This window comes from Anolis sagrei, chromosome 3, assembly GCF_037176765.1.
Source record: "Anolis sagrei isolate rAnoSag1 chromosome 3, rAnoSag1.mat, whole genome shotgun sequence".
NCBI classification, from domain to species: Eukaryota; Metazoa; Chordata; class Lepidosauria; order Squamata; family Dactyloidae; genus Anolis; species Anolis sagrei.
Window position 1 is genome coordinate 98437918 of NC_090023.1, and position 144179 is coordinate 98582096.

Below are 144179 nucleotides of genomic sequence, written 5' to 3' on the forward strand. Positions count from 1 at the left end.
TAAGAGGCAGACAGTCTACCTGGTAATTGTGCTGCTGTTGGTGGTCACTATTTGTTATCTGCCTCACATTATCATAGCTGTCATTCATTATGTCCTCCTTGCTGATGGTAAAACATTTTATGTAGCATATAAATTATCCCTTGCAACTGCCGGCTTTAACTGCTGTTTTGATCCATTAGTTTACTACTATGGCTCCAAAGAATTCCGTCGAAAGATACAGAAGAAGCTCTGCAGATGTGCTGTTGTTGGTTTTAGTGAAAATACCCCTATTTTTTCAGAGTATGATATGCAAGTAACTCCCATTCAAAAGGCACCAAGGATATAAGCCACATTACTCTGGGAATTCATCAGCTTGTCATAAATGACATTATTAGGAGCCATTTGCTGGCAGAACTCCAACTTCCACTGAAAAGTTTTCCAAATGAACAGTGAACATCATCCATAATGTGATATGTATAAGGGAAACTGAAGTTAAACTGCAATTGGACTAATATGAATTTGATTATGTTATAGTTCAGTAGTTCCTATCCTTTTGGGAGTACTGGAGTATTTTTAGAATCTGATGAAAGCTATGGTCCCCTACCCTAAAAATGTACATACAAACATAAAAGCCTGAATACCATCTAGTCCTGTCTGAAAAATGTCAATGAATTTTTGAAAAGGTCAAACATTTTCCTTAAAATACACCATGTTGGCAGAAGGCTGATGCAAGGACTTATTTGGAGCGTGGGCTTCAGGTATAGCAGTTTCTCTAGGCTGTGATTTACTGAAAAGTATTATGAGGTGGGAAAGGGGGAAGGAGAACAATCGTATTTGATTATGTAAGAAATATTTTAATATGATAATGCATAGAAAGAAGATTAAAGCATTTAATGCATAGAAAGAAGATTTAAGCATTACTGTACAAAACGAAGGTGATCAATACTTTTAATTATAAGGCAGATATCATTCTTAAGATGTAAACTCATATATTTATAATAAAACAATGTGTATAGTATCCTTGTTCTGATCTTAACTAACATTGGTTTAGTATTATTTTTTATTTCCCATATAATGTTCTAAGGATAACAGTGAGAAATTAGAACCAGCATGTATGTCAAATTGAATGAACAATTAGATGTTTCCACCTTGCGAAAAAGCTGTGCTGTCAACACTGATGAGCAAATTTTAAATTAAAAAGGAGAAACCCAGTGAGAAAAAAGGGGAAGTATGACGAATAAGAAATTACACCATTTAGAAATGTGAACCTTCACATACAGTTTCAGGAAAACTGAATTGTTGAACTCCATGCTACAAAAGAATTTAGGAATTTGGGGAATTACATATCAGTATAAAACGGTTTTGTCATTGATGGCTGATGGTGCCAAATGCACTTCCACTTGGTAGCATTATCGTTTTCAGTTTTTTTCAGAATGGCCTTCCAAGAAAAAAGCTTTAAATTTTTGGTAGGGAAACCAAGTAAAATTGATATGGTGAAAGAAATTGATTGTTCATTATAGTGTATTTGCTGTTATTGGCATATGTTTTATTTTTATAATTTAGAGTAATATGTTAGCACATATGCACACGCACACACAATACAGAGAGTCTCATCACAAAACATTGTAAGCCAAAAAAAAAAAATGCTTCCAGAAACCAATATGTTTTTAGTTAAAATAAATAAATAAATAATGCTGACTTTAGTTGTGTTTTTCTTCTGGTAGTGACTTGCAAACACATTATGCATCTCTCTAATTTTGTTCAATTATAATTGGAGAATCTTTGATCTTTTAGATCTTTTAAATGACTGCTCCCATAATCTTTGATCATTGGCAAGAGTTTCTGGGAGTTTAAGTCCAAAACAACTAGAGGGATAATTTGCCTCATTCCTGCCTTAGGTGTTTTAACCATGATATGGGAAAGGTCTTCCCCACCAATGCACTTTGTCCTGTGGTTTCCTTACCACTGGAGACAGTGCATCTACACTAGAATAAATGCATTTTGACTCCATTTTAACTACCATGCCAAAACATGTTGATGCTTCACCAAACTGCAAACCCCTGAATCTCATTGCATTTAGCCTTGGCAGTTAAAGTGATGTCAAACTGAGGGCATCCTGTGAGCCACCCCATGGCCCTCTGAGGGGATGGTGGCAAGATACAAATAAAGTTGTTGTTGTTGTTGTTGTTGTTAACTATTAATTCTACAATGTAGTGGTACCCCAAGGATGCATGCAACTTAAGGAGAATTTACACTGACCCACTAACCCGGGGCTGATCCAGTGTGATGTGCAATGGGGTTACACGGGCATCCAGCCCAGTTGAATGGGCAAGGGAGACATCTTCTCTAATGTCATTGCAGGCATCAACCAACCAATAGGATCCATGTCTCGGCTAGAGACTGCTATGATATGGAGAATGGGAGGAGACAGTAAGTGCCATGCTGTGTTCCTCGGCTACCAGAGCCTGGGAAATAAGGGATAACAGTGAAAGCAGTTGCAGTTAGTTCTCTCTTGGATCAGATCCAGACAGGCCTTTATTCCAGGAGAATCCGTGTTTTAAAATCGCCAATTTTCCTGGGGGCCTGTCCACACTCACCCCAGAAAGCGCATGCTTACTGGGGTGGGTGTCCAGACGTTTTCTTGGGACTAGCCCAAGACAACATCTGGAGGCTCTGCCCCCCTCCCCCCAAGCCCCCAGACCCCTTAGAAAAGTAATTAAAAATTGCCTGGTCTCCATTACAGATTTTGGCCAGCTCTTCCGGCACTTTAAAATGATGCACCAGGAGTGAAGGGGGAAGCAATTTTGCATGTTATTTCTATGTGCCGGGAGAACGGGCCAAAGCCTGTAACAGAGGCCTGGTAAGTTTCATTACTTTTCAAGGGGCTTGGGGGCTTGGGGGGAGAAGTGGGTATTCCCACAGTTTATTGGGCTTATTTATGTGGGAATACTGTCTGGACCACCTTATTTTATTTTATTTATTTATTTGGCAGTTTTTTCTCACCTCCATTCAAGGGACTCGGGCCGGTTTCCAACATCAATATTACAGACAGTCATTAAAACATCATATTTCTAAATCACACTAAAACATGAAAACATTGAAACCATTAAAATAGCAAAAATACAATCATATGATTACAGTGGTCAGTTGTCATTAAAGTCCTTATTGGTCGTCATCCATCCATATCACAGGGTCATGGCTCATTCGTTGAATGCCAATCCCCAACGCCAGGTTTTCACCTGTTTCCTGAATGTTAAGATCGAAGGGGCAGTTCTGATCTCCAGCGGAAGGGAGTTCCAGAGTCGAGGGGCCACCACCGAGAAGGCCCTGTCTCTCGTCCCCACCAGCCATGCCTGTGAGGCTGGTGGGATCAAGAGCAGGGCCCCTCCAGACGATCTTAGTAATCTTGATGGCTCATAGGGGAGGATACGTTCGGACAGGTAAATTGAGCCGGAGTCGTTTAGGGCTTTATAGGTTAAGACCAGCACTTTGAATTGTGCTCGGAAGCTGACTGGCAGCCAGTGGAACTGGCGTAACAGAGGAGTAGTATGCTCCCTGTACCCCGCTCCCATTAGTAACCTGGCTGCTGCACGTTGGACTAATTGAAGCTTCCTGGCAGTCTTCAGAGGCAACCCCATGTAGAGAGCGTTGCAGTAATCTAAACGGGATGTAACCAAAGCGTGGACCACTGTGGCCAAGTCAGACTTCCCAAGGTACGGGCGCAGCTGGCGCACGAGTTTTAATTGTGCAAAAGCTCCCCTGATCACCGCCGAAACCTTGATTAGCAATGAACAAAATCTGACTACCAGTATTAAAAAACTCTAAAATTAAAACAGCAAAATGCCTCTAGAACATGGCCATATAGCCCGAAAAAACCCACAACAACCCCATGATAGGCTTTGTCCTTGTCTTCAATAAGCTTGTAATAAGAGGCTACAAATGCTTCACCACAAGTGTGGCTCCACTTCTTAGTTTTGGTTTTGGTATTTGGTTGTGTGGTTTGTGTTTTTCAATAGAGCAGGATGCCTGTGTTACTTTCTAGCTGCCTTTACAATGAATAACATAACCCCAAAGGCCATTGAGTCCAAGTGCCTGCTCAATATGGGGACTCCAACTGGAGCATCCCCAGCAATCAGCTGCCCAACCTTATTTTGAAGATATCCACTGAAGGAGAAGCCATCACCTTTCTGAATAATTGGTTCCATTATCAGACAGCTCTTGCCGTCCATACATTTCTTTTAATGTTCAAGTGAAATCTATCCTCCTTGAGCTTAAAGCTATTAGAGGTGATCCTATCCACTGTGTCAGTAGATAACAAACCTGCCCCCTCCTTTGTGTGACAGTCCCTTAGATATTGCAGTGTCCTAAATGAAAAGTACAAAAAACTGGGTTCTTGTAGGGTTTTTTGGGCTATATGGACATGTTCTAGAGGCATTCTCTCCTGATATTTCGCCTGCATCTATGGCAAGCATCCTCAGAGGTATAGATGCCATAGATGCAGGCGAAATGTCAAGAGAGAATGCCTCTAGAACACTGACATATAGCCCGAAAAAAAACTACAACAACCCAGTGATTCTGGCCATGAAAGCCTTAGACAATACATAGTAGCAAACACCTCAGTTTTCCCTACTTGATAATTGCTCTAGGTACCCAATCATTAGAGTAGAAAGAAGGGGCGGCATTTTATAGATTATCACATTTCAGTTTTTTCTTCACCATGCCACACTTCAGTTCTCTCTTCACCAGCTGAACATATCCATCTCCTTCAGCCTTTCCTCATATATTTTGTTCTCCATACCTCTTATCATCTTGTTTGCTCTTGTGTTATCCTGCTCCAACATGTCTATATCCTTAAAATCAAGTGTCCAGAACTGAATGCAATCCCCCATATGATACCCACGCGTCTGAAGCTCAGAAGATAATTGTCTTGGAAACTTGTCTTGGGTACAATGCTTCTATCAATACAGGATGAAAAAAAATTGTCTTGTTTGCTGCACCATTGCACTTTTGGATCATGTTCAATTTATTAGCAACAATTTGAACCCTGGCTTCGCAGTGCTCTGATCCAGCACTCAGATCACTGCGTCATGCTGGCTCGCCCATTACTCAAATCTTGTTTAAACCATATTTATTTTAAAAAACCACCATGCAAGAAGAAGGAAGTACCACGCCCAGGAAAACCAGCCTATTTTTTTCAGTGTCTCACTTGTGTTTTGTAACTGTAATGCAATCCTTTTCATTTACTTTTGCTGTAAAAAAGAAGTTTCAAAATACATTTTAAGCAGCTCTTGTTTTAAGCAAGGAACTCACACTTCTGGTTCCACATGTTGTGCTGTGCTGTCCATGTGTGCTATAGCTGTTCTAATATTGCTTGCCTCCAGCCTGTCAGTGCATTTTACATTAGAATTCAGAGTGCCTCTGTTTATTAAAAATCTGATAAATGCATTTGGTGTTTGTGTGCGATTCTTCATTGAGAAAATTTATACATAAACATGAAACATCTAAGGAAGAACAAGGGATTAATAATGTGCAATGTACGAACTCAAATATATTGAGTCAGTTTTCAGACCTGACTTGATTGGCCTGGTCTAGAAGAAAGATGAAGGTACTGCTGCATTATTGATCATCCAGGTTTCCTTGAAGACTTTTGATACTGTTGACTACAGTATCCCATTGGACTGACCCACTTAGGAAATAAAGTGACCAGATATGAGGCTTTGGGTTAAATAATGCTACTTTCATTAGTTTTTTCATTGTAAAACCTCTGAATGTGAGCCACAAAGGGGAAAACTACTTAGGCAGGGAGTCCCTTCCTAACTTCCCCCTCAGATTGGGTGAGACATTAGCCCTGGAAACCTGGCTGTCCCCTGCTCTGGAAGGCCACTTTCCCTTCCTCCTCCTCCTCCATCTCCTCCACCACCACCTCCCTCTCCCCCTCCTCCTCCTCCTCCTCCTGTTGTTGTTGTTACATGAATTACATCTAAGGAACCCCCTCCCTCAAGTCCTGAAACATAAAGCAATGACATCACCCAGGTAGACCTTAAAGCTGATCTCCTTCCCCAGCTCCCCCCACTCTGCTCTCATGGCTACAAGGGGCAAATGTAGAGAGCTCTCCTTCACCCAAATGGTGTCTACTGGTTCTCATCCCCCTCCACTATGTACCAAGTGACCGCTTAGTTAGAGACCACACCCTTGAGCCAATTTTCCATGTTCCATAAGCTTCATCATAGGATAGGCAGTGGAAAATGCTGGAAAAGTGAAACAAGCATTCCTACCTGAATCAGGGTACCAACAAAACACTGAACTAAAGAGGGGAAGGTTGGCAGATCATCACCAGTAGAAACGGTAGAGTAGGTGAGGCAGACTTTTAAGCCCCTATGTTCCATTCCTTTACCTCTGACCTGGCATGCAGCATCACGATGGATATTAATTTTGTTCTCCTTTCTATCCAGGGCTGACAAGGACATTTCTCCCCTGCAGTATGAGTGTTACCACATACCAGGATGTATTTATCCTAAAACAAAAAGTGCCTAACACCTAAGTTTTTCCTACTTGGAAATTTCTCTAGGGAAATTGCTCTAGGTGCCCAATCATTAGAGTAGAAAGAAGAGGCAACATTTTATAAATTAAACCATACTATTCTGCAGTTTTCTATGGTATTGGTTCTGTCTGTGAAATTGGGGTGATGAGCACCCTCCACTTTACCCTATACACACACATCCCCAAATCCTGCTCCAACAAAGCTAGGAAAAGCTCTTGAACTGGGGTTCATCCCACACTGCTTTAGTAGCTTAGAATGTTCTCTGCAGTGGCACTGGATGAGTTCTGGATCTAGGCTACTGAATAGGAGAGCATATTGTATGTATAACTATTTCCATGTGCGTGATTAATTCATAAATATTTTTAATGGTTACTATTTTAAAAATATTTCTTTAGCAGTAGAACACTGCTGCACTCTACCACTCAAATGGTGAAACACTCACATAATTCTTAGAAGTAGGGGGGAAGATAGTAATGCTACAAGGGGCTGCCAGTTTGTTTCTGGGCACAATTCAAAGTGCTGGTTATGACCGTTAAAGTCCTAGACAATTCAGGTCCAGGATATTTGTCCAACTGCATCCCCTTGTACGAATCTGCCCGGGCCCTGAGATCTTCAGTAGAGGCCCTTCTCTCGGTCCCACCTCCGAGAGTGTTGTGGCTGAGCTTTCTGAGCCTGAGTTTCCTCAGGACGAGGAGGATGATGGGTTACAGATTTCTAAACATGTTCCGGTTAGTGAGACAGCTGAAGCAGACAGTGTTGATTCTGAAGAAGAGACGGCATTTGTGTTCCCCAGAGAAAGTAATGTGGCTTTAGATAGAGATAGTGAAACTTCAGAGCTCCAAGTGGAGGCTCCTTCTGGGAGCTCAGGGCCTCTTGGTTCCCAGGGTGACCAGGCCCAGCAGAGTGAAGATGATGAGCTATCCGGTCTTGAAGATAGTGGAGAATTGATTAGAGAGGAGCGTTTGCAATTAAGAGTTCAGAGAAGCGCACGCCTTGCCAACAAGCGTGAAGCTAGAGGTCAACGTAATGCTTTCATGTTGGGGAAACTTATTTAATTATCTGGTCGAAGGACATTCTCTGTCAGTCCAATGTTGTTTTTACCCTGTTAACTTCTGTGGAATTACCTTGGCTTTTGCGGAAAGCTTCTGGCTCTTTGGGACTTTGATTTTGATCCTGATTTTTGAGGCATTGTCTTGCTGCCATGGATTCTTGTTTAACCAATGCTAAAGGACTATGCTTCATGTTATTTGCTTTTGGAACCTGGGAACTTTGCATTTGCATTTAAGACTCTGTTTTGCCTATTGAACTTTGCATCTTTATTTCTCTGTTTTGATTTTGCTTTTTCTCAATAAACTACAAAACCTACAGCCTTGGGGTGTGGTGGTGTCTTGAGCAAGATGAATCTATCCTGAGTTGCGACAGTAAGCTCAGTTGGTGGGAATAGGTGGCTGCCCCTGGAACTACCTGCCCAGGGAAGCCAGGATGGCCTTCTCCCTGCTGTCCTTCTGGTGGCAAGCTAACACCTTTTTTTCAGGCAGGCTTTTAAAGATGAAGGTGTTTAAGCTCAATTAAGGGGGTGCTGTGATTTTTAACTTTGAATGTGTTTTAATTGTTTTTAATGGATTTTTAAACTGGTTATATTTAATCCTGTTTTAATGTTTGTATATTTGTATATTTTAAAATTGTTGTGCTGATGCTTTTATGTGAAGCTGCTTTGAATCACCTTAGGGGGAGATAAAGTGGAATAATGATGATGATGATGATGATGATGATGATGATGATAATTCCCTGATATAACAGGGAATTATTTTGAAGACTGGAAATTTTGAAGACTGGAAATTATGTGGTCCTACCTCTGGTGGTCAACGTCCACAGAACTGGGCTGGAGAACCTAGAAGTGCTTAGAGAGAACTTATGCTTTCAGTCATGTATAGAGCCAATAGAAAGGTTTTTTTGTAGCATTTTTGTAGCTAGATTATAGCCCCCAGTGGCACAATTGGTTAAACTTTTGTGCTGGTAGGACTGCTGACCAACAGGTCACTGGTCTTAATCTGGGGAGAGCGGGTTGAGCTCCCTCTGGCAGTTCCAGCTCCCCATGTGGGGACACTGGGGAAGCCTCCCACAAGGATGGTAAAACATCAAAAATCCTTGCAGACAGCCAGTTATCTCATGCCAGATGTGACTTGCAGTTTCTCAACTCATTGCTGACATGAAAAAAAATATATAGAAAGATTATGACAAAGGACCATTTTACATATGTTGTGGCAGCATGTGTCACTGTGTTGATACCAAAGCACTGAGAGAATGACAATACTGGCTTTAGATGACAATACAGTTTGTCTGACAACAGTATTGTAATTTTTAACATATGGTACTGATACATTTTTTTTTCTTCATGTAAAAGTCTCACCCCTTTTTTTTGCAAAAAAGGCAAAAAGGAATGATTATACATTAAGTTTTTATTGTAAGCACAAGGCAATTTTATGTTCCTGTTTTTATGCTTAAGTATTATTTTTTTTATGTGCAACACTCTAGAGTGCTTTTGTGAGCTGCCCTGAGTTCCTTTGGGGAGACAGTGGTGGGGAATATATAAAGTTTATTTATTTATTTATTTATTTATTTATTTATGAAAGGTAAAGGTTTCTCCTTGACATGATGTCTAGTCATGTCTGACCCTGGGGTGTGGTGCTCATCTCCATTTCTAAGCTGAAGAGCCAGTGTTATCTGTAGACACCTCCAAGGTCATGTGGCCGGCATGACTGCATGGAGCACCATTACCTTCCCGCTGAAGCGGTACCTATTGATCTACTTACATTTGCATGTTTTCGAACTGCTAGGTTGACAGAAGCTGGGGCTAACACCCTGCTCCCTGGATTCAAACCACTGACCTTTTGGTCAACAAGTTCAGCAGCTCAGCAGTTTAACCCGCTGCACCACTGGCAGGCCCGTAGCCAGGATTTCGATTCGGGGGGGGGGGTGAGTTTTTTTCAGGGGGGGTTTTGGGGGGCTGAGTTTTTTTTTGGGGGGGGGCTGAGTCTGAGTGAAAGAGGGTCTACCCTAGCAAACCTTTTGTATCATCACCCCAATACCCCATGCATATGGGATATATTGAGTATGGTGATCAGATCATGATATGAATAAACATAACAGTGTAAATAATGCACCAGTAAGGCCTTTCGCGAACCACCCCCTGGCCACTGGGGGTTATTATTATTATTACTAGAAGTAGTAGTAGTAAATTAGTTACTATTTTCATGTATGTCTGTTTTCTTCTCCTGACCAGAGAGGTTCACTTCAAGAAAACTCAAGCACACCTGTGATTCATGCAATAGACCAAGCAGTTGGAGTTCATGTTAGTCAGTCAGTTTTTCTGTTATAACCAAGTGCAATCTTATTTCAATCTTAAATTTAATTTTAAACCATGTGTGCTGCATAAATAACCAGGGGCGGCTTTTCCATTACGCGAAGTAAGCGACCGCGGAATACTTTGTTGGTCCCAGGGGCGCTCACGCGCCTCCTTAAATGCCCCTCCCTCCAATTGGGCCTCGTCCCATGAGCAGCTCCGGTGGCGGGGGCAGCAGCGGGAGGAAGCAGAAAAGCCGCGCATGCGGCATGGGGGAAGGGAAAGGCGCGCGCCTCTGTCCTTCCCCTCTCTCCCTGCATGTGCCTTTCCTAGCGGCAGAGGCAGGAAAGGCGTGCGAGGGAGAAGAGAAAGGTGCACGCCTTTCCCTCCCCTCATGCCCCGTGCACCTTGTAGAGCGGCGAGAGGAGTGTGGGGCAGCAGGGAGGCTTGGCCATCTCCTTCTCCTCTGGGCTCTTCTTCCTCCTCTTCTCCGTTTAGACACCTCCAAATGGAGAGGAGGAGGAGGAAGACCCTGGAGGAGAAGGGGGGCATCCTCGCTGCTGGAGGCCTCGAAGGAGGCGAGAAGAGGAGCGTAGGGCTGCAGCAGCAGCGAGGCTTGGCCATCTCCTTCTCCTCTGGGCTCTTCTTCCTCCCCCTCTCCGTTTAGACACCTCCAAATGGAGAGGAGGAGGAGGAAGACCCTGGAGGAGAAGGGGGGCATCCTCGCTGCTGGAGGCCTCGAAGGAGGCGAGAAGAGGAGCGTAGGGCTGCAGCAGCAGCGAGGCTTGGCCATCTCCTTCTCCTCTGGGCTCTTCTTCCTCCCCCTCTCCGTTTAGACACCTCCAAATGGAGTGGAGGAGGAGGAAGACCCTGGAGGAGAAGGGGGGAAGACCTCGCTGCTGCTGTTGCCCCACTCCGTGCTCTTCTCTCTGCCCTTTGAAGCCTCTGCTTCGCCTGGAAGGCTCAAAATGTGCCAGCAGCATTCTCTCCTGACGTTTCACCCACATCAGAGATTGGGAGGTCTGTTGGAAACTGACTCTCCCCCATTTCCTTCTCAGCTTTGGAATTATTACTATTATTATTATATTTTATTATATTTATTATTCTATTTACAATTATTACGTTATTATTTTTATCATGAATTATTTATATTTATTAGATTGTTATGTGTTATAAATGGCAGACATCTTCAGAGGTTGGGAACTCTGTTGGAAACTAGGCAAGTGGGGTTTATATATATCCCTGTGGAATGATGTCCAAGGTGGGAAGAATTCTTGCCTGCTTGAGGCAAGTGTGAGTGTTGACATTGGCCACCTTGATTAGCACTGAATGACCTTGCAGCTGGATGCCAAGTTTTTAAACTGTGTTTTCTATATACATTACAAATTTACCCTTGGTTTGCTTCTGATGCAGCAAATAACCTTGCAGCTTCAAAGCCTGGCTGCTTCCTGCCCGGGGGAATCCATTGTTGAGACGTATTAGCTGGCCTTGATTGACTCTTGTTTGCAAGGCCATTGAATGCTAATCAAGCTGATGGGATTTGGAGTACCTTCAACTGATTCAGCTCAGACTTCCACAGACCATTAAAACTCCCATTAATGACAGATCTGAACCAAACTTGGCACACAGAACCTCCATGACCAGCAGAAAACACTGGAGGGGTTTGGGAGGAATTCACAGTAATAGGATCCTAGTGTTACAAGAGACCTCCAAGGGCCATCCAGTCCAACCTCCTTCTGCCATAAGGGAAAAACATAATCCAAGCACTCCTAACAGATGGCCATAGAGACTCTGCTTAATAATAATACTATTATTAATAATAGTAATAGAATCATAAAGTAGAGAGACCTCCAAGGTCCATCCAATCCAACTTCCTTCTGGCATAAGCGAAAAGCACAATTAAAACACTCCTGATAGATGGCCATTTAGACTCTCAATAATAATAATAATAATAATAATAATAATAATAATAATAATAATAATAGCAGCACCCTGGGGTAGTGTGGTGGTATGCAAAATAAAGTAATGAGAAGCAGCCAGAGATTTTTTGTTTGTTTGACAGACATAGATTGGATTAGTATGTGTTTTGCTGCCAAATTTGGTGCCAATTTGTCCAGCGGGTTTTGAGTTATGTTAATCCCACAAACGAACATTATATTTTTATTTATATAGATAAGGTTATTCTATCTTTAGTCATCTCAGTGGACTTACTTGTCGTGGTCCAAAATATTTTATTTTCTTTGGAATTGCTATGCATTCTAGAAGAAGTCCTTGCAGAAAGGAAGCCGTTCGTTCCGTAAACACACAATATTTATTTAAATGTGTGTGTGATGGAATGTATTGCAATTTGCAATTCCAAATAAAATAATATATATGTGTGTGTGTCTGTGTGCATGTATGTGTGTATGTGTATGTATATGTATGTGTATGTATTAAGGGCTGTTCTGTCTTCAATTGTCTCAGCGGAATTGTCATAATGCAAAGATCTTGTATTTTCTGTGAAACCTTTGTGTCATACTTGTAGATCAAAAATAACAACAAAAATATTTGCATTTAAAAAACATTAATTTGTGTTAATTCTATGTAATGTAACTATATGAACATAATGTAAGTAACCTTCTGGTTTTAAGGTAACTCTTTATTCACCTCTACCTTTTTTTTTCAGTGATTGGGTTTTTTTTGGGGGGGGGGGGCGCCAAAATAATGTTTGCTTACCATTGAAAATTACCTAGGGCCGGCCCTGTAAATAACAGATCTGTGATGTGGATTGGAAACAATATGCATTTGACCCTTAAATTTGGATTTTTGTTTTTTTTTTAACCCTAATGATGCCCTGATTTTAATTAAAAAAACAAAAATCCAAATTTAAGGGTCAAATGCATATTGTTTCCAATCCACATCACAGATCTGTGTGTGCTTACTCTATAATACAAAAAAATTCAATTGATTTAATGTAACACATAGTCTGACCTTAAATCAGGTCTTAAATCAGACATGAGGTTTGCACTTTGCTCCTGTACAGGAAAGGGTTAGTGCTGTAGAGTTTAGCATCAGCTTCCTTTTTTCTAGCTCGAAACCGTAGCAATCACTCTGACTTTCTGATAACCAACGCTCTGTTACTTGTGGACAGACAACGTGGAACCCAATCTAATAACAATCTAACAAACTAGGCTTTTTTGGGCGATTTGTATCGGCACACCAGTGAGGAAACAGTTAACGGTTGCATAATTTATACGTATGTATGGTCATTTCCTGAACTACAAAGGCCTGCCACAACAACATCTTCTAATGTGCCTTCCATCACATGTGTCTTTTGCATGCTATGAATTATATGCATCACAGCAGGTAACTTATTTTTTGTCATTTTAACTAAAAATTGAATTTTATAAAATATGGATTATTTATTTATTTATATTTTTATAACCGTATATTTTAACACCATAGCCAATCAGGGAAGCAGAAGATAGCTTAATACCGATATCAGTCATTGTTAACATTACCGATATCAATCCTTGTTAACATTAATGTAGCAGGTAACTCTTGGCATACTTTCTACAGTTACTTATTTTGGAATGAATTTCTTAACATGCTTTTTATATAATTTCATATTTTGAAATAATCTTAAAATTGCTATTTTTAGAGATAAATGGTGGAAACATGGAAACAGTCATAAGCTGCACAAATCCTACATGAATAATGATCATGCATATTTATCAGGGGAAAATGTTTGTAATCTCTTGTCATATGAAAGCAGAATTCATTGACTGCACTTTCCGAGGGGCTTTTTAAAAAATCACGGAACATGAAACCATACTGTTATTGTTGTTTGTTGTACACAAAATATGGCAGCCTTTACAGATGAAAATGGATTTAACAGACACCTGAACTTTTTGCTCAGGTGCTGCTTAGATATGGGAAAGTTTGTTTGCTCCTTACTGGACTCCAAAGTTCCCAGAAATGATCTATATGTATTCTTTCAAAATCTAGATGACCCTTTTGTCTGGTTTTTTTTTTTTTGTATTGTTTCTATCATTGTCTTGTGTTGATACAGCAAAATCGTTCCTTGAACATAAGGATCAAGTGATTCTTGGGATACAATCTCTTAGCTTAATATATCTAACAGGGTTGCTGTCAAACTTTTATGTGAGGATGGAGAATTGTAAAGCACATGGAGGAAGGGTGGGAGAAATAGGTAAATATTTATAATAAAGAGACACATAGATCTATAGGTTGGAAACGTGTTTTTAACAGGACTGAATGTACTTTGAGGGTTTTTCTGCCTATAACATTCTGTAATACACAGTTATTGTTGGTGTTATTGTATACCTTGGAGTCATTTATGATGTTTGATATCCCTATGATGATTCCCTAAGAATTTTCCTGGTAAGATTTGTTCAAATGTAGTTTGCCATTTCCTTCATCTGCAGTTGAGGAAATATGATTTGTCCAAGGTCACCCAGTGAGTTTTTATGATTTGAGTGGAGATTTGATTCCTGTTCTTCATAGCCATGGTTCAATGCTCAGACCACTAAACTATGGTGACTTTATTATAGCACCACTATCCTACTTAAACTGCTATTGATGCATCATGAAATATTGCTGTTTGTAGTTTGGATAGGCATTAGAGCTATCTTGAAGTACATTTTAAATACTTGTCTCTAAATTGCAGATCCCTGGATTCTATAGAATTTGTTGTCAGTTAAAATGGAATCACAGCATGATAATTAGGCAGTGTGAAAAGGGCAAAAGTGAATAGAGACACTGCCATGTATTATTTCACATTCTTGATTCAACTCACATTAACTGTGCACATGTATTTCCTTTTTTTGCAAAATGCCCTTTGAGGAAACATCTTCTTCCAGAAGAAGCTACAGATGAATAGTTCTATATACATCAGCCCCCTCTAATTCTTGCAAACTCATCCTTTTCCTCCATCATTTTGTCATCGATCCAGTTCCATCCCTTATTCTATACTTGCCCTGTCTTGGAATCATCCCACAGTCTCATTGAGATCCATCCTCTACAGGAAACACAGCACAAATTAATTCCAGGAGGAATTTTGAATTTCCATTCAAAACTACTTCTGTAGTGGCTACCTTTTAACCAGTTCTTTGGAACAAGTCAAAACTCTAGTTGTGCTTTGTGATAGTGGCTGTTTTTTGCATCATCTTTAGCATTGCCTTTTAGAAGAGTTGAAAGAACGCCACCTATTTGATTTTGTTTTTGAAACGCAGGTTGAGCTGGATCATTCCTGCAAAGGGTGAAAACTCTCAGGTGCAACCAGTATTGTGGTAAGACAGTGATTTAACCATACATGGTTTCTCTTGTACAAAGGAGAATGTTAAAAGTCTGAATATGGATTGGTGAAAAATATAGTTTTAGGAAACCACAAAAGTCAAAGCAGGTTTCCAGACAATGAACATTAACTAGCCTGCTAGAGAAAGAAACATGATGTTATATCCCCACTGTTGGTGCATCTAGGTCCCAAAAAGATTGTATATCTTTCATAAAACAAATAGTCTGTGGTGACTAAATGCACCCAGTGCTGCCATACTGTAATAGCTAGTCTAGAGATTCAAAAATGGAATTTCCCTTCTGCGCATATACGTAATTGCTTATTATGATAAACACAGATGCAACACAGATAAAAGGTAAATGTAGGTTGAAATTTATGGATATTAACCCAAATAGAGATTTATACTAGGAATGGTTTGCCACTCAATTGCTATAACACATAAAAGGGATACTTGGCATTACTAGGGTTTTATTCCAGGACTCTGTAGATACTAGAGTGCTCAAATACAATTATATACAATAACATAGTAAAATGGTGTCACATATATAAAATGAACCATGGGTGATAGAATTTCTTGATACATAGAGCCAATTGAACATCCCAGTTCTAGGAAAAATGGGAATCTTGCATTGGCACTATAATCCTAACCAGGAGCATTAGCTATGGCCCCATCGACTCTGCCATATAATGCAGTGTAGATTCATACAATGCAGTTCAGTGCAGTTAAACAGCATTATATGAGTCTAGTGTGACAATATGATGCAGTCTCAAACTGTATTATATGGCAGTGTAGATGGAGCCTATGTCATAAATCATGCTGCTGTCTTACCAACTGTCAATATTTGTTCATACCTGTGTAATACCAGGCCATTAAACCAACATGGAAGAAGTACAGCAGTAGCTTTATAACAAAGCATTCTATAGGCCAAGGAAGTAGAAATGCCACCCCAATTAAGAGGCTGGCTTGAGAAATGGCTTTACTCAAGAAGGAGGAGGGAGCAAGCTTGTTTTTTTTTTTCTGCCCTGGAAACTAGGACGTGGAACAATGGTTTCAAACAACAGGAAAGGAGATTCCACCTGAACATTAGAAAGAACTTCCTAACTGTGAGAGTTGTTCAGCAGTGGGTTGGACTGGATGGCCAACGAGTTCTCTTTCAACTCAACGATTCTTTGATTCTAAGAGGGCATAGATAATTATTTAAGTAATGAGAGTGCAAACTATATCAAAAGGTTTCCCATCTCATTATTGGGATTGACTGATGAATACCACACTGGTTAAGAACCATACAATCCAACAGTGGTGATGTTTACCATGCTAGTTGGATGTGATTACACAAATCACAGAGCACTTATGCACATTAATGGCTTTCTTTTATACCCTTTTGTGGGTGTTTATCTGGTTGCTGTCACTATAGATGGGTTCTATGTCTCCTCTTCAAACTTCAAGTGTTTTCTTATGAGTTTTATATATTGTATTATTGTAATTATCTGACTGTATTCATGTCTTGTTTTGTTTTGATACCACGTGGCAGAGTAAAAACAAAAAGGAACTTAGAAGTATTTTGAAACTGCAGTCATAAGAGTCTGTTGATCATAAGATCAAAGTTTTCACTATGCAGTTAGAATTTGTGAGTATTTGAAGGCAAAAACACGTGCAATCTTCAACTGTGTTGCTGATCCAGATAGAGCATTGTGTTAGGAAGCTTCTTCTTCCAAACTCAACAGTCAGAATGAATGAAGGAATTAATATTGTTTCAATAACAACATCATATTTATTTATTTATTTATTTATTTATCTGTCACTATGGCTCGAGGTCAGGTACAATGTGATTAAAACAGATAGACAGACAAACACCACATCATTAAAATTCTTATATGAAAATACACACAGCAAAGACCGAGACCAGGTTAAAATGGACCAATGCAGGTTAAAACTGATTAAACAAATAAAAATGAGGGAAAACAGTCTTAGGATATGAAGAAGCATAGATGAAGTAGGATGTTGGGACAATTAAAACCACTAACTGGGAAGTTAGTAATCATGTATCTTTTCCCTTATCATTTTTATATATTTGTGTCTTGTATGTGTCTTATGTAGTTTTACAATTTATTTATTTATTGCGTAGTTTTATTTATTTCATTGTCAAAGCATTGAATAAAATAGTTTCTCTAAAACTGATAAAATAAAGGGATCACAAGCTGCTAGATAGCTTTAGACCAAAAACGGGCAACAGCAACTGCATTGTATGGACCTTTAAACAATTCTTCCTCTGAGAAATAGACAAGGCATTGTTAGCAAGCATACAGATGCTGAGTTGTTTGTTCTGCTCCACAATCGCACTTATTTATTTATTTATTTATTTATTTATTATTTTACACCATTTCTACCCCGCCCTTCTCACCCCCGAGGGGGGACTCAGGACGGCTAACACAGACAACAATTCAATGGCAACAGTATCAATAACAACAATATAAACCAACAATATAAAATCCTATTACATAACAATTAAACAGTGATATTAATTAAAATTACATAATCACATAGAACAAATCACAAATTACTTTGTTTTATATCCTTTCTCTCTCCCTTGTAGAGCGGCTAACAATTGGCAACAATTCAACAATCACATATACAAAAAATTAAAACAACAGCACATGGTAAAACATTATTAAAACCCAACAATATTTAAAACCAGCTCCATCTCATTGGTAGAGAATTTGATTCTAGTGTATTGCAGGCTCAGGTTAAGTATTGTATTTTGTTTTCCTGTATTATTCCCTATCTTTTGTTTCATACTATATCATTTTTTGTGTGTTATTGTTTAAAAACAGTCAGAATGAATGGGAATTGTCTTAAGCCAATGGCATACTGGAAGTGTTTCCTTAAAAACTAGTTAACATATGCAAGGGAGACAATAGCTTCATTGGCTATCCATCCATTTCCGAGCAAAATGCAAAGTGTTCGATAATATGACCTATAAAGCTTTATACAGCATCGCCTGAGCTCTGTGAGTGCAGCATTTTTCCAAATGAAGCAGAGAGTGTTTGAGGACTGGGGCATCCGTAGGGATATCAAGGTGCTTGTTTATAAAGCTATTGTCATCCCAACCTGTGAGATATGGACTGTCTACAGACGTCATATGCAACTCCTGGAACGATTCCATCAGTGCTGCTTCCGGAAAATCCTGCAAATCTCTTGGGAAGACAGGTGGACAAATGTCAGTGTGCTGGAAGAAGCAAAGACCACCAGCATTGAAGCGATGGTCCTCCGCCATCAACTCCGCTGGACTGGCCATGTTGTCCAGATGCCTGACCACCGTCTCCCAAAGCAGTTGCTCTACTCTGAACTCAAGAATGGAAAATGGAATGTTAGTGGGCAGGAAAAGAGATTCAAAGACGGGCTCAAAGCCAACCTTAAAAACTGTGGCATAGACACTGAGAACTGGGAAGCCCTGGCTCTTGAGCGCTCCAGCTGGAGGTCAGCTGTGACCGGCAGTGCTGCAGAATTTGAAGAGGGTGAAAAAGAGAAATGTGCCAAGAGGAAGGCGCGTCAAGCCAACCCCAACCGAGACCGCCTTCCACCTGGAAACGAATGCCCTCACTGCGGGAGAAGATGCAGATCAAGAATAGGGCTCCACAGTCATCTAGGGACCCACCGCCAGGACACTGATCTTGGAGGACCATCATCCTTGGACAACGAGGGATCACCTAAGTAAGGGTCCAAACTATCTGAAAGAGTCTCTTTCCCTGGATAGGTTTACGATCTTTGGAGGAGGGCTTTACTTCAATCACACCAGTCTCAGGTACATTTTGTGGAGAACACATGACAAATCTTCCTTGGTGGCTGCTTCCACAATGTGAGATTTCTTCCTATGGTCTCCTTCATTCTATCTTTTTCCTAGAAAACAAATATATTTTTATTCAGCTGTTTACTACTTGTCAAAATAAATCAGAAGACAAAGTTATGTGTGTTAATAGATGATCGTTTGCTTTATTTGTAAATTATTGGGGGGGGGGGAGTGACCATCTATCAGCATTTGGAGCTTTGTCTCCTAATTTTCTTTGACTTCTCATATGCGCTCATGAGTTCTCTCTTTGGACAAGATTAATTAGGTCTGGCAGAAGATTCTTTCAGTGGAATGTACTGTATTTTCTCTTTTTTAGTATGTCTTTTTGTTGTTGATTATTTATTCGGTCACTTCTGACTCTTTGTGACATCATGGACCAGCCCAGACCTTCCTGCTGACTGTCACCACCCCCAGCTCCTTCAAGGTCAAGCCAGTCACTTCAAGGATACCATCCATCCATCTTACCCTTGATTGGCCTCTCTTCCTTTTTCCTTCCTTTTTCTTCAGCTTTCCTGTCTTCTCATTATGTGGCCAAAGTACTTCATTTTTGCCTCTAATATCCTTCCCTCCAATGAGCAGTCAGGCATTATTTCCTGGAATATGGACTGGTTTGATCTTCTTGAGGTCCAATTTTCCTCCAACACCACAGTTCAAAAGTGTCTATCTTCCTTCACTCAGCCTTCCTTACAGTCCATCTCTCGCATCCATAGGTTACTACGGGTATACCACTGCTTTAACTATGCCGATCTTCGTTGCCAGTGTGATGTCTCTGCTCTTCACTATTTTATCAAGATTGGTCATTGCTCTCCTCCTAAGAAGTAAACATCTACTCTTTTCCTGTCTATAGTCTGCATCTGCAGTAATCTTCATGCCTAGAAATACAAAGTCTGTCACTGCATCCACATTTTCTCCTTCTATTTGCCAATTATCAACCAGTATAGTTGCCATAATCCTGGGGTTTTTTTTTAAATGTTTAACTGCAACCTAGCTTTTACGCTTTCTTCTGTCACCTTGGTTAGAAGGCTCCTCAGCTCCTCCTTGCTTTCAGCCATCAAAGTGGTATCATCTGCATATCAAAGGTTGTTAATGTTTCTTCCAGCAAGAAACTCCAGCTTTGGATTCATCAAGCATGTTGCATGGTGTATTCTGCATACAAGTTAAACAGGTAGGGTGAGAGTATTCAGCCCTGCCTTACTCCTTTCCCAGTCTTGAACCAATCTGTTGTTCCGTGGTCTGTTTAGTATGTCTTACATATGACTTAAATTAATGTTACTAGCTTGATTGTTTGATACTTTTTTGGGGGAAAATAGGGTGTTAAGTACTATACTTCACTACATAATAGCTGTGACTATTATGTGGTGGTGACTATTACACTGCAAAAAAAATTGTACAGCTACAGGGCTTTCTTTGGCTGCTAGGCAAGGGAAGCCTCGCTACTCAGAGGGAGTAGACATGTAGGCGTGTGAATTTTCACCCACCCATGTGTCTATACCCATTGTAGTTGTAAAGGGGACAGCTGCAAAGGTTTCACTTGCCAACTTGCACTCTTGAATCTGGGACTCCCCAAAATGGGGGTGCAACTATTATGTGATGGTGACTATTGTGCAAGGAAATACGATGTATCTGTAAGAATCTTTGTTAAAAACTTCTTTGAATTCCGTACTTGGGAAAAGGAGGGATAAATGTTTAAAAAAGTAAATAAAATAAAACAGTACTTAGGATTTCAACCACTACCTCACTCATTACATGAAGTTGTACATTGACATAAGCAACACCTTTGTGTTGCTCAATTAGTTCTCTGGAACTTATCTCCATAAATGGGTTTATGTCCCAGAGATCGCCAATGAACTTATGCTGGTTATAGTGACTTGATTGTACATTTACATGAATGAAAAATTGGTCTCCAGGTGACATCTGTCTCTAAAACCATTTGCATTGCTACACATTAAAGTTTGAAGAAAAAAGTCATGTTTTTACTGTCTGCTATTTTCATAAATTCTACTAATCAGAAAGCCTTATATATTGCAAATTAATGACACAAACTAGTTTTGCTAGCTCCTGCACAGATTTTGGGCTTACTCCAAGATTTCTACTGGAGAAGGAAATGTTGATACTCAGTTTGAAAAATGTTGAAGTTTTGGCCTATAAAGTATACAGTTGCCTTTCATGCAATCTCTTTTCATTATCTGGGTGCTTCTTGTATTTAAAATAGGATCACTAATATCATCTGCAACAGCTGCAGGTTTCAAGAGTTTCCAAGAAACTTGCTAGAATTGAAATGAGATTTGAAATGAGCTCAGTTGATTGAAACAGTGCTTCCTTCCAAATAGGTATGTTTGAGATTTCAGTCTCAGGACCTCATCACAAAGGTCCATGGATTCACCACGCATCATGGCAAATCCATGGAGTCCCACTGGGCAGTGTAAGTGTGTGTGTGCGCATGCGCAGAGAATCAGTCGCTTTATTCCCCCCCCCCCCCCCCGCCTTACCTCAACTCCCATCCCATGGGGGGGAAGCATCACAGCCCAACTTCCCCCCAGTGCCTTTTAGGCAACACAGGAGTTACTTTGCCTATCATATGCTGTTTGCTCTCCTCTTTTGGCATGGAGCCCAGATGGAAGTACAAATGAGTTGTGTTATGGGATCCACGCTGAAAAGGCAGAACAAGCAGCATACAACTGGCAAAGTAGCCCCTTTGTGTGTCAGTTTATAATCCTTTATTTGCTCACTTGGAATAAGAGCTACAGAATACAATGGCCAAAATCCAATTTTGTGTGTGTATGTGTGTAAGTATTCTGTCTCTGTAAGTATGCATTTAGCCATAGTTATTTATCAATAGCTCTATAGAAGCTAAATAGCATTAAAAAGTTTGAGAGTTGATTTCAATTTTCTACTCTGCTGTTTCATACACCATTTCTAAGGTTTAGCAACACACACTCTGATTTGCAGTACCCTTTGATGCATATCCTTTTGACCACTTCCTCATTTCTCCTGCATTTTGTTTCACAGCTTGAAAGTCTCCTTCACAACACTAGCATTTTTACACCAGCTCATGCTGTTGCCGCATGAAGACTGTTCAGTTGCTTTACATTGCCCCTGTTTTCATATCGCAAGTTGTTTATGTGCCACAATCTTCTTTTCAGGCTTTTTTTTCTGCAGAACATCCCTACACCTTAAAGAGGAGAGTTATGGCTCTGTGCAGAGGAAATCCTCCAACCATCTTGTTTATCATTGTCCCACAATGAACCACTTTAGCAGAGTTGAGATTAGTTATATATTACAAGTAAACACACTTAACTGAACCAAATGTCCATTGAGGGCACAAAATTGAGATTCCTGATTGATATTTCCGTGCTCCACATCTGTATCTCACCCAGCATACACAGGGCACGTCTACATTGACCATGTAATGCATCTTTTAAAATCAGTATTGAAGAAAGTGGTTTCTCTGTGCAGATGATTACATAAGAAGGTCTGGAACCATTTTGAGGCCTAAATGATGATTCAACAAACCACAGAGAACTGAAATGCTTTAAGGGTTTCCTTTTGCACACTTTTGTAGGAGCTTGTTATTTGGCCACTTCAAATCCAAGCTAGCTTCAAACTGCATTAAATTATCAGTGTAGATGGGGTCCCTATTTGGGATGGTCCTACTGTTAGACAGCTCTCTCAGGTGACAGATGATAGGAGACATCTAAATAGGAGACAACTGTGCTTCAAGAGTCCTACCCCTCTCTGGCTGGATAGTTGTCTTTATGCCATATAGCCTATCTTGCTACCCTAAGACATCATGGAGAAGTGTATCCCGTTGTTACTGCTGAGATAGGATTCCCCTCCCACTATAGTTATGGATTGTAGAAGGAATGGAAACTCTCTCCATCTTCTCTTTTACCATAAGGAGCAAAATATCTTTACATGCTCCCATGCTGAATCACTTTTACTTGCTTTGTAAGTAACTTTTGCTAACAGAACTACTTTTTCAAACATTGCACAAGAAGGCATGTGGCATCACCTTGTAGAACAGGTTTTCTTTAGCTGTACAGATATTTCAGGGTGCCACTCTGCCATTTGCATCCAAATCCAGCCATTGATAACCCAGGTATTTCCCCAAGAAAAGCTCCCTCACCTTTTCACCCCACATAACACCCCCCCCCCCCGCCTTCTAGACCTCCCAAATACAAACTTTGGGAAATACAGTAGGCAGGTTAGAAAAATAGGACTTCTGTGTGAAAACTGCAAATTAAAAAAATCCTTTTTTTTACTTAACAGAAGACTTCTCTAGATTTTGTCTACGACATGTCAACCATAAAATTGTGCTAGATGACTTACAAAGGTCTCAATAAGTGTACTCTCTTGAAATATTTTGCCATTGTGACTCTATTGGCATTGTCTGACAAGAAATATACCATAAATTTGCACTGGAAGATCTCCACCCTAGAGAAAACATATTACACAAATGCACAACAAATCAAATTTGCAGTTAAACCTGCAAATATGGTGGGCTGGTTGTATATTTTACTTCCTTCAAAACCACTGAAATGCTGTCAAGAAAGGGATGGAGGAGGGCTTACTTTGAAAAATATATTGTAGATCAACAGGAAAAAGCTAAGGATGATGCACCCTAAAGGAATTAAGTGGCCAGTTATAATGTGTGTGCTTCCTCACAAATAACATGATGGAAAAAATATGGTTTCATTTATACTGATGTTCTAGAACAGAAATAGAGAACCAGTGATTCTCCAGATATGGATTCATTCTAATCCAAATCAACCCTTGGCAGCATGACCAGTTGTAAGGAATGATGGGAGTTGCAATCAAGCTGCAATCTGGAGTGGTGCAGGTTTCCCATTCATTCTAGACAATGGGAGTTCAGCTTGGTCAAGGATTCAGGCCTTATTAATCAAGTTCAATCTGGTTTAGGTTCCTGCTTTCCTTTCTTCCTTTTGTCCAATTTCACATACATTCTCCTGTTTAATCAATCTGAGTAAATTAAATGCAGTTGAAATAAAATGAATAGTTTTCCATACTGGTATTTCATTGAAAACCCTTGAGATCTTTTGTGGCATTAGCTTCTTTGAGTATGCATTTACTTATATATTGGGAAAAGCTGAAGTTGGGAAAATGCATCCAGAAAACTGGAGGACATTATTACAGAAAGCGAACTGTCAAAACTAAGCAAAAACTGGAGCAAGCATGTTATTGTTAAAGAATCAGATTATGGATTGTTATTTTTTTAGGAATACATAAGGCAACTGTGATTATGTTTTGTTACGAGTTGCATGCCACTCATGTAATCCTATCTGTTTCCATATGCTTTGCAATCCAACTCTAACTCAGAGCTGGGAAAAGTTTCTTTTTGGACTAGAATTATCAGACTGCCTTCTCCTCCCAGTTTAGAAGCTTGATGATTATCATTTCCTAACAACATAGACACTTTTTGTAATGCAAATTTTTCTCAGACACCTCATTGTACTTTAAAAAGTGCTTTACAAGGTGTGGTAACATTGAGCCTGACCACAATTTCTTTACACATCCTAGTTTCCAATAACTGATGCTCGTTGAGACGTGAGCCTACCCCTTTTCAGTTAACTATTTGCATGACAAAAGATCACGTGATTCCTCTCCCACATCCTATTTAGTGAATAATTTTTAACACCAGTATTCTGAAATGAGGCAGAAATGAAAAATATACAGTGGTTAAGATCCTCTGCTCTTGCAATCAAATTAATAAGGGATTGTTTAGTTTTCACTTTGGATTCAGAAACAAGCTGAGTGATTACTGGAAATTATTTCATCTGGAATTCAGACACATTATTAGTATCATAAATCTTTTGGTAGTAAAGGTAAAGCCTTCCCCTGACATTAAGTCTAGTTGTGTCGACTCTGGGAAGTGGTGTTCATCTCCATTTCTAAGTCAAAGAGATGACGTTATCCATCAAGGTCATGTGGCCAGAATGATTGCATGGAGTGCTGTTACCTTCCCGCAAAAGCTAGGTTGGCGGAAGCTGGGCCTAACAGTGGGAGATCACCCCACTCCTGGATTCAAACCACCAAGCTTTCGGTCAGCAAGTTCAGCAGCTCAGTGGTTTAACCCACTCTGCCACCAGGGAGGACCTTTTGAATATTCACTAAAGTTGCCATGCCTGATGTAGTATTGAATTCTGGTAGTTGGCATTTGAATTTAACTTTTACTTTAATGGTTAATGTTTGCATTTTAGATTGTTTACTTAGTCCTGTGAGTCCTGTTATTGTACACTAATATGAGATGTTTGAAGAAAAGCAGTATAAAATGATTAAATAAAATATATTCCCATTCCTGTGTGAATTCCCTTTGTACACTGTCATATTTCAGAAAAAATGGGATACTTTGATTGAAATTTACAATTACACATCTACAAAATTCTTCCCCAAAAATCTTTGGAAAGCATCTAGCAGCACCAGGAGCTATTACAGTATCACAAGCTTATATTTTGCACAATATTCTTGTTTTACTATATTTTTCTATCTCCATTCTTTCAACGAGTTGAAGGTAGTGCACCTTCCGCGTATTATCCCCACAATCCCCTCCTAAATGAATCGTGGAATAGAAGACTGATGACTTCACAGCTCTCTGGTCACTACGTTGTATTGTATGACATTTAGGAAGACTTGCATGAAGAGGCTAAGCATTACTGTCCAGAAGAACCCATGCAGATAATCTGTCTTTCCTTCCTTAGTATATTTTGTAGAATGGCAAGAAAGAAGACTGGTTGGAAAACATAGGATGTTACAGAACAGAAGATGATGATAAAGCTATTTCTGGAAGACATATGTTCAAACCTTTTTAGATTTCTCTAACCTGCTTGAAGAGGGCAGAGAAAATTCTCCAGATGGAGAAGTCTTCTAACAGCATTTTATGAATTGACTCACCATAGCAGTAGCAGAGCATTTATTTTCTAATTTTGGATGGATGGGTAGCATGCATCCTGCCAGACAACTGTCAGCATTCAAGGAAAAGTACAAAGACATAAATTGACAGGTCTCTGTCTGCATGTAAACTGAGACAAGAAATAGCTTAGGGCATCTCAAGCTGAGGTCTCACTTCTCCACCTCAAAACTGTACCCCAACCCAGTCTTCCCCAATTTTATGACCACCATGCCCTGAAATGGCAAATCAAAAAGAGGAATTGCTTTGTTTACACATTAGCAGGTGTGTATTAGTTTGCTTCTAAAACTGTACACCAGACAGTTTGCAAATTATATGATTTATAAAAAGGAAGTTAAATACATGCTCCAAATACCCTCTTTGCCTTGTGATTCTCTTTCAAAATATTTCCTGTTACAATTTATTAAACACTAATGTATATTAGAGAGTTGCCCTCTAAACTATAAGAACATGACTAAGGATGTGGCCATATTGGATGCATTGTAGTTGGATAAGTGGGTGAATACAGCAAAGTAATTTTCCTTGCTTTTCTTGATCCCATTGTTTTGCAGGCTTGGGACTCTTTATCACATGAGGCAGAAAGATTGCAATTTCAGCAGCACAACAGTGGGATTTATTGCATTGTGCCATTTCTCTTCTGTTGCTTTCTCAGTGGGAGAGTGTTTGGGAGACATTTCTTTTACAATAGGAGGCCATTAATGAATTATTTGTGTTTGTAAAAGGAATGTTTTCCAGTTTGTCTCCCACTGGGAAGCAAAAGAGGAACAATGCCATGTGAAAAGTACCAGCTAAAGATGTTGTTCAGCAGCAATTGCAATTTGACTGCCTTGTATGATAAGCTTCTTGGTCTACTCTGATTGTTACCTCATCTACTGTCTTATCTGCTTTTTTTCACTCAAGAGGTCTTCTTTCCTTTTATTTCCTATACAGATCCACTGTAGTTTATCTCAGGGAGCATGCAATGAGATCCCCATTAAATTCCCCAGTTGTAGAAAACGAAGCCTTGCTTCTATGGGTCTTGTCTTTTTTTTTCCTCCGTTCTTTCCCAGTTTGTTACCCAGAGATCCCTATCACTTCCTTAAATTAATCTAAAGAAAGTCTTCTTTCCAGATTGACAATAAGAGGAAAAACTTCCTCAGTTATGGTCTCTTGACTTCAGAATGTTTTGCTTGGGTGTGTCTGGCTGGCACCTTTATCTTTTTAGCATTGGCTTTTCTGCTATCAAGGCCATTTTAATTTTTTTATTTTTCTCTTTCAGTGATTTAAAATCTAGTATTATGTCCCCGTATGATCTGCCTTTATAAAATTTCTTAATATGTTAGACTTAAACTTCATAATTCATGTGATTGCCTGTTCTGTTTTGAAACCATGCTGTGTTTTGTGTTGCAATTGTTGTTATTGAGCTGTGTCCATGCCACATGTGTGCTATTGTTTTTATTTAAAATTTTACCGAACATTACAGAGAGACTTTAATGCATAAATCATTTCACAGGTGTAATAATCAAATAGTCATGTTCATAATTAAAAGCAGTGCATTGATCATAAATTAAATAAATGCTAGATTTAACATCTCCATAAAGGTTGCATGTCAGGGTGTGGTGCCACTGAGAAAACCACAATTAATTTTTTCTTCACAGTGGCTTTTTCAAAACTACTGCTGAAGTAAGGTTATGCTCAATGTCTTTTATCTTCAGGAGCATCCGTGAAGATAAGAAAATCAAGCATGCAAAGATGTCTGAGTAGGGCAAAGCGGAAATAGCTGATAGTCTGCACCTGGTCCACTGTTGTTTCTCACTCCTCCCCCCCCCCAAAAAAAACCCTCCAAATTTGAATTTGATGGAAGAAAAGTCATTAGAGTTGTAGTTGTCTCATAGCAATCAGGTGCAAAGAGAAACCAGGCTCCTTTACCATTAATAACTGCATAAAGAGGCGGGGGGGGGGGGGGGATTGCTTCATTGCTACCATCAAAATGTCTAAATAAGAAGCTGTACTTAACTCATACTTTCTCTTCTGCATAACTATTGGTTGTGTAGAGAACTGTTTCTTTTTCATGTCTGTTGAACATATTTATTTATTTATTTACAGCTTTTATATTCCGCCCTTCTCACCACGCAGGAGACTCAGGGCGGATTACAGTGTACACATATATGGCAAACATTCAATTCCAATTTTAACATACCACATATACAGACATACACAGAGGCTATTTCACTTTTTCTGGCCGCCAGGGAAGCTGTCGCTTTAATTGTCCATCTGCGATGCTGATGAAGCACTTCCGCATTCCCGCATGCTTCCCCGCTGGAATGCTTTGCTGGAGTCTTCTTTATGGCCTCATAAATCAGTTAATTTAGCCTCCCCACACTTTAAGGTGGTACCTTATTTTCCTACTTGACAGATGCAACTGTCTTTCGGGTTGCAAAGGTCGACAACAGGCTATACACAATTGGTTGGAAACCCACTCCAACCTGGGCTTCGAACTCATGACCTTTTGGTCAGAGTGATCTTAATGCAGCTGTCACTCAGCCAGCTACGCCACAATCCTGGTGCATATATGGTTTCTGAACTTCAAACAACAGGATGTTGTAATTTCCTTTAACTATGGCCCCTTCCACACAGCTGTATAAAATCCACATTAAACATTATTACATGACAGTGTGGACTCAGATAACCCAGGGCCCTTCCACACAGCCCTACATCCCAGAATATCAAGGCAGAAAATGCCACAATATCTGCTTTGAACTGGGTTATCTGTGTCCACACTCAGATAATGTGGGATTTTCTGCCTTGATATTCTTGGTTATATGGCTGTGTGGAAGGACCCCTAGACTGGTCTGAAAAGGGTCAATCTATCTGTTCGGACTGCCACAAATGCCCAGGATTTCAATTTAGGATCCTGTAGTTTTGTGGCAGTCTGTAGTATCACCAAACTGTGTCTAAAGTGAGGCAAAGCTGGATTAACATTCCCTCTCCCCCAAATGGAATACTCGCCAGAAGTTACTGTGCATTATATAACCACACAATAGTATATTTATGGTATCTAACAACCTACCAAAAAGCTCATATATTCTTCTCACAGCCCTCCCCTCACAAGCAATGATAAGAATCACAATTACAGGCAGTCCCCAAGTTGCAAACATCCGATTTACAAATAGTTAAGAACGGGGCTGATATAACAGGAAATTGGAGAAATCTCCCCCTCTGAAGGAAAAGCATTATCATGGGGGAAAGCATTATAATGGGAAAAGATGTCTCCACTGAAGCTTGTCGCCAATCCTTGTTTTTACAACAAGCCAATTTTTTCAAAATTCAGTTCTCACAGGGATAAAAAGTGAAGTGAGATCTTGTGAACAATATTTGTCCCCTCTAAGTACAACCACTACATGAACTGAGGATGCTCACAGAAACAATTAACACACACCTGCACACACATTGTACACTAAAACAACATGCAAAACCAAAAAGACACACGCATGCAAAGATAACACACAATGCATAAAACACTATTTCTTGATATCCTTGTAGCTCCCATTATCTTTTCCTCTTGAGAATGGAGTATGCTTTGGAAAGGAGTACTGATTTACAGTTACTCATCACATTTGTTTCTAAGACTGCCACTAGAAAAAAATGGAATTAAAGATGGTTTTGGAGGCTGTTGCTTTTGCAGAGCTCAAGGTAGTTACTTTTTTAGATCACAGCTCCCAGAATTCTCTAGCATGTAGGGCATTCACCTGGAGAATGACTTCTCACATTCAACCTTTATACATTCACAGAGTTATATATTCAATGACTACTATTCCTGATGAGGGATCACCCAGCAACAAAGTAGTAATGTAACCATAAATGAAGGAGAAATTACGATCAAAATGATTGCCACCAATTCTTTGTATTCATTGGTTTTCTTCATCTGCTCATTTTCTAGATTACCAAATTCAACCCTGCAGACTTTCAAGAGCCAAGAAGTCAGCCACACAAAAATGAATATGTCGAAGTTGGATAATGCAACCCTGGACATGCTCAAGAACCCAGTCATTATGATCACTTTGCCAATTGTGTACACGATGGTAGCTCTCATCAGCATTCCTGGGAATATTTTCTCCCTATGGATTCTCTTCTTCCACACCAAGCCAAAAACAAGAGCAGTCATCTTCATGATTAACCTGAGCATCACAGATCTTGCTCTGGCCTGCTGTTTTCCCTTCCAGATTATCTACCACATTAATGGGAACCACTGGTCATATAGCAAGAATCTCTGCAGCTTTGTCACTGTAATGTTTTATGCAAACATGTATTCCTCCCTTGTTACTATGACCTGCATCAGTTTGGAACGCTTCCTAGGAGTAGTATACCCAATGTTGTCCCAAAACTGGACAAAGAAGAGGTATGCCTTCATTGTCTGCTTGGTTACGTGGCTTCTTGTGTTGCTGGCTTTGTTGCCTCTGATAATGACTGACCTGACTTATGAAGTGAAAGAACTGAACATTACAACTTGTTTTGATGTCCTGAAATGGAGCATGCTTCCCAATCTTTATGCATGGGCAGCTTTCCTCTTATTACCACTTATTGTCTTTTTCATCATTCCATTCGTGGTGACCGTAATCTGCTACATTAGCATCATTCGCAAGCTCATCCAGGCTTCTCACAGAGATGGCAATAGGCAGAAGACCAGGTCTATCTACTTGGCAGCAATTGTTCTCTTGGTTTTCATTATTTGTTTTGCTCCCAATAACTTTGTTCTGCTGGTGCACATGGTCAGCCGTCTCATGAAAGAGGAGGGCTACTATCACATTTATAAACTGACTTTGTGTCTCAGTTGTTTAAATAACTGTATAGATCCATTCATTTATTACTTTGCATCCAAAGAGTTTTATCAGAAGTTCATGCAGGTGATAGGCCGGAAAACATCGACGAGTGATACGATGGAAACCAGAAGGGAAAGCGTGTTTTCATCCAGGACAATGTCAAGTGGACACGCAGAAAGAATGGATTCGCTTACACCATGTTTTCAAAGACATGAAAGTGTTTTTTAGCTCTGTCATTCATATAAAACTATGGTACTTTTTTGTTCCATGGAATGAATGATCAACAGCAGGAATTGTGGGAGTGTAGAAATGTCTCAAAGAACACATCTGTTTAGCTGGGCCTTGAGATGTAACTCTTTTGGAACATAACCCCAGCCAGTGTTTGCTCAGAGCTTTAAAAGAATCTCGTGAATAACAATTGCAAGAATTCCCAACCAATGCTTGGTGGGTTTTGTGAGAGTTATGGAATGCATACTTTCCAGTTTTGAGCTTGTCTTACCAGAACAGAACTACATATTACTAGATGTGGTACTTCTTCTCCCAAAGATATCTAAATGCCACATTCTTCCTCAGCTTCTCCAAATATGTTTGGACCCATGTGTTGTAACAGGAATATCATACATTTCCCAGCTTACTGCAGCATCCTTGGATGTAGCGCTGGGATGGAGAATTGAACACTTATCTCAATGAGTAAAATATACATTATATGAGATGAATCCAGAATTGTAGTTGATGTTATTGTTATTGTTGTGTGCCTTCAAGTCATTTCTGAGTTATGGCAACCCCAAAGCAAAACTATCAGTGTCTCTGGTCTGTGTATCAGTTACCCAGTTGGTTTTGAGTGGAAAATTGAACCATCATATCCAGAAATGAATGCTCAAACTGCTATACCTAGATGCACTTAAAACCTTACATCTTAAATTAGCATAACTCAAAAGTCCCATTGAATTCAAGAGGATTTTTGCTAGGTGTTAATAAATCTGGATTTATACCAGAACTGAAGGATTATGGGCTGCTCAAAATGTAGTCATGTGTATCACCACCCCAAGGAATCATATTTGCTGAATTGCTTTAAATATATATTCTGTCTATTTTTCTCTCTTTCCACATTCACAGAATTCAATGAGCACTTCATCACACTAGAGAATGAATCCACTTAAAATCCAGTTTCTGCCTCCTGCAGAATTCTGGGGTTTGTAGTTAGGGTTTCGATGTGTGACAAGGCTGACAGATTGTGGTCTTCCAAATGTTGAACTGCATTCCCATCACCCTTCTCTCCTTCTGTTAACTACAGCTGATAAAATGTGTTATCTGCATATTAGAGATAGAAATAATATTTTAAAGTGTTTTTGAGGGTCAAGAAACTCTAACAAGTATCATCCTGCATAGGCAAGAATCTCTGCCATTCAGGATTATTTCTGTGTAGATGGCGGTTTTGAACAGAAAATAGCATTTTTACAAAATAAACAATTTCTCCTGAATTTCATGTATTTAATTAAATATACTCTCTTTTCATTTTTTAAAAATGCACTGGTCATTTTGCAAGCAAGGATGCCCAGGAGTATCAGGCAGAAAGATGTGGTGATTTAGGAACAACACTAGCTTTTGTACGGGTGGGTGAAGAGGCTGGGATCACCTTCTTGGCACTGCTGCCAGAAGAAAACCTTGAGTGGATCTTCCCTTAGATATCTGCATAAGAGACTGCCCATCCTAAAAACAGAGCTTTAGGACTATGTAATAGACACATTCCTTGAGGTACTTGGGTTGCCTTGTAACAAGATGATTGTTCAACTAATTTTCCACTTTCTCTGTGTATCCACCTTGTTACCCAGCTAATATTTTGAATACTGAGTTACAGTCCACAATTCACTGTATAATATCATTTGTACTTCTTTGCTACCCCCACTCTGTTTGGACACTCTATTGCATATCTAAATCTACCTCCTTATTCACAGTCAGAGCTTTTTTTCTATTCTGCAAGAAACTTTCCTTGCAGTCAGTGCCAGAAAGGTTTTTTAAATGTATCTGATAACAATAAGAATTGATTTCAGGGAGATGTGTGATTTCCAACCCTACTTTTCTGAGCCCTCATCACCACACTTTTTCCCTTGGTTCTTCCTCACCCTATCCATGCCCCTCAGCACCCCATCCACCTTATCTGCTGCACACACACCCCTCCGCATTTCTTGGCCCAATTACTTAGAGAAAATGATGCTTCTGTGAAATCAGCAATACCAATTGTATCAATCTTCCATTGTCTCTCAGGCTTTCTGGCTCTAGCCAGGCTGAGGTATTAATGGCTCATTTGATGCAATTGAAAGGAGATTCCACTTGAACATTAGGGAGAATTTCCTGACTGTGAGAGCTGTTCAGCAGTGGAACTCTTTGCTCCAGAGTGTGGTGGAGGCTCCTTCTTTGGAGGCTTTTAAGCAGAGGGTGAATGGCCATCTGTCAGGGGTGCTTTGAATGCGTTTTTCCTGCTTCTTGTTAGGGGTTTGGACTGGATGGCCCATGAGACCTTTTCCACCTCTGTGATTCTAATTGCTCCAAGCCCCTATTTTAATAGGGAAAAGTGTGATTTACTTTCTCTTTTGCAGTCATTTTTGAATCGTGTAAATTGTCTTGTCCTTGAGTAACTGAGCACAGACACAGGGTCCTTCTACACTACCATATATTCCAGGATCTGACCCCAAATTATCTGCTTTAAACTGGATTATATGAGGTGTGTTGTTGTAGGTTTTTTTGGGGAGGGCTATTTGGCCATGGTCTAGAGCAGGGGTCCCCAAACTACGGCCCGCGGGCCACTTCTGGCCCGCCAAGGGCACTTATCCAGCCCGCAGAGGAGGAGCGCCCCCCCCCCACTCAGTGCCCCTCCCTTGGCTGGCTCACGCTATCCGTCAGGCCCGATGGGCAGCGTGAGCCAGCCAAGGGCAGCTGCTCCACGTGGTCTACTCACGGCTAAAGCACCTCGCGAGGTGCTTTACGCGCGAGTAGGCCGTGTGGGGCTGCTCCTCCCTTGGCAGGCTCACGCTGCCCATCGGGCCCGATGGGCAGTGTGAGCCAGCCAAGGGAGGCTGCCCCAGCGCTCCATGCAGTCATGCCGGCCACATGACCTTGGAACTGTCTACGGACAACGCTGGCTCTTCGACTTAGAAATGCAGATGACCACCACACCCCAGAGTCAGACATGACTGGACTTCATGTCAGAGGAAAACCTTTAACTAGGAAAATTGTTGAAGATCCAGGGTGGGCGAAAGAACTCTTGTCTGTTGGAGGTAGGTATGAATGTTTCAATTGGCCACCTTGATTACCATTTCATAGCCTGACAGTTTTTAGGGAGAATCCTTTGTCGAGAGGTGATTAGCTGGCCCTGATTGTTTCTTGTCTGGAGTTCCCCTGTGTTTGAGTGTTGTTCTTTATTTACAGTTATAATATAGAGATTTTTTTTTTAATACTGGTAGCCAGATTTTGTTCAGACTACAAATAGGAAGATTTCCCATTCTCTGTTCCTGGAATTACTGTCTAAAGAGGGCTAGAAAGAACCCCCTCTAAGGGCCCTTCCACACAGCAAAATAAGATATGTGCAATGGGCATAGGAATTTTTATTGATTTTTTTTAAAAAAACTATAGTCCGGCCCTCCAACGGTCTGAGGGACAGTGAACTGGCCCCTGGTTTTAAAAGTTTGAGGACCCCTGGTCTAGAGGCATTTTCTCCTGACGTTTCGCCTGCATCTATGCAGGTGAAACGTCAGGAGAAAATGCCTCTAGACCATGGCCATATAGTCCCAAAAAACCTACAACAACCCAGTGATTCCGGCCATGAAAGCCTTCAACAATACATTGGATTATACAAGTCTCCACTGCCAGATAATCTGGGATAAATAGAGAATAATCTGGGATCAGATTCTGGGATACAGGGGCAGTGTGGAAGGGGCCACAGAAGGATGAGATCAGGATCATAGGCTGGATCCACACTGCCATATAATCCAGATTATCAAACAGATAATCCACATTATCTGCTTTTAATTTCAAAGCATATAATATGGATTTTATATGGCAGTTTAGGTGGGGTCTTAATCTCAAGTCCCTTCTACACTGCCATATACCTCATGATCTGATCCCAGATTATCTGCTTATCCCAGATTATTTGACAGTGTAGGCTCATATGAGTCATGCTAGAAAGAACTGGATTATATGGCACTGTAGACTCAGATAATCCAGTCTAAATAAAATAATCTGGATTATTTGATTTGATAATCTGAATTATATGACAGTGTAGATCAAGGGTCCACAAACATTTTAAACAGAGGGCCAAGTCACAGTCCCTCAAACTGTTGGAGGACCGGATTATAATTTGGAAAAAAAAATGATTTCCTATACACACTGCACATTATCTTATACACAACACAATAATTAAAATGAAGAACAATGTTAACAAATATAAACTTATTAGTATTTCAATGGGAAGTGTGGGCCTGCTTTTGGCTGATGAGATAGGATTGTTGTTGTTGTTGTTGTTGTTGTTGTTGTTGTTGTGTGCTTTCAAATCGTTTCAGACTTAGGTTGACCCTGAGCGAGGACCGGGCAAATGATCTTGGAGGGCTGTATCCGGCCCCCAGGCCTTAGTTTGAGACCCCTGGTGTAGATTCATCCTAATACACTTCAAAGCAGATTATCTGGATTTTGTATGGCAGATGGGGCCCAAGTTCAAAGCAGATAATCTGGAATCAGATTTTGGGATATAGTTAATATAGGGTTCGCTACTATTCATGTTTTCAGATATCCATGGAGAGATCTTGGAATACAGACCCCATGAATACATGGGTTTCACTGTATTTATCTAATTTGTATGCCACCACTCCTAGAAAAGCTTACAGATGTGCAAAAACACAACTGTGGTTTCGGAATTGCTCCAGGGCTCCAATGACCTTAATCCAGCCTTGGCCTCTAGTATCTTGACTGCTAAGCATGTTAAAAGACATTAATTTAAGGTTTATGGTGTATCAGAGTCTACTTTTTACAAATGTCAAATATGGCACAATAATTGTGTCCTTTAGATGAGAGCTTTCCCTGAGAGAAAAGGTTCCAAGGGTTATCAGAATATATGCTATTATCTCTCACTCTTAGTTTCAAAATAATACCCTTGTATTCAGCAAATGGTGGAAATGTGTACTTGAGTGCCAAATTCTTCCACACTGGGTTCCACCCATATTTCTTTTCTTCTTTTTGTATAAAACTGTGAGTGTGCGAGTGTTGTTTCACTGCAGCTCCAGTTGTCGCTAAGCCATTGTCAAAGGGGGGCACTGGAAAAGTGATATCTGGATTAGGCCAGCCACCAGGTCAAGGCCTATATTGGTGTCATGTGGCTCTAGGTAAATATTTCCGACAAAGACAGATTGGAGAGAAAACACACAACCTTTATCCCGGGTGGTGGTTTTGAGGAAGTAAACGGTGCATTGTCAGCAGACAGGAAGAGGTGGTTGACGAGTGACTGAATTCTCATACATCTTGTCTGCATTGAAATATGGTTCAGTTTTGCCAAGATCATGCTTGAAATGTAAAATATATTTGGTTTGATGCATCCACTATCATCTGAACCTGATTGCCAGGTTACTACCAATAAAAGAAGACACATAATAGAAACAATACTTGTACCTCACTTTGACAACTTTGTTTTGCCAGATCATTTCATTGATTCTTCAGGATGTTTAACTGTGATATAGAACTGAGCTCCACTGAGTTAAATAGGAATGGACTTCTTATTAGGCGTTCATAGGACAATAGTATCATTCTATGATTATTCCTGTCCTGACCATTCACACCTTTTAAACTTTGGGATCTACTTTTGGATATACAATATAATATTTTGGGGAGGGGTGTTAAAAGATTTTTTTAAAAGAAAAATAGGTCTACAACTTGTTATTCCCAAGAATTCTTCATTCAGGAGTCGGGCTATGGAAAACATCCAACTCTTAAAGGTCTTCGGGCTCTATTTCCATACGCTTCAAAAACAGTGTCCCTCAGAGTACCACCAGAAGTGCCCTTATGTCATCTGATGTTCTTTGTGGGGCACCTGTGAAGTCCTATGTTGTTTCCCTTGTGTACATTCAGTGCAGGATGACTGTTCCTAGATCACAGATCTATAATAGCAAGCCAGAAAAAGAAGCCTTAAGACACAATAGCTGAATTAGCCTGACCCCTAGTGGTCAGTTAGAGAAAAGCTCACCAATGGATAACATTTAGAGACCACACACACACACACACACACACACACACACACACACACACACACACACACACACACACACAAACAACAACACCACTCTGGCCCCTATAATACGAGTCATGAGAACATATTACAATGGAATGGGCCCTAAGATGCTAACTAGATCTTTGGGCAAATTCACAATTTTTTTAATCTACTGGAGTTTTTGTTGTTATAGAAGAATGGGCTGTATCTAATGTCAGAGGGCACCAAGTTATTTTAAACAATTTTGCTGGAAGAAATATAATCTTGGTGAATAAAAATGTTGTATCATTAGGAATAGCTTTAGCAGAAAAGTGCAGCTATTTAAAGACAGAAGTACTCAAATAATACAACAAATGTGTTTTCTGTGTAGACCACTCTCTCCCTCTCTAACACATACTGTAAAAAATACATTACATATTTGTAAAAGTCAACATTTCAAAACTAAACCTTGGATGTTGGGATCTTTGACCTCTATATCCAGCCTAGCCAGCAACTTTCCCGATAACCGCTGCTGTCATTGGTCTCCATCTCAATCAACTTTCTTTCTTTTCTGTGGTTTCTGAAAAATCTTGAGTTATAATGATTACCTGCCACAATTTCCCAGTAACTTTGTTAGCTTATTGGACATTGTTTAGCCTGTTCACACAGGAATATTTGAACTTTTCCACAGATAGTCTAGCAGGGAGAAAAGTTTTCAGTGCAAGCATATTTGGGATTGCCTTTTGTTTCACAGTTTCTCTCTTGAATAGCACTGTTCTTGTTCATGTTTGTTGTAATTCTGCTTTCTGTTTTATGTTCTTGTATAAATTAAACAAATAGGATAAAATATACCTGCATCTGACACCTTTGCCAATTAGGACCCATTCTTTTGTTCTTTATATTAGCATTGTGTCCTTTTTGTCTATAAGTTACATATCAGGGCAATAAATGTTGTGCTAGACCCATATTTTTGGAGAATTACATAATAGGCTCCAAACAGACAAAGACTGTACATTTAATATTAATAAAAAATAAATAAAAATAATAATAAAGTTTATTTATACCCCACCACCATCTCCCCAATGGGGACTCAGAGCAGCTTACAGGGGGCCAAACCCGAACAACATATTACAGCAAAATAAAACCAAAACATAAACAACAAGCAACGTCATCAACATTACATAAGAACAAAACATATGAATACAGTAACAAAATAACATTACAACAAACACAATCACAGTAACATTGGGTGGGCCACATGTACAGAATAAAATGTTAAAAACTCTAATGAGATAAAAATAGGAGCAAGTTATTTGCACGGAGCTCATAAAGCCACACAGGACTGTAAAACTGAACTTGTTTAGTTTTCATAAAGCACTGGCTGATTTTCTTCTGAAAATCCTTGATATATTCTATTAGCCGATATATGCCTCTTACATTACATTACATAGGTGATCCTTCGTTGGACAAGTAGGATAGTCTTCCATGATCAGTATTCTTGTGGATCCGTAGGTGGCTGTGGAGCCCTATTCTTGACCTGCATCTTCTCCCACAGTGAAGGCATTGGTTTCCAGGTGGAAGGTGGTCTCGGTCGGGGTTGGCTTGACACGCCTTCCTCCTGACACGTTTCTCTCTTTCACCCTCCATTCGTGCCTCTTCAAATTCTGCAGCACTGCTGGTCACAGCTGACCTCCAGCTGGAGTGCTCAAGGGCCAGGGCTTCCCAGTTCTCAGTGTCTATGCCAGAGATTTTAAGGTTGGCTTTGAGCCTAACTTTAAATTTATTTTCCTGTCCACCAACATTCCATTTTCTGTTCTTGAGTTCGGAGTAGAGCAATTGCTTTGGGAGATGGTGGTCGGGCATCCAGACAACGTGGCCAGTCCAGCGGAGTTGATGGCGGAGGACCATTGCTTCAATGCTGGTGGTCTTTGCTTCTTCCAGCATGCTGACGTTTGTCTGCTTGTCTTCCCAAGAGATTTGCAGGATTTTCTGGAGGCAGCGTTGATGGAATCATTCCAGGAGTTGCATGTGTAGACAGTCCACATTTCGTAGGCATATAGCAAGGTTGGGAGGACAATAGCTTTATAGACAAGCACCTTGGTATCCCTACGGATGTCCTGGTCCTCAAACACTCTCTTGCTTCATTCGGAAAAATGCTGCACTCACAGAGCTCAGGCGGTGTTGAATTTTGGTGTCAATGTTGACTTTGGTGGAGAGGTGGCTGCCAAGGTAGCAGAAATGGTCAACATTTTCTAATGTTACACCATTAAGCTGTATCTCTGGCATTGGAGAGGGATTGGCTGGGGACTGCTGGAACAGCACTTTGGTTTTCTCGATGTTTAATGACAGGCTGAGCTTCTCGTATGCTTCTGCTACGAACTCCTGTCTGCTTAATGGAAGTGTGAATGCTGCAATTGATCACCTTCATTAGCCTTGCAGTTTAAATAAACAATCAGGGCCAGCTAATCGCCTCCCAACAAAGGATCCCCCCAGGCAGGAAGCAGCCAAGCCTTGAAACTGCAAGACCATTCAGTGCTAATCAAGGTGATCAATTGCAGCATGCAAACTTGCCTCAAACAGACAAGAGTTCTTTCTCTCACCCTTGACATTCCACAGATATATAAACCTCACTTGCCTAGTTTCCAACAAACCTCACAACCTCTGAGAATGCCTGCCATAGATGTGGGTGAAATGCCAGGAGAGAATGCTTCTGGAACATGGCCATACAGCCCAAAAAACTCACAGCAACCCAATTCAGGAAATTATTCCCACCACCTTTATTTTATTCTGATGATATAATGAGTTTCCCTGTTGTTGTCAGTGAAAATAACTAAAGGTAACAAAGAACATGAAATCAACCATAGTGGCAAAATGCAACCTGAAGATAATGTTTGAAGTCACTGTAGGAGATGGCTGGAAAGCTCTGGCGTGCTTTGGGTCATCACTGAGCACCTTTGCTGACATCAATACGTGGTCTGGTAACATGGATGAGAAATGGTTTTCACATAAATGCATGCATTTATTTTCCATACATTTGTGCTTTTCCCAGAAATTCATGTATATCTCCAAAACTAAAAATAGGAAGCTGGTGAAAAAAAATCATACATATTTTTAAAGCTCCTTTCTGAGGTTTTTAGCTATGGCATTTAACTTTCAATGGCAATTGATTAATTAATTTCCTCACATTTTTCAGCACATTAATTGTTAACAAGCTATTAAAAGATGCTTTTGTAAAGATATCAAGAATGAAATGACCATTTTGTGTGGATCTGACTGTCAAACAAATAAATCAATGATGACTTGTGTTTTATTGACTTGCGCCTAATTTTGGACAAATTGTGACCCCATGGTGAATCATGGGATTTTTTTTTTTTTTGGCCAAATTTATTCAGAGGGAGTTTGTTTTTGCTTTCCAAAGCCAGTGGATTTCCTGCGCTAAGTGGGGATTTGAACCCTCTTGTCTCCCAGTGTCCTGTTCCAGTGTCCTGATCTCCCAGTGTCCTGTTTGACAGTCAGATCCACATAAAATGGACACTACCATTATACCAGGGGTCCTCAAACTAAAGCCTGGGACCCCTCCCAAGGTCATTTACCCAGGCCTCACTCAGGGTCAACCTAAATCTGAAACGACTTGAAAGCACACAACAACAACAATTCTATCTCATCGGCCAAAAGCAGGCCCACACTTCCCATTGAGATACTTACAAGTTTATATTTGTTAAAATTGTAATTCATTTTAATTATTGCGTTGTTTTAAAGTGTTTTTTGCATTACAAATAAGATATGTACAGTGTGCATAGGACTTCATTCACTTTTTTTTCCAAATTATAATCCAGCTCTCCAGCAGTTTGAGGGACTGTGATCTGGCTCTCTGTTGAAAAAGTTTAAGGACCCCTGCATTACACCATGCTGGATCCTGGCTTTTATATTCTGCCGGCTATGTCAACACATACAGTCTATAATTTCTAGGGTTCACTTGGAGAGCCAGCATGGTGTAGTGGTTTGAATTCTTTTTTCCCAATCAGGAATGACTTGAGAAATTGCAAGTCGCTTCTGGTGTGAGAGAATTGGCCGTCTTCAAGGACGTTGCCCAGGGGGCACCTGGATGTTTTACCATCCTGTGGGAGGCTTCTCTCGTCTCTGCATGAGAAGCTGGAGCTAACAGATGGGAGCTCACCCCACTCCCGAATTTGAACTTCCAACCCTTTGGTCAGCAGTCCTGCTGGCACAAGGGTTTAACCCATTGCACCACTGGGGGTTCCAGTGGTTTGAATGTGGGACTAGGACACATCAAAGTCCCTCTGAACAATCTGCCAAGACAACCCTGTTGCAGGTCCATCTTATGATATTGTGATGGTGTGAAACTGCATTAATTCTACAATGGGCAAACTTAGTCCCTCCAGGTGTTTGGACTACAACTCCCACAATTCCTAACAGCCATTGTGGGAGTTCTAGTCCGAAGCTTGGAGGGCCGAAGTTTGCCCATGCCTGATGTAGAAGCAGCCTAGGAAATTCATGGAGGCCCCTTGTACAAGGGCATATAAAATCCAGATTATTTTATTTAAACTGGATTATATGGCAGTGTGTACACTGATATAATCCAGTTCAGCGCAGATAATGTGGATTTTATATGACAGTGTTGATGGGGCTGGAGTAACCCCAAGTCAGGCATGAGCAAACTTGGGTCCTCCAGGTGTTTTGGACTTCAACTCCCACAATTCCTAACAGGTGTTGTGGGAGTTGAAGTCCAAAACACCTGGAGGGCCCAAGTTTGCCCATGCCTGACTTAAGTCAACAAGAGTCAACACTTTTTCCCCACCCCCTCCTTTTGTGTTTTCTTTTTTACATTCCTTCCTTTCCTCCTGTCTTTCCTTTCCTCTTCTCTCTTCTGTTTTTAATCTCTTTCCTTCTCTCTTCCCTTCCTCCCCACCTTCTTTTCCTCCCTGGCTTCCCTCCTTCCCTTTTTTTCCTTCCATCTCTCTTCCCTCCTTTCCTCAAAGACCGAGGAGGGAAGCAAGGCGCATGCTTCCGCGTCCTGCTGCTCTCTCTCCGCCCAGCCTGGCTGAAGCCCAAGAGGAGGAGGAGGAGGAGAAGGAGGAGCTGGGCTCTGGCTCTGCCTCCCCTTCTTCCCTTGCCCAGCGCGCCGCCATAAAGCTTCTCTGGCCGGGCTGCCTCCTGCTCTGGGCTTCGCTTCGCCCTCCTGGGCAGGATCAGCTGCCGCGGGGCCGCCATGGTGCTGCTCAACCCCGTCATCGGGAAGCTGCTCCACAAGCGAGTGGTGCTGGCCAGCGCTTCCCCGCGCAGGCAGGAGATCCTCACCAACGTGGTAAGGCCCTGCTTGAGACTTGTGCGTAGACTTAGGGGATTTTCTATGCACTTATTACTATTCTTAGGCACTCTGGTGTTGCAGCGGGTTAAACTGCTGAGCTGCTGAACTTGCTGACCAAAGGTTGGCAGTTCGAATCCAGGGAGCGGGATGAGCTCCCGCTGTTAGCCTCAGCTTCTGCCAACCTAGCAGTTCGAAAACATGCAAATGTGAGTAGATATATTTTTGGTGTGTTATATTTTAACTATGGGTAATAGTATGATAGCTGGGTCCAGAAGCTGCGAGCGTTACGGAGATGCCGCATCACTCTATCAGGAGCGCTGTTTGCGCAAGAGAGACTTCGCTAATGTAAGCCAGGCCGGAAACAGATAATATAGAAGGAATGTAGGAGTTCTTTAATAGTGAAGCTCTAACCCTAAACCTTACTGTAACCCTAACCCATACACTAACCCTAACCCTAAACCGTATCCTAACTGTAACCCCTAACCCTTACCCTAACTGTAACCCTTGCCCTAACCCTGAACCATACTGTAAGCTTAAGCCTAACCCCTGACCCTAACCCTAGACCGTACCCTAACTGTAACCCCTAACCCTTACCCTAACCTTTACCCTAAGTATCCCCTCCTTTCTATCCTTTCTTCACTTTCACTCCACCCCTCTCTTCCCTTATTCACACTTACTTAGGCGATCCCTCATTGGACAAGTAAGATGGTCTTCCATGATGGGTTTCCTTGTGGATTCGTAGGTGGCTGTGGAGCCCTATTCTTGACCCGCATCTTCTCCCACAGTGAAGGCATTGGTTTCCAGGTGGAAGGCGGTCCCGGTCAGGGTTGGCTTGACGTGCCTTCCTCCTGGCACGTTTCTCTCTTTCACCCTCCACTCATGCCTCCTCGAATCCTGCAGCACTGCTGGTCACAGCTGACCTCCAGCTGAAGCGCTCAAGGGCCAGGGCTTCCCAGTTCTCAGTGTCTATGCCAGAGATTTTAAGGTTGGCTTTGAGGCCATTTAAATCTCTTTTCCTGTCCAGCAACGTTCCATTTTCCGTTCTTAAGTTCAGAGTAGAGCAACTGCTTTGGGAGACGGTGGGCAGGCATCCGGACAACGTGGTCGGCCCAGCGGAGTTGATGGCAGAGGACCATCGCTTCAATGCTGGTGGTCTTTGCTTCTTCCAGCACACTGACGTTTGTCCGCTTGTCTTCCCAAGAGATTTGCAGGATTTTCCGGAGGCAGCGCTGATGGAATCGTTCCAGGAGTTGCATGTGACGTCTGTAGACAGTCCACGTTTCGCAGGCGTATAGCAGGGTTGGGAGGACAATAGCTTTATAGACAAGCACCTTGGTATCCCTACGGATGTCCTTATTCACAACCGCCTTTGCGGCATCTCCTTAATGCTCAGAGCTTCCGGACCCAGCTATCATACTATCACCTAACTATGTTTGGGCTCGTCCTCAGGTAAGCCGCCCCGAGTCCCTCCAGGGAGTGGAAGCGGGGTATAAAAATAAAGTTATTATTATTATAGACTAGCTGTACCCACCTCGCGTTACTGTGGCCAACCTTCCCTCCCTCTTTCTCTCCTTTCTTTCCTCCCTTCCCATTTTCTTTCATTCTCTCCTTCCTTCCTTCTCTTCCTCTATCCTTTGCACCTTTTCTTTTCCTTCCTCTTTCTCTTCTTTCTTCCTTCTCTACCTATTCTTGGACTGCAACTCCCAGCAGTCCTCCTGATCAATCTACCTACCTACCTATCTATCTCTAACTAATCTATCTATATATCTTATCTATCTAGAGGATTACTGGAAGTTGCAGTCCAGGAATAGGAAATTGGAAATATGTAGGGAATGGGATGCTCTCAAAGAAATCCAAAGAGAAGAAACCTTGCATCTTGGAAGCAGTGCATTTGGATCGTCTTCCTCTCCTAAAGGGCCCAGTCTAGGGGATACTGGGAGCTGTAGTCTGGAAGAGTGTGGATATGCTATTGTGTGTTTTGTTTGCCAGGGGGAGTTTTTTTTGCGCATGCACTCTAGCGTCTTTTTGCTTTTTTGACCTTTTAAGTCCCTTCTGCTGTGTTTTTCAGTGTTTTTATGAGTGATGGTTACTCGTTGGCTTGGTAGGTGTATTGTATCCAAATTTCGTGTCAATTTGTCCAGTGGTTTTGAGTTGTTAATCCCACAAATGAACATTACATTTTTATTTATATAGATCAGTAGGTACAGTTTCTGTGGGAAGGTCACGGCGCTCCATGAAGTCATGCTGCCCACATGACCTTGGAGGTGTCTAAAGACAACACCGGCTCTTCAATTTAGAAATGGAGATGAGCACCAACCCCCAGAGTAGGACACAACTAAACTGTTTGATGATTTTTCTTATGTCCTTTAAAACAGGCTGCATTTTTTATTTAATTTTAGTTGTTCAGTCATAATTCGTATTTTTATGTTGGTAAATTTTGTTAGTAGGGATGTATTGTTAATGTATTTGGGCATTGAATGTTTGCCTTTTATGTTTGGAATCCACCCTGAGTCCCTCCAGGGAGATAGAGGGGAATATAAATAAAGTATTATTATTATTATTATTATTAATAATAATAATAATAATAATAATAATACTTAATGTCAGGGGAAACCTTTACCTTTACTGTTACTATTATTACTATAGTTTGTAAACCAGTAATATACCAAGATCTTAGTACTTTTCTAGAACTCTTTTTTTTTTCTTTTCCAAGTTTGTTTTGGCACCAAAGCCCTAAATCATGAGTGCTTTCCAAATGTCCCTGCAACACCTGGAATTATATCTGTACAAACAAGAACAAAGTGCTGCCTCTTCCATTTATAACCAGTAACTTGCCACCTACCTGTGGCAAGTTACTGGTTACTGTCAAACTGGTTAAAAAACTGACAATGTAATAAGAAAACTGAGTCTTGAAAAATGCTCCGCTGGGATTAACGTTGAGTGGGAAGTGGGGTTTTTTCCCATTTCAGGAGTGACTTGAGAAACAGCAAGTCTCTTCTGATGTGAGATACTTGGCCGTCTGCAAGGACATTGCCCAGGGGACGCCCAGATGTTTTGATGCTTTACCACCCTTGTGGGAAGCTTCTTTCATGTCCCTGAATGGGGAGCTGGAGCTGACAGAGGGAGCTCAACCCGCTCTCCCTGGATTCAAACTGCTGATCTGTCAGTTAGCAGTCCTGTTGGCACAAGGGTTTAACTGTCAGCTACAGCTTCTCATGCGGGGGACATGAGAGGAGCCTCCCAAAGGATGGTAAAACATTTGGGCATCCCCTGGGCAACACCTTTGCAGATGGCCAATATTCTCACACCAGAAGCGCCTTGCAGTTTCTCAAGTTGTTCCTGACACCAAAAAAATAAAATAAAAATAAAACAAAAACCAGATAAACCCCAGGATTCCACAGTATTGAGATGTGACAGTTAAAACGATGTGAACTTGCATTAATTCTAAAGTGCAGGTGTGCCCACAAACTACTTCTTTAGACAGTTAGACTATGAAAGAAAGCATATCATATGAACTCTTTAAGGTGCTACAAAGATCTGCTTGCATGCTGGTATTCCAGACGAACGCAGCTATGCCTTGGAATTAATGGAATTTGCTCCCAAATATTAATATAACAGGGCTATGGAATTTTTTTTATAGTGGAGGAAATCTTTCCCTAGTGTTCAGTGGAGGACGGGACTTGAAATGCCTTGTTTTTAATTTGAACAACTTGGGACATTTTTAAAACATATTTACTGGTATAGCATTAGAGAACAAAAGAGAAAGCAATGTGTTTGCCTATGTAATGCAACGCAAGTCCTGGCATAAATTATTTTACTCTGTCCAAGATACATATATGTTGCAATGCTGTGAGAAGATTCTGTTGCAGGAAAGGACAAAGTACAGCCTTGGGTGAAATGAGGGCTCACAAGGCTTTTTGGAACCCTGGGCTCCTTCCTGAGCAGGGGAGGACTATGTATTGGTGCTCCTGATGCCTTCAGAAGCAGCTCATCTTTTAAAAAAAGTTGCAGAGATCCTTCATTCTTTTTGACATTAAAAACAAGAAAACAAAAAAAGGATTTTTTCCCAATGTTTAATGCCTGGGATGATCCCAGGCACTATGACCATTGAACACATGAACTAGGGAAACCATGCAAAAGTTTGGAGGGCCATCATGTGGACTAGGACTTGAAAAGGCTAGGTTTTGGATCTCCACTCAGCCTGAAAAATACTGGGTGACCTTGGGCAAGCCATACTTTCATAGCCTGAGAAACACACCCCTTTCCTTACGTAGAAAACTATGTAATAAGGTCATCCCACCAAAATAATAACTTTCCTAAATTGTGGTTCATGTCACTTCTTGGCACAAATACTAATCAGCAGAATAGTAAGTGCATGAGGAATGCCAGAACAGACATGCCCTTCTTTAGGATACACTTCCTGTATCACAGAAATTACTATTCAGCGTGCTCCAGCTTCACTGTTGTATATTTCTCATAACCTGATGATCCCTCCCCTTTTTGTGTGGATGGGGCTACCTTGGCTCCATAGGATCCATGCTGACAATTTGTCGTAGAATGGTGGGCGTTTTAACTGAGTTTATGAATTGCTCTAAACTTATTCAGTAGTTGTTCCAGCAGTCGGCTTCCATGTGAGGGCCCCCTGTGTGTGCATTTGTCAGGCAAGATTTTGTCCAAAGTCACTTTGCTTCTTTGTCTTTAACAGGGTCTTCGATTCGAAGTTGTTCCCTCTTGGTTCAAAGAGACACTGGAGAAGTCGTGTTTTGCAGCTCCATATGAATATGCCGTAGAAACTGCAAAACAAAAGGCACTTGAAGTGGCAAAAAGGATGCATGTGGTAAGCCTGTCTTAATTTGTGTTTAACATTCCAGCATCCCACACACACACACACACTTACTTTCCAATTGCTGATATAGCAACTGGAATTGTAGATAGAACAGGATTTCTTGTTTATTTCTCTCAACTAAACCCCACAAAGTTATTATCCTTTAAAATGGTCATAGTCATAGGGCCCTTCCACACAGCCCAAGAATATCAAGGCAGAAAATCCCACATTATCTGAGTGTGACCCAGTTCAAAACAGATATTGTGAGATTTTCTGACTCGATATTCTGGGATATAAAGCTGTGTGGAAGGGACCATATAAACCTTACAAATTGACCATGTGCTTCTGGTCTCTTCCACGAGGACTTTGGTTATATAATGTTTCCTCCTGTTCAGTCTTTCTTCTGTTCTGATCCCTCTTTGCTCCTCCTCTTAACTTCTCTTTGCTCCTCCTCTTAACATTTACTCTTTCATTGAAAGGTGATGAGTTAGGAATGAAGACTTTACCTAATCTTTTCATTAGTGAGTTAGGGTGTAGGTTCTACATGCATATGTAAATTCAAAGCCATTAGTAAACTTTTAAGTTTGTATCCTACAACTTGTTGTTGTTCTTCATTTGTTCAGTCGCTTCTGGCTATTCGGGACCTCATGAACCAGCCCATGGCAGAACTCCCTGTCGGCTGTCACCACCCCCATCTCCTTCAAGGTCAAGCCAGTCACTACAAGGATGCCATCTATCCATCTTGCCCTTGGTCGGCCCCTCTTCCTTTTTCCTTCCATTTTCCCCAGCATCATTGTCTTCTCTAAGCTTTCCTGTCTTCTCATTATGTGGCCAGAATACTTCATCTTTGCCTCTAATATCCTCCCCTCCAATGAGCAGTTGGACTTTATTTCCTGAAGTATGGACTGGTTGGATCTTCTTACAGTCTTCTTACAGTCCAAGGCACTCTCAGAACTTTCCTCCAGCACCACAATTCAAAAGCATCTATCTTCCTTCGCTCAGCCTTCCCTATAGTCCAGCTCTCACATCCGTAGGTGACTACAGGGAATACCATTGCTTTTACTATGCGGGTCTTCGTTGCCAATGTGATGTCAGTGTGATCCTACAACTATCTACACTCATTCTCAACAATTTAATACTTCTAGACCAGGCTCGGGATGGTTCTACTGCTGACATATGCAGTCTTAAGCTTTTTTTTTATTATTTTGCTAGAGTAGTGGCCATCCTGTTCTTTGATTTGGTATCAGAATTTTAGTATCTTTATTCTATTGGGGCTCATTAGTGATGTGGATAAACTAATCAAATGTACTCCCATATTTTTCAGAAACATCTTCGAACACCAGATGTTGTTATAGGAGCCGACACTATTGTGGTGAGTCTTAGCATGTACTATCATGTAGATTTAACGTACAGTAATATTTAGCATTCATTCAAAAACAAAGTGCAATTTTAGGACCTTGTTGAGGAAAAAATGCATACATACACACCAAATTTCTAATTCCCAGCAAATGAGGGTTTGACATCCTATATGTTGGGGTTGCTCCTCGCACTTGCTCCTATAGGCAGGAATTTATATATACAAAAAACTCCAAAGGCCAGTCTTGTTTCTCCAGGCCTATATTTCCCTTTTTCCAATTTCATGGGGATCCTGTGCTCTAACTCCCATGAAAGATAGGAGTAGTCTGTGCGTTTTATCTTTCACTGAATAAATGAATAAAATGTTAAGGTGAAAAATAGGTTTTGTGTACAATCAGGATTTCTCATGGAGAACAGAAAATGATATATCATTCAGAATCCCTATGGTCACAGTTCTTTAATGTTTTAAACATATATTTATAATTAGATACTAATTCCACTGTAATGAGATGTATATAGCAAAATATTTCTATTTTAATTTCAGACAATAGAAGACCAGATTTTGGAGAAACCAGTGGACAAACAAGATGCATATAAGATGCTTTCAAGGTCTGCAATTTTAAAACTTCTGATGCTAATATCGTAGTTTGTATCTGTAGGTTCAGACATCATAATGTGCAGTTTTTACACTGGATTTAGAAAATAAATTATTGCATAATCATAATCATCTCATAAATTATTCATAAATTAGTACTTACAGCAAAATAGTTGCAACTGTTATATCTGCTTTCTTTAACAGATTGAGTGGAAAGGAGCACAGTGTCTTCACAGGTGTTGCAATAGTTCACTGCAGCAGTAAAGGTAATTGGTAAGAACCAGTATAAAAATCCATGTCACATTGTTGACTGTGTAACCATCTTGTGCTGAAATGTTATTGATACACATGTAATGGCTCATTGACACAAACATTTGCAGTTTCTCTAGTTACACCTGAAAAGGATATGGTAATAGTAGGGAAAGTCATCCTCCTCCAAGATGCTATTCCTCCAATGAATGGTTTCTTCAAACTGGGTGCTCTGGGGAGGAGAGGAGAGATGGACAACCACTTGTGTAAACATACTGAGGGTTGTCCAACACCACTCTTGGGGTATATCTCGTTTTTAGGAGTACCCCTCTCCAAAACTGTACATTGAGGAGATAGACATTTTGCAGGTAGCAATTTTCTTCTGACACCATCAGTGATTTCTCCTTTGCTCATTATCATTATCATCAATTCTAGGACTTTAGCTTGTTTCTCATGCTGCACTTTTTCTCCAAGGGCTCAGCTTTAAGATCAGCTTTAAGATCAGATGCCATGTTTCTTGTTCATTCTGAAGTTGATAAAAGATTTCATGTAATGGTACCTCAATAGCTTCTTGAGAAGTTTGTGACACCAAGTATGAGACAGTATGACAGTGGGTGCCACAGTGTTATGTCTATATCAGCAACAAAATAATTTTGCTGTTTTATTGGTTGTGGCATGATTTGATAATTTTACTTGCATAGGTATTCAAAACACAGACAAGCTTGATCTGTTTTATCTTTCCAGAAATTTTACATCAGCAACATATTTTCTCCCAGATATCTTTCTGCCTGTTACTGATTAACTTTTGCATGCTCATAGAGAGTAAAATTAAGTTAAACACAGGCAAGAATACTTTTATTTAATAAGATAATCTGAGATCAGATCCTGGAATATAGGGCAGTGTAGATCCAGGCTTAGTCCTTAGAAATGTTATAGTAGTTGAAATACAGAAGTCAGAAACTATGTAATCAGTTAGAACCGTTATCTTTTACACTAACCTGAAGCTTACTGTTCCTATTGAAACTGTCTTCATGCAGTGTGCTACTTTTACCATACAGAATTTTTTTTACAATTAAAAAAATGATTTTCAGAAATCCCACTGAACTGGTTCCCTGGCAAGTGTATACCATTGCAGTCTGGATACTAATCAAATTACAGGGATGGACTCCAGTACATGCAGTCTCTGAGTTACAAACATCCAACTTACAAATGACTTGTAGTCACAAATGGGGGTGAGACAACAGGAAGTGAGAGAAATCTACTCCTAGGAAGGGAAATTCACTCCTGAAAGAGTTTTCATAGGGGGAAAGGGGTCTCAACTGGAGCTTTATCCCAAATTCTTGTTTCTACAGCAACCCATTTTTTTTTCAAAATCCAATTCCCACAGGGACAGAAACTGAGGTGAAATTTTCTGAACAGGGTCACAGGCAGCAAAACCAACATTACAGGGATGTTAACCCTTTCCTATGCTATCCAAAGCTTGCATAGATAGATGGATGGATGGATGGCGTCATACTTAAAATGTACCCATTCTGTCTTACATACAAATTCAGCTAAAGAACACAGCTACAGAACCTATCCTATTCATAATTTGGGGACTGCCTCTATCTCAAAATAGCTCTTCAACATCCTATCCAAAATTCACAGCACAATGTTTCCTTATGTCAAGGAATAAAAGTATCTTGTTCTTTTCAAATTGAAAACCTATGGTGACCCCTTACTGTGGAATAATTGCAACATGTTTCTCTCCAGTTAAAATCATAAAGTTCTGTACTGCATCTTCTCTGATCACTGCATTTTGCTGCTTCCACTAGAATGTTAAGAAAGAACTGCACTGCAGATAAAAGGCAGAGTATTCTTGGCAGGAGCGGCAAGGAGAAAAAAACCTGATTCTCAATGCATTACACCTAAATGCCCTACTAGTATAATAGTTTTATTATAAATGAGCAAATCTAGCATTTTGTTCTGGAAATATAGACTCATTTCTAGGTAAAACTAGAAGTCCTCTGTCTTTAAAATTAAGGACTGATGACCCTCTGAGTGCTTTACTATTCCAAGTGCATGAATTCATATATATTATTGCTGCCTGTAATTTGTGAGGTTTGTAATCATATGTATTTGTTTATTAAATATTTAGATTTCAGATTTAGCAGTTGGAATATGGACTAAAACAATATCACACCTTTGCTTCCTGTTTGTTGAGGCATGGAACTTAAGCTTTCTAATTAAGTGCTTCTAAGCCACACTTCGCAAGTTTCTCAAAAAGATAAGAAACAGACCTACAAAATAATAGATAGTAATTCGTATTTAGGAATCATTAATTATTCCAGGTGATCCTTGCAGCACTAGAGCAAATTCTGTACTTAGGGACCCATGTTGGCTTCCAAAACATTTACCCAGAATTTAAATTTTCCAGATAATCAGCTGGAGACTGAAGTCACTGAATTCTATGAAGAAACTAAAGTTAAATTTGCTGAACTCTCTGAGGAACTCTTGTGGGAATATATTCACAGTGGTGAGCCAATGTAAGTACAGTAGTTGAAATGTGAATGATTTACATTGTGACCAAATAGGTCTACAAAACGTGCAGCATGAAGAAAAACAGTTATGTGTACACACTACATGTATGTCAATATGGTGTACATACTACATGGAGGTCATAGCATAGTGAACTCATTCGTACTGTAGGAAGCAGTGACTGTTCACTTTATCTCTTGTGGGCAGAAACACACAAGTACAGTAGGAATGGCTAGGATAGAATCCCATTCTGTCCCAATTCTACTTTATTGCATTGTTTCCTTCAGATATCTTGCTGTAACCCTCCTTCACCATTCTAATGCCTTCCAATGCCAGTGCAGCTAAAAGAAAATTCAACCAAATAGAGGACAAGGATGAAAAATTGATCTGGCTTAACAGATTCAACAAGGAGCTTGTTAACTTTGTTAACTGTAGTATGCCTGTATTTATTTATTTTTGAGCTTAAATTGTATTTTAATATATATGTTTTAGTAATGTGTGTTTGTGTGTAATATTAAGGGTTTTTAAAAAATCTGAAACAGGTATTGTTATGTAGTGTCATAAATATTTTTATTCTATAAACTGCTTTGAAAAGTTTTGTGTTTAAGTAAATTATCTGCATGCCAGAGATTCTGATAACACATACCTCCTTCTGGCTGTCTTCCGACGTTCTGTCACATGCTTCATGTTTTCCTGCATTTTTGGAGATCACAGCCACAGGCAGCTCCTTTTTGTAAGGGAACTCCTACATTTGGATCTCATACCTTGATGTTTTTCCTATTTGAAAGAACAAGAAAGAGATGCCTGTGGCTGCCAACTACATTTAAGTGTAGGCTTCTGCTGATGTGAAAATAGATTTATTTTCATTGCTCAGATTTGAGAGGCAAATTCCCAAGTTTTGTCTTTTAGAGTAAAATAATGGGATCAGTGTAGCAAATGTGGGGTTGTTTAAATAGAAAGTATGCCACTCTCATAAAAGGCAAAACTAATAAAATAATGCTTCCCCGCACAGTAAGTGGAAGGATTGACAGTGGATTTAGCAGTTTCTCTTACTGTCAGGTTTTGTAGCTCACCCATAATTAAATATGTGCTTCAGAAAGATCAAAAGTTCACAGACCTCAAAACCAGAGCCAAAATTGGCCTGCTGTAAAATGTATGACCTAGAGAAATAGCAAGCATTCTGGGTTTAGAAATTAGTCTCAACAGCATCTGGCACATTAAATGCCCTACATTAGTTCTTGATTAGGATAGAGAAATTTATCCACATTGGAAGGAAAACTGAAGGCTGCTGCAAAGGTGCATATATCTAGGCTTCTAACATTCAGTACTTTCCTGGTACAACTCACATTTTATACTGTGTGTTCATGTTTAGTGAATTGAGAATAAATTCAGTAAGCATTTGTAAATCAAAGTATATCAGTAGAATCATAGAGTTGGAAGAGGGCTATCCAGCCCAGCCCCTGCCATGCAGGAAAACATAATCAAAGCACTCTTGACAGATGGCCACCCAGTCCCCATTTAAAAACCTCCAGAGGACACTCTATACCCCTCCCTTTTTTTTCTCCAGGCAACATATTTCACTGCAGAACAGCTCTTACTGTCAGAGCTCTTTTCATAATGTTTAATTAAAATCTCTCTTCCTGCACTTTGAATGCATTGCTCTGTGCCCTGTTCTCTACAACAGCAGAATACCAATATTGATCCTCAATATGACATCCTTTCAAATATTTAAACATGATTACCATGCCCTCTTAACCATGACGTTTTTTTTTTTCCTGGAGAGAGATGGTTAAATCATTTCTATTCCTATTCCCCCCACTTGTTTTCCAGGTAAGCAGTTCATACACTAGCAAAACAGCATCTATGTCTTCCAGCAGGAGTACCGGTGGCTGACCACAGAATTGCACTGGAGGACCTAGAGATTCCTAACAGGAGGTTCTCCTTAGAAATCTACTTCCTCCTGCATTACTAGGGGACATTGAACATAGAGTAATGCTGGCTGTCCTAGCAATAACTAGAGAGTATTTTAAACCAAATCTGCAAAAGTCAAAACCACAAATGTTGAGGGATAACTGTACTTTGTATTGTAGCAATGAGGCCAGTTGTTAAAAAGGTGAAGCCGGGGGGGGGGGGGGGGGGAGGTTACATTCTTCTGTGCTGATGTAAACTCCTAGTGTAAGCTGCTTTGCTTCTTGGTCACATGATTTTTAAGAATGTAAAATGATGTACCAAAGTGTTAAAATAAAGATACTCAAAATTTCACCTTATTTAACAACTACTATGTTACTATTTAAATATTTGTTGTTTGTTTTTAGGGACAAAGCTGGTGGCTATGGGATCCAGGCACTTGGGGGAATGTTAGTGGAATATGTTCATGGAGATTTCTTGAATGTGGTAGGATTTCCTTTGAATCACTTCTGCAAAAAATTGGCAGAATTATATTACCCTCCCCTGAAACACACCATTCATCATATAAAGCATGACTCTATCCCTTCAGTAGAGACTTTTGAGATCCTAAGTGATGGGGAATGTGCCTCTTCAGATAATGTACAATGTGAAGATACAAAAAAGCCAAAAAGCAGCCTGGGGAAAAGTACAAGCAGCAGTCATACTTGCAGTTTGCCCGTGGAAAGTCAGAATGGAGTAGTAGAAAATGGAATCAATTTCCCTTCTCAACTTATGCATCTCCTGGATGGTTTCAGAGCATCAAAGGTAACATTTTCTTTGGTGTTTTTTTTGTTTTGTTTTGTTGGGGGGAGCATATGATTCTATAAAACCTCATGGTGTTTCTATAGTGCATAGTCTGGCATATATGCCATTATTTAAGGAAGAACACAGAGTCAGAGGCCTTAAATACACTGATATTTTGTCTTCTTTTACAGGAGGAAGGCAGTGACTGTTTTGTTTTATATAGCTTAAATCATGATGCCTGTTTTTTTAGAGTTGCAGATTTTATAGCCAGATTCATATTATTGCCCTCTGGCCATATTTCCTCGAGTTCCATGGATAAAACAATTAAGCAGGTGAACTTCAAAAAGATGAGATCAAAGTAGTTATCAACAGAATGAAGTCATTTGAAAATCAGCTTAATTTGTTGTATTTTGACACTCTTTCAGTAATGAATATGTCTTTTGTACTTACAGGCTTTGTTTGTAGCCTGCAAGCTGAAAATATTTGATCTTCTCAAAGAGAAAGGCAACATGACCCCAGTGGATGTTGCAAAACAATGTAATGTCTCTCTGTGTGGCGTAGAAAGATTACTTGATGCATGTGCTTCTTTTGACCTGTTGGAAAAGAATTATCAAGGTGATATGTTTTTTATTTTACAACAATTACAGGGGCAAAGTGGGTAAAGTGAACAAAATTTCAGTAACGTATTAAAGCAATTGGATTGTTTACTACAGCATCATATCACTGAAAAGAAAAATTCATCAAAAATGGAAAAGAGTGAAATTTTATTATTATTAATATGAATTTGATATGAGTTTAGAAACAGTTTCAAATTCAACAGCAGCATAACCTGGTAACTAACTTACTGTGTTGTAAATTATGCAACTTTTATTATGAGCTCATTTTTTATTTTTAAACATAGGGGTCCTTAGCTGTAGGAAAGGGGGAGATTTAAATTATATGTAAAACTGATTTGATCTTTGAAGGTAAATAGGGCCTTTAGTCTTTACCAGTTGGCAGCATTCATTGAACTTGTTGAAAAAACACTTTTAAGAGCATATTATAATTTTAAAAAAATATCATTTAAGGCTACAGCAATACAGAACTGACAAATCTATATCTGGTGTCAAGCAGTGAATATTCATTTCATGACTATGTTCTCCACTGTAACGATCGCCTGTGGCCTCTGTATACACATTTGGAGTTAGCAGTCAAAGAAGGTACTCCACAGAACCATCTTGCATTTGGGAAGAAAGATGATTTGTTTCAGGTATGGTGCATGCTGTATTATATACATATCCTTTATGTATTAACAAATACTTTGAAATACTGAAATATATACATTGAAAATGATCAGTAGGCAGGTTTTACCATTTGGTAGCATGACTTAACATGGCATTCCTCAGGAATGTATTTCTTTTAATCCATCTTCCTAAATCTGCCTAGAAGATTCCCAAATGTATGTATTCCAAATTCAGTTATCTCTGTTTTCTGACATTATCCAGAGTATAAGGATTGACCTTTTGTGTTGTTGAAATTGTGTCCACTGTCTTATAGGTTTGAATTAAATTATTATTAAAGGAAACAACTTCTTCTTCTTCTTCTTCTTCTTCTTCTTCTTCTTCTTCTTCTTCTTCTTATTTCTTACCTGCCTCTCTTCACGGCTCAAGGCTGGTTACAACATTGTTAACCATTCGATAATTATCACAGGACTGATAGAAAAATCACTAATTCTTTGGCCATGGGATGGAAACCCCATACTTGACTCCAATGTTCAGCAAAATGAGATTTTAGAAATATCTCTGTTTTAATAATGTTGTTATTATTAAAATAATAATAATAATAACTGCAAGAGTACAGAATTCAGATTTTTGGAAATTCACAGGGGGATCTTGGGCAAGTCACACTCTCTCAGCCTTAGAGGAAGACAATGGCATACCTCCTCTGAATAAACCTTGCCAAAGTTGCTGAAAGTTGGAGTTGACACAACACATTTGTCCAAATTATAGTTTCCTCTGTTTAATAATTTATTAAACAATTTCTGTTACCAGTCTACAGAAGTGAAGCAGCGTTTTATGAGTGCAATGCACAGCATTTCCAAGCTGACAGCAAGGGATTTAAGTATGGCATTTGATCTTTCAAAATTCCAAGCTGTATGCGATTTGGGAGGTAAGGGTTTCAATAATAACTTTTGTGTGTCTTGAAATGATATCATAATCACCATTGAGACTGAATTGTCTCAATAAGCGTTCCTTCTGAGGACACTTAGTTACAAAATTCTATAGCTTTTTGAATGTCGGTGGGGTGGCATAGGGCAGAGGGAGAGACATAGGTCTGAACTCATCTAGTAGACTAAAACATTCCATTTGTTTCTTGTGGATTACTACTCCTTTTCTTGGTTTTGATAGATTTAATCAGTATGTTCAAAGCTGTAAGACAGCTCCCTAAGTGTTGAACAGTTCCATTGAGAGTCACAAAGGCTAAGGAATTTATGATCCTGTACAAAAATGTATTTTATCATTTCGGAATAAGTTTGTGTGTTTTTGTGGAGGAGGGAGCACACAAACATCTTGCAAAGTTGTACATAATTGATTTTAAGTGATTGCTGAATACCAGTATTTCAGATACAGGCTTTAGCTAAATTATGGTTAATAGAAATTTTTCTTGTTTTAATATTTTGTTTCCTGTAGGATGCACTGGTGCTTTAGCTTATGAACTAGTCCATATGTACCCAGAAATGAAAGTTACTGTGTTTGACCTTCCAGATGTCATTACAAATGCTACCAGTTTTCAATATTCAGAGCAAAACAGTAATCGAGTATCTTTCACATCAGGTAAATGTGCTGTGGGGGTAAAATATATTCTATATATCTATCTATAGGCAATCACTTGTGGATGAGTATTATTGCCTTCTAAGGATAGTCTTGGCAGTGGGTCTGTAAGTGACAGTAGAGACCTATTCTGGATCAGCATGGTCTTTCAGAGTGAGGACACAGATGTGCTGTGAGGTAAAATATATTCTATATAATGGCAGTAGGAACTTGCAACCTAAGGACCACATATTAACTTTGACTCATTCTGCAAACCCTGTCCAGATTGCTTACTCTGTGCTCATATGTTACTAAGAAGCAGCTCCAGTCCTCTTGGACCAAGATAGTATGGATCTTGATATGATATGATAGAAAATTCTATTCAGGATTACTATAAGCAGTCCCTGAGTTAGGAACATCCGATTTTCAAATGACTCTTTAAAAACAGGGTGATACAACAGGAAGTCAGAGAAATCTACCCCCTGAAGGGGAATTCGCTCCTGAAAGAGTTGTCATGGGGAAAAGGTGTCTCCACTGAAGCTTTCTCACCAAGACATTTTTTGTCAAAATCCAGTTATCACAGGGATAGAAAGTAAGGTGAAATCTTCTAAACGGGCACAGATAGCAAAGCAAAAACCACAAGGGTGTTAGCCCTTCCCTGTGCTTTCCAAAGCTTATATATGTGTGTGTATGTGTATATATGTATGGCTGGAGTTACACTGTAAAAATATACCTGTGCCGACTTACATGCAAATTCAACTTAAGAATAAACATATAAAACCTATCTTGTTTGTAACTTGGGGACTGGGGTTATCCGCAATGACAAAGTTCTTTATGTTTAGCAGGGACCTTTTCTTTCCTGGACACTTAATTTCTTACAAGAGAAGAAGAGATGTGGCAAATATTTGCTAAGGTGGTCTTTTATGTGTGATTTCCTAAGAAGAGCTTACTTTTCTGCATTTCATTTCCCACACATTAGCATGTTCAGTTTCTTGCACCTGGAAGCAGATGTATATATACATGGACATGCATTAGATAGAGTGGGCAATAGTTTATAAAAATTTAAAATTATCAGTCTTTAAAGTGCCACAGTCCTGTTTATTTTTGCTGCAGCAGTAAATGTCCTTTTTCTTATAAAACAATCCCTCAATGTTTATTTTTGATTTAAGTTAATTGCTTTTTTTCCCGAGGCAAATTAGGTTTAAATGTAGCTTACATATTTATGTGAAGTTTTTTTCCTTTCTTTCCCAAACAGCATCCTTGTTCTACCCACTTAGAAAGTTTCAATCATAGTTTGCATTCTTAGTATCAATGTGTACAAGAAGCTACCAAGCTTAAAAAGGATAGTCATCATTAGAAATAATATAAATGCCTTTTCAATCAGGTGACTTCTTTAAAGATAATCTTCCAGAAGCAGATCTTTATATTCTGTCAAGAATCCTACATGACTGTTGTGAGGAAAAGGTTCATACACTTTTAAACAAAATAGCTGCTATTTGCAAACCAGGTAAGGACTTTGTTTCTTATTCCCACTTTTCGTAGTATTTATTGAACAAAAGGAAATGGCAAGCTTATTTGCATAACATAAAGTTGTTGATGACAATAGCAGAAATTGAATGGTTCTTCAGAGTCAACATTAGCTTCAAAATATTCAAATTATTTAGATTTATATACAGTGTAAGCCTCGTAATGGCGAGGAATACATTTCTGAATTTTCCCAAGGAAGCAGGAAACCATGGATAATAGTGAACCCTATAGAAATGAATTGTTTCTGTCAGAAGTTACTATCAAATCAGCTGCAGCACTTAGAAAATTGCCAACTCTGGTAATTTCCAGCAGAAGTGTAGCATAGCAGAATTCATTTTATCCAGTAATTTGGATACTGATGAGATCATATTGACTTGGTTTAAAAATGGCTTACAATGTACAAAATCACAAAATAGTAACATAGCAAATAAAAATTATGGAAATTAAAAAGTATATAATAAATTATAACACTGTCTGGGGCCATTTTGTTTGTTAGATTGTATAGTTTCAGTGATGGAAGAACCTGGAGAAAGACCTAAAGCAAAGAACTTGAACTGAGTTGTGCACCATATGGCCATGTGTTTCTACTGATGATGAATTACACAACACTGTCATTTAAAACACACAGAACATCTTGGGTCTCTTTTATGCAAACAGCTCCTAGCACTATTAGTCAAGGGGAGCTCATGTACGCCAAATGTCTCTTTTACCTCCCCTCTCAAATCACACACAGTTTCATTGGGCCACCCATGTCCTTTCTTTGTACATATTTTGTTTCTGTGGAAGATAAGAGGTATGTCTAATAATGTATTAAATTCAATCCAATCCATCTTAAAATATCTGTCTGTAGGCCTGGATGCCAACTGTCCATGAGTAGGTCAGGTTTAATGTGTAATAAAAGATTTACTCAAAGAATCCCTTACTGCTGAGAAAGAAACAAAACTGTGATCTCCAAGGAAACACTTCCACTAAACAAAATATTAACCTCAAGCTAGAAGTGTGTTGCTAAATACCTCTTGTATGTTTTTTCAAATGCAGGAAATGCTTTGTTGGTTGCAGAAATTGTGCTAGATGAGAAAAGAACAAGCCCTGCTAGAGGTGTTCTACAGTCTCTCAGTATGACTGAAGGAAAGCAGAGAAGTGGCTTGGAATACAAAGAGCTATTGGAGAAACATGGATTCGCCAGTGTACAGATTAAGATAACAGGAAACCTGTTAGATGCCATTTTGTGTATTAAGAAATCATCATTCCCCTAAATTACATGTCACTTGACAGTTTTGAGTACTTTCATTTTAGTACTATCCATTAACTATAATTTAAAAAGATGTATCTGTTTTGGGTGTCTATAAACAATAAAGTTTAATAATTGCTTGTTTAGTTTATTAACCGTATATAAAAGTTTGATGGCTGAAACAGCATTTAAAAAATAGTCAACAACTTCCTTTTACACTTTAGAAAATGCATAGTCTACTTCTTACAATAACTGATAATTTTTGGTTCTAAAGTTGTTCTACTTATTTTTCTTTAAACACTTATCTTTTGATGGCACTCACTGAAAAAGGAACCAACGGATAATTTCTACGATGTTAAAACATTTCAAAGTTTGATTTTTCTTAGCATTGTTGAATATGTGATTATTAGAAACAGGCTAGGCTGACTTGTTGAAAATAGATAAATATGCATCTAGTGAACATTCACGGCAGTCTTGTCCGTGTAATAAGAATAATACGAATACATAGAAAACCACATATAAGGGAATCTTAATGCATATAAATAATATACAACATGCTAGAGAGTAAGTCTATTAAATATAGTGGAAATTACTTCTGAATAAACATTGTATTTTACAGCATAATAGTCAATAGTCCCTTCCTCCCTCCAAAAGGGAGAGGGTGCAACTATTAATGTGGTGATTTTTTTTAGTTTTTGCAGCTACAGGGCTTCCTTCAGCTGCCAGCCTAGGGAAGCCATAGCTGATAAACTGCCCATGTGCCTGCCAGCGAGAACTACAGGGCCTCCTTCAACTGGCAGCAACTGAAGGAGGCCTTGTAACTCTCAGCAGGCATGAAGGTGGGTAAGCCCAGTCACTCCAAGGGGCAGGCGTATGGGCAAGAGTTGCAACTATTATGTGAGAAATCAGTAAATTCCTAAACCAAAACCCCAAAGGGGTATATGTGACTATTATGTTTTGAAATACATTATATTGGATTGTAGTGCTAAAAACATTATTTGGAAGATTATTTGGAGACATGGGAGAAGCCTCCCACAAGGATGGTAAAAACATCAAAACATCTGGGCGTCCCCTGGGCAACGTCCTTGCAGACGGCCAATTCTCTCACACCAAAAGCGACTTGCAGTTTCTCAAGTTGCTCCTGAGACAACAACCCCCCCCCCCCAAAAAAAATACCCTCAGGGTGCTTTTTATGATTCACTCTAAAGATAAATTGTGCATACATGCTCTTTTAAACTTTTCCAATCTCTTAAAGTGATTTGTTGCAATGTTTGACGTACAAAATGTGTTCTGAATAAGACTTTGGAAACAAAGCTTGCAATCTATTTGACTGGCTCAAATCCAGTTTAAGTATAATAACATTATGCCCAGTTAATTTTCAAATGAATGGCTAACTCCAAAAAACAATTTCCATCAAAATGTTCAGCACAGTGTGATTTATTTATTGATATATTTTATTTTACTTATGCTGATGTTTTTCCAGAGTGAAATTCAGGACAGCTTCAAGGGAGGATCAATTAAAAAAAAACTTTCACAAAATTTGAAAAGCGTTAAAATTGTCATCACATAAAACAAAATAAAATCATTTTTAAAAACACACAAAAGTTTTAAAAGATAAACAAAACAGCCCAATAAAAAGAGCGCTTTAGAGGAATGGGCTCAGCAATGGAGAAGATTCTTGTGTCCTCACCAAAAGAGCCTTTCATGGTGGCAGGAATGAGAAAAAGCTTCCTCTGAAGATTTTAGGTTCATAAGGAAAGATACAGTCTTTCAGATAATCTGGACCTAAGGCATCCATTTTTTTTTTGCAGAAAAGAATCTGTTTGAAAGATTGCCACTCATAATTTTTAAACAGTGCTTACAATTCATATAGCAATCACATTTCTCAGATTTTTAAAGCGGCATAGCAGAAGTATTTTACAGAATTGGTGGTACTAATATCTGCCCACTGTACTGCAAACAAAAATGGATACATATGAATAATAACATAGAATACTTGTATCTAAACACATCTGCAAAATAGCATGGAAAGGCAACATAAATAATTTGACAAAAGTGTTTAATAATAAATGTAACAGAGTTGCACAACAAATGAGACACAACAACACCCCATTTTCTATGTGATTTTCAGGTGACAATTTGATTTTTTTTTATCTTAGGAAAAAGTATTTATTTCCATTGACTAAATCCCTACTACCTCCAAAAAGTGCTAGATCAGTCATGTTGCAGCTAGACTAGTACAATATTTTTGATAAGTTTCTTTACCTAAAAAAAAAAGAACCTCGAACTTTTGATTTGCAGATGTCCGAGGATTCCCAAATCTTATTAGTCCCAATGCATGTCATGTCTACACTGACGTCTTAATGCAGTTTGAAGGCAGCTTGACAGCACAGTGTTTAGATGACACACTCGGTGAACAAACCCAACAACTCCAATTAATGGCTTTAAACTGGGATAAACAAAGTTGGGGATACTGTGAAACAGCTCATAATGTGCATCAGCATGCCTAAGCAAAGTATGTTGCACAGTGGCCGATTAAGAGACAAGAGCTTTAGAGATCTGCACACATGCACTGGAGCAAGAGGACATGCAGCAGTGGGGGGGGGGGGATTCCTCCACACAGCTGTGGATCCTGAAACTGGTTCAAGGCCAGCCTGTGCAATGCATGCAAACAACATTCAGGCTTTAACTCAAGTCCAGGACTTTACATGTAATCATCTGCGCTGCGGTATCACTTCCTTCTTCGCCAGTCTCAAACCGACCTAAGTGGTCCTTATCATCATGACCAATGGATGAGGTAATGGGAGTTGTACTATTTAGCAGTAGAATATGCTGCCTCGGGATGTAGTGAGGTCTTATCTGGAAGGTTTTGAAAGACAAACGCAATGGCCATCTGTCAGTGGTTTGATTGTATGCTCCTACATGGCAGGAGATGAACTGGAAGGCCCTTGCAATCTCTCCCAACTCTTATGATTCTATGAAAATGAAAAGCTGTGAATAAAAAAATGTGGTGGTTTTTTTTTCACCTATGAAATTGTCACCCAATACAATTTTATGGTCAACTTCACTGGAAGCCAATCACAGAATCACAATGGAAAACCTCAAGATTCCTTGAGAACAGTTTCACCTAACCAGTGTATAATGCAATCCACATCTGTATTGTATACACACACAATAAGATGCCATGGGGAATGGGACCCAAGTCTAAACAATAACTGTGCTGTCGAAGGCTTTCATGGCTGGAATCACTGGGTTGCTGTGACTTTGGAAAAAGGTGTATGGCCATGTTCCAAAAGCATTCTCTCCTGATGTTTCGCCCACATCTATGGCAGGCATCCTTAGAAGTTGTGAACAGGCCTGATGATCATTTTATACACAACTCCAGGCCTGATGGTCATTTTATACACATACTTCTCAATATACTTATCTCATCCTGGGTTTTATCAACCTTATTCTGTGTATTTGGGCTGCCCACCATGCTTTTATTTTATATCACATTATTTTGCATCAGTTTATTGCATTTTCTGTTATTTTATGTATTTTATTTTGATGTTATTATTTGCTGTTTGTATTTTATTTTATGTGTTTGTATTGTATTTTATTTTATTTACAGGTTGCAGGTTCAAATCCGAGGAGAGCGCGGATGAGCTCCCTCTATCAGCTCCAGCTCCTCATGTGGGGACATGAGAGAAGCCTCCCACAAGGATGATAAAACATCAAAACATCCGGCCATCCCCTGAGCAATGTCCTTGCAGACGGCCAATTCTCTCACACCAGAAGCGACTTGCAGTTTCTCAAGTCGCTCCTGACACGACCAAAATAATAATAATAATTTTATTTTGTTGTACTGTCATTCTGGGCTTGGCCTCATGTTAGCTGCCCCAAATCCCCTTTGGGAGGGATAGTGGCAGGGTACAAATAAAGTTTATTATTATTATTATTGGAGCCCCCGGTGGCACAGTGGGTTAAACCACTGAGCTGCTAAACTTGTTGACAGAAAGATCGCAGGCTCGAATCTGGGGAGCGGCATAAGCTTCCGCTGTCAGCCCCAGCTTCTGCCAACCTAGCAGTTCAAAAACATGCATATGAGAGTAGATCAATAGGTACCACTCCGGCGGGAAGATAACGGCACGCCAGTCATGCTGGCCACATGACCTTGGAGGTGTCTACGGACAACGCTGGCTCTTCGGCTTAGAAATGGAGATGAACACTGAATCCCAGAGTTGGACACGACTGGACTTAATGTCAGGGGAAAACCATTATTATCATCATCATCATCTCCAGGCCTGGTGGTCATTTTACATACAATATTTTTGGATAATATTGTGCAGTGGACAGGGTTTGTGTAACCATGGAACCACGAGAAAGGAAACATATCCCCCATCTCAGGAATCCAGGTGGGCAGCTTTTGATTTCTGTGTAATGCATTTTGAAATTCTGGATGAGGGATGCTCAACCTGTATATTGAAGGCTGGGACTTTTGAGAGGTGTGTGTGTCTTGCTTTAGGGCTGTAGTGATCACTTATGGCTGCAGCAAAATCTGACCCAGAAACTTTCTCTGCCCTGGTTCACATTCCTAGCCTTTCACTCGTGCCTAATTCTATCTTGTTCTTTTGTTTTTGCTCGTTGATATAACGTGAGTGCCTACTCAACCACCAAAAAGGAAAGGCTCCTCTACCTCAGACCATGTGGAAGTAGCGGGGAAGCCTTGGCTTGCCTCCGACCCTCAGGACCGAGCGGCGCGTGCTTCCTCGCGCCACGGCGCCACGGCTTTCCATTCAACGGGGTGCTTCCTACCCGGCGAACAAGGCTCTCCTTTTTCCATTGGCGCCTCCTCCACCAATGGCGCCGCGCGGGCGGAGCTTCCCCAGCCGGCCATTTAGCTCTCCAGCGCCGGCGGCCCTTCCTTTCTGGCGTGCGTCCGAAGCCACGCCGTCCTCCGCCGCAGCCCTTTCCTGCTCCTCCTCCCCCTCACCGGCAGCAGCAGCAGCACTCGAGCCATGGCGGACGCGGCCCTCTCCTTCGCTAAAGACTTCTTGGCGGGCGGCGTGGCGGCGGCCATCAGCAAGACGGCCGTGGCACCCATCGAGCGGGTCAAGCTCTTGCTCCAGGTCAGGCTCCCGGAGGGAGGGAGGTGGGCCTTCGCCTTTTCTACTGGAGCACATGACGGTTTCGCGAGGGAGGGGGACGCTTCAGGGCTTTCCGGTTAGTCAGGCCGTTAGGAGGGCTGGCCCGTTACAGAAAGGCGAGATGATGCGTCGCCATTGACTCGGGAGGCAGGAGGAGAGAAAGCGCCGGTCGCTGCCGCCATCTTGCTTCCGGCGGCGCGTTTTTGATTGACGCGCCTGACAGGCGTATGGCGCCGTCAGAGCGGGAGAGAAGGGGCGGGGCAAGACCCGCCTGCTCCCGTCATTGTTCTCGCGAGGCGTGGCTGAGGAGCGTCCCCTTTGCCGAGAGGGGGCGGCGCGCGGGCGGTGCCTTCGGGGACGCGGCGCTGCAGCTTTCCCTGGCCACGCCCCCTTTTGTGGGCGGGACTGAGCTGGCGCTTCATGCAGTTCTTTTGAACGCCAAGCTCCACTCTGCAGGTTGTGGTGAAAGTGTGAACTATAAAATCTCATTAGCTTATGCTTTTGTAGTTCTAAAACACATATGAGGAAAGTAGAGATTGAGCATCCCTTGTCTGGACTTCCAAAATATATATTTACAATATATTTACAAAATATATATTTACAATTACAGGACACTCCATCTTCCTAGGTTTGATTTCATTAAGTGATTCTATGGCAAGCATGAGCAAACTTGGGCCCTCCAGGTGTTTTGGACTTCAACTCCCACAATTCCTAACGGCTGTTAGGAATTGTGGGAGTTGAAGTCCAAAACACCTGGAGGGCCCAAGTTTGCCCAGGCCTGTTCTATAGTCCTCTAGTCAGGAAGTAGAATTTTTAGTTGCAGTTTTTCACATTTGTGGGGGTCTGATGCCTTGAAACCCAACCAATGTGGAGGGCTGATTACTTCAGAAGTGCCCACATGATGGCTGAGAAGATCACGCTTTTGCCTCCTGAAGGTTCAGTGTGCCCATATTTTGATTCATTTATTAATTTATTAGCAATATTATATTTACAATTACAGGACAGTATTATTGTTATGTTTATTATGTTTATTGATTATACCCTGCTTTTTCTCTTGACGAGGAGACTCAAAGTGGCTTGCTTTGATTTCTTTAGTTGGGAAATGTACTGTACAATGTACATGTATAATTCTGTGTGAAAAATCCAACTCGCCCTTTTTTCCATAGCAAGCATTGCTAGAGGATGAGTTGTTACCTGGCCCTCTGTTTACAAAGTTTGAGGAGCCCTGATCTAGAGTTTGAAGCTTGCTTTTCATGCTGGAAAAGCAAGTACAGGCAGCCCCCAAGTTACAAACTTCTGACTTGCAAAAACTAGTTAAGGGTGAGACAACAGGAAGTGAAAGAAATCTACCTCATTGGAAGGGAAATTCACTCATGAAAGTTATCATGGGGAAAAGGTGTCTCAATTGAAGCTTTACCCCAAATCCTTGTTTCCACAAGGCATTTTTTTTTTCAAAATCCAATTCTCACATGGACAAAAATCTTCTGAACAGGGACACAGGCAGCAAAACACCATAAGAGTGTTAGCCCTTCGCTATGCCAACCAAAGTGTGTGCATGCACACACGCACATACATGACTGTTTAGACTTTAAAATGTACGTGTCCAGATAAGAACAAACCTACAGAACCTAGATCATGTAATTTTAATTGATGTTTTATTGCTATTTTTAATGGGTTTGATTTTACCGTTTTTGTTTATTTACTAATCTGTTAATATATGGCATTGAATTCTTGCCTTTGTAAGGCAACCCGGGGGCCCCTCACAGTTGAGAAGGGCAGGATATAAATGTGATAAATAAATTGTTTGTTAACTTGGGGACTGCCTATATATGTAGCTTCCATGTTCAGTTTTTTTTCTTAGTGTGGATGATTAGTTTATGTTTGTAGTTGATATCTTGAGCAGTATTTTACCAGACTTTTTATAATTAAATTCCTAGTGTCAGTTAAGTGGCACTCCTGGGTAAATGTAGGTTCTGGTTCCTTGAGAGTTATTATTAAAAATAGGACTAATACTATACCCAGTACTATACCTTACCATAAACTCTGTATTGACTTGATATTAATATTGAAATACAATAATCAAAGCAAATTGAGACAAACTTAATGTGACACAGTTCTGCATTGTAATGTTTATTAAAAATACTATTTCTTTGATTTTTTTTGCCAATTGCTTGAAAGTTATAATTAACTGAGAGTGTACTGTATATACTTTTCTTTATCACTCATAAATAATGCATAATTCCAAATGATCTCAGATTGATATTTCAAACTGAAGCTGAGATTATAGGATCCAGCTATTAAACCTGGAATATTGAGTCACAAAACTACATAAATACACCTTCCATGTTTCCAATTTTCAAAGATAATGAGAGGACTTTTTTCTACGGAGTACCTAAGTAATGTAGCTATCCAGAAATATAGGAGAGTGTTCCTTTTGGCTAAATTCAGTCTGCTTCCTTCTGCAGTACTGCGGAGAAGATATAACCATATGCAATATTGCAAATGCCTATGTCCCTGTGAGGCTGAGGCAGTAGAAAATGTGGGACATGTTTTACTGTACTGCTTTTTCTATCAAGACTTTTGGCAACATTTTATTATCCTAGTTTTACACAGAACACCAGAGAAACCTGAAAGGTTTTTTGTTGTTGTTGATAATCATTTGACTTACCAGTCTTCTGAAATCACAGCCAAAGAGGCTAGTTTTTTGTGCAGCAGCAATAGCTTGCCATCACAGGATGCTGTCACAGTCTTGAAAGGTTCTATTGTTTTCTCTCAGCTTTTATCACTGCTGTTTAAATATACAAATATTTGGTGCTGTTTTTAACTCTCAAGCTGAACAAGGTTTTTTTTTTAACTTTGCTTTAAAATTTTTATTTTACTGCCTATATTTATGTTTTACTTATCTTTTACTGTTCGTTTTAATGCTGATCATTGACTGAAATTTTATATATACCCTGGTGGTGGCTCCCCGGCTGTGGAACGCCCTTCTCACAGACATTAGATTAGCACCATTTCTAATGACATTCCGCAAAAAAGTAAAGACCTGGTTAGGTTCTTGTGGGTTTTTTCGGGCTATAGACCTGGTTGTTTGTGCAGGCGTTCGAATAATTAGCGCAATGACTGGCAATGACATAGGAATGGAACAATGAATGACGAATCTGGATCATGTTTTTTAGTGAAGAGACACTATTGAATGGTTATTATAGTAATTGTATACTAACTGTGTATTAGATTGGTTATTAACTGTTTTATATTGGTGTATTAAATTTTGCTGTGTCTTGGGTCCTGTGAACCGCTGTGAGTCGCCTCTGGGCTGAGAACAGCGGTATAGAGGTAAAGCAAATAAATAAATAATACACACACACACACACACACTTGATGTCTGAATAATGCATTTTATTTTACCCATAAAATATCTTAACATTATCTTTTTTTCCTTACAGGTACAACATGCAAGCAAGCAGATTACCGCTGACAAACAATACAAAGGAATCATTGATTGTGTAGTGCGCATCCCTAAAGAGCAAGGAATGCTGTCCTTTTGGCGCGGGAATTTAGCCAATGTCATAAGATACTTTCCCACTCAAGCTCTCAACTTTGCCTTCAAGGATAAATATAAGAAAGTTTTCTTAGGAGGAGTAGATAAGCACACACAGTTCTGGAGGTATTTTGCTGGCAACCTGGCCTCTGGCGGTGCTGCTGGAGCCACATCCCTCTGTTTTGTCTATCCTCTGGATTTTGCAAGAACCCGTCTGGCTGCTGATGTCGGAAAAGCTTCTGGTGACAGAGAATTCAGGGGTCTGGGAGACTGCCTGGCCAAAATCTTCAAATCCGATGGCCTGCGTGGCTTATATCAAGGCTTCAATGTCTCTGTCCAGGGTATAATCATCTATAGAGCTGCCTACTTTGGGATCTATGATACAGCAAAAGGTAAATGAGGCATTTGGATTGATTTTTAACAGACATATCTGTTTTTAAAGATCAGCATAGTGTCCAATGATAGATTTCCAGTTTATCGTACATCGTATGTTGGTTTGTAAGGACAAACATGTCTGTAAATCATTTTGAACTTTTGTTTTCTTAAGTTTCTAAAAAAACTTTATTTCAAAGAAGCATAGTCAAAAAGACCATGCCAATCTTACATGTTTAATATCAAATAAGCTATAGCAAATGAAGAATTTTAATTTTAAAAAAGCATAAAAGATACAAAATAATGGACACCACATATTTGGAGGTGCATTAGAGAAAGGTAGGAATCAGCAAGGTCCCTTTCTGTAAATTACTGCTTGAGCAAACTAAGCTGTTGCATGAAATGCTGTTGTTTTGTCGCAAGTAGCTGTTAATAGCTTGGACCTTCAGCAAAAACCAGCTGTAGTGTTATTAATACAACATGATAGAACGTTCAGGTCTTCAGAGCATAGTACTCATATTAACGATAGGTACTATCATATATACTTTGATTGTTGAGTTAGAGAATAAAAGTTAACCAAGCAATGTTTAAACTTGTAAACAAAATTGATCTCCTTTATTTCAAGATATCTGTACAAATAAGTCTTAAATCCTTTTCTTAAAATATCTATTGCCATATTTTCCTTCATTACAGGTATGCTCCCAGATCCTAGGAACACTCACATTGTGATCAGCTGGATGATTGCACAATCAGTAACTGCAGTCGCTGGTGTAGTCTCCTATCCCTTTGACACTGTGCGCCGTCGAATGATGATGCAGTCTGGCCGTAAAGCAAGTAAGTAGCCTTTACAATGAACTTTGAGGAATGTGAAAATAAACCTTTTACTGATACAAATTCTTAATTATTGAGGCTTAAAGCATTGCAGTCTACCCCAGAATCCTCAAAGTGAATGTTAATATTTAAATTTACTTCATCACATCAACTTGATTGGATTGGGTGTTAACAGGTTGGGATCTGTTAACATCTGAAATGTTAAGTTTCAGTATGATAATTTTTTCAGGCTTGTGGGGCAGCTGTATATAATACATATCATAGAGAAAAAAGATTATTATTTTTATTTACCATATATAATGTACAATTTGAAAGCTGGAGTGTGGGTTAAATATTTATTTATTTATTTACCATATTTATATACTGCCTTTCTCAGCCCAAAGGCGACTCAAGTAGAAATAATAAAAACAGAAGTCCTCAGCGTCTCATTACTAAATTCATTTTCCAGCCGCATCATCCAATCATTTCATGGATCTAAATTAGCCTGTTAAGACTGCATTTGCAAATGCTTGCTCAAAATCCAGGTTTTAACTCTTTTTCGAAATGTTAGGAGGGAGGGGGAAGATCTGATATCCCTAGGGAGGACGTTCCATAGCCGAGGGGCCACCGCTGAGAAGGCCCGGTCTCTCATTCCCGCCAATTGCATCTGTGAAAGAGGTGGGATTGAAAGCAGGGCCTCCCCAGACGATCTTAAGCTCCGAGCTGATTCATAGGGAGGGATACGTTCGGACAGGTAAGCTTCACTGGAACCATTTAAAGGCTAAAGCCAGCACTTTGAATTGTTAAATAATAACGATACTGTTAATGTGAACAGTGCAGTAATGCTTAGTGCCCTGGAAAAGTAAACCCAAACCCCAAAATGAAGACTAGGCAATAAGATTAAAAAATGTGTTTTAAAAGTTGTGGCAATTTTAAAGATACTCCCTGACACTGGAAGAGTATTTATTTAATTAAGTGCCACTACTGTAGAGACCTGAGAAATGCATGGCCTTCAACAGAAGTTTATAAATATAGATATTTTCAAACTGGTGATCTTGCTGTCTTTGAAGGGCATTCCCACATATGGTGCATTCACATCCTATTCACAACAATCTGAATAGGAGATGATTGGGTCATGGAGAATGGCGGCAAGACTGTTTTTGTAGAGGGATGCTCCAAATATCTTATTGTAGTAACTAATTTCATATCAATGGCTACTTCAAGCTACAAATGTGAGCCTTAAAAGGAAAGTACAGACTCCTTCCAGATTAGCCACTAATCTGGACTAATAATCTGCACTGGGTAGGGAGCCTAGTTTTTTCAAGATATTTCAACCATAATTTCAGAAATACCTGCCTTTGGTAGTGCTGATTGAACTTAGCCTAAAGTGTATAGATGAATGGCACTAGATTGATTTAGAATTTATTAGCCCTTATGAAAACATTTCACACATCTCTCACAAGAGAAGGCTGAGAGGGGATATGATAGCCATGTATAAATATGTGAGAGGAAGCCACAGGGAGGAGGGAGCAAGCTTGTTTTCTGCTTCCCTGGAGACTAGGACGCGGAACAATGGCTTCAAACTACAAGAGAGGAGATTCCATCTGAACATGAGGAAGAACTTCCTGACTGTGAGAGCCATTCAGCAGTGGAACTCTCTGCCCCGGAGTGTGGTGGAGGCTTCTTCTTTGGAAGCTTTTAAACAGAGGCTGGATGGCCATCTGTCAGGGGTGATTTGAATGCAATATTCCTGCTTCTTGGCAGGGGGTTGGACTGGATGGCCCATGAGGTCTCTTCCAACTCTTTGATTCTATTATTCTATGATCTGCTACCTTACCTGAGTTTGATGAAAAACAGAAATAAAAGATAAGTACATCCTGATTACTCCCTAAATCACCCAGAGGACCTTGCTCTGTGTGTTTAGTTAGCTAAGAAATGTACTTCCTCCCACTAGTAAATGATGTGTGTTATACTTACAGGGTAATATTTGCAAAGCAGCATGTTGTGAATAAAATATGCTCTGTACGACTTTTTAAATGTTTGAACCCAAAATTTGCTATCCTTTAGACTAAAGCTTCAAATGAATCATCTTATTTGTCCCACAGGTGATATCATGTATTCTGGAACAATTGACTGCTGGAAAAAGATTGCAAGAGATGAAGGTGGAAAAGCATTTTTCAAGGGTGCATGGTCCAATGTTCTTCGAGGCATGGGGGGCGCTTTTGTTCTTGTCTTGTATGATGAATTCAAAAAAGTCATCTAAAACAGCATGTTGCTAAAAATGTATGTTAAATTGACAGATCATGTAGAAAACCTACCATTATGGACCATTGACCTACAAAGAAATACTTGTGCAGTCTTATTTATCAGGGCCAGATCATGTTTAAAGTAGGACTAGAAACTGCCTTCAATGAAGTGATGCACTTTTGTAATACCATTATACAGGCATCAAAACAGACAGTTCAGTTACTAGATTTGTCTGTTTTTGGTGTTTATTGCAGTGGTAACTGTTTGGGTCCAAGTCAGCTGATTTGCATTTGTCAGTAGATCAGTTGGAAGTTTCAAGTCCTATCTTAAGAGGACCACAAAATCATGCTTTGAGAAGTATTTGTTTAACAAATTACGTTTTTTTCCCACTTGTACTTAAGCACTATGTACCGTTTTGCACAGTTGAACATCTAGCATTTGTGTTCCTAAACCTGGGGCATTCTGTGAAATAATAAACATAACTGTCTTGAATTTGCTGTTAAACCTTGAGCCCTGCTATATAGCATAATGAAGTGATTGGCCTCAGGCAGCACTTTTTTGGGGTGGGAGGGAATAGAGGAGAAAGGTGGGGACAGCAAAACTTGCCTATTCCATCCTAGATGCTGGGATGGGCACACATTGAGCTATTCTTTAAGCCCTAAAGTGTCACGTCTTGGGTTGGTGTTTTGGGTTTTTTGGGTTTTTTGTTGTGTTTTTTTTGGGGGGGGGGTTGGCATTACTCCTAGTCACAACCTCCCTTATTTCAGCATGATGAAAAGTTTGACCTCCGGCCCCAAAGATCCTATTCTAAATAAGGAAGAAATAGTTTACAAAAGACAAATTAAATGGCTTGTCAGTAATTGATTGCATCCTCATACTGCTTGGCTCCTTAGGGAAACAGAAAGTTCATTAAAACATCCAGGAGAGTAATTAAGAGATAGAAATGTTCAGATTCATATTATTATTATTATTATTATTATTATTATTAACTTTATTTGTACCCCGCTAGCATCTCCCGAAGGACTCGATGCGGCTTACACAGGCCGAGGCCTCAAAACAATACAATAAAAACATAACACACCAATAAACAAGCAAATCAAAACAGTTAAGCAAAACAACAACAATGGCAATACATCAAGACAATATTAAAACTGGTTCGGCCGGTGCGATGGGGTACAGGGTTAAAAGTGCTGAAGTGGTAGGAGGAACGTAGGATAAAAGTGCAGTGTGCAACAACATTAGTTGTGATTAAAGTGCTACTAAGGCTTGGGATGGGGATTCCTATTCTGGGAAGGCACAGCGGAACAGCCAAGTTTTTAAATTCCTCCTGAAAACTGCTAAGGTAGGGGCCTGTCGGAGATCTCTTGGGAGGGCATTCCAAAGTCGGGGGGCCACCACAGAGAAAGCCCTGTCCCGTGTCCCCACCAAGCGCGCTTGTGACGTAGGTGGGATCACGAGCAGGGCCTCCCCAGATGATCGAAGTGAACGTGAGGGTTCGTAGATGGAGATGCGGTCGCGCAGGTAGGATGGTCCCAAACCGTTTAGGGCTTTGTAGGTAAGCACCTGCACCTTGAATTGGGCTCGGAAAATAAATGGCAGCCAGTGGAGCTCCTTAAACAGAGGGGTAGACCTCTCTTGATAATGAGCCCCAGTTAGCATCCTAGCCGCTGCCCGCTGGACCAGTTGAAGTTTCCGAGCCGTCTTCAAGGGCAGCCCCACGTAGAGCGCATTGCAGTAGTCCATTCTAGAGGTGACCAAGGCGTGGACCACCCCGGCCAGATCAGCCTTCATGAGGTATGGTCGCAGTTGGCGCACAAGTCTCAGTTGCGCAAAGGCCCTCCCGGATACCGCCGACACCTGAGCCTCAAGTGTGAGCGAGGAATCCAAGAGGACACCCAAACTGCGGACCTGTGATTTTAGGGGGAGTGTAACCCCGTCCAGCACAGGTAACCACCCTATACCCCGATCCGGTTTACGATCGACCAGGAGGACCTCTGTCTTGTCGGGATTGATCTTCAGCTTGTTCTTCCTCATCCAGATCGACACAGCGGCCAGGCACTCGTCTAGCACCTGAGAAGCCTCCTTGGAATTAGGTGGGAAGGAGTAGTAGAGTTGTGCGTCATCCGCATAGAGATGGCACCCAACTCCAAAACTCCGGATGACCTCTCCCAGCGGTTTCATGTAGATGTTAAAAAGCATGGGAGATAGAATAGAGCCTTGCGGGACCCCACAGGTCAAAGGCCAGGGGTCAGAGCAGGCATCTCCCAGCTTCACCATCTGGGTTCGTCCCTCCAGGAAGGACTGGAGCCACGACAGAACCGCGCCCCCAAGACCCATCCCAGAGAGACGACCCAGAAGGATACCATGGTCGATGGTATCGAAAGCCGCTGAGATGTCCAAGAGAACCAGCAGAGTCACACTCCCCCTGTCCAGCTCTCTGCGGAGGTCATCCACCAAGGCGACCAAGGCTGTCTCAGTGCCGTGACCAGGCCTGAAACCAGACTGTGACTGATCTAGGTAGTTGGTATCGTCTAGGAAGCCCTGGAGCTGCGAGGCGACCACCCGCTCCAGCACCTTACCCAGGAAAGGGAGGTTGGAGACTGGTCTGTAGTTATTCAACACCGTGGAGTCAAGGGAAGCTTTTTTGAGGAGTGGACGAACCACTGCCTGTTTCAAACCAGATGGAAAAATCCCTTGCTCCAACGATGTATTGATAATCAATACAAACCAGTCAACCAACCCCTCCCTGGCTGATTTAATGAGCCAAGATGGGCATGGGTCTAGAGGTGAGGTGGTCGCCCTCACAGCCCCAAGAACCTCCTCTACGGTTTCAGGAAGAACAAGCCTAAAAGAATCCCACAAAATTGGACAAGCAGGTACCTCCGTCACCTCTTCAGGCACTGCGATGGAATTGGAGTCGAGCTCGAGGCGTATCTGGGCGACTTTATCTGCAAAATGGTGTGCGAAATCGCAACACCGAGCTGCGGGGTCGTCAGGGACCTCCTCCACCGCAGGTGGGTGGAGGAGCTCTCCCACGACCCGAAACAGCTCCGATGATCTATTTGCTGCAGATGCTATACGGGCGGTCGTGAATGACTTCCTGGCCGCCCGTATAGCCACGGAGTATGCCTTAAGAGAGGCTCTAGCCCGTGTTCGATCAGATACAAGTCGAGATTTCCTCCATTTGCGCTCTAGCCCCCTTCTCGTGTGCTTCATCACAGCCAGCTCCTCGGTAAACCAAGGAGATGGCCTGTCACGACGCAACGAGATGGGGCGTTCGGGTGCGATCATATCTAACGCCCTGGCCATCTCCCCGTTATAGAGAGTTACCAAGGCGTCGATAGAATCGCCAGGCTCCAAGGCAGGAAGAACCCTAAGATTCCTCAGGAATCCATCCGGATCCATCAGTCTCCTAGGGCGGACCATCTTAATTTGTCCTCCAGCCCTGCGGAGGTTTAGGGTCGCAGTAAGTCTAAATGTGATCAGATGATGGTCAGACCATGACACTGGAAGGATGTTTTGCTCTTCCACTCTGATCAATTCGTCGTCCGCCACAAAGACAAGGTCAAGAGTGTGCCCAGCTTGATGCGTGGGGCCGGATATTATCTGTGACAGTCCTATGGCCGTCATGGTGGCCATAAAGTCCTGAGCTGCGCCAAATAAAGTGGTCTCGGCGTGGATGTTAAAGTCTCCCAGCACCATATTCCTGTTATGTGCACTCCTGTCAAATGAATAAAATGATAGAGAAATGTAGCATTTTGACTTAGGGTAATCTTCTTTCTGTGTTGCCAGTACAAGAAACATAGTTAACAGCCCAAAAGTATTAAGCATGTCACGTATAGCATCTGTTAAACTTCACAATGTTTAAGTATGTAAAGTGATGCAGCTCGCTAATCTTACACACTTTCTGGTTTGATGGGCCATCTTTGAACAACCATTATGTGTTACTTTTTGTTTTTTTTAACTTAAGTTTTTAAAATAAATACTTTTCAAACAAAATTGAACAGAGGGTTATTTGTTGACATGGCTTCTCAATATTGTTGTGTAACAGATAATGTAGCTATTATAATCCAAAGGTAAACACGTGAACTGTGGAAATTGCCGATTTACACTAGCAAAGTGGTTATTATGATTGTGAAAGAATTAACACCCCTACCCCCACACTTGTTGTGCTATGGTCCTGCTTTGCATTCAGTAAAATGTTGATACCACATCTTAAGAAGTATATTGAAGAGCAACTGCAACATTGCATATTCCTGTAAGTAATTTTTACAATTAAAAGGACACTGCATCAATTAATGGCAGCTGTGGTGAACTGTGATGTCGTTTCTTCCCTAAATTTTTATATCCAGGTGCATCTTTCGATGTTTGGAGTTAACTGACTGAATAAAGGCTAAGTGAGAAATAATTTGACTAAGATCTATTGACAAGCCACATAACAGATCATTATTGCAATGGATATTCCAAGTGTGACATCTAAATGGCTATGTAATCTTGACCCCACACTTTACAACAGGAAAATAGGTGAATAGTAAAGTCATGCATATATGCAGTTTGTATAGGAATACAAAAGTGCAATAACATAAATATCGATTGAGGAGAGTCAAGGAAGGGAAAACAGCAAATCTGGACTTGGTTTCTGGTTAGAGAGGCAGTTTCTTGGGTAGCATTTCCTGCTTATGGCTTAGAAAAAAAAATGATCCACTCTACAACTTGACTGACTTTCATGAATGAATTTTTCCCCTAAAAAAAGACTTTCCATATTCATTTGTTTACCATATATGAGGAATCTTCAAGTATCTGCACTTTTATATTTTAATTGGAAACAGCGAGGGTGGCAGTAGTAGTTATTGGCCGTGTCTGAGAGTGTCATGAATTGTCATGCTGTGGTGAAGATGGCTGTGAAACTTCTAAATAGCACCAAAGAGAAACAGCATACTGCCATACACTTTTCCTCCATTATAAGTCTTGACTTTTTATTAAATAAGCACTTTTTAAAGCACTTTAACAGTGCTAGCAATTTGCCTTTGAAGAGGGAGGTATGTTTTGTGTCCAGTATGAAGTAAGGACAGATTATTTTGCAGATCCTGTTCTGGTGTCTCTGGGTCAGTAGCGCATACCCCCCCCCCCATGCCATAATTAATCCTAAGGTGAAGAATGCATTAAATCAGGAGTCCCACCATGAGAAAGGATAAGTCTGACATAGCCTGAGAAGAGACTGATAACACGAACTGGCTCTGATTGGAATGGGATGCTTATAAAATGTTTGAGGACCAAGGGTGCAGGTTGTTGTTTTTTTTGGGGGGGGAGATTGAACTAGAGACCCTGATAGTGGGGGAATTCTCCATGGATTGTGGCACATCTGGTGGGAGCATGGGGAACCTGTTTCACATCACCCAGGTTGCCCCTCATCACATGGAGGGGGGGAAGTGTCACCACCCAGCTCCCCCCCCCCCCGTTACTTTTAATGCAACACGGGGAGCCTCCTGTGTTTCTGGCCCTGACTCCTGAGACAACTGCACCTTTCTTTAGGGATGGACCCCTGCCAGAAGTAACTCAATGTCATGTAATGTGATCCAATGGGCTCTGTGCCTACAGAGTGGTGCAAGGATTGTAGAAGGGGCAATTGTGCCCATCTGATGAGGCAGTAGTTGTTTGCCCGTGTTTTCTTTTCTCATAACTTTGCTGTTGTGTAGAGTAAAAGATATTTAACCTAGCATTAAAGATATTGCCAAGATTTCTCTTGTGAGTGCCTTTAACTGCTGTTAATGTTCTGCCATCCATCACACAAATCTTATTTTTATGAAAAATACTTTTGTGCATCCCTGGTCCTGCATGATCGAACACCAATTGCATACTAATTGTGTCACTCACTGTATAACAAAATATTCTAAAACAGCACTATTTCAGTAAGCTATCATCTATAAAGAGTTATTCAAGGACAATGTCAGAGAGGTGGAGGGAATCAAGTTGGCTTTAGATTTAGGAAGAACTTAAGTGCAAATGCATTTCCATTCAGATTGGAGATTGATGATCTGGAACCACAAGGCATTAAGCATGGCTTCAGAGATAAAAGAGTATCTTGCAATATAAAGAATTTATCTAACAGAATAAAATGTTATACTGTGAAGTAAAGAAGAAGAAGAAATTGTAATGCAAGTTCTAAGACCAATGTGTGGGAGTTTTGTAATGGGAATCAGTGCCCCTTTATGCCAGCAGAGATGGGCCATTAGTGTAATGGTACCTGTGCTACCCTGAAAGGAAGCCCTGGTATACCCAAAGAAAGCTCTGAATAGATATTGCTGGAAGAACATGTAGGTGCAGGCCAGGCCATGAATTTAGAGGTGTATCTTTACTGAGCTTTTTCCTTCCTCTCTAAATGTAATATATATGTCAAAGTAACAACAAGCTGGGATAGCACTGCCAGAGAAAAAACTGGAAAGTGCTATTTTACCTTTAATGGCTAGATAGAAAAGGGAATTTCAGCAGGTGTCACTTGTGACCTGCTTGCATGACAAGCTACACCCACTGACATTCCCTCAACCTTTAAAGGTACAAGAGTTCTCTTCATTTTTTGCTCAGGCAACTCTATCCCTCCTCTGTGTTTTTTTAAAAATCATTAGATTTTTTAATATAATTTATAAACATCAAAACAGTCAAAAGGCGTAATGAATGTGTGCTAAGTACAAGCTGTCCAATAAACCACTACTCATGTCAAAACCACAAAATAAGAAGGAAAAGTAACCCTAAGGGCTATGTTGTGGACAGAATACAATGGGATATATAAATGGTGGTACAGTCGGTCAGTTGTAGTTATGCTTGTATCTTACTGTGGGAGAATATTGATTAATTCATTTTTGATGCTGTGTGAACTCTCAAAGCAATGGTATTTCCATAGTTTCTGAGGTTTAATTGCTGGTCAGTTAGGTCATATGTCTTAACAGTCATTTCTTCAACCAGTGTGATTTTTTCATCCTCTGCTGTTGTCAATAATGAATCCATGCAGGCTTTCTATGAAAGAGAAGAGAAAAAGCTTTTGGGGTTAATTCCTAAAGCTCAGAACTATTTTGATCCCATTTCTGCATTGTAGCTCAAAGTAAAATCCTATTAACATGGCCAACACATGATTTTGTTATTCATATGAAGCACTTCTCCTTGTTTTCCCCAGCATAACAACAAAAAAAGTATAAAAGACCCTTCGTTGTTGTTTCATTTCTCGTGTGCATTAAAAGTATGGTTTAACATACTCAAGTTGCTCTTTTTTTGATGGAGAGAAAAACACATTATCTTTATTTCCATGTTATTTCTGTCTCTGGTACCAAAGGTTTTGTTAAAGAAGTGATGCCCAGGAAGACATCTACTTCATTAATTGTAGAACAAAAAGCAGGATCTGGTGTTAAATTAAATGTCTACATTGTTGTAGCTGTGTTTTTTTTTAAAGTCATAAACCACTTTTAGTCCAATTTTGAGGAGAAAGGTGGGATATTGATGAAAATATTAATAATTGCAATAACAACAGCAACTCAACTGCAGTAAAATTAGTTGGTAAATATAGGCAGCCATTTGACATAATAAATCTTTGAGAGAGACTTGTCAAACGTCATTCACTATTTTTCGGAACTTACCTCCATGTTCTTCTCATACTGCTTAATAATGTCTTTTGGTTGTGGGATTGGAGCAATAATTTTTTTCCATGCATGAGATCTACAGGTAAAATAGATGGGGACATTAGCAAATGCCAAAATATTTCCTTCCTACAGAGACCTGCACGGATAAAAGGACACGTGCACAGTACATGAACTGATCCAAGAAGGCAATCACACACTTCCTATCCCATACTCTGGACTAAATGAGCTTAATGATTACTCTTCAAAGGCATCCATTTGTAGATACCAACACAATTATCTACATGTCTCGTAGATCTGTGTCATTCTTGTCTGATCTAAATTCTTCAGGAATAGGCATAGTGTTTAGTTCTCCAATTTTGGCTGGGAAGTAGCATTACATACCACTGCTAAGACCCAGGATCCAAGCTCAAAGCTATGTCCAGAAGAAGCCCCATTCTATGAGTCTGTGTTTTCATAAAGAGTGTTATCCAGCATTTAAGTGAGACTCACTTGGTTCCTAAGATGTCATCAGAGAGTAGAACTAGCTAAGTTTCAGTGACTCTTGTTTTTTTAGTAGGAAGCGGGATTTCTCCATTGTTTTTCAATATTTTTTTCTGGAAGACCTTATGAATATTAATTAAACAAATATTTTCTAATTTTCTCCTTGTTTTCTACATGTTGTAAGATACTGAAGAGAAATAATTGGGGTTTTTGTTTGTTTGTTTTTTTTAAAAAAAAATAAAAACAGCCCTTGGCCTAGTTAGTCCTTTTTTCATCTACTGTTTATTCTTTTGTGGGCCCCAGTAAGTTTTCTGCATGTTTTCTCCCTGGTTTTCCACTCCTGACCAACCACATTAGGTGTGGACCGGAGGAAGGAAAATAAAGGTGTTGCTATACAAATTCATCTGCACTGATTCATCTCCTTTTGTAATGGAAGATGTCCACTGTTAATTGATTTGCATCATTGCTAATTTGCTAATTTAAAGTAACTGTTCATTGTTAATGTTGAAATGTTAAATCACTGTTGGTTCAGACAACTCCAGAGAAGGGAGAAAAAGAGTTGAGCCAAGGAGTTAGAAAACAATGGGCTTTACATCACATACAGGTATGCAGAGTAAGTTAGCAAGAGTTTCCTAGCAACATGAACAAGAATTATTCAACTCAAGGCAAATGGCCTGGGGGAAGCGCCCAAAAGATAAGATAGTTGTAAACTGTGAAAACAATGGCTTTACTCAAATCTTTCTAGGGCGTGCTGAGGGAATGAACAAGGTGAAGGGGAGGTGGAGCAGAAGGTGGAGTTAAGAAGTGGAATGAGGAGGCACAAAAGGGATGCCAATGTATTTTCTGTGTGGTCTTAAAATCTGTATGAAAACCCTGCCATTTTGTTGCTCTTTGTGGTACCTACCTGGCTGTTACAGAGACCCACTTTCTAGTTAACCTTCTGCAGAAATAAACTTCTGTGATTATAATCACGTCTGTCTCTAGTCTTAATTGGGAAACATAGACTAGAAATATTTAGAGCATAGTGTGCTTTAACATTTCACACCCATTGATCAAAGACCTGAAAACAATGGTAGGAGGGTGTTATTTCCAGCATCAAGTCACAGAAAAAATATATTTGTGTATAAGGGTGCTTTTGGGTTTTTTTGGGAGTGGAAATGTTGCTCCTGGAGGCTTCTGGAGGGCAGGATTCCCAAAATTATTTTTTGTTTTGTTGTTGACATGCTGGTGTGCAAAAATGAGAAGGGGGGGGGGTAAATGTGGCTCCCCTCTTATTCTACAGTAAGAACCAGGGACATAAGGTGTCAGAAGCTTAACTCTTTGCCTTGTTATGATCAAGATCAGGCCTTCTATTTATGCTATTGTTGTTCAAATTTGTTTCAGTCAATCAATTCAGAGATTGAAACAGATTTGGAGATCACAAGAGAAATCAGACACCTCCATTACCACACTCTGAATTAAGATCTTAATCTAGATTAAGATCCCTTGTTATAGGTGTCCAAACTTGGCTGCAAAATTTCAACTAAGCTTTTGTGGGGAAGTGGTTTCTTTAGATCTAATTTCTTTGGTAAAATCCCCGCAATGAAAATAAAGATGATTTGGCAGAAGTAAGAAGAAAACAAATAATTTAACGTTGTTATCTTTGTATACATACTCATGACAAGAGGATTATGTTTTACCTTTTACAGGCCAAAATCAGAACCAGGCTTACAATTATGGTTCCTGCTACAACAAAGACTAAGAGCCCTAGAGGGAATGGATTGGGATCAGCGCCTGAAAAAAAGGAAGCTGGCATTATTGGTATGCATCTTATAAGCAAAAGCCCCACATTAGGAGAAGCCATGGTAGCATAAATCCTGGCACTCTAAAGGAGCAAACTGTAGTTGACAGTAGTGTATAATTTGGTTACAAAAAAATTGGGGGGTCTAGCTCTGAGAGGGCCAGTATCAGACTGCACATTTATATTTCTGGTTGATTCCCATTCGTGACAACCCTGTAACCTCATTGAGCCAAATGCAGTAAAAAAATAAAATCTCCCACCAACCCTTTCCAGTGAATGTCTGAAGAGCAGTAAAGCCTGTCCTAATCTCTTTCTGTCCTTTCCTAAACATTTAACATTTGTTTAGCACTGGTGAGAGTTCTGCGTGGAAAGCAATAAGGAAACTTGGAGGACTTCCGGGTGAGCCACGATGGCGGCAGGACGGGCGCTCTGAGAGCTCCGAGAGAGTGCCAACCACTCCAGCAGTCGGAGGGCGATTACGCCCCCATCCCTGGGATGGATCGAGGTCCTGGGGGTCGCTAGACCTGGCAGCGGCAACCGACGGCCTCATAAGACCCCTTCCCCTCAAGGGCAGGGGCCGAGTGGGCCCGGTAAAACGCTGCGGTAGGCGGACTGAGGAGACGGGAAGCCGGCCGACAGGCCAGCAATCAATGCCAGCCCTGCTCACTTTTTAAAAAATAAAGAAGAACTGAAAACGAACGCTGGAGAAGGAGACCAGCCACAAGGAAACGTAAGTTACCAAAGAAATAATCAATCTCTCGATGGTGATGAATTCTTACCTCCAAGATAAGAATTCGTGAATGGAACAGAGAAGTTAAGCAAAGAAAGTAAATTCCTTTATTGCTCCCGGTCCATTGGGGGAAAGGAAAGTAAAGAAAGAAGGAAAGAGGTGCATAAGCCTAAAGACTGAACTTTATATTGCATGGGAAGACAACTTAAGACAATTAAGACTCTCAAGACATCATAATACGTTAATTAGCCCCCGGTTCTTGGACTCTTCCAAAGAACGACGGGCAAATAACGGGAAAGAGACAAGATTAACAATAACAATAATAAGCAAATAATTAATTTAAGCAGAAGCCAGAGACTTGGCACGGTAAAGCAAAGGATCCACTGACCTTGAAGCGGGGATTGTTGTGTCTCCGATCCTGGCCCTTCCCATAAACAAAGAGGCATAGGCGGAGAGAGCAGAGAGAGGGTGGAGACAGAGACCCACGCGGAGGAGGCCGGAAGTAGAATCCGCGAGGCTGAGAAAGAACGCGAGAAAAAGGAAGGGGAAAACGAGAAGATAAGATAAGCGCGCGAAAGAGCGCGAGAAGAAACGAGACTCAGACAAAGAAGGGCGGAAGTACAGACGAAGAAGGGCGGAAGTAGAAGAGATAGAGAGACATAGAGCTAGGAACACAAGAGTGACGAACTCAAGAGGTGCTGAAGAGAAAGTCGCGGAAGTGGAATAAGCAAAAAACTTACAGAGAGACGAAATTTAAGAGGACAAGAAAGAAAGAAGGTTAAATAAGGAAAGGATAGAAAGGACAGAATATTAAAATACCACGAAGAGAAAGAAAAGCGGAAAAGCGGAACCTTGTAAAAGGAGAAGACATTCGATAAAAAGAAGAATATATTAATAATAAAATTATTAAAATAATAATAAAAATAAAATAAATAAAATAAATAAATAGATAAACAAATTTAAAAACATAAGAAGATTAAAGAAGGAAAAAAAAATTAGAGGCTGCAAAACAAAATAAAACAAAAGAAATAAAAGAAATAAAAATCAAGGCACACACACCACAGCATAAGAAGAAAACCAAGAAGAAAGATGACGACACCGAAAGCTAAAATGGAAAAGGAGATGAAAGAAGCGAAAGAAATAAAGGAACTGAAGGGACAACAACAACAAAGAAAAGCCTCAGGTGCAGAAGAAAGTATATTGAGTCAATTACTGAAGGAAATCCAAAAAATATCAGAGAAGCAGGATAGCCTACAAAAGGATTTTGAAAAGAATACGACAAAACAGGAAGAGCAACAGAAAATATTCAGAGAAGACATGTTAAGAATGAATAAAGAATTAAATGTAGAAATAGGATCAGTCAAAGAAGAGATGAAACAAATACACAAGGAGATCAAGGAGATAAAGACTGAGAAAGCAAGAATAGAAGAATCACAAAAAACACTTGAGAAGACGGTTCAAAAGATAGAAACAAAGAGTTTAAGGATGGAAGAAGAACAAGAAAGACAAGAATTAAAAGAGATGGAATTCCAATTACGTTTTAGGAACATCGTGGAAGAAACCAAGGAAGATATTAGACAAATAGTAATAAATTTGGTCGCTACTCTGCTCCAACTAGAGCAAGGAGAGGCGGACAAGGAGATCGACAGAGTGTTCAGGGTAACCACGAACTTCTCCAAAAGAAACAATACCCCAAGAGACACCATAGTGAATTTTGTGAGAAGGAAGACGCGAGACGACATTTTGAAAGAGAAAAGCAGAACTCCAGTACTGTACAAGGATAAGAGAGTAATAATTCTGAAGGAATTCCCCCAATCAATTCTAGGTAGAAGAAGGAAGTATTTCTTCCTAACTGAGGAACTAAAAAGAAGACAGATAAGATTTCGTTGGGAGAAAGTAGAAGGACTGATGGTGACTTATAATGGGAAAAAATTATGGCTGACCTCTGAAGATAAGGCACAGCAGTTCTACAAGGATCTGAGAAAAGAAAAGGATGATTCACCTACAAAACGCAACTCCACAGGAAGGAAAAACAAGAAAAGACGCTTCTCATCCCCGGAGGTGATGATGAAGGCCTTAAGACAACAAGTACTTGACCGGGACAGAACTGAGACAACGGAAGATGAGTCAGAAGAACCACGAGAATCTGAAAGTGAAGGAATTAACTAAACAAATAAAATGTATCTCTTTAAATGTGAATGGTTTGAATTCTTCTGCTAAAAGGAAAAAAATATTCAGTCAAATTAGGAAAGGAAACTATGACTTAATAGCATTGCAGGAAACACACATTTCCCACAGACACGTAGCCCATCTCACCAATGAGAAATTAGGCAAAGCCTTTTACTCCTCTTCATCGGAAAAGAAAAAAGGGGTGGTAATATATGTTAAAGATTATTTAAGAGCAGAACTAGCCTTCAAAGACGTAGAAGGCAGGATTGTAGGAATATTAATAAAACAAGAGGAACAAAGTCTACTAATTTGTAATATATACGCCCCAAACGGCCCAAAATGTAAATTTGCCTCGGAACTTAAAAACAAAATTGAAGATATAGAATTTGATCATTTGATTATTATGGGAGATTTTAATGGTGTATTAAATAAATATCTAGATAAGACAAAAACCACAAAAAAATATGGAAAAGACTGCATAAGTACATTACCCCAAAATTTTTTGAAATTAAAAGGAGAATTCGACCTAGAAGATGCATGGCGAACCCACAATGGAAACAAAAAGGATTTCAGCTTCTATTCCCACAGACACCAAAGTTGGTCTAGAATAGACATGATTTGGACGTCAAAAACACTAACACCCAAAATTGCAGACATAAAGATATTACCAAGAGAATTATCAGATCATGGGGCTTTAGAGATGATTATAAACAAGAGGCAAACCCCGAAAAGATGGAGATTGGATGATAATCTCTTAAAAACAGAAGATGAGATTGTGAAAAATAAAAAGTTAATTAAAGAATTCTTTGAAATTAATAATACACAAGAGATAAAAGTAGAGATTTTGTGGGACACGTGCAAAGCGGTAATGAGGGGGAACTTCATTCAGCAACAAGCAATCAAAAATAAAATAAGAAGACAAGAAATGATTAGAATCGAGAAGAAATTAGAAGAAACAGAGAATAAATTAAAAAAAAACCCAAGAGATGAGCAAATTAAGAGCCAGATTGCAGAAATAAAAAAACAAAAACATCATTTAGAATTAGACCGATGGGCAAAGAATTTAAAATTCCTAAAACAGAAAGAATTTCAAAATGCGAACAAACCTGGGAAATGGTTATCAAGAAAACTGAGAAAGAAGAAACAAGCAAACCAAATCACAAAAATCATTACAAACAATAAACTAAGTACAACGGATCAAGAAATAGGGAATGACTTTCATGATTTCTATAAAGACCTGTATGCAGAAGATTTGACGGAAATAGACGAGATAACAGAATATATTGGCAGGCAAAAACTGGAAAAAATAACTGACCACCAGAGAGAAACTCTAAATAAGGAAATAACAACTGAAGAAATACAGAAGGCAATAAGAAAGTTGAAGCCGTCAAAAGCCCCGGGCCCTGACGGCTTCACAGCTATTTTCTACAAGACAATGATGGAGGAGATCACTCCCTATCTGAAAATTTTGATGAACAAGATAATGACGAATCAGAGCATCCCGGAGACGTGGAGGAAGGCAAACATAACACTCATACATAAAGAAGGTACAGATGAAACAAACATCAAGAATTATAGACCCATATCGCTTCTTAATCTGGACTACAAAATTTTTTCATATATACTAGGGGAAAGACTCAAAACATTCCTGGCGAATTGGATAGATGAAGATCAAGTGGGTTTTTTACCAGAACGACATATAAAAGAAAATATAAGAAACATATTAAACGTAATTGAATATTATGAGACACATCACGAAAAAGAATTGGCTCTAATGACAATTGACGCCGAGAAGGCCTTTGATAATCTAAATTGGAATTTTTTTAAAACTATATTCAAAGAATTAGATATTGGGTATAATTTCCAAAACGCGATTAACGCAATATATAATGAGCAAAAAGCGACAATTTGGGTGAATGGAATGCCATCCAAAGAAATTACAATCAAGAGAGGTACAAGACAGGGGTGTCCTTTATCACCCCTTATTTTTATCATGTCATTGGAAATATTATTGAGAAATATCAAAGGAAATGAGCAACTTCAGGGACTGAACGTTGGTAAACAAAAATACAAATATAGGGCATATGCGGACGATTTGATTTGCATAATGGAAAACCCAAAAGAGAACATACTAAATTGGCTGAAGGTTATTGAAGAATTCGGAAAAGTGGCAGGATTTAGAATGAATAAGGGAAAAACAAAGATATTAACAAAAAATATGTCCAAGGAAAATCAAAGAATATTGGAAGATATGTCAGGAGTCCAAACCTGTACAAAAATGAAATACTTAGGAATTTGGTTAACGGCAAAAAACTCTCAACTTCTAAAAAATAATTATGAAGCTAAATGGTCTGAAATAAAGAAAGATTTGAACAATTGGAAACATCTAAACTTATCATTACTGGGGAAAATCGCAACAATAAAAATGAACATCCTTCCAAAAATGCTTTACCTCTTTCAGAATATACCTATAATTAGAAACAACAAATTACTGGACAACTGGAAAAAAGAGATCACAAAATTCATATGGAATGGCAAGAAACCAAGGATCAAATACACAAATATGATAGATCAAAGAACAAGAGGAGGAATGGGGCTACCTGACTTAAAATTATATTATGAAGCAAGCGCATTATCATGGGTAAAAGAATGGATCTTATTGAAAAATGAAAGAACTTTAACAATTGAAGGTTTCGATCTTAGATTTGGTTGGCATTCGTATTTATGGTATAACCAAACATTAAAAGAAAAGAATTTCAATAATCATTTCATTAGAACCGCACTAATAAAAATTTGGAATAAATACAAAACAAGAATGTACCCCAAAACTCCATTATGGGCGTCACCTTTAGAAGCAAAACAAAGAAGATTGCTGGGATGGACTAATTGGCCAACATACAAAGATGTATTAAAGAAAGAAAACAACGAATTCCAGCTTAAGACAAGAGAGGAGATAAATATTCAAGTCACAGAGGTATCATGGTTCCAGTACATACAACTCAAAGAATACTACAACCTAGACAGAAAAGTAGGCTTTATGATAAAGGAGGACATGTGGGACAAAATCTTAGGAAAAAAGAAGAAAAACATAACAATAATATATAACAAACTATTAGAATGGGCTACCGAAAAAGAAATAATAAAAGAATGCATGATTAAATGGGCTAAAAATATAGGGAGACAAATACAATATAAAGAATGGGAAGAAATTTGGAAAAAGAAGATTAGGTATACATATTCGACTGATATGCAAGAGAATTGGCTAAAGATGTTTAACAGGTGGTACATGACACCACAAAAATTAGGCTTGATGTATAACACCGCAAGAAATAAGTGCTGGAAATGTGAACTTCACACCGGAACGTTCTACCATGCCTGGTGGACATGCCCCATGATTAACACTTATTGGAAAATGATAAATCAAGAATGTGAAAAGATTTTAAAAACAAGGATATATATGAAGCCAGAATATTTCCTACTGGGAATAACGGATAAGGAATTGGAACTAAATCAAAATAAGGACATTTTATTTAACTACTGTGTTACAGCTGCAAGAATAGTTCTGGCAAAAAAATGGAAACAGAAAGAAATAGCTACAAAAGAGGAATGGATAAGTAAGATGAATGAAATCAAGGATATGGATAAACTGACATTTGCTCTAAAAGATTCATATGGAAAACCAGTGAGGAGAACGGATTGGAAGCCATATGAGGAATACCAAATAGAAGAACAAGAAAAGAAAGATACAAAAAAAGGAGGAAGAATAAACTCGACAGAAGAAAGAAGAAAATAAAAAGACAGAACCAAAGAGAAGGAGATTATGGAAGTCAAAAGACCCTCTCTCCACCCCCCACCCCCCCAGCCATACCCTTTCCCCTCGACCCCCTCTACTCCCCCTTCTCTCTCCCTAACCCACTTTTCTCACCCCCTGACCCAACCCAAACTACCCTATAAACAAACCCAGTCTTACCTAACCCTTTCATACCCCCCCTCTCTCTTTTACCTATATACCTGTATGAATATACCTCAATAAAAATTAAATTTAAAAAAATAAGGAAACTTGGAAATTTAGCATAGCTGCAATTGACTGTTCCCTGCACAAATCCTGCAAAACGGCAGCAAAATAGACATTCTATATTTAGCACAAAAGGAAAACAGGAGGAGCATAGATCTTGGAATCTAGAAAGCCTTTTAAAAAAAGATTTTCCTTTCTCTTTACACTTTTTAATGTTACAATAATGTCTACTCCTTTGAAAATTGCTATAGTGTGAAACTAGAAGTATTGCCTAGGATGAAAACTCACAAGTCCTCGACAGGCTGCTCTGCCCTTTCAAAAATCTATATACATTTATACTACTGCATCTGATGAAACTCATCTGAATAAGCTAAAGCTTGTATCCCATTTGTGTAGCCCCATTTATTTTGGAACTGATGGGCATTCAGTAGGCCTGGGTAACAACGCAAAAAATTGTTTCTAAAATCGATTTGTATTTGGGTTTTTTTTTGTTTCGATATTTAAAATAATTACAAAATTTTCCTTTTAAAAAGTTCGATATTTACGAAATTTCGTAAATGGTAAAAAAAATAACGAATCGATTTCCGAAACAATAACGAATCGATTCGTTAATGGCGGACGCAACTGCGAAATACGCTAAAAAACCTCCAAAAACTTCTGTAGCTTCCCTCTCCCTCTGTTCTTGACTGTTGGTGTGATATTATAATTTTTTTTCACTAATTAAACCATAAAACTGGCCCAGACATGCGGAAATAATAACGAAACGACCTCAGAACAATAACGAAACGAATACAATAACGAAATACGAAGCATTTACAAAACGTATTTAAAAATTCGTTTTTTTAATGATTGCTCCAGAATGGTTCGTTATCGTTTTGTAATTGGAAAAATTAACGAATTATTAACGAATTACGAATTAACGAAACGAAACCGCCCAGGCCTAGCATTCAGCTATGTGATTTTTTTGTTAGAAGGAATGACAGAGCCAAAATTATTCTGAAAATAGCCAGAAAAAAATAATCTTACCAAATTCAATTGGTTCACTCCATTCACCAAATTCTTCTGTAAGGGGACATGTAATTTGTTTAATTGTACGAATCCTCAATCTTTGTCTTACACCCTTAGAGTAATTTTTGGAAGAGGCTGCTTCTGTTATCTAAAAGAAAAATATACATCTGCTTTATAGTTGTTGTCAGTGAAATTGCATTGTTTTTCAGGCAAAATAACAATGGACATTGAATCACTCATGTGCAATTTTTCTCTTTTAATTAATGCCCTCATCCACATATACTTTATAAAATCTAGTTCCTCTGTTTCAAATCTGCAACTAGAGTAGGAAAGAATATTTAAAAATAGTTGAAAAACACATTTTGAGTGTCAAGACAAACAGAATTTCACAGTAATAAGAACCTTTGCCATTCAGGACTTGTCTTAGTAGATGACCCTCGTTGGAAGTGGTTAGAAAAGTGTGCTTATATTTGTTTTTCAGGCGTTTTCCTCCACTTCGCATGCAATTAATCATAGTGCCTCCCGCTTTGCTGTGCTTTGGAGGGATTTTTATTTTTAAAAGGGTATTATTTCATTATCTGGGCGGAGGCCACAAGGGGGCGCTAGAGAGAGAGGTAGTCCATTTAATGGGGGAAGAGGGGTTGAAGGAGTTAAACCATTTCCCCCTGTTTTCCTGTTATTCCTGCCACTCATGTCACCATCATGGAAACAATCATCATTCATGATATCAGAAATGGGAAGGGATAACTGGTGAAATGGAGAAAATTGTTTTCCTCCTTCACCCCCCCCCCCAAATGGGTTATCTTTCTCTGTCCAAGCCCCCTTTTGGAGTCCATCCAGATAACGGAACAGTACCAGATAGGCATGTAGCCGGGGGGGGGGGGGGCTTGAGGGGCTTCAGCCCCCTCCCCCCGTGAAATTCTCATGGTTGTTCGTGAAAAGGCCTTACTGGTGCATTATTTAAACTGTTATGTTTATTCATATGATGATCTGATCACCATACTCAATATATCCCATATGCATGGGGGTAATGGGGTAATGATACAAAAGGTTTGCTAGGCTAGACCCTCTTTCACTCAGACTCAGCCCCCCCAAAACCCAGCCCCCCGAAATCTCCCTGAAAATATTTTAGCCCCCCCCCCCCCGATACGAAATCCTGGCTATGGGCCTAGTACCAGAAGAAGGAGGAGGAGGAGGAGGAGGAGGAGGAGGAGGCGGAGGAGGTAGAAGAAGAAGAAGAATGGTTTCACTCCTTACTTGAAAGACAACCCTAGAAGGTGATGTCTGAGGAATCCTGTTGAATTCCTGATCACTGTCACATGGAGACCCTATGATTTCACCCCATCCCCCATACTGATTGATGCATACTGAAACCGTGTTTTTCAGTGCAATGCCAACAATATGCTCATAACTGCCAATTATATGGCTCTTTTCTATCTAAATCCAAGAAACAGATTTTGTTTCTCTATCAATATCAGTTTTCGTAATGCACTGGACAAGGACAAACAAACTGAAGTTTAATGCAGGCAAAATTTACATGCTTCTGACTAGTTGCAAAGCGGATCAGAGAAAGGGGTTCACTTGGTTACTAATTATTTGGTTCCAAAAGTTAATGCAAACTGAAAATTTGTTTCTTTAGGGAAGAGTGGTACAGTTTGACACCACTTTAACTGCCATGGCTCAATGTTATGGAACCACAGGAGTTGTAGTTTGCAAGCACTTTAGCCTTCTCTGTCTCACTCCCATGATTCTATAGCACTGAACCGGGGCAGTTAAAGTGTTATCAAACCACATTAATTCTACAGTGTAGAATTGCACCCTTAGTCTTAGTCTGCTGTAGTCAAAGTTCATTGGCACAGATAAAGCTAGTGTTCATTCCTAGGGCTACATTGAAACTTACCTAAGGGCTTGTCTACACAAGCCAAAAATCCTGAGATCACTACAAATAGAAAGCAGATTGTATTTGTGATGCACTGCTACTTCTAGTTTGTATCCCAGGGTTTTTAGATAAAACCTGCTTATCATCATCATCATCATCAAACTTTATTTATACCCCACCACCATCTCCCCTCAGGTACTCGGGGCAGCTAACATGAGGCCAAGCCCAATGAAAACAGTAAACAAATGAAATACAAACAGCAAAATAATAGTTTAAAATAAAATTAAAATTAAAATAATTACGGACAAGGAATAAATCAGGGTGGGCCTCTAGCAAAACCTGCCTCTAGCAAAATCAAGGAATAATCAAGAGCAGTGTTTCTCAAACTGTTCTCCTCCAGGTGTTTTGGACTTCAGCTCCCAGAAATTCCAGCCAGTTTACCAGCTGTTAGGAATTATGGGAGTCAAAACATCTGGAGGAGCACAGTTTGAGAAAATCTGCTCCAGAGTTTCCAGCAAATTCTGATCATTCTGCAACTTTGGGGTAGTCTAGACAGTTGGATTTGGTGCCATCATCTTTTCCCTATACTCCTCAACCACCGTTTTTGCTCTTAACTAGACACAGAGCTCAGTGAGAGCTCCTGGCCATTGCAACTGAAAAAAAATGTTTGTCAACACACATGACTAAATGACCGTATTCTGGTGGTCAAGTTTTTTTTCTAGATTAGGTCACCTGCTGGTCACTATATGCTAGGTGAAGACTTATAAAAAAATCTCTAGGACTTTATAATGGTTTTGAAGTGTTGTGCAACTTAAAAGTTTTCAAGGACTGCTTAGGCCACTTCCCAGTCTTGCTGCATTCATTTTTTTTGATTTTCAGAAGCTTAATATTTTTCAGCTGTATTTATATTTTCATTGTTTTGAATTGCATTTTTATAGTTTAAATTTAAACCATTCAGCAATTATGGGGCAGCATGGAATCATGAATCGGTAAGCCAAACGCATGATGAAAGCCATTATAACTGAATTAAGCATGCATGTTTAGAATGAGGTTATAATACTTACATTCTGATATGTGTTTCTGATTTCATCCTAAGAAACAAGTGAAATTATATTGTTAGAATTCTCGTATAAAATGTTTATTTCTACCTTCTCTAGCTTCACATATTTAGCTCTATACTGTTTTGATCAAGGAATCTAGAAACCCCCCCACAGTCACTGAACAAGTGGCTCAGGTGGGGGAAAAGAGAAATGATTTGTTTAACTACACCCAAATGTTTTCTTCTTTCACTATAGATAGGATTAGTCTTATGACCTTATCAAGTTGGCCACTGGAATTGCCACAGAACCTGTTGCTGCACGCCCCACATCTCCTGACTTAGGGGGAGAAGTGACCCCTCCCCACAGCAGCAGACACCAGTTTCGCTTTAGTTTAGCCATGGAGCCCTGCCAGAAGTAGCTGTATGCTGTGCAATGGGAGCTGGCGGGCTTCATAGCTAAACTGGAGAGGAAAATTCAGTCCTGTCTGATGAGGTCGTTAGACATTTTGTGTTGTGTGTGTGCGTGCGTGCATATTTATATTACACAAGAATTATAGAACATGCAAACATTTTAAATGCTATATGTTTTAAAATTTACACATCCACATTTAACTTACTACAACTACAAACACTACAACTAAGTACCTATTAAAATACATATTGTAAACACAAAAATGAAACACATGAACAAACACACTTAGAATTGTAGAGTTGGAAGAGACCACCAAGGCCATCCAGTCCAACTCCATTCTGCCATGCAGGAACACACAATCAATGCACTCCTGACAGTTGGACATCCAACCTTTGTTTAAAAGTCTCCAGAGGAGTTTCTTACCTTGTAACAAACTTAGTTCTATTAACCCACCAATCCACAACTTATTTTTACCCCATTGGACTCAACAGGTGATCTTTCTGTCTGTGAAATCTTTCCCATAGACCTTTATATATGGGTTACATCCCGTATAGACTACTGCAATGTGCTCTACATGCAGTTGCCTTTGAAGACTGTTCAGAAGCTTCAAATGGTCCAACAGGCAGCAGCCAGATTGCTAACTGGAGTGGCTTTCAGGGGGCATACAACTCCTCTGTTATGCCAGCTCCACTGGCTGCCGTTTGCTACCGGGCACAATTCAAAGTGCTGGCTTTAGCCTATAAAGCTCTAAATGGTTCTGGCCCAGCTTACCTGTCTGAACATATCTTTTCCTAGGAACCATATAAGAGTTTAAGATTGTCCAGGGAGCCCCTGCTTTTGGTCCTGTATTCTTTGCAAGTGCAACTGGCGGGATGAGAGATAGGACCTTCTCAGTGGTGGCCCTTCAGTTGTGGAACGCCCCCCCCCCCAGGGATATTAGATCAACCCCCTCCCTCTTGACCTTCCAGAAAAAAGTAAAAATGTGGCTATTTGAACAAGCCTTCAGAATCTAATGTAACAGTCAAACACAGAATTAGACTAAAGTGGACACTGGAACAGCTCAGACAACAATTTATAGAAGATGAGACTAACAATGAAGGCATTGGTTTTATGTTTTATTGAATGTATTTTAAATTCTGTTAATTGTATATTGTTAGGCATCGAATTACTGCCTGGTTGTAAGCCGCCGGAAGTCACCTTCACGTTCAAGAAAGGTGGGATAGAAATATTGTAAATAAATAAATAAATAAATAAATGTAACCTTCTTGCTCCAGAAAAAAAAGGTGTTTAGGGTGAAAAGAATAGGATGGGATATACAGGTTCTAAATAAATAAATAAACAAACAAACATCACATCAGATGTGCAAAGACGATCAAAAGTGATTAAAAATACCTTCATCTGTTACCTTTATTTGGTACCGAAAACAGTGTTCTGGAACACCACGACTGCTTGGAGGGGGGTTCCACTTTACTGTACAGTATGAGGATTGTTCTTGGCAATTCACAGTGAAATTTCTTGGTGGTCCAAGTTTTTCTGGAGGAAATTGTCAGTATATTTTGATGAAAATTGCTCATTCTCCGTAAACATATATAACACTGACTGCTTTGTGTGAACATCAATGATTTACAGAGACCAGACATTCCAGAGAAGTATGGCATAGTGTTGAGTGTGGGGAGGCAAGTTGCAGTGGTGTAGTTTTGCTAGTAGAGCCAGGGTCCAGAGGGGGAGCAGCACAACTTGTTATGTTTGGCACCCTGCTGCCTGAGGTAGCTGCTTCAGTCAGGTGCTAAACTTAATAATTCCATCATAAGCTATCTATCTCAATAATCAAAAGAGGCAAAGATAATTAAAAGAGCCAAACAATGAAAATTCAAAAAGATGAGTCTAGAGAATCAGAGATGGGTAGCCCATGGGAGCTCTTTTCCAAACCATTGCCATGTTTGTGACTTTTATGAGAAATCCATTTCTAACTGCATGATTCATAACTATTGTCATGAAGTGATAAAAAAGAGGAAAGAAGTAAACAAGGTCCTGACATGTCTCTCTTACCAAGTAAATATGGTTGGTGATTATGAGAAGAAGGCTGAATTGGTGATTCTTCACTTGATCCATTCACCGTCAGGTCCACTCGGTCTCCATTTACAGTCACATTGGGAAAATAGCATCCAATATGTCTTCCAAGTTTATCACAGATGTAATGTGGGCATTCTATCTCTTCTTTCCTGTGTATATTTATTTATTTATTTGGACATTTCTATATCACCTTTTCCCAAGGATTCAAGACAGTTTACAACAATAGGTAAAACATCTATATATATATAAATGCTCTGTGCATAATGAGTACCTTAAAAACAAAAGAACCAATGAACGAAATCACACCAAATTTGGCCATAAAACATCTCACAACACAAGGAGTGACCATCACTCAAAAAATTATGATTTTGTCATTTGGGAGTTGTAGTTGCTGGGATTTATAGTTCACCTACAATCAAAGAGCAGTCTGAACTCCATCAATGATGGAATTGAACCAAACTTGCCACACAGAACTCCCATGAGCAACAGAAAATACTGGAAGGGTTTGGTGGGCAACTCAATACGCCCAAATATGAACACAGATGGAGTTTGTGGGAAATAGACCTTGACATTTGGGAGTTGTAGTCACTGGGATTCACAGTTCACCTACAATCAAAGAGCATTCTGAACCCCACAAATGACAGAATTGGGGCAAACTTCCCACACAGAACCCCCATGCCCAACAGAAAATACTTAAGGCCATCCAATCCAACTCCCTTCATCAGGTAGGAAAATGTAATCAAAGTCCTCCTGACAAAGAGCCATCCAGCCATAGAGAGAGAGAGAGAGAGAGAGAGAGAGATAGGGAGTTGTAGTTGCTGGAATTTATAGTTCACCTACAATCAAATAGCATGATAGAATTGAACCAACCGAGGCATACAGAACTCCCATGACCAACAGAAAACACTAGAAGGGTTTGGTGAGCATTGTCCTCGAGTTTGGGAGTTGTAGTTCACCTACATCCAGAGACTACCATGGACTCAAACAATGATGGATCTGGACCAAACTTGGCACGAATATTCCATATGCCCAAATATGAACACAGATGGAGTTTGGGGGAAATAGACCTTGACATTTGGGAGTTGTAGTTACTGGGATTTATAGTTCACCTACAATCAAAGAGCATTCTGATTGGGCAAACATCCTACATCCAGTCCAACTCCCTTCACCAGGGCAAGAAAACGTAATCAAACCCTCCTGACAAAGAGACATCCAGGCATAGATATAGATCGATAGATAGATAGATAAATAGATAGATAGATAGATAGATAGATAGATAGATAGATATGATTTAAACACACACAGGTATAGTGCCATAGATTTCAAAGGGACCCCTGAAGAAGGACAATGATATGTTGCATGTTCCCGAGTAGGCAAACCAGACAATCTCCACATCAACACTGACAAAGAAACAGCAAGAAATACTGTTTACCCAGAAGCATAAATAAATTACATAGGAGACAGTTAGTAACGGTATAAATAACCCATTATAATAATCCCAAGTCAGTCCTTGTTGGTCATAAAATTAACAAAAATGATTAAAAGCACTCTTAAATGCCCAAGAAGGTAAAATATAATTATAATGTGCAGGTCCTAGGTTTCTGTCACCTTAGTTAAAAAACTATTCCACGCAGGAACGTTTTCAAGTTTTTCCTAAAAACCAAAAGGGTGGGAACTGCTCTTATTGCTTCTGCAAAAGCATTCAAAAGTTTTTGTGCCATGCCTGAGAATGTGCCATCTCTAGCCAATTTTAAATGACAGCTGGCTGTCCCTACGCTGAGTTGATAGGAGTGTTTCACTACTTGATCTTAATCTCCCTGTGTTATATGGTAGTACATGATGTCTCAAGTATCCTGGACTGAAACCGTGTAGGGCTTTACAGGTTAAAACTAGCACCTTAAATTGAGCCCAGAAGGCAATCGGAAGCCAGTGGAGCTGTCTTAGCAGAGGGGTGGTGTGTTCTTGGAGTCAGCCTCAATGAGCAGTCTGGCTGCTGTGAGCTGAACCAATTGCAGTTTCCGGACACTTTCAAGGCAGTCACATGTAGAGTGTGTTGCAGTAGTCCAACCAGGATGTAGACAGTGTATGTACTATCATGACCAAGTCAAATTTCTCCAGGAATGGGTGAAGTTGGCAAACAAATTTAGTTGTGCAAAAATAGTATTGTCACCTCTGCCGCCTGGGCTTCCAGATTTAAGGCAGAGTCCAGGACCAACCCCAAACTGCGAATCTGAGATTTCAGGGGAAGTGTAATCCTGTCCAGCTCAAGTTGTAACTCTATTTCCAGATCCACCTTGCATGAGACCTTTTTAAAGTAAGAGTTATCTGTATTAAGCTTCAATTTGTCCATTACTGCCCTCAGGCAATGGTTCAAGTGCGGAACAACATCAAGAATAATGATTAGCCCTGCGGGACCCCACACTCCACAGGCCATGGGGTTGTGCAGGTTTCTCCCAACACCACCTTTTGGAGATGACTGGAGAGGAAGAATTGGGACCACTGCAATACAGTTCCTCTAAGTCCCATTCCTGCCTGTCTCTCCAGAAGGATACCATGGTTGATGGTAATGAATGAGTTTGTTTCGGGGGGGGGGGGGGCTGAGTCTGAGTGAAAGAGGGTCTACTCTAGCAAACCTTTTGTATCGTTATCCCAATACCCCATGCATATGGGATATATTGAGCATGGTGAACAGATCATGATATGAATAAACATAACAGTTTAAATAATGTAACAGTAAGGCCTTCTCGCGGACCACTATGAGAATTTTGGGGGGGGGGGGGCTGAAGCTCCCCAAGCCCCCCCCCCCCCCCGGCTACATGACTGCTGCTGAGAGGTCTAGGAGGATCAGCAGGGTCCCCCTGCCCAGTTCCCCCTGCAGATCATCCACCAAGGCGACCAAAGCCGTTTCTGCCCCATATACCAAAGTGTTTCATTTTAAAAAGAAAACTACAGCTTATTTTAAACCACTCCTTCTCAATATAAGAAACGAATGTGAATTACGTGTTATATTTTAACCAAAGAAAATACTGGGTGTCTTTTGGAGCTTCTTTGCCAGCCTTCCAAGTGCAATTCATAGAAGGACCCTTGAATATGTATGATTTAACAACACAGGAAAAATTTTGCGCTGATGTTCTGTCGGTACCTGGAAATAAATATAAAAAGCAAATTATATGATCATGCTTAGCAATGATGTCATGTGCTGAAGGGCTGAGGCTGATCCAAAACATCTCAGCAGAGTTCAGAAATAAGATGCAATTAAAAAAAAACCTAGCTTCATACTGAACCTTTTTAAAGTGTCAGGATGTTAACTTCCAATATGGAGTTATTGAAATGTTGACCAGGACTTCAAAAGCATTTCACCATGAAGGTGAGATAAAACATAGCTTGTAAAAAGGAGACAATCTGGAAAGAGTGTTAAAGTGATCCATAAAATCTTTTCCCCCTGTGATTTCATACAGTGAGGACTTCATTACATCATTCTGTTGTCTCATTGCATTTCCATTGTTTAAACAAACAGAAACATATTATTCTTGGAACAATCTTTTTCACACCTTGAGGTCTTCTTAAACCCTCCCAAGTATTATTTGCCAAAGAATACCCAATGAAATTCATGGGATCACCATCATTTGAAAACACACACAGACACACACACACACATATATACATACCATTTTCCTGTGGAAAAGCAAAGTGCAATATGGAGCATAACACAATGAGCCAAATTATATGAATGCGCTGTAGATTGGCTGCCATTTTTTCTTTATAATGGTCAATAATAAACCCTAAAATGAAATTAAAAAGAAGAGTTAGTCATTTTTAGTAAAATGTGATCTTCACAATGCTTATGTAGCTTGCTCTCTCTCTCTCTCTCTCTCTCTATATATATATATATGGTTTCTGCTATGTATGTAATACTGAACTAGCAGTAGTATTAATTTACAACATAATATATAAACTGGGTTGTAAATCACCTATTTGTAATAAACCTAAATGACAATCTAGAGAGTTCTTAGGAAAGACTATGACAACTAAGCTAATATTAGCTTGACAAAATATAGATTGTACATGAGGGAACCCAAATGATAGTGGGGAACTCCTTCGCTTCCAGTGAGACAGATGACATCTGATTATGGTCACTTTCCTCTTTGATTGATACCTTGTATAGGACAGTGGTGAGAGCCCTATAAGGATTCATGCAGACTGTACACCTCAGCTTTTGACAGAGAACTGAGTGATCTACTCACCAAAATAGGTCTGCAGCTCAAAGAGGCATTTTATTCCAGGGAGAAGTAGTCAGATCACCTCTCCCAGCTTCAACCCCTTGTGCAGACTTGGAAGTCAGAACTTGACTGGCTTGAAACCTACCACTCCTTCCTGTTTTTAAGGGCCTGTCTGGACAATACCTTTATCCCAGAATGTCAGGCTTCAAAATGGAGGGTGGCCAAATGATGCCCCCTGAAAACTTGGGAGCAATAACTACAAAGGCCAAAAAATGCGAGATTTTCAGGTGCGGGAATATCCCTGTTGTGGTCGGAAAATGCAGATATTTGAATCTCTATTATGTCCCTTGTGATGAATTGCCTACCTTTTAGGCCAGGGAAAAACTCAGGAAGTAGGCCCAAGTATTTCGGCAGCCATTTTATGAGATGGTGCAGGGAAGCAGCCATCTTAGAGTACTCATTTCCTAGAGGAGGTGGAGCTTAGGAGCAGCCTGGAGGGAAATGTGGAGAACCTTTGTGATTGGCTGGGAGAAAGTGGGCAGAGCTTAGTGACAGTGCAGAAAAAAATTGCCTGAAAGGGTACATTTTAAAATTTGACAGTTTAGTCAGGGTCTGTGTGTTGAAGAAGAAAGTTAGGTTTTGGGAGAGTTAGGTGAAGAGAAGTTAGAGTAGCCAAAGTGGTTAGTTAGAGAAGATTGATAGCTATTAGGTAGAATAGCTGGCATAGAGAATAGACAGATCCAAGGGAAAGGACTGTCTGAAGTTTTAGGAATTCTAGGTTCCTGAGGGAGTGAATAGTTATTTTTAGAACTAAGTCTTGAACTGTTATTAAAGTAACCATAAGCTTCATCTTTCTTTATTGCAACCATTATGCTTAAGTGCCTGTATTGTTAAAGTTCACACAAATAAAAAACTTTGTTCTTTGTTCATCAACAACTGTCTCAGTGAGCCTCTATATAAAGAAGTATTCTTAACAAGATAGGGGAACAGAGTTTCCAGATTGGTGGCAGCGACATTTTTAGAAGAATCTCATTGTTATTTACCTCAGTGTTCTGAGCCCTGAGTGCGAATCCAGCACATTCCAGCCTACTCAAAACCTCTTGCCAAACCAAAAGCTGAACATTCCTTTTAAGCATGATGATAGCTAGTTGTCACAGTAAATTACCTCAGAGTGCAGTGTGTTGGGGGCAAAGTTTCTGCAGCCTCCAAACATTGAAGTTGTTTTAAATAAGTACTTTATTACCATTGGTTACACAGCGGTGGGATCTCCAAACTAATGGTGATCCTCCTCACGTAATAGATTCCCTCCCCTCTCTCCCCCCTCTCATTACATCCATACACTCAGAAAATAAGGGATTTTTTTCATGTTGGATTGTTTCTTGGTTATACATATCGGTTCCTGATTGGTTGTATCCTAAAAACATGACAACAGTTGACTAGAGGGCAAAAACTTTATCTTGGCAAGAGAAACTTTGTCCTCCACATGTTTAATCAAGTTTTTTAACACACTAACAAAGATTTTGCCATGTAGTCAACTTTCCCCATGTTTTTATGATAAAAGCAATGAGGAACAGACATGTATAACCCAGGAGCAGCAAGTATGGCTAATGGAGGAAGAAATCCTGGGACCAACAGGTCTGCATGTGGACCTCTTCTCAGGTCCGGGGATTTTTTTGCGCCTGCAATTTGGTGCTGTCTAGAAGCATCCTAAGAGTTCATACCAGGTATGTTGGTGACTTCAGTGAATGAGCCCAGGAATTATAGAATTCATGGTCTATCCTAGTGCTAGAGCCACTTGGGACTATCACTATTGCAATTAGCTCCTGGATCTTAGCTTATGGTCTCTTATAACTTGGACTGAGTCAAATATTTCTTTTGTCAATGGCATTGCCTTCTCAGACTCTGAGATGTTGTTTACACTTGCATTTTCCTAATCCATAGCGATTGCATTAATGCCACACATATTGAAGTGAGAGCAGTATTACCAACCATAGATTTTCTTTTTGGGAATTCACTTTGTTGTTAAAAGGCACTCCTGCAATGATCACATGTGTTATACTTTGCATTATTTCTGGCCTCATGGCCATAGTCATTCTGGGTTTTTCCACCTTATGCATGTGAATTGGCATATGCATTTTTTACACATGCTTCAATAAGACATTGGCCATCCTATTAAGTAAAGTAAAGTGGTTGGTGTTTAAAGGTTGATAGACAGAAGTGCACTAATACCACTATTATCCGCACAAATGCACCTTCAAAAAATAATGGCAATTGTACCTGCAGAAATGCATTTAAAAAAATTAAGGTGATTCATGCTGGGAAATCAGAAATAAATAGCGTTCAGTGGCAGAAAGGACCAGGGAACTTCCCCACCAAAATCCTACTTCTGGCTGATTTGGCCCACAAGCACATGTAAAATAACCTGGATTTTCTAGAAAAGTGTGGGCTAAAACAAACAAACAAACAAACATAATTAATATATAGTTTTATTAATTATTTTTTTATTATAAAAGGTCAATCTTTTAAATTCAAGATTTAAGCTCTTGTGGATAGAAGAGAGTTGAATTAGTTTTTTTTTTGTGAGTATCATGTGCTATGCAGCACTGGATATGAGGTGAGTACATTCTTTCCACCCATGTAGACAACCCCTTTATGCAAATCAATTTTCCTCCTGAATATCTAGCAGCATATGGCCCTGACTCCTTGATACCCATGTCAACTTTTTGATATCAAGAATTCCACAGAGAATTTTGATGTCTCCTGACATCCACTTGGGTGGCAAAGGGCATGAGTAGAAGATTTCCATCTTATTTTTTATAAGTAATCTAAAACAATTTGGGACTTTTCTGCTAAAGGGCGAGGGGGCGGGAGCAAGGGCGGGGGGAGATCATGGGACTTGGACAAATCAGCATTTCAACATTTGCATTGTTTGTACATACTGTGTTACAATTCCAGTGTTCTGCTTCATGTTTTTAAGAGTCCTTCATTTTCTGTTCTTTGTTTCATTATCAGCCACATCTCCTTTTAGCATTGAACATTTCCTTAAAGAAGACCTGAAATGAAGGACTTTTATAAACAGGAATGAGATTCATTGTTCTATAATTGTTGCGTTCATCTGTTGCTTCACAGTGTTCTTTTCAGAGGATTAGCTATCTTAGGATGTTACAATATAAATGACAAGGTGTCTCAGGATACCTCAAACATCAGTACATTAATAAATTATCAGATAAAATTATTTTAGAACTGGAATTGATTTTACCATCAATAGACACATCTCTGGGCATATAATACCATATGTTTTTTAGTATAATGTGCCATCAAGTGTAATGTGCACCACAATTTTGAAGGGGTACATTACCAAAAAAACCATGTCGAATGTAATGTGAGGCGGTGGTGATGGGCAAAAAGGCTGGTGGGAAGGCCAAGAGGGGGGCCCTGGCTTCCTACCAGCCTTTTTACGGCACTACTACATCTCCCTCCTATGTCCCAAGCTTGAACCTCTTGCCCAACACCACAGATGGGTTTGGGTGCATGATTCTAATGCTCCATCAAATCTAATGTGCATCTCAGTTGTTGAGATGTAATTTAGCCAAAAAAGGTGAGCATTCAACTTGAGTAAATATGGTAGTTTAGCAATAATACTGGAGGATTCTTCCATGCTTCTTCTCCAACTGCTCATCTATCATATCCAACAAATAAATTTCAAGCCTCATTTGTAATTTTTGTTTTAAAATATCCTCCAGCATCTTGTGGATCTGAGTCCACTCCTTCTTTGCCTTATCACAAGTTCACCACATATGATAAAATGGCTCTAAGTTTTGATTGCCTTTCCACCATTATTTTACAGCACCCTTGTACACCTTAGGATACATTTACACTATAAACTCAATGCAGTTTGACAGCTCTTTAACTGCCATGGCTCAATGCTATAGAATCAAAAGTAATGCGATTAGAACTGGTCCAGGTGTCCACAACAAACCAAGATAATCCCTCAATTTCTACTAAAGAGGGGTAAAACTGGACTAACTGGTTTATCCAAAGTTAGGGACTGGAAGACTCTGAATGTTATGTGGACATCCAGGAATGACTTCTTGCCCGATTTGGCCCAATATAGATAGGCCTTTAATTTTGCCAACCTATAAATACAGGTCAGTGTAAACATGCCCAAATCTATCAATTCCAGGTCACATCATGGAAATGTCCCTGAATTTCAGTTTCCTCATGAATTGATTTTATACTTTGTGATGAAGGTCTTCTCTATTTTTTGTTTTAGCATGTGTAATAGGAGGGGTGAGGTGAAGTGGGGGCTCTGCACAAATGAAAGCAAAGCAGAAATATAAAAATAAATGTTATCTTCATTATTGTTATTTATTTTTATTTAATGTTTTAGCAGTTGACACTATACCACTGACTCTATAAGGACTAGAGACTACACCAACTGCATATCAACGCACAGTCGATATGTTCTGTACAACATACTATATATGTGTGTGTGTGTGTGTTATTGGGATATGTGCATTGCTAATTTTCTTGCTCAATACGGACTGACACACAGAGAGACGATGCAGACCACCAACCTCAGAAAAAGAAAAAACAAAAATGGTTGAAATTCCACTTGGTTAATAAAAATGAAGAGGGACTTGATATTAAAAACAATGCACTGGGTTTCATTTTACCTTGGCCAGCTAAAGTTCTAAAAACTCATGCTAGAATGAATAACTTAGTCTTTTGTTGCATCACAAAGATAAAAGTTGGTGAGATTTCTGGTAAACAAGTTTCTCAAAGGTTAAGACACATTTTATACAGGGTTAAAGCTCACTGATAAGAATAAATCAAGGATTCTACCCATGGGAGCAACAGAGCAGTGAAAAAAAAAATCTACTTACGGGAAATTATTACGGCTTATTGTGGAACCCCAGTGGTGAAATGGGTTAAACCCTTGTGCTGGCTGAACTGCTGATCGAAAGGTCGGTGGTTAGAATCCGGGGAGCAGGTTGAGCTCCCATTTGTCAGCTCCAGCTTCCCAAGTGGGGACATGAGAGAAGCCTCCCACAGGATGGTAAAACATCCGGGTGTCCCCTGGAAAATGTCCTTGTAGAAAACCAATTTTCTCACAGCAGAAGTGACTTGCAGTTTCTTAAGTCACTCCTGACACGAAAAAACCCCCACTATGGCTTGTTTTCCCATGCACAGAGACTTGGGGCGCACCCAGACAGGACTCTAAACACATACCCTCTTGCCTTTTCCCCTGGGGCCTCCAGATGATATCTCAGGGAAAAATGATTGATTTCGGAATAAAGCAGGAAAACTCTGCTTTGTGGCGAGATAGTTTGTTAGTGGATTTGTTCGGCACCTTCTTGGAAGGAACGGGGCAAGCCCTCTATGGCTGCTGTCCTGACTGCCCCCTCAGAAGTCCCAGACTTCTGAGGGGGACAGTCCAGGCAGCAGTCTCTCATTTTTCTGGGTTGAATCAGCCCAGAAAACTGCTGGGCATAAACGCTCTCCTCAAACCCCTTTAAAAATCCTTTAAACAAGAAAATAACTTATTCAGCTGGCATTTCTGTGCTGCCGGCCCTCCCCTGGTGCTTAGGAATGATGTGCCTAAAGAAGCAGAGGGCAGAGAAAATTCACCCCTAGTCCCCCCTTCTCCTGGATAGGGGGTGGGAGCTGTCTCCCTGTTCTCCCAGAAAGCATGGGCTTTTGGGGCAGAGCGCAGGCTACTGTCTGCCCTAACCTGGGTTATTAAAATCCGGGTTGGCATGGCCTTTTTCACTGTCTGGAACTGCCCTTGAACGGCATAGTTAATTGACATTTAGGAGTATTTTACTGATTCTCTTCTATTCCATCAAAATAGCTAATATTTTGGGGTGTCCCCAGGTCATCTGCTGGTGGGTAGTTCACCTTACCTTATTCTGCCCCCACCAGGATTGAAAGAAAGCTGAAAACTGGGATTAATGGCAGCAGTTGAAGTTTTCAAGTACTCTTCTTCTGTGAAATCTTATGTCTGTGTCATAAGGAGTGTTGCTTTTGTCTTACTTATAGTTCCCCTTTTCACTTCCAATTCTACTTGGTGCAGGAAAAAATAATAAAGAAGTGCTTTTTTCTCTTTTTGAAATGCAGTACATCCCCTGCATCCTATTTTATTTATCCACATTTAGCTAAACAAGTCATCTACACATTTTCTATGTCTTCCAATGCATATTCTGTTTTAATTGTGATTGAACGCAAATTGGCTAAATAAATAAATATCCAGTAAAGACTTTGTATTTCTAGGTGCTAAGATTACTGCAGATGCAGACTGTGGCCAGGAAATCAGAAGGCAATTACTTCTTGGGAGGAGAGCAATGTCCAATCTCGATAAAATAGTAAAGAGTAGAGACATCACACTGTCAACACAGATCCGCATAGTCAAAGCCATGGTATTCCCTGTAGTAACCTATGGATGTGAGAGCTGAACCATAGGGAAGGCTGAGCGAAGGAAGATAGATGCTTTTGAACTGTGGTGTTGGAGGAAAGTTCTGAGAGTGCCTTGGACCAGTTCATCCTCCAGGAAATAAAGCCCGACTGCTCATTGGAGGGAAGGATACTAGAGACAAAGTTGAAATACTTTGGCCACATCATGAGGAGACAGGAAAGCCTAGAGAAGACAATTATGCTGGGGAAAGTGGAAGGTAAAAGGAAGAGGGGCCGACAAAGGGCAAGATGGATGGATGGCATCCTTGAAGTGAGTGGACTGACCTTGAAGGAGCTGGGAGTGGTGACTGCCGACAGGGAGCTCTGGCGTGGGCTGGTCCATGAGGTCACGAAGAGTCGGAGACGACTGAACGAATGAACAACAAAACATTATCATATAGAAATGTTATAATCCAATCAATACTTGTCCATGACTGGTTCATATTCAAGATATTTAAAGGCATATTTAGAAGTGCTGAACCATGTTTTGTGCCACTGAGCAGTTGAGGCTCCTTCTCATCTATGCAGTAACTGGGGAGTCCCTGTGTGACCCATACTGGGGCAAATGTAGATGCACTGCCGGAATCACTTACAACTGTGAACAAACCTGTTCTGTTTGTTTATTGAGATAGACAAAGATGACAATGAGTTAAATGAGAAGGAGGACAGGGACTACTACTTTGTGGGTAGGAAAATGGGGTACTGCATATTTTACAGGAAATTCTAATTATGTGTCAACATTTTTCAGCTGTTTGAGGAAATGCAAAAAAAGGAAATTATCAGAAATAACAAATTAGAAAGAATACTGTGGGTTTGCTTCATAGACTTCTTTTGCCCATAGTTGCATCACTGAAAACACTCATTTCCTCTCCGCTAGGTCAGAAAAATCTTCTTTATAAAGTTCCCATTTTCATGGTTTCTCAGATAAGCAGAGGCTAAAAGTTTGTGAATCTCAAGAACTAGACATGTTCCTGGGTTATGAACAAGATAGGTTCTGTAGGCTTGTTCTTAAGTTGAAATGGTATGTTAGTTGGAACTTATATACAAATTAATGTTGACTGCAGCCATTTTTAAAAAGTTTTTATAGCATAGAGAAGGGCTAACATCCTTGTAGTGTTTGTTTTGCTATCTCTGTTGTTGGTCAGAAGATTTCACCTTACTTTCTGTCCCTGTGACAATTGGTTGTTGTGGAAACAGGATTGGTGATAAAACTTTAGTATGGACTCCTTTTTCCATGATAACTTTTACAGGGGTGAAGAATTTCCCATCCTAAGGATAGATTTCCTCTCACTTCCTGTTGTCTAACCCCAGTTTTTAACTAGAAGTCATATGTAAATCAGATTTTGTAATTTGGGGACTGTCTGTAATCCCACATGTAGCTCCTCCTTTTCAAAGACAATATAAATAACACTAAATTGAAAAGCTAACAATTTCTTGTTCTTTCATACTACCCAAAGTCTGTCTGAGGTGGCTGTCTCATTCCAGCTAATGCTGGGATGGCTTTGCGATGGTGCAACGCAGCCTGAAAGAATCAGTTAACCCAGTGGGTCTCAATTTGTGGGTCCCCAGATATTTTGCCCTTCAACTCCCAGAAATCCTAACAGCTAGTAAAAACTGGCTGGGATTTCTAGTAGTTGTAGGCAAAAACACCTGGTGACCCACAGGTTGAGAACCTCACAGGACATTATTTAACTCTGCATTTTCACCAGCAGAATGAGAGATTGTGTGGGATCTCTCTTTTACAACTTCTCCCTGACCCTAAAGCATTGTAAAGTATTCCAGTGTTGATTTTCAGAAGGCTGTAGGGAGGAGCAATTTATGTGACAAACACCAGTGTAATATTGGATTTGGCTGGATATATCTTTCAGTTAATGAATGTACCTATAGATTCAAAATGTAAATCTATTCCAAGAATTTGACAATGCTAAATTTACCATTATGAATTTACAATGCAATGTGCGGTACTATTAAAATACTATGTTAACACTTTCCACTATTCACCACTGGATGTCATAATTTCTCTTCCAGTTGCTTTCTGTTATTAGCAGTGGAAGTCTCAGAAGATGAGAAATAGAATATCTATATCTGCATATCTATCCTGAACTCAGTTCATCATAAATTCCATTATTCTCATTGCTAAATATGTAAATATAAATCTTGAAAAGGCACTGGTTCTTTAAAATAGTTAAAATGTACATCATTGTCCCACTCCTGCCACCTGCTGGGAAAATATTTTAAAACTGTGGCACCCAGCATCAGGCAATACTTTAATTAAAATTGCCATATGAAGAGAAGACAAGGAAAATAAGACTAAAATTGATGGTGAAGTCATAAATTATTTTATCACATGAAGCTACTAGTCCTCAGCAGTTATGGAAATCACAGACAGCAAATACATATCAACATTAGCATCCTTGCAACCCTACCCTCAGTTCTGCTGCTCTATAATTTTTGAAAATAATTTTGCAAATGCAGGTTTGGTTAATTTTAAATTTAAATACAACTGAAAATCAAGAAATTATTGCCTTGGGAATATTGAAGGGAAAGGAGAGGAGGGAAATCAGCCCCTGACTATCTGTCAGTGCACCCAGTAGTGGATGGAAAACATAGTGCAATTGTCAGCTATTGATGGATTTTTTTCCTGTCAATTTCTGAGGATGTGTTAATCACAGGGAGGGGGCTGACTGGCAAAAGCATGTTCATCATGTTTCAATGTCTATTTGCCTCTTTCATATGACAACATTCATAGCCTGGACAATAAACAGTGAACAACTGGTGCTCTAAGTGTGTAGTCTGAAAGAGCCCCAAGTAGCCGGTTTCGCTCATACTTTTTTTAGATGACTGAAGTCAAGCTACAGTATCAATGTATGAAACATCCACAAGACCAAATATGAAGTTTGGGCAACATAATCCTTTTAGAAACCCTTTTATCACACTGTAAAGCAGTGGAAGTTGGGTAATTAATTTGCTGGCACCCAGGGGTGAAGCCAGACAATAATTTTCCTGATCAGGCCATGGTGTGATGGATGTGGCTTTGTTTGCTTATATGAGACAGTTACACACCCCTATCTGCGTCTTTGAATCTTTTTGGCCCACCCCCCTACCTCCTTTTGCAATGTAACTTTTAAAAAAAATAATTTTATTGAGTTTTCAAATATACAATGATAAAATCAGAAATATTATATTAGAGAGTTCAGGGTAAAGAGAAAGGAGAAAAGAGAGAAGCAAAGAAAGAAAAAGAAAAAGAAAAGGGAGGAATAAAAATGTGAGGAAAGGAGAAAAAGAAAAAGAAAAGAGAGAAAAAGAAGAAGAAAGAACACAGTAAGAGATTGAAAACCTCCACCCTTCTCTAACATGGCATTCAATATTATATTTAAACAGCTTTTCTAGTTTGTTCTTTTTCTTTTTCCAATTTGCAAGCATCAGTTGTTTCACATTTCTCTCCTTTCATCTTCTTCTGTTCTTCCTTTCTTTTGCTTCTTCCTTTGTTTTCTTTCCACTTTTCCTATCTTCTCCTCCTCTCTTTTGCAGTGTAACTTGACGTGGTCGCTTCGGGGCTAGGTAGGAATCTACCCCCCTCTTTTACAGTTTTTTTTCCTATCCTACTCTGTCATGGAGATATGGACAATTAGCTTAATTAGGTTTCCTGTGCAGGTGTTAGAATCATAGAATCATAGAATCAAAGAGTTGGAAGAGACCTCATGAGCCATCCAGTCCAACCCCCTGCCAAGAAGCAGGAATATTGCATTCAAATCACCCCTGACAGATGGCCATCCAGCCTCTGTTTAAAAGCTTCCAAAGAAGGAGGCTCCACCACACTCCGGGGCAGAGAGTTCCACTGCTGAACGGCTCTCACAGTCAAGAAGTTCTTCCTCATGTTCAGATGGAATCTCCTCTCTTGTAGTTTGAAGCCATTGTTCCATGTCCTAGTCTCCAGGGAAGCATAAAACAAGCTTGCTCCCTTCTCCCTGTGGCTTCCTCTCACATATTTATACATGGCTATCATATCCCCTCTCAGCCTTCTCTTCTTCAGGCTAAACATGCCCAGCTCCTTAAGCCGCTCCTCATAGGGCTTGTTCTCCAGACCCTTTATCATTTTAGTCGCTCTCCTCTGGACACATTCCAGGTTGTCAATATCTCTCTTGAATTGTGGTGCCCAAAATTGGACACAATATTTCAGGTGTGGTCTAACCAAAGCAGAATAGAGGGGTAGCATGACTTCCCTAGATCTAGACACTATGCTCCTATTGATGCAGGCCAAAATCCCATTGTCTTTTTTTACCGCCACATCACATTGTTGGCTCATGTTTAACTTGTTGTCCATGAGGACTCCAAGATCTTTTTCACACGTACTGCTCTCAAGCCAGGCATCCCCATTCTGTATCTTTGCATTTCGTTTTTCCTGCCAAAGTGGAGTATCTTGCATTTGTCCCTGTTGAACTTCATTTTGTTAGTTTTGGCCCATCTCTCTAATCTGTCAAGATCGTTTTGAATCCTGCTCCTGTCCTCTGGAGTATTGGCTATCCCTCCCAATTTGGTGTCGTCTGCAAACTTGAGGATCCTGCCTTCTAACCCTTCATCTAAGTCATTAATAAAGATGTTGAACAGGACCGGGCCCAGGACGGAACCCTGCGGCACTCCGCTCGTCACTTCTTTCCAGGATGAAGAGGAAGCATTGGTGAGCACCCTCTGGGTTCATCCATTTAACCAATTACAGATCCACCTCACCGTAGTTTTGCCTAGCCCACATTGGACTAGTTTCCTTGCCAGAAGGTCATGGGGGACCTTGTCGGAGGCCTTACTGAAATCCAGGTACGCTACATCCATGTTATGGAAGCTTTAATCCAGTGATCCACCTGCTGGCACATTTGGTGTAGGATGGGCATTTTGAACTTCTCCTAGTGAGTGATTTAGGAGTTGGGAAGAATCTGCTGTCCTTGGAACTGGTTTCTTTGCCCTCACCAGGGGCCAAATCAGCTTGGGAGTTTACATCATCTAACTAGCCTTCCAGTGTCTTTGTTGGGTCTTTGAGAAACCATGTTGATCATGGATTGCTCTCTGGGACTTTGGTGTTTCACCTAAGAGGAGGCTGGGGGTTCAAATCAGCAACTGTCTCAGCTGCTACCATATGAATTTTGCTCCCCCAATTTGAATAACCACTACCAAGAAACATTTAAATTGGTAACAATTAATAAAGCTGCCTTCGTTCATTCCACTTCTGTTTTTTTATCTCTTTATTCCTTGATATAAACAAGCCTATTCAAAGAAAAACATACGTAGGAATGGAAATGAAAGATCCCTAAAGCAAAATGCAAGCCACAAATGAATCTTGAGATAGAAAGCTTTTAAAGGATTGCCACAAATGAGGCAGGGGGAAGACAGGCAGAGAGGGGCTCAGGAATCACTATACAACTGGAAAACGGGGGGAAACGCGTGGCATAGATCTGTCAAATTTGCCCATGTTCAATCACTTCAGTAACGTGGAGTAAGAGGTGTTCCTATGAGCAGTCTACTACCAAGCATTGACATTTCTCTGACAAAATCCTGCTTCATGAGCATGGTAATTTAAAAAAAAATAATTTAATCATTCAACTACTTTTAAAAAAACCCAGCATTTTGCTTTTCCTGTCATTTTCACTTTATAGTCATCTCGGCTTTTAAAATTGCCTAATGGCTAGTCTTTTTACTTTTTGGATTTCTGTGATTGAGAGCAATGGCATTAGGAGGAAGGAAAGAAGCCCAGAGAATTGGGAGGGGGGGGGGGGATTCAGATCAGTGCCAATATTGTCAATTTTCTGATTTATTACACGAGTGACTGCAGTTCCCCACTTCAGAAAAAAACTCCTAACTCCTGCGGAGTAGCAGGATTGGAAAGGAAAGTGTAAATTCCCAAAGTGGTGTTTGTCTTCCCAGATCAATGTCTCCTGTCTCCTTGAGATTAGCAGGTTTGGAAGAGAAAGTCTATTATCCCCAAAGATTTTTCCTTAAGTTTTTTTTTAATGTCACTAATATATGATGCTCCCCCTGTCTCCCCTGTGGGATAATTTTCCATGGCTGAATCTATGCTGCCATATAACACTGTTAAGAACTGCATTATATGATCAACGCAGAGTGACATAATACAGTTTAAATGCATTGAAGTGTGTCACATGGGTCTGCACACTGACCATATAATGCAGCTCCAAACAGTATACATACGGCACTCGTGTAGATCAAGCCTGAGAGAATGTGGCTTGCCCAAAGTCATCTAGTTGGTTCCATGACTGAGTATGGATTTGATTGCTAGTTTCAAGTCATACTCCGGCATTCAAACCACTACATCATGTGAACTCTTTAGCAGAAATATCATGGAAGAAACCATGAAACTCAGTAATAGTCTCCAAGTCATCTAAAATGCTTCAAATTCAGGTAATTTCAACAAAGACTATTTCTCTTCTTGGTTCTCCCCAGAACCAAGGGAGAATCTGTAGGCCACCAAACAATGAAAGAAATTAAAAACCTTAGCTTTTGGGCACTTCTCAATATGCAGTATACAATCTGTATCATTCAGATTTCCCTCCAGTATCATTGACTTTGCCTTACAAGTTCATTTAGAATTTTAGATTGGGGTCTGACTGATCATTGGATCAAAAACCTTAGATACTTTCTTTGTTCCCTTTTCTCTTAATTGGGATGAAACTTTCAAACTTTTCTTACAGAAATACATGCATTTGTGTATCCCAAAGTCCTTTTTTTACTAATTGGATAAACAACTCAATCAGATACCATAAATCTGTGTTCCCCTTTTTAATGAATCTCTATCATTAAAAAGCTTTTAGGAATTAATATCAAACAGTAAAGCCTCAGCCAAATACCAGTAGCTTAAAAATAAAATGCTACAGAGAATTTCAGTAAAACTCTTGTGTCAGTCACTTGATTTTCAGGCCTACCAAAAACTCACAAAAAGTCTGTCATAACAACACACAGAAAATTTGTATATATGAAACAACATAATATCAGTAACTGTAACATACATCAGAAGAAAAATATTTTTCAAATTTACAATAATCTACATGTTGAATTTAAATCACCCACCATCTTCTCTCTTTTGATGATGGTAGTTTATAACTTTTATTATTGTAAAGAAACAATGGTAAAGCAAGAAAGGTTAGAAAATGCAACCAAGACAATAAAATGTCACCAAAAATGCAACTAAAAAGGCAATTTTGAGATTTTCTTTAAAAAAGCAATCCTGGATCTATATTTGATACCTGACTTACTCTGCATTATTTAATAGCTAAACAAGACCAGCTTAGATGAATTGCTTCCTAGCTGAGAGGGGGAGAGGATCAACTGGAGTAGACTGGCCCAAGACAAGCAGTTGGGTTGGGGCGCATGTTGGGGTTTGAAGGACCATGTTGGGTGGGTTGCTGCTGGTCCTGAGGAGGCCCCGAGGAAACCATGTGGATGGAGAAGATCTCTATTCACCCAGTCCTCCATCCTTGGGAAAACTATAAATCACGGGGCACAATCTATATGTTCTTTTTTATTAGAGTTGGGGTTGGGGGGACTTTGATATCACAACCAGCCTTTGTTACATGTGGTAAACAGAAGAGGGAAGCACTAGTAGTCCATTTCATGTGGTTATTCAATACAGGCCATTAGCTGTGTCTTAATTCTCTTTCTCAGTGCTACTACTTCCTAAAAGAGTTACTTGGACAGTACCTCCAGTAATACTCTCCAGCCAGCATGCTCAGTGCTGAGACACATTTGGCTACAGCAGCATATACTAAACTATTGTTACAGCACAGGAATTTGAAAAGTGGAATATCTCCTTAGGAGATTTTGAGTGGTTTATCGTACTAAAATAGTTTCAGATGTGGAATATTCAGGGTGGCAAAAGGCATTGAGTATATTAATAAAAAGCCTAGCAGGCATCCTCATGAAAAAATGTATTATGGCTATGTCCTGTGCCTTGTTCTTAAAGCACTACAGGTATTTTCACAGAGATATCTGTGGTATTTTAGCTGAAGCCTCCTAGAACCTTAATTATTTACATCTTGAAAAAGGATGGGGAGAATATGGATGTTATTGAAAAATAAAGGAATATATACAGAGAAAACAGGATCAAGTATTTTTGTGGCTGCAGGACATTTAGATCTTTTGTAGCCATTCTTCTTAAACATAGTGAATAAAGACTTTGGGCCTTTGGATCTGTTTAACATGGTCATCAGATAAAACTTCCTAAGTCTAGACAACTAAAAGTTATCTTCATATTATAAAATATTCCTGTTTATGGAGAAAGATATATTTGGCTATTCTCGTAGTTATGAAAAATCACATTTCTAAACCCCATGTTTCATCGATGAAAAGAAGGAAGCTGGTGGAAAAACAAGAGACAACATGTTTATTGGAAGTAAGCCTCACTAAACACACTGGAGCTTACTTCCAAGTGGACAGATATAACTGCATCAGTAATTTAAATGAAAAATTGGCCTTGGAGATACAGACTCTAATATCTTCCCCCGATACATCAGGTACCCCAGATGCCTTTGTCTGTCTGCCTATCTGTCTGTCTTTCTATGAATTACCCATAATTGGCTTTCTCATCCATGGGGATATCAGCAGCTTTTATCAGATATATCTGGAGCCTCTGGTGGCGCAGTGGGTTAAACCCCTGTGCTGGCAGGACTGAAGACTGACAGGTTGCAGGTTCGAATCCGGGGAGAGGCAGATGAGCTCCCTCTATCAGCTCCAGCACCTCATGCGGGAACATGAGAGAAGCCTCCCACAAGGATGATAAAACATCAAATCATCCGGGCGTCCCCTGGGCAACGTCCTTGCAAACGGCCAATTCTCTCACACCAGGTCACTCCTGACGCGACAAAAAAAAAAAAAAAAATCAGATAAATCTGAAAACAGGAAGTTATTTAGCACTTCTCCAAAAATGAGAACTTAAAATGTGTCATTAAATGGTAACAAAATTTTACACTACCCCAAAAGATTAAACCTGATACACATATAATCCAAAGTACTAGAAATGCTTGTGAATGCAACATTTATACATTGTAGATCATTTCTCTTTCATTTGCACATTGCTTCTTTTAAAAATATATCATATTTCTTCCTCATGTATATTGCTTCCTCAGGAAATGTACCATATTTCTTTATTTGTAAGACGCCATCAATTATAAGATGCACCCTAATTTCAGTACCACTACAAAACAAACAAACAAAATATACACCTGCCATTCTAAAATGTATCTTGTTTTAGAGATGTTTATATAAGAAAAAATGTTTGTCTTACAATTGAAGAAATACAGTATTTTAAAAAGTTGAAGCACCATTTTAGAAAGTAGAAACCAGTATCCACATAGACTGAGAGAACTTCCTATAAAAAATTGGAAAGAATGATAATTAAGACTTGTTGCTATTTGTGATGAATCTGCCTAATTAAAAATTAAATAGCTTGCATTTCCTTTTAATCAGCCTTCACAGAAGAAAAGCCACTCTCATCACGTCCCCTCCTTTTTATGCGTGCTAGCTCTTTACTACACGAGAAAGAACACAATGTTCCACAAACCCTTATCAGTCAAGATGAATGGATAAAAAACAGTTGATTAGTCAAATTATTAAAATTCTCTCTATCACAGCACTTTTGGGTGTGACATACCATAATGAATCATTGTTTCCTAAGATTAACATAGGAGTTAAGATAACTTGTTTTCTTTCTCTTTGGAAACTCACAAATATTTCGAAGAAAGAATTAAAATTCTTCAGATTTCAAAACCTAACAAATAAAACATTTTAGAATGCTCAATGCCTATAAATCATTATATCACTATAATCACTTTGAGAAAAGATTCCTCTCTAGAGATCTCATCCCATTAAGTGAGGTATGTGTGTGGGGGTGTGAAATGTCATTTTACTGTGACGTTTCATCACATTGCATTTAATAATTTCTCTGATCTCATCACACATTGTTCTTTTTTGCCTTTTCTCCTGGAATCATCCATTTTCAGACTCCTCACTCAAGCAAGTCCATTTCATTTTTAAAAAACTAGAAAAAATGCAAAATTGTGGAAGTTCAAAATCTCACGCTTTTCCAGGATATGGATCCCAAAGTCTTGGATCACCCGGAAGACAGTTTTCAGTAAAGGGATTTGGGAAAATGGTCCTAAAAGCTATCATTCACAAGAATACAATGTGTTAACTGCAACAATTGACTACTATGTACACCATCATCTAGATAATGTGAAGGAACCCTTCACTTTGCAAAGAGATTTATCAGGGATACACCATACAAGTTATTTGAAGGAAATAACATAACATTATAATGAAGGACAAGTTTTAATTAATTTTAGGGGTTGATATGTCTCCTATTGTAATTAGAGTATTTCAAAAGGACATTTTTATTCATACCAAATGTAATTATTGAAACCATCAGGGTTTTTTTTTTTTTAAAGTAATATTAGGACCTGTAATTCTTTAAAATATAAAGCACAATTATAGTACTTATTGTTACAGGGGTTTCTATTAGGCCTGGGTAACAACGGAAAAATTTGTTTCTAAAATCAATTTGTAATTGGGGGGGGTTTGTTTCGATATTTAAAATAATTACAAAATTTTCCCTTAAAAAAGTTTGGTATTTACGAAATTTCGTAAATATTTACGAATCGATTCGTTAAGATGGCGGACCCCCCGCGCATGCGCAAATCACTTCCGAAACTTCGTTATTGGTGCGGGGGTCGATTCGTTAAGGTTATAACGAATCGATTCGTTAATATGGCGGACGCGATTTGCGCATGCGCAAAAACGACTTCCGAAACTTCGTTATTAAATACGACTCGATTCGCTATTAAACTAATAACGAATCAATTCGTTAAGATGGCGGACGCGATTGCGCAATGCTAAATGCTCTATAAACAAAATCATTTCATAAAATAAATCAAATAAAATAATCAAATAGAACAAGATATTAAGATATTAAATAAAAAAGTAATAAGATAAAGTAGCCAAAACTGAGTCAATTTAATAATATAATGAAATAAACAATAATATAATAATAAAATTTAAATAAATAAAATAATAATAATAATAATAATAAAAATAAATAATAATAATAATAATAATAATACAATAATAATAATAATACAATATAAAATAAAATAATATAATATAATAATATATTATTATATATATTATATAAATGAAATAAATAATAATATAAATATTTAAATAAAATATAATTAAATTTCTAAAATATTTATAAAATATAATTATAAATAATAATAAAAATAATATATAAAATTAAATTATAAATTATTAATATATAAAAATAATGTTATTATAAAAACTTAGAAAGTAAATATAAGAAATAAATAAAGAAAAAGTAACAAAAAGTAACAGAATTGCACTTGGAAAAAACTCTGAAAATTATCTGGGAAGTATTGCATACATACTAATTTCTGTAGCAGTATTGCAAGTTAAGTAAGAAGGACCAACTTCACATTTGGGGGTGGTGTATCTTAATGTGCATCCTTAGCCCTGTTGTGGCAAGATGCCTCATGTCTTTTCCTCTGCTGACGCTCACACCGCAATGCCTGCAAACTGCCAAAGTGGCCCTCTGATTATGGACGTCGTAATGATCCCATAGGAGCGATCTCAGCCTACCCCTACTAGGCACTTCAGATGTACTCATGCTCGTGTTTGGACTGTCGGTGTTTGTGGAAGGGAGTATAATTGTTGGTTGTTTCTGTAGCTCGCCCTCCATCAGCATGCAGTCCTCTTGATCACTAATTCCTGTGGTGGAAGCACATTCCATATTGTCTTCCTCCCATTCCTCTGACACGTCCGCCTCCTCGCCCTCCTCTTCATAACAAGTAGTATCAGAGGTACTTGGAAGGACATCAGGATCTGAACGTAGAGTCTTTCGAACTGATGAAGAAGAAGGTTCTGCCATCTCACAGCTGGTTGAAGCATCTGTGGGTGTTTCAATAACCATCTAGTTGGATGAATGTTCCCTTCTTGTCAATGTGTTCATCTTCAGTCCCCTGCCTTCCTTCGGTATTCGCGATAGCACTTGGCCCTTGTGACTAGAAAAGCCGGGAAGGAAGCGTTTCATCACACTGGTTGGAACTACACAAATAATGAGCAAAAGGACCGCACTGGTTGGAACTACACAAATGAGCGAGCACTGTATTATAGCACTTTGTGTTGGCAAAAGGAGCGCACTGGTTGGAACTACACAAATGATGAGCGAGCACTGTATGTAGCACTTTGTGTTGGCAAAAGGAGCGCACTGGTTGGAACTACACAAATGAGCAAGCACTGTATTATAGCACTTTCTTTTGGCAAAAGGAGCGCACTGGTTGGAACTACACAAATGACAAACACACACACAGCCACAGAAGAGTCTTTTCTTTTTTTAGAATATTTTTGTTTTTTTTTAAGAATAAAAGAAAGGTATTTTTAAAAAATATTCAAAAATGGAAAATTAACAAATTAACAAAAACCGAAGGAAGGAATGAATCCAAGCAAGGAATGAATAATAAGCAAGGAATGAATCCAAGCAAGGAATGAATAATAAGCAAGGAATAAATCCAATCCAAGCTTAGCCAGCAACCAACCAAGCCAACCCAATGCAAGCCGCCCTCCCGGACCTCTTCTCTTCTCCCTCGCCTCCGCAACAAATGAGCTGTGCGGCCACGCGGAGCCGCTTTTAAAGGGCTTGCCGACCAATCAGAAACAGCCACGGTGCACTACTTGGGTGCTTGGGAGCGCCGGATTGGCTCCCAGGGCACCAGCATCCTCCATCCCATTTATGAAACGGGCGGAAGCTCGTTAAAAGTATGGGGGATGCCGTTTCATTATTTTAAAACCCTTCCGGGTTTGAAAATGTGCTTTGTATTCATTTTGTAATTGTTAAATATAACGAATATTTAACGAATTACAAAATTAACGAACGAAAAAAAACCAGGGTACATGTGATCAAGAAATATCATATTGTGGTCAAGGTGGCAAAAATTAGGAAGTTTGGACAAGCTAGGAGAGGCTCCAGCAGTGTGCTTTCATATGAGTTTACAGGGAAAGGCAAAATTCTGCCTGTTGCTTTATCCACCATGGAAATAACTGCAAACTACTTTTGTACTTTGAACTCATTTTCCATCAATTGAAGCAAGCCATGGACAAAACAGGAAAGTGGGAAGAGGAAAGAGAAACTGAAAAGAATCTGAAAAAGTGAGATGACAAGGGATTAATAAAAACTCCTGGCTTGTCTACACTGGCCCAAAATTCTGGACTCACCAGAAATGGATTGGTGCATGTCCCTGTGATACAAAATTGATTCCAGTTATTATTGCCTCCTCCCCCCCCCCCACACACACACTATACTTCGGGGTTTTTGGTTTTTAGCAAAGTTGATGGGTATTTTGGAATTTCCAGGAAACTCCAAAACATCCCTGGCTTTCAGAGTAATATGAACAATGGAACTGGGTCTGATTTGGCCTATCTGCTGCCCAAATGGTCACCACCACCATCACACTTTCCCTGTGCACACCAGTGTCTATGTCATTGCTGCCCCCTCCCATAGCTAGCCATGAAGCTCAGTTCAAACTCCTGGCCTTTGTGAGTATCAGACTGGGGCATCCACATAAGCAGCAAGAAATAGGGAAGATTGTAAACTCCTTCTTACTAGTCACAAGGATGTCCCATTTGGAGCTCCATAGTTGGCTGGGAGAGGTGGCAGTAATCACACAGAGGAAGTGACAATCCAGCAGCATGGATGCAGCCCTGGGCTATCTAGACCATGACCCTGTATTCTATATTTACATGTTGAATCTCTGCCTGCTTCAGGGCAGATATAAACCAGGCTAAACTGCCCAGTGTAGACAAGCCCTGTCTCTGTCAAAACTGTTAGAATATTGTTTCGGAAAAGCGAGAATCAATTCTGAGTTAATGTCACTTCTGAATTAGTGTCACTGGCAAATGGAGGGCAAAGAGGGTATATGACAAGACATTGGAACAGGAAATAAAGATAACGCTGATGTTTATGATTTCTTAGAAATTAGAAGTTGCAGTTTGGAAGCTTGATTGTAGAGGTGATCCTTGAAGAGGTGTCAAAATTATGTGCTTTCCCTGGTGTGTACAGGGAAAGTGTGATGGTGGTGGTGACCATTTGGACAGCAGATAGGCCAAATCAGACCCAGTTCCATTGTTCATATTGCTCTGAAAGCCAGGGATGTTTTTTCAGGGGGGCAGAAAGATGGATGAATCATAGTGAATACACAATCCGCTTAACATTTAGCTTGATCTTCATAATGATAAAAGAGATAAGATTTAAGCTGACTTGATTTATAACATAGCAAGGCATATTCATACCAGACCTTGCCAATGAACAGCTATTACAGAAGAAATAGGAAGCTTAAAGATGAAGCCTAATCCCAGTGATTCCAAAACTTGTGGAACTGCACTTTGTTTAAATTATCATTAATGACCACAAAATTGTGGTTTAAGAATCAGAATAATTCACTAACTACAATTTAAGCAAATCATAATTCTTTGAGTTTAAATGCCTTTGGGAGCTACTGTTTATTTAGTAGAAGCAATAGATGTTTGCAATTGGTTTTTCTGATACACAAATGAAAATGGGGAGGAGCAGATTATAAACCTGAGACTTGCTGTAGCTCATGCTTTCTGTTTTTCCATTACATCTGGTTTAAGTCTGGAGTCCTCATGAGAGGGTTTATTCATGGCTGTTGAATTCTTTACACAACATGATTGCTTTCAGAGATATATGTTATGGACTTTTATATAAACTATTTTAGAGTTAAAAGCAGACCTGTTGAAATTAATGGGATCAATAGTAATTCAAGCTACATTAATTTTAATTAGTTTTTGAATTGCAACAACAACAAAAAATTGATTTAGTTCTTGGTTTCTGTTGCCTTTGACATTAGTCATGTTTGTCTGTTGTCCCCATGTAGTCAAAACAGGTATGAATTTCAAAACTTGATTGTGGTTGTTAACTACTGCCAAGTCAACTTCAACTTATGGTTGCTTGGAGATCTCAAACAATGTTTGAGATCTACAAGCACCTTTTCATCAACAGGCTTATTCTTGCAGTCTCTGGGCTATAACTTCACTGACTGAGTCTTTCCATCAGGAAAGCAGTCTTTCTCTTTTCTTATTGACTTACCAAGAATTATTGTCTCTTCTAGTGAGTCATGCTTTCTCATGATATGTCCAAAGTACAATCATAACAATGAGCTTTCCCTGAAGTTTTATTGATGGTATTCAGTTATTATTGATATTATTTAGTCAGACTTTACATTATATCCCTTGACTGCTTTCTGCTACATCTCTCCTCATTATTAATGCAGCCCCATTTCTTTTTCGATTTCCATTTCCTGAGGAAAACACTGTGCAATTTTTTGACATAAAGTTCTATTCCTGTCTACTTTAGTTCGCTTATCCCAAGTATTAATTTTCATTCAATTCCTTGTTATACTATGTCTAGCCTGCCCTGTTTCATGCTTCTTATATTCCAAATTCCTGTAATATGTGTCACGCAGCTTCAGACTTTCACTTCTGAACACATCAACAAGTGAACATTATTTCAGATTGAATCCAGTGGCATCATTCGCCGAATTACAACTTGCAGTTGTTCTCTGCTTTTCTACAGAAGTTTGTGGAGTGCCTTCCAACTTGGAAGTTTCATTTTCTGACAATATCTCTTGTTTCATGTTGGATTACATTTTCATAGTAAAATAAATTCAAAATGTGGTTACCAGTCCTTCTTCTGTTAGGTACTAACAAGTGTTAGCTATGATGCCACTGCTGTTTCTGAGAGAATCTGCTAGTATACCATCCACTGCTGCTAGCTGGTAGTTGCTTGTCATATTTAGTCTGGCTCCTTAGAAAAAGCTTGCCTAACATGAAAAATTATACTAGTAGCATTTCAATTTTATAGTTCTTTTTAAATGGATTGCATTGTGCGGTTCAGAGTTCCAGTGCTAGCTATATTACAATGATACTCCCTTACCCACCAGAGATAAATCTTCTCTCTGCAGTTCTACAGTATTGACTTAACTTCAACAGATTTTGTAGGCGTTCACCAGTTATGTCTTTTTCATCCTATCCAGAAATATCACAAGATTTCTCAGATCAAAAAAGGTACTGATCTGAACAGCCTCTTAATTGACCCTATTGTCACTTATTCACTGCTATGAATGACTTGGAAGTGATGAAAGCGGACTTACAAGATCTGACATTGTGGATAGCACTGCAGGAGCAAGCACAAAGATGAAGATGAATGAAAGCACCCATGGAAAAGATGAAAGAAGAGAGGAGTTCAGGGAAGCTTACTAGGCTGCAGCTTCTTTTTGCCAGTATTCCCATTGAACTATGGTATCTGTGGCAAGTATTTTCTTAGCTTTAAGGGTTTCAGGGAATATTGGTGAACTGAGCTAACCAAGGCTATAGTTGGCCAATCATATTTCAGTGCTTGTAAACCATTAGAAGCTATTTCTTTTCCAAGTATAAAATCATGGATTAATGAGTATTTTGAAAAACCCAGAAGACCCCATCCAGCTCCAGGCAATAGGCCAACTATCCTATGTGGTACTCTTAGTAGCACACATAAATCTGTATTTGGGTTATATCAAATTAATCTCCATGCAAGCTATTTAAAATTGTTGCACAGAATACCAAACTTTATATAGGGCACAAAACAAAGGGTTGTTTTTCTTTACCTTCTTCTAATGAGTTTCTGACCAATGTCAATCTGATCTCCTATAGGAAATGATTTATTTCTAACATTTGTACCCCATCCTTCTCAACCCCCGCAGGGGGACTCAGGGCAGCTTACAGCTGGCACAATTCGATAACCCAATTCAATCTTTAAAATGTTGTTACATGAAACAAAGTGATAAAATTACCACTGTGAGATAAATTAGTGTCGTTGTTTTTAGCCTTCCATTCATGCCGGGGAAAGACAACATACAGTCTATGGTCTCATGTAGCCCATGGTTTTTATGGAAGCTCCAGTCAACCCTTTAAATTGCTTTATTTTATTTATCATGTCAGAAGTGAATTGAGAGTACAATTGTAATGTATTTAAAATACAGACAAAGTTAAAAACTTGCCATTATACTAAATGTCCTTTAACTAGTGACTGGTCACTTGGGAGTGCCTCTGGTGTTGCTATTAGAGGGTCCTCCATTGTGCATGTGGCAAGGCTCGGACTGTATGGTAATAGTGGTCTGTGGTTTGCTCTTCTCCACACTTGCATCGTGGACAGCCCAATTTCTTAAGGTTGTCTCTGCGTCTCATGATACCAGAGCGCAGTCTGTTCACTGCCTTTCAGGTCACCCAGCCTTCTGTGTGCCCAAGAGGGAGTCTCTCATTCAGTATCAGACATGGATCAAGGTTCCGGGTTTTAGCCTGCCACTTTTGGACTCTTGCTTGCTGAGGGTTCCTGCCAGTATCTCTGTAGAACATTAGAGTGCTGGCTGATATATGAACAGGGGATGGGCCACAGATGTCACTGCCTTGGTTCTTTCATTATTGGCTACTACTTCCCGGAGCATGTCAGGTTGTGCAATAACGGCTAAACTGCATAATTTCTCATGTGGTGTGGAGTGTAGACATCCTGTGATAAAGCGGCATATCTCATTAAGAGCTACATCCACTGTTTTAATGTGGTGAGGTGTGTTTCACACTGGGCATGTGTATTCAGCAGCAGAGTAGCAATGCACAAGGGCAGATGTCTTCACTGTGTTTTGTTGTGATACCCAAGTTGTGCCAGGCAGTCAGCTTTCATATGATATTATTTCTGGCACCCACTTTTGCTTGATAGTCAAGCAGTGCTTCTTGTAAGTCAGAGCACAGTCCAGGGTAACTCCCAGGTATTTGGGTGTGCTGCAATGTTCCAGTGGGATTCCTTCCCAGGTAATCCTCAGAACTCAAGATGCTTGTTTGTACTTAAGGTGAAAAGCACATGTTTGCATTTTAGATAGATTAAGAATCAGCTGGTTTCCCCTGTAATAGGAAGTAAGAGCACTTAAAGCTTTGGAGAGCTTCTGTTCAACCATTTCAAATCTCCCTGCTTGAGCAGTGATGGCACAATCATCATCATCATCATAGATGAAACTCTCTTCCCCCTCTGGCAGTGGCTGATCATTTGTGTAAATGTTAAACATTGATGGAACACACACGCTCCCCTGAGGAAGGCTGTTCTTCTGTTTTCACCATCTGCTTCTCTGTTCCTGGAACTCAACAAAAAAAAAGGTCCTGTTTTGTAGCAGAGTTCCTATGAAGTGGGTGAGGTGGTAGTCCTTTGTGATATTATACATTTTTCTCAGGAGAAGGTGATGATTAACAATATCATAAGCAGCTGACTTATGATGAGAAGTCAGATGACAACTGGGATCGCAGGCAAGCATGGTCTGGGAGAACAAAATAAAGCGGGACGCAGGCTGATAGAATTTTGCCAGGAAAACTCGCTGTGTATAACGAATACTCTCTTCCAACAACCTAAAAGACGGCTTTATACATGGACCTCACCAGATGGTCAACACCGAAATCAGATTGACTACATCCTTTGCAGCCAAAGGTGGTGGACATCCATCCAGTTGGTGAAAACAAGACCTGGGGCTGACTGTAGCTCAGATCACGAACTTCTTATTGCTCAATTTAGAATAAAACTAAAGAGATCAGGGAAAATACACAGACCAGTTAGATATGATCTCACTAACATTCCTAGTGAATACACAGTGGAAGTGAAGAACAGATTTGAAGGACTAGATTTAGTAAACAGAGTCCCAGAAGAACTATGGACAGAAGTCCATGACATTGTTCAGGAAGCGGCAACAAAGTACATCCCAAAGAAAAAGAAAACCAAGAAGGCAAAATGGTTGTCTGCTGAGACATTGGAAGTAGCCCAAGAAAGGAGGAAAGCAAAAGGAAACAGTGATAAGGGGAGATATGCCCAGTTAAATGCGCAATTCCAGAGGTTAGCCAGAAGAGATAAGGAACTATTTTTAAATAAGCAATGCATGGAAGTGGAAGAAGACAACAGAATAGGAAGGATAAGAGACCTCTTCCAGAAAATTAGAAACATTGGAGGTAAATTTCAGGCAAAAATTGGTATGATAAGAAACAAAGATGGCAGGGACCTAACAGAAACTGAAGAGATCAAGAGAAGGTGGCGAGACTATACAGAAGATCTGTATAGGAAGGATAATAATATTGAGGATAGTTTTGACAATGTGGTGAATGAATTAGAACCAGACATCCTGAGGAGTGAGGTTGAATGGGCCTTAAGAAGCATTGCTAACAACAAGGCAGAAGGAGACGACGGGATCCCAGCTGAACTGTTTAAAATCTTAAAAGATGATGCTGTCAAGGTCATGGAAAACAAATATGGAAAACACAAGAATGGCCATCAGACTGGAAAAAATCAACTTATATCCCCATACCAAAAAAGGGAAATGCGAAAGACTGCTCCAACTTCCGTACAGTGGCCCTTATTTCTCATGCCAGTAAGGTAATGCTCAAGATCCTGCAAGGAAGACTCCAGCAATACATGGAGCGAGAGTTGCCAGATGTCCAAGCTGGGTTTAGAAAAGGCAGAGGAACCAGAGAACAGATTGCCAATATCCGCTGGATAATGGAGAAAGGCAGGGAGTTCCAGAAAAACATCTACTTCTGCTTCATTGACTATTCTAAAGCCTTTGACTGTGTGGATCATAATAAATTGTGGCAAGTTCTTGGTGGGATGGGCATACCAAGCCACCTTGTCTCTCTCCTGATGAATCTGTACAAGGACCAAGTAGCAACAGTAAGAACTGACCACGGAACAACAGACTGGTTCAAGATTGGGAAAGGCGTACGGCAAGGCTGCATACTCTCACCCAACCTTTTTAACTTGTATGCAGAACATATCATGCGATGTGCGGGGCTTGAGGAATGCAAAGCTGGGGTGAAAATTGCTGGAAGAAACATTAACAACCTCAGATATGCAGATGACACCACTCTGATGGCCGAAAGCCAGGAGGAGCTGAGGAGTCTGCTAATCAAGGTGAAAAAAGAAAGCGCAAAAGCTGGGTTGCAGTTAAACATAAAAAAAACCAAGATTATGGCAACAAGAATGATTGACAACTGGAAAATAGAGGGAGAAAATGCGCAGGCCGTGACAGACTTTGTATTTCTAGGTGCAAAGATTACTGCAGATGCAGACTGTGGCCAGGAAATCAGAAGATGCTTACTTCTTGGGAGGAGAGCAATGTCCAATCTTGATAAAATAGTAAAGGGTAGAGACATCACACTGGCAACAAAGATCCGCCTAGTCAAAGCCATGGTATTCCCTGTAGTAACCTATGGATGTGAGAGCTGGACCTTAGGGAAGGCTGAGCGAAGGAAGATCGATGCTTTTGAACTGTGGTGTTGGAGGAAAGTTCTGAGAGTGCCTTGGACTGCGAGAAGATCCAACTAGTCCATCCTCCAGGAAATAAAGCCCAGCTGCTCATTGGAGGGAAGGATACTAGAGACAAAGTTGAAGTACTTTGGCCACATCATGAGGAGACAGGAAAGCCTAGAGAAGACAATTATGCTGGGGAAAGTGGAAGGTAAAAGGAAGAGGGGCCGACCAAGGGCAAGATGGATGGATGGCATCCTTGAAGTGACTGGACTGACCTTGAAGGAGCTGGGGGTGGTGGCGGCCGACAGGGAGCGCTGGCGTGGGCTGGTCCATGAGGTCACGAAGAGTTGGAGACGACTGAACAAATGCAGCTGACAGGTCTATGAAGACAGCTCCTGTAATCTGTTGCCTTTGAAAACCATTTTCTATGTGCTGAGTCAGGTTTAACACTTGTGATGTGCAGCTTTTGCCGTTCCTGAAACCAGCTTGCCAAGGAATCACACACGGGCCTATTTTTTCCATAATTCTGTGCAAAATAAGTCTCTCTAGAACTTTTTAAAGATGGTACAACAAAGAGATTTGTCTTTTTGGATCATTACAGTCTTTGTTTGGTTCCAAGATGGCTATGAGTCTTGCTTTTCTCCAGGTTTTAAGGATCTGACAGGATGCAATGCAGTTGTTCATCAGCTTCATCATTTATTGTGAGCCATTTCCAGTTCAGTAGATGTAAAAGGTTCATGAAGGTTGTTGTTCTCATTATCTGGTTGTCTGACTATTGGTTTCCTTCCTACTTTGGTGGCAAGGTTGGGTTTCCCATTCTTCAGAAGTTGATGCGCTATCTCATCTGCCTTTATGTTGGCATGGGTATTAGTTTGTGAGAAATCATTGCTCAACCGTTTTAACAGCCTCCATGCCTTCTGACCATTCCTGTCCATACCACCTTGTGTTATCAGCTTTATTCACTGTTGTTTCTTGGCTTCAGAAATGGAGGACAAAATGCTCTGCACTGTCTAAAGAGTTTGCTCACTAAATGCGTCTTCTTTGTGGAGCCTGTAAATAGTCTTCCAACAAGGCAGCTGTATCAGGAATAATGTCCTCAATGTAATGTGTTCTGCAGCCTCTGATGTTCTTGCTGCACATATGGTGACAAAATTGAAACTCCATCAACAGCATCAATAACAGTATAGTGTCTAGACTGAGGAAAGTCATAGTCCCTTCTGCAGTTCAATGCAGTTAAACTGCATTATATGAGACTGCACTGACCATAAAATACAGTTTCAAATTACATTATGTGGCAGTGTTGATAGGGTCTAAATTATATTTCATATGTATCTCTTATTTATTGTATCACATTGTAAACAAGTCCTTATGCACATATATTCCTGTCGATGCATGCCAAACTTCCCAACAATTTGTGACACATTCGCCTGCCAGTACTTGCTTGATAAGACCTGTTCATTTGAGAAATAAAGTAACAATCACTTTAACTCTACGTTACACAACAGAAAAAACATGGATGAATGGTTTTTCAGGTTTTTTTCCTTTTCTTCCTTTATGTTTCAACCACCCCATTACACCCAAGGCTATTACCAATGCCCTAGATCATTCCAGAGGCCCTGGGGGGGTGGGGGGGTTGCTCCCACTTTGGGATGCACTCGCCTAAAACACTTACCTCCACACAAGCACTTGATTCATTCAATTTATCATATTTAGCATATATTATTGTATATTATTGTGACCACCCTCTTTCTGCACCACTGTATATCTCACAATATTGTGCATTACTGTTGTGCCACTAGTAAAAAAAAAAGTAAAAAAATCTAAGTGACTATAATTCTGGAATGTAAATAAGTTACTGTTAATAATCCCATAGTGCAAATGTAATAAATAAGTGAAATGTAGGCCATCTGTATTGTTGGCAAAGCTTAATAAATGAGTTAATAAAGATAATTTCCATTGGGACTCCGGTTCTACCCATCTAGCTATAATGGCACGTAACAATTTTAGAATAATCTTTAGATATAGTACTTTGCTGTGCTTAACCTTTGATTAAACGATCTGTAAATCAGATTCATATACATTACTTGTTGTTTTCTGGGCATCAGAAATATATTCTTTATTTGAAAGAAACTTTTTTTCTCTTAGAAAAACAACCCACCTGGGGTTTTTTTAAGCTTCAACTTACTAGTAAGCACTATTTTAATCTTCTGGAGATTTTCTATATGATTAGAGTGCATGCAGGAAGATCATAGGTATTTCCTCCAGCTTCTCTCATTTCTTTTCTCACGTGAAAAGATCTCAAATGTGCTAGGAGGAAGTCATAGGCTAACTTTGTTGTGGGATCTGATAGAGCTGCAGTAAGACTTTGGTGATTTCTACATTCTGAAACAATGACTTGAGTTAATGGATGGATGGATGGGAGCTAATTTTAATGATTTTAGGGGAAATGTGGTGAAAGGAGATCAGACTTTATCTGTTGTGTTTTAAAACCTTTTGGGTCTGATGGCACATCAGATAGCATATGAGACCCAAATAGCATAATTATACCCATATAACCTAATAAGATATAAGAAATAAAATGTCTATAAAAGTAGTATTAGCTAATGTTTGCAAAACTATATGTTTTTAAAAAAACTAGGGTTAGGAAAACCTAATTTCCCCAAGTTAGTTTCATTTTAGCAGTTGCAAAATTCTGTAAAATACAGATTCTCACATGCTAATGCAGTTATTCATATACTGTATAACTACATTCAAGTTTACTTTTAGATTCATCAGGTCCTAGTGTGATAAGCCCTACAAATATTTGGACCCACTAGATTTCTGTTACATCTTTAATAAAATACCCTTTTAGTGGCTAGTAAGCCAAAACACTGGTTTATCTAGAGCTGCATTTAATATTCCGATTACTTTAATTGATAGCTTGTTCTGTCAGATCCTAACAGATCTTGAAGCGTTATAAAGACAATTAAGAGGAATTACATGGTAGAAGTTTGGTTTTACTGTATAGTTTTCACAACTATTTATTCAGTGTATACAGCAGAAGGGAGAACAGCACTTAAGGAGAGAGTACAACAGATTTAGATGAGCCTTATAAGCTGCCAACTTTGTTCTGTCTCACTTGAAGTTTAGAAGAAATGCCACAGCTTCTTACTCAGGTGTGGTGACATCTAAATTCTTAATATTAGCTACCAGATAGAAAACAAGAAAGATGGAAGAATATGGGGGCACAGAACTTTGGTTTGGGATGAAGCTGTGGCTTATAGAATTCATTGAATAGTTTTAGCAAAAGGTGTTTGGGGACACATTTGAAGTTGTCCAACTGAGCTTTCCTGCAAGCCTCGGTTCTGGGTCTTAGGGGAAATCATATCTGAGGTCTATAATAGCTTTGCAATTCTTTGCACTGTGAGATTAGGTTATCATGTTTTCACCATTACAAGAATTTCCTATAGTCATTTCCTCTACTTCTTTTCCTTTATCATATGGCGATATCTTTAGTACAAAAGTTTTAAAGAAGGATTGCAGTTGCTTACATACTAATATTTGATTTCAGACTCTTGTACAACATGGAGTGGGGCATTCAGAACTATTTTATTGTACATCTCTGGATCAACATGTTGGCACCCCAAACATGGGCACAAGGTAAGTTGAAATTTGAAGTTATGATTTTTAAAAACACAAATGCCACTGTTAACTATTTGCAATTGTTTTATTTAGAGACTGCAAAAAGTATAAAGATTGAACAAAAATTCAAAGTCATTCAATTTCCAACATACTACTAATGTTTCAGGCAACTGCTGTAATCCTGAGTTTGGCGTGTCAGTGACAATATGACACAATGATCATTGAGCTATTTAGTTATTTTGAGCCTAAGGCAAATGAAACAATATTTAATCATCCTAGACAATGCACCAGTTGAGCATCCATTAGCTGGAACTCAAAAATTTGAAAAGCTGTGATTTGCATTGTCATGGTTTAAACTACACAAACTTTGTTTTATGAATAAAATTATTAATATGATATAAAATTATTCTCAGCCTATGTATACAATGTGTATTTGACTTAAATATAAATTATTTTTGCATTTGGACTTGGGTCCCCACTTCCAAAATATTTAATTATGTATGTATGTACAAAAAGCCCCCCCCCCCTTGGTGGCACAGTGGGTTAAACCACTGAGCTGCTGAACTTGCTGACTGAAAGGTCAGCGCTTTGAATCTGGGAAGTGGGGTGAGCTCCCACTGTTAGGCCCAGCTTCTGCCAACCTAGCTGTTTGAAAACATGTAAATGTGAATAGATCAATAGGTACCGCTTCTACGGGAAGGTAACAGCATTCCATGCACTCATGCTGGCCACATGACCAGGTGTCTATGGACAACTCTGGCTCTTCAGCTGATGAATTGAGATGAGCACCAACCCCCAGACATCACCCCCCCCCCCCCAGGTAATGTCAGGGGAAACATTTACCTTTACTTTACCTATGTATGTACAAACACAAGTATTCAAAAATGAAAATGAATGAATAAATAAAACAATCCTAAATGCTTCTTGTCCCAAGCATTTTGGAAAACAGATAGTGAAGAGTAATTATTTAGTTAAAGTAATAGGTATCTGTAACCTAGAATCTGTCCCCTAAATCTGTAACCTAATCGACTACCAAGCTTGCAAACGTTGTGTTTTATTTGTTTGTTTGTTTGTTAAAAAATGCAGTACAGCTGTTTGGTCTGATCCTGACACGATAAATAAAATAATAAATAATAATACCTAGAGCAAAACCTTTCCAAAATCTTTTGAAATTAAAATAAATTATTATGTGTTCATTCATGTTTCTGCATCTTAAATTCTAATCAACACTGGGTTAGACTCAGATTTACCAGGAAATTCTGATTTTATTGGGTTTATTCTAAACATGATACAGTCTGGATCCAAACTATTTTTTACAATGTGAAGACACAGGTAAAAGTTGCCTCTGTGGTTATCCTGTTTTTCTTTGAGCAAGGTAAAACATTGAACTAACATTAATAAATAATGTTTTGTTATTTAATCCATTGTACAAAGAATTATGATGGCAATAAAAGTGATCTACTGGTATATTGATATGGTGAATTGGTGTAACCAGGTCGGCGGTCCCCCCGGATTGAAGGTGGTGCTGTTGAACGCCAGATCTGTCAATGGCAAAACAGCTTTCATCCAGGATTTAATCCTGGATGAACGGGCAGATCTGGCGTGCATCACGGAGACCTGGCTGGACGAAGCTGGAGGTGTGAATTTGACCCAGCTTTGCCCGCCAGGTTTCTCCGTGCAGCACCAACCAAGATCCGGGGGGCGGGGAGGCGGGGTTGCAGTGATCTATAGAGACTCCATTCTTCTGACCAGGGCCCCCATCCCGCAGTCAACAAATTTTGAATGCGTCCACCTGAGGGTGGGTGACCGGGACAGATTAGGGATTCTGTTAGTGTACCGTCCACCTCGCTGCACTACAGACTCCCTGACTGAGCTAGCGGGGGTGATCTCGGACCTGGCATTGGAGTCCCAGCGGCTGCTTGTGCTGGGGGACTTCAATGTCCACGCCGAGACCACCCTATCGGGAGCGGCTCAGGACTTCATGTCTACCATGGCAACCATGGGGCTGTCCCAACAGGTATCTGGCCCCACCCACAGTGCTGGACATACATTGGACTTGGTTTTCTGCCAGGGATGGGAGGAAGGTGGCGGTGTTGAGGAGTTATCCATCTCTCCGTTGCCATGGACCGACCACCACCTGGTCAGCTTTAGATTAACTGCACCCCCTAACCTCTGCAGAGGTGGAGGACCCATTAAGTTGGTCCGCCCCAGGAGGCTTATGGATCCGGATGGATTCCTGACGGCTCTTGGGGAATTTCCTGCCGCCTCGGTTGGTGATCCTGTTGATGCCCTGGTCGCTCTCTGGAATGGGGAGATGACTAGGGCAATAAACACGATCGCTCCAGAACGTCCCCTCTCAAGTAGCCGAGCTAAACCAGCTCCTTGGTTCACTGAGGAGCTGGCAGCGTTGAAGCGAAAGAAGAGGGAACTAGAGAGCGTGTGGCGTTCGAATCCGAGCGAGCCAAATCGAACACGGTTTATGTCCTTCTTAAGGGCATATGCCGCGGCAATAAAAGCCGCAAAGAAGACCTTCTTTGCGGCCACTATTGCGTCTGCAAAGAACCGTCCGGCCGAACTGTTCCGAGTTGTCAGAGGCCTGTTAAAACCCACCATTCAGGATGGGTGCCCTGATGACTCGGCAGCTCGCTGTGAAGCCTTTGCTCAGTTCTTTGCAGACAAAGTCGCTTTGATCCGCTCTGGTCTGGACACCATATTAACGGCAGTCTCTGAGGATGTAACACGAGCATCTGCTTGTCCGGTTTTGATGGATTCATTTCAATTGGTTCAATCCGAGGATGTGGACAAGGTGCTTGGAGGAATGAGAGCTACCACATGCATCCTAGACCCCTGCCCATCCTGGCTTCTGAAGGAGGCCAGAGGGGGATTGGCCGAGTGGGTGAAGGTGGTGGTTAATGCCTCCCTCCGGGAAGGCATCTTTCCAGCCAGCTTAAAGCAAGCTGTAATAAAACCGCTGTTGAAGAAACCATCACTGGACCCCACTCAATTCGTCAACTTCCGGCCTGTTTCCAATCTCCCCTTTTTGGGCAAAGTCCTGGAACGTGTGGTGGCCTCACAACTCCAGGCATTCTTGGTAGACACGGATTATCTGGATCCGGCACAGTCTGGCTTCAGGCCGGGGCACGGTACTGAGACAGCCTTGGTCGCCTTAGTGGATGATCTGCGCCGGGAGCTCGACAGGGGGAGTGTGTCCCTGTTGGTGCTTCTGGACCTCTCAGCGGCCTTCGATACTGTCGACCACGGTATCCTTCTGAGACGCCTCGCGGGAATGGGTCTTGGAGGAACTGTTTTACAGTGGCTCCGCTCATTCCTCGAGGGTCGGTCTCAGAAGGTGTTACTGGGAGACTCCTGTTCAACCCCACAACCTTTGTCTTGTGGGGTTCCTCAGGGCTCAATATTGTCTCCCATGTTGTTTAACATCTACATGAAGCCGCTGGGTGAGATCATCCGGAGTTTCGGAGTGCGATGTCATCTGTACGCGGATGATGTCCAACTCTGTCACTCCTTTCCACCTGCTACTAAGGAGGCTGTCGAGGTCCTGAACCGGTGCTTGGCCGCTGTGACGGTCTGGATGGGGGCGAACAAATTGAAATTGAATCCAGACAAGACAGAGGTACTCCTGGTCAGTCGCAAGGCCGAACAGGGTATAGGGTTACAGCCTGTGTTGGATGGGGTCGCACTCCCCCTGAAGACGCAGGTTCGCAGTTTGGGTGTGATCCTGGACTCATCGCTGAGCCTGGAGCCCCAGGTTTCGGCGGTGACCAGGGGAGCATTCGCACAGTTAAAACTCGTGCGCCAACTGCGCCCGTACCTTGGGAAGTCTGACTTGGCCACGGTAGTCCACGCTCTGGTTACATCCCGTTTGGACTACTGCAACGCTCTCTACGTGGGGTTGCCTTTGAAGACGGCCCGGAAGCTCCAACTAGTCCAACGTTCGGCAGCAATGATACTAACGGGAGCGGAGCGCAGGGAGCATACAACTCCTCTGCTGCACCAGCTCCACTGGCTGCCGATCTGCTACCGGGCTCAATTCAAAGTGCTGGCGTTGGCCTTTAAAGCCCTAAACGGTTCTGGCCCAACTTACCTATCCGAACGTATCTCGGCCTATCAGCCCGCCAGGACCCTAAGATCTTCTGGGGAGGCCCTGCTCTCTATCCCGCCTGCTTCACAGGTGCGGCTGGCGGGTACGAGAGACAGGGCCTTTTCTGTGGTGGCCCCGCGGCTATGGAACGCCCTGCCCTTGGAGGTAAGATCAGCCCCTTCATTGATGATATTCCGAAGAAGATTGAAGACCTGGATGTTTAAGCAGGCATTTGGTTAACCCAATGCAACGAATGGTAACTGACTAAAGGACTGGCAACATGGATGACGAACTGGATCACGTTTTTAGTTAAGAGTCGAACTGGATTGGTATTGATGTATGAATTGTGTTTTTATGTTTTTTATGCTTTTAACTTTTTTACTGTTGATTGTTATATTATGTTGTAAACCGCGTTGAGTCGCCGGCTAGGCTGAGAAACGGCGGTATATAAATATAGCAAATAAATAAATAAATAAATAAATATATTGCACATTGGGAAGTTTAACAAATACCTTGTATTATCTGAAATGTAAGGTTTCTAATTCAACGTTATTTCTTTTGTTTTGCTACTTGAAAGTTTTACACCCTTCAAATGATGCCTGCGAAGGAAAAAAAGGTAATAATAATACATAAGCATTTTAAAAAATTACACACGTGCCTTTGGCACCTGTTTCTTCTGACAGAAAGGGAAGAAGCTTTCCACATCTTCTGCATCTCAAGATAGTGGTCTTTACTTGATCCTTTGGTCTTTACTTGATCTTGATATTATTTCTGAGAGGTAAGAATAATCCCATCAATAATTTCCAAGAAAGCAACCAGTTTTTAACCATATATACTTCTATCTATCTATCTATCTATCTATCTATCTATCATCTATCTATCTATCTATCTATCTATCTATCTATCTCATGTATAAGTCAGGGGCAATTTTAGGGCCAAAATTATATGATTCATGGATAAAACAAGGGTCATTCAGTAGAGATGGTAAAGGATCAGCACAACCTCAAAGGATCAGTTGTCCCTCGCCACCACCATTTCCCCACGCCAGCCATCAAAAAGGCATTTCACCACTGCACAAAGAAGGGAATGGTTCATAAATGTTAAAGTGCAGTTTTAACTCTATTAAAAAGGAAATAATCTCAAGAGGAAAAATAGAACTGGTTTATTGCTGTTATGGGGATTGCTCAGGGCGACATTTTATCATACTAATATGGTCAGTTCTGAGGAAAAAATAGGTGAAGAAATTGGTTCTTTCAACATCCAGAAGTGGAGTCCACATTAGTTATGCTTTGGTTATTAAATTCTAGATTCTGAAATATAGAAGCCCTTTCTACTTTTGGACCCCCTTCCTCACTTGATTTTTCATAAGAGCCCACCACATGTTTTATGATTGTGCCTCGACACACAGAATACCCTCGAGCATTGCCAGAACTATCCAGTACTTCACCTTTTAATCTCTTCTGATAATTGCTCAGTGGACATTTATGAAAATTACTGTACAGGCAGCTATTTGCAAAAAGTGAGCTCTTACATTTCAGAAGTTACCCCGTGGCTTTTTCTCATGAGAACCCACTGAATTTGGCAATGTAGGGATGGGGATGTGCATGTGATTGACTTTGATTATTGATTGATTGTATAGAGGAGCTCATGTGACACCCTTGGTCCCACTATTGATCAATATGCCATTAATGCCAGCAGCTCGATATGTGAATTTGCACCAATGGAAAACAAACAAACATTAAACTTAAGGAGCTTGGTAGAAGTAATAATTCACATTCCCATATCTCTCTGTAGTAAACTGTTCCTTCCCCAAAACATCTCTGAGTGCTGAGTGGGAGGCTTTTGGTTCCAGGACTCCTCGTGGATACTAAAATCCGTGGGGGCTGGAATCCCATTATATACTATGGAATAGTAAAAAATGGCAAAAGCAAAGTTTGCTTTGTGGAGTTTTTTCTTTTAAGATATGGGTGGCTAAAGCCATAGATAGAGAATACATGGATACAAAGAGCTGACTGAGGGCGGACCTAGACAGCCCCTTTATTGTGGAAACTTCTGCAATTAAAAGGGGGCTGTCCAGATGACGTTCTGGCCAACCCTCAATTAATTTGCTACAATCAGGAAAACCCTGGTTTGTGGCAAATTAATTAGATTGTGGATTTAGTCCGCACCTTCTTGGAAGGCACGGGTTAAACCCACTACTTCCGGTGTCTGGACTGTAACTTACCCAGCCTCCATTACAGTGTTGCTAGAGCTCTCCCGGCATGTAGAAATTATGCACCCCCCACTCTCCTGGCATGTCATTTCTTCGTGCCAGGAGAGCTCCAGCAACACTGTAATGGAGGCTGGGTAAGTTTTCCTTACTTTTAAAAGGGGTCTGGACACCCACCCCAGAAAGCATGTGCTTTCTGGAGTGGGCGTGGACAGGCCCCCAGGAACATCCACTTTTTAAAACGCGGATGCTCCCGGGATAATAGCCTATCTGGAAAGACTCTGAGATCTGGGATGGGAATTGAATATGGTGTTCCTCCAGCTGCTGAATTCCAATACCTATCAACCCTAGTAAGGTTGGACAATTGTCAAGAGTGGTGGGTTTTGTTATTCAATGTGTGGTTTAAAGTGTATTCCTGTAATCATGATAATCATCCTCAAATTTTAGATGTAACATTTTCTTTTTCTTTACTCACATTTAGGTTTCTCGGATAACATTAATTGCTCAAAGCCAAATTACACACTTGTACATTTTCAAAATAACCGGATGGAGGTCAAGTGGGATGGCATAAAACTTTTGAATGTGACAATGTTTTATAAGTAAGTACTGCTCTGAGGTTCTATGTCTGAATGCTGATGATTCCTTCACATCGGCAGGAACCAGTTTTCCCAGCAAAAATGTCCTTTCTATATCCTCCCTTTTTCTACTTCTTGTTCTTTTTCATTCTGAAAAAACTAAAGGTATATAAGTGAGACAGATAGGTTTTGGTTACCCCACTGCTACCTTTTGTAGTTCTTTCTGCAAAGGGTGTCAGTTCTCCCACATTCCCTGTAGTTAGGGACATAGGCCCCCAGTGAGAATAAAGAAACAGAAATAAAGAAAATGCTGTAGGATTTTCTAAGTCTTGTAGCACAGCTCGATGGTCAACTCCCACTGGAAGCTGGCAAGAGAATCACATTGGAAGACATAGAAATTCCTAGACAGATGTTTTCTCTAGACATCTCTAGACTCTTTAGAATGACTGGAGGATCTAGAGCAGGGGTCCCCAAACTACGGCCCGCGGGCCGTATGCGGCCCACCAAGGCCATTTCTCCGGCCCGTGCGGCCTGGCCTGGGCACGCCCACCCGGCGCCGCTCCGCCAATGGCGGAAATCCTCTGCTCAGGCCACTCTGCCTGAGTGGGAGGGAGCAGCCTCCCAGATGGGTGCTCTGCAGAGCAGAGCGGCTGGAGCAAAGGTTGTCCGCCATGGGCGGAGCGGTGCCGGATAGGACACTGCCCACCAAACCCTTCCAGTATTTTCAGTTGGTCATGGGAGAAATGTGTGCCAGGTTTGGTTCAATTCCATCATTGGTGGGGTTCAGAATGGTCTTTGATTGTAGATGAACTTTAAATCCCAGCAACTACAACTCCCAAATGACAAAATCAATTTTTTGAGTGAAGGACATACATTGGGTTGTTAGGTGTCTTGTGTCCAAAATTGGTGTCAATTCGTCCAGTGCTTTTTGAGTTCTGTTAATCCCACAAACGAACATTACATTTTTATTTAGATAGAAGTGTGGGGTTTTGATTTTTTGGGGGGGTTTTTTGCACTGCAAATAATATATGTGCAGAGTACATAGGAATTCATTCATGTATTTTTTCCAAATTATAATCCGGCCCTCCAACAGTTTGCGGGACTGTGACCCGGCCCTCTGTTCAAAAAGTTTGGGGACCCCTGATCTAGAGAGTCCTAGGCAGGATATTAGTTCACCTAAAATGTTCTACCCGACAAGAGTTCTTTTCTCACCTCTTTACTTCTGAACTCTCAAATCTCCATCTTTGTCTGCATCAACTGCCTCACTCTTCAGCATTCTCAGCTATTCCTCTCTTCTTTCCTTCAGCTAATCCCTTTTCACACAAAAATCCATCTTCTTTCTGAAATTGCAGGACTCTTCTGTTTCTGGCAAGAATAAGTCCATCTCCAAAGATGTGAGACCAAAAGTGAATTCCAGATTACGATATACCTCCAATGCATCAAATAAATATTAGGCATTTTAAAACACCACCTGCCTCTTAGTATCTTTTAATATATGCACCTGTTCAGGAACATTTTTAAATAGAATATTGCCTTCTGTCCATCACCAGGAAGCTACATTAAAAACATTTTTCCCCCAGAAATTGATTCCAAACAGTTTTAATTACCGTATATTCTGGCATATAAGACGACTGAGCATATAAGATGACCCCTAAAGTTTCCAGTTAAAATATAGAATTTGGGATATACTCGCCGTATAAGACTACCCCTTTTCCAACACACACCAAATAAAAAATTTAAAAGCATTAGATTTGATTTCAGTTTGGTAATTTTCCTATTATTGTACCTCCTTCTCTGCCTCTCAGATCTCGCACATGCACTGCTTCACTGCAGTCTTTAGGAGCAAGATCTGAGAGACAGAGGAGGAGGTATGGTAATAGGATACAAGGGCGGGACAGACAGGTAAAAGAGGTGTGTTTTTCTGGGCCCAGAGTCACTCTATCTCTTTTTTCCATACCCCGGGTGCCCTGGATGCCTGCAGCTTGCTCTGCCCTTCACTTACACCTTCCTGGTGAGGCGCCCCTTTTCCTAACCATCGGGACCGCATTGAGTCTATGAATCCTGATGGATGGATTTTCTTCTACCATACTTGTACAGTGTCGCCCTTAATGCTTTCATACATTACTATGTATGATGCAGCCACTGCCATTTTTGAGCTCCCCCCCCCCACCACCACCATGTGCAACAACCACAGATTCTCCAATCCGGATTGGAAGTTTCAGCACTTGCTCTATAAGACGACTCCTGGTGTATAAGACTACTCCCGCATATAAGACGACTCCCATGCATAAGGCTACTCCAGCGTATAAGACGACTCCTGACTTTTGAGAAGCTTTTCTTGGGTTAAAAATTAGTCTTATTCGCCAGAATATACTGTAGTTTGGTCTGCTTTGCAGTCTGTAGTTACTGAATAATTTTAGACTTTCTAATATTGCATGTGTGTTTATGTGCTTTTTATATCTTATACCTGCTGAAGACAGCCTCAAAATGTGCTATGTTACATAACCTGTTAACATTGTGAGATGTGTCCCCTTCATTTTGGCTTACCAATGTCTGGGTCTAATTCCCTATTGTTATTTTTTTTTTTTAAAAAAAAACCCAAACAAATTATTCAGTGCCATTATTTCAATTGCAGATTAAATGACCAAGAGATGAAGCAATGTCCTCAATATATATATGACCAAGGATATACAACTGGATGTGTCTTTCAGGCTGATCACAATGCACTTCTTAATATTTACATCAAAAACACTAATGGGACAAAAGATCTTTATAATGATGAACAGAACATCTATAAATATTGTAAGTGAGTATGTATCATTCATTTATCATTACATATATCACTGCTTGGCTTTTAAGACCAAGCAAACCCCCACATGAAAACTCAAGGAAACTGAAGGCTTCTGGGGGTGGTGTATCAACTTCAGGTTTAGGATTGAAGCTAATGGGATTATGGGAGTTATAGGAGCCCCCAGTGGTGCAAAACCCTTGTACTGGCAGGACTGTTGATCAACAGCAGTTTGAATCCAAGAAAAGTAGGTTGAGCTCCCTCTGTCAGCTCCAGCTCCACATGCGGGGACATGTGAGAAGCCACCCACAAGGATGGTAAAGCATCAAACATCTAGGCTTCCCCTAGGCAACATCCTTGCAGATTGCCAATTCTCTCATATCAGAAGCAAACTGCAGTTTCTGAAGTCGCTCCTGACACAAAAAATGGGAGTTATAGTTTTAGAAGGTCTTTAGCATTCTCTGCCAAAGAGTACTCATCAGACCTCAAATCCCTTAATTCCATAGCCTTGGGCTTTAGCAGATATAGCATTCTAAATGTATGGATTCTACATTGAATTTTTTGTTTGGAATACTTTGGACCTCACTACTGACAGTGTACAAAAAATAAGCAACATCTGTTTTGTCTGCTTATAACTGAGAGGAAAAATCAATGCTAGATTTGTTTGCTTCTAAAGGACCTTAAGAAGCCAGTGGTACAGTGGGTTAAACTGTTGAGTTGCTGAACTTGCTAACTGAAAGATCAGCGGTTCAAATGCGGGGAGCAGGGTGAACTCCTGCTGTGAGGCCCAGCTTCTGCCAACCTAGCAGTTCAAAAACATGCAAATGTGAGTAACTGCTCTGAGTCGCCTAAGGGCTGAGAAGAGCAGTATACAAGCGAAGTAAATAAATAAATAAATAGATCAATAGGTACCACTTCGGTGGAAAGGTAACAGCATGCCATGCAGTCATGCTGGCCACATGACCTAGAAGGTGTCTACGGACAACACTGGCTCTTCTGTTTAGAAATGGAGATGAGCACCACCCCCCAGACTTGACTAGACTTAATGTCAAGGGGAAACCTTTACCGTTACCTTTTAAAGGACCTTAAGTGTACACTGATATGGCACACTGCATAATATCTGACTCTTGGCCTGAGACAATACTGAATATTTCACAGTGTTTTATGGTTGACAGCACATAGTATATTTAATCTTTATAACATGTGGTAAGCAACCAAAATATATTTAGTAGTGGATGTCCATCTCCACATTTGCTTCTGCATCACCATACTAGAAATGGACAGAAAAAGGGCAATTTTTGGATATGAATCTTTTACTGTGCAATTTAATATGGGCATATTTTAGATTTATTCACATCCTGACTTTTTATTTGGCAGGCCTCAAATATAGAATCTCAAAGGTCTTTTATGGTTTTCGTTGAAGCCTGCCAAAATACAAAGTGGTAAGACAAGGCTGAAGATTTCAAGTATTATATTCCTCATCTTAAAACCCACATCCAGATAATTGCCTTTCTGTAGTGATTTCTAAAAAAAAAAAAAAAAAAAAAGGGGGGGGGGTTCATAAAGGACACAACACAATCTTTGATTAAATATTTTTGTTGAAATTAATGGGGCTAGAAGTTGCCCAAAATCTTTACTGCCAGTTAAGAAAAAAGCCCATACTCTCCCCTATTCCAGATGCAAATGCCTTGTGGGATGCATATGACTCTTGTATCCATTCTGGGGATTGGAGAATATCCTGCAGAATTGCTGAAGGCAGATGGTTAGAGAACTTGAAGGCAAGTCACTTAACATACAGTTTTCTCCCAAAATTTGATGCCAGAAAAAAAGCTCATTCTGCCAAATGGGAGAGCCAGCTTATGAGTTCCATGACTCTATTTGGTTCTCCAGGTGTTTGGGATTTCAACTCCCAGAAGTGTTAACTAGCTTGGCCAATTATTAGGAATTCTGAGAGCTGAACTCCAAAACATCTGGAAGATTGGGGAACCACTGATTTATGTGGATCAGATTGACAGTGCTATTTTCAAGTTGGCTGAGATGGAGGACTGGCATCGTTTATGTGCTCAAAATTGATTGCCATATTTATGCCCATTGGTTACAGCTATTTCTTTTATTCCTGGAAGGGTGCTGGTCACTCAGGAACTATCACTGATCCATGAACCATTGCTTTGGGTAATCATGTCCTATAGTATTCGATTGTGAATGCATATTGATTTACATCAGGACTGTGGTCCAGCTGGCTGGGAGTCAGCTGCATTAAGATCACTACTGACTGAAAGGTAATGAGTTTGAAGCCAGCTATAGTCAGAGTGAGCTTCCGACCAATTTGTGTAGCTTGTTGTCGACTTTTGCAGCCCAAAAGACAGTTGCATCTGTCAAGTAGGAAATTTAGGTACCACTTATGTGGGGAGGCTAATTTAACTAATTTACGAGGCCATAAAAATCTCCAGCAAGCATGTGAGGAATGAGGAAGTACTTCATCGGTGATGCAGATGGATGGTGAAGTGACAGCTCTCCTGGTGGCAGAAAAAGTTGGAATATTAAATAGCCTCTGACTGTTTGTGTATATATGTTGTGTGTCTATGGCATTGAATGTTTGCCATGTATATGTACATTGTAATCCGCCCTGAATCCCCTGCGGGGTGAGAAGGGCGGAATATAAATACTGTAAATACATAAATAAATAAAGTATCTTTCTAGCTCCTATAGGAATCTGGTGTTTTATAATTTCTTAAAAACATTCCTTGACTTTCAAGTTGTCTAGAATTTTTTACTGCTAAAGGGAGGTGACCCTTCCTGAGAAGATGAACACCAAAAGCATATTCCTCTTCTCAGTGCTATCATGAAAACAATGTTCTGAAAAACAGTGATATAGTTGTTTGAAGAGACTGCAGAAGATAAATTTGTATTTGGCTTTCTCTTCACCAGTGAAGCCCAACCCGCCTGAAAATGTAACCCTCCAATGGCTGAATGATGAAGTGATTGCACAGTGCATGACACCTAAGTATCCATCCGATTTTTACTTTGAATTTCAGTACAAAAGCAGTTTTGACAAAAATTGGCAGGTGAATAATTAGCAGATACTGTTTTAAGGGAGATACATGGAAATGGAAACTTAAAACGGGGCTTTCTCTTTTTTGATAATAGATTTTCTTTTGAGAGACTTCCCATCAGGTTTCAAATGAACATATATTTAATTAACCATATCTTGTGATATCAGCAGTCACAAAAAAGACCTGCCATTCCCAAAACATTACCCAGGTGCAATATCTGAACATGGACCATGCTGCTGCTGAATCCACTGACATGGGTCTTGAGTTGACCTTGTTCAGATATAAACATCAAAATCTGATAAACATAAATGTATTGTAATTAAATTAAACCTTGTTTTCAGTTGCTTCCTCTTTCCCATATCCCTTCTCTCCTTGTTTCCTCTCCAAAACTAAAATTTTGTGGTTTGTGAAATCAAACCTAAACTAGGGAGCAATAGTACAAGTGTAAATGCAACTCAATTTACCAGTGAGTATGCTGCTTCCCTAGTTCATTGTGCATGCAGGTTACTCGTAATGTTTGAATGTCTAGTGCACAGAATAATTGAAAATTTATGCATCCTTGATATGTTGAAACTCCCCTACAACAACAACAAAATGGCCAACTGCTGTAACATTTCATGTAATTTCAGACTTCTTAATGAAAAAGCTGTTTTATGTAAAAAACCACAACTATTTTATGCACAAATGTTGATCAAAAATGTTTTTAATGACTTATTTTTAAAGTACGTCAAACTATCCAAAATGCAGAAAAATAATCATAATCTTAGCTAATGGAGTCAAAACTTTTGAAATCATTATTTTTTGAATGCAAGAATAACAAAAGAGAAGATGCCACAGTTTTCAGTGGGAGAAATATATAGATGACGCTTTTTCATTGGAAGACATTAGCCTCCATTAATCTGGGTTATTTTCTACTATATGGCTTTTTGCTAAAGATCCATACGAGACTGGATTTTTAAAAACCCAATTGAGCTTGAATCCTGACTAAATGGAAAAATCCTTCCTTCTCAAGTAGAAGGATGTCATTCATCTATCTCTAATGAAATCAGATTCCAGTTGCTATAAAATGCACTACTTTTTGGGACATTGACAAGTTTGTTTTTGCACTAGATGTACAAATGGAAAAGGTAACTGGAATCACCTGCTTCCCAATCCATAATTTCTTATGAAAATAGATCTGAGTGATCATTGAAGCAGTTGTACCCTAGTCACTGAAAAATTAAAAATACAGGGTTAGTCAAAATGCATAGGCCAATAAGCCATTCAATTGAATGGCTTATTGGCCTATGCATTTTGACTAACCCTGTACAACAGAATCAGTGATTGCTGAAATAAAATTCAAATATTTTAATTTTTCAAAAGTATAAGAATTTTCAAAGACCCTG

General features: G+C 40.0%; 6 protein-coding genes and 1 long non-coding RNA gene across 10 annotated transcripts in view; 5 read left to right on the top strand and 2 right to left on the bottom strand.

Moving 5' to 3' along the window:
• The window catches only part of LOC132769990 (P2Y purinoceptor 8-like), a 12599-nt gene extending 12221 nt beyond the window's left edge, over positions 1-378 (top strand). The window contains exon 2 of the mRNA XM_060766891.2: positions 1-378. This exon is cut by the window's left edge and continues 787 nt beyond it. Coding sequence (XP_060622874.2) covers positions 1-325 — 325 coding nt within the window. The 3' untranslated portion in view covers positions 326-378.
• Positions 379-12978: 12600 nt separating this feature from the next.
• LOC132769989 (P2Y purinoceptor 8-like) lies at positions 12979-32226 on the top strand. Of its 2 annotated transcripts, none has more exons than XM_060766888.2 (2): positions 12979-13208; positions 29852-32226. In XM_060766888.2, the coding sequence occupies exons 1-2, from the start codon at positions 13168-13170 to the stop codon at positions 30957-30959; spliced, it is 1149 nt and encodes a 382-aa protein (XP_060622871.1). In that variant the 5' UTR covers positions 12979-13167; the 3' UTR covers positions 30960-32226. The 2 variants fall into 2 exon arrangements, with proteins under 2 accessions (XP_060622871.1, XP_060622873.1); XM_060766890.2 differs by lacking the exon at positions 12979-13208 and adding an exon at positions 15094-15154.
• A 9822-nt stretch (positions 32227-42048) lies between these two features.
• On the top strand, positions 42049-60220 carry ASMTL (acetylserotonin O-methyltransferase like). Its single transcript, XM_060769857.2, has 13 exons — positions 42049-42286; positions 46995-47126; positions 48439-48486; positions 49015-49079; positions 49270-49331; positions 51731-51839; positions 54147-54543; positions 54975-55137; positions 55590-55771; positions 56553-56670; positions 57192-57335; positions 58696-58818; positions 59877-60220. Exons 1-13 carry the CDS (start codon positions 42191-42193, stop codon positions 60092-60094), a joined length of 1857 nt encoding a protein of 618 aa, XP_060625840.2. The 5' UTR covers positions 42049-42190; the 3' UTR covers positions 60095-60220.
• On the bottom strand, positions 49325-64939 carry LOC132771636 (uncharacterized). The gene is made up of 3 exons (XR_009631099.2): positions 64748-64939; positions 52478-52608; positions 49325-49546 (listed from the first exon to the last, which is right to left on the bottom strand). It is a non-coding gene; the product is annotated as an uncharacterized lncRNA (long non-coding RNA).
• Positions 64940-64942: 3 nt separating this feature from the next.
• Positions 64943-76469, top strand: LOC132771634 (ADP/ATP translocase 2-like). The gene is made up of 4 exons (XM_060769861.2): positions 64943-65180; positions 68642-69128; positions 69802-69942; positions 72024-76469. The coding sequence occupies exons 1-4, from the start codon at positions 65070-65072 to the stop codon at positions 72179-72181; spliced, it is 897 nt and encodes a 298-aa protein (XP_060625844.1). The 5' UTR covers positions 64943-65069; the 3' UTR covers positions 72182-76469.
• Positions 76470-78833: 2364 nt separating this feature from the next.
• Positions 78834-105611, bottom strand: LOC132771633 (interleukin-5 receptor subunit alpha-like). Of its 3 annotated transcripts, none has more exons than XM_060769860.2 (11): positions 105505-105611; positions 102538-102651; positions 99047-99160; positions 98379-98520; positions 95355-95527; positions 94711-94838; positions 92919-92945; positions 89994-90123; positions 81953-82046; positions 79791-79869; positions 78834-79176 (listed from the first exon to the last, which is right to left on the bottom strand). In XM_060769860.2, exons 3-11 carry the CDS (start codon positions 99129-99131, stop codon positions 79012-79014), a joined length of 1023 nt encoding a protein of 340 aa, XP_060625843.2. In that variant the 5' UTR covers positions 99132-99160; positions 102538-102651; positions 105505-105611; the 3' UTR covers positions 78834-79011. The 3 variants fall into 3 exon arrangements, with proteins under 3 accessions (XP_060625843.2, XP_060625841.2, XP_060625842.2); XM_060769858.2 differs by having other exon boundaries at positions 102538-102664; XM_060769859.2 differs by lacking the exon at positions 102538-102651.
• A 24383-nt stretch (positions 105612-129994) lies between these two features.
• The window catches only part of CRLF2 (cytokine receptor like factor 2), a 21456-nt gene continuing 7271 nt past the window's right edge, over positions 129995-144179 (top strand). Inside the window, exons 1-5 of the mRNA XM_067466308.1 lie at positions 129995-130088; positions 134747-134785; positions 136860-136977; positions 139589-139755; positions 142670-142806. Of these exons, the coding sequence (XP_067322409.1) occupies positions 130013-130088; positions 134747-134785; positions 136860-136977; positions 139589-139755; positions 142670-142806 (537 nt within the window). The 5' untranslated portion in view covers positions 129995-130012. The remainder of the gene's footprint in view (positions 130089-134746; positions 134786-136859; positions 136978-139588; positions 139756-142669; positions 142807-144179) is intronic.

Excerpts from the sequence above, each read along its gene's own strand:
- ASMTL (XM_060769857.2), top strand. The coding sequence starts at position 42,191 with ATGGTGCTGCTCAACCCCGTCATCGGGAAGCTGCTCCACAAGCGAGTG. Across the intron at positions 54,544-54,974 it reads ATGGTTTCAGAGCATCAAAG|GCTTTGTTTGTAGCCTGCAA; the intron begins GTAACATTTTCT and ends TTGTACTTACAG. Across the intron at positions 55,772-56,552 it reads AGAAAGATGATTTGTTTCAG|TCTACAGAAGTGAAGCAGCG; the intron begins GTATGGTGCATG and ends TTCTGTTACCAG.
- LOC132771633 (XM_060769859.2), bottom strand. The coding sequence starts at position 99,131 with ATGGCAGCCAATCTACAGCGCATTCATATAATTTGGCTCATTGTGTTA. Across the intron at positions 92,946-94,710 it reads GTTTTCGGTACCAAATAAAG|GATGAAATCAGAAACACATA; the intron begins GTAACAGATGAA and ends CTTGTTTCTTAG. Across the intron at positions 79,177-79,790 it reads AGTATGAGAAGAACATGGAG|AAAGCCTGCATGGATTCATT; the intron begins GTAAGTTCCGAA and ends TCTCTTTCATAG.
- LOC132769989 (XM_060766888.2), top strand. The coding sequence starts at position 13,168 with ATGTGTCTTTTGCATGCTATGAATTATATGCATCACAGCAG. Across the intron at positions 13,209-29,851 it reads AATTATATGCATCACAGCAG|ATTACCAAATTCAACCCTGC; the intron begins GTAACTTATTTT and ends CTCATTTTCTAG.
- LOC132771634 (XM_060769861.2), top strand. The coding sequence starts at position 65,070 with ATGGCGGACGCGGCCCTCTCCTTCGCTAAAGACTTCTTGGCGGGCGGC. Across the intron at positions 65,181-68,641 it reads GGGTCAAGCTCTTGCTCCAG|GTACAACATGCAAGCAAGCA; the intron begins GTCAGGCTCCCG and ends TTTTCCTTACAG. Across the intron at positions 69,943-72,023 it reads GCAGTCTGGCCGTAAAGCAA|GTGATATCATGTATTCTGGA; the intron begins GTAAGTAGCCTT and ends TTTGTCCCACAG.